This window comes from Ipomoea nil, unplaced genomic scaffold (assembly GCF_001879475.1).
Source record: "Ipomoea nil cultivar Tokyo-kokei standard unplaced genomic scaffold, Asagao_1.1 scaffold1770, whole genome shotgun sequence".
NCBI classification, from domain to species: domain Eukaryota; kingdom Viridiplantae; phylum Streptophyta; class Magnoliopsida; order Solanales; family Convolvulaceae; genus Ipomoea; species Ipomoea nil.
The window spans coordinates 90,314-224,352 of record NW_017618198.1 but is presented as its reverse complement, the minus strand read 5'-3'; the positions used below and the strand labels follow the sequence as shown (position 1 = coordinate 224,352).

The 134,039-nt window shown below is 34.1% G+C and overlaps 13 protein-coding genes and 1 non-coding gene across 26 annotated transcripts; 7 read left to right on the top strand and 7 right to left on the bottom strand.

Moving 5' to 3' along the window:
- Positions 1–15,772: 15,772 nt before the first annotated feature.
- LOC109192252 (CBS domain-containing protein CBSCBSPB1-like) lies at positions 15,773–22,545 on the top strand. 3 transcript variants are annotated; one of them, XM_019342825.1, is made up of 14 exons: positions 15,773–16,160; positions 17,168–17,336; positions 17,453–17,585; positions 17,664–17,819; positions 17,994–18,072; positions 18,193–18,306; positions 18,391–18,457; positions 19,588–19,693; positions 19,778–19,836; positions 21,175–21,284; positions 21,369–21,502; positions 21,778–21,863; positions 21,992–22,081; positions 22,167–22,545. In XM_019342825.1, the coding sequence occupies exons 1-14, from the start codon at positions 16,006–16,008 to the stop codon at positions 22,344–22,346; spliced, it is 1,638 nt and encodes a 545-aa protein (XP_019198370.1). In that variant the 5' UTR covers positions 15,773–16,005; the 3' UTR covers positions 22,347–22,545. The 3 variants fall into 3 exon arrangements, with proteins under 3 accessions (XP_019198370.1, XP_019198369.1, XP_019198368.1); XM_019342824.1 differs by having other exon boundaries at positions 17,664–17,834; positions 21,178–21,284; XM_019342823.1 differs by having other exon boundaries at positions 17,664–17,834.
- Positions 22,546–24,846: 2,301 nt separating this feature from the next.
- On the bottom strand, positions 24,847–24,928 carry TRNAS-UGA. Its single transcript has one exon. It is a non-coding gene; the product is annotated as a tRNA-Ser (tRNA).
- Positions 24,929–28,866: 3,938 nt separating this feature from the next.
- On the top strand, positions 28,867–36,224 carry LOC109192415. Of its 4 annotated transcripts, none has more exons than XR_002056100.1 (3): positions 28,867–29,033; positions 32,023–32,232; positions 32,290–32,388. XR_002056100.1 is itself a non-coding variant. In XM_019343043.1 (3 exons), the coding sequence occupies exons 2-3, from the start codon at positions 35,794–35,796 to the stop codon at positions 36,203–36,205; spliced, it is 366 nt and encodes a 121-aa protein (XP_019198588.1). In that variant the 5' UTR covers positions 28,867–29,040; positions 35,769–35,793; the 3' UTR covers positions 36,206–36,224. The 4 variants fall into 4 exon arrangements, 1 of the variants encoding a protein (XP_019198588.1); XM_019343043.1 differs by lacking the exons at positions 32,023–32,232; positions 32,290–32,388 and adding exons at positions 35,769–36,060; positions 36,107–36,224 and having other exon boundaries at positions 28,867–29,040; XR_002056098.1 differs by having other exon boundaries at positions 32,023–32,388.
- Positions 36,220–38,388, top strand: LOC109192269. The gene has a single exon (XM_019342842.1). It carries the CDS (start codon positions 36,220–36,222, stop codon positions 38,386–38,388), a length of 2,169 nt encoding a protein of 722 aa, XP_019198387.1.
- Positions 38,389–40,352: 1,964 nt separating this feature from the next.
- LOC109192412 (nuclear transcription factor Y subunit C-1-like) lies at positions 40,353–42,739 on the top strand. Of its 4 annotated transcripts, none has more exons than XR_002056096.1 (3): positions 40,353–41,146; positions 42,228–42,289; positions 42,460–42,739. XR_002056096.1 is itself a non-coding variant. In XM_019343041.1 (3 exons), exon 1 carries the CDS (start codon positions 40,434–40,436, stop codon positions 41,148–41,150), a length of 717 nt encoding a protein of 238 aa, XP_019198586.1. In that variant the 5' UTR covers positions 40,353–40,433; the 3' UTR covers positions 41,922–41,923; positions 42,460–42,739. The 4 variants fall into 4 exon arrangements, 2 of the variants coding, with proteins under 2 accessions (XP_019198586.1, XP_019198585.1); XR_002056097.1 differs by having other exon boundaries at positions 42,228–42,295; XM_019343041.1 differs by lacking the exon at positions 42,228–42,289 and adding an exon at positions 41,922–41,923 and having other exon boundaries at positions 40,353–41,150.
- Positions 42,740–43,563: 824 nt separating this feature from the next.
- LOC109192410 lies at positions 43,564–55,020 on the bottom strand. 3 transcript variants are annotated; one of them, XM_019343036.1, is made up of 28 exons: positions 54,814–55,020; positions 54,558–54,729; positions 54,327–54,433; positions 53,997–54,113; positions 53,195–53,341; positions 52,667–53,044; positions 52,429–52,580; positions 51,247–51,368; positions 51,049–51,140; positions 50,621–50,861; positions 50,420–50,480; positions 49,440–49,588; positions 49,261–49,331; positions 48,676–48,846; positions 47,905–47,976; positions 47,647–47,748; positions 47,484–47,573; positions 46,820–46,895; positions 46,631–46,724; positions 46,476–46,548; positions 46,170–46,349; positions 45,557–45,679; positions 45,357–45,440; positions 45,077–45,261; positions 44,861–44,999; positions 44,717–44,776; positions 44,114–44,218; positions 43,564–44,008 (listed from the first exon to the last, which is right to left on the bottom strand). In XM_019343036.1, exons 1-28 carry the CDS (start codon positions 54,937–54,939, stop codon positions 43,895–43,897), a joined length of 3,603 nt encoding a protein of 1,200 aa, XP_019198581.1. In that variant the 5' UTR covers positions 54,940–55,020; the 3' UTR covers positions 43,564–43,894. The 3 variants fall into 3 exon arrangements, with proteins under 3 accessions (XP_019198581.1, XP_019198582.1, XP_019198583.1); XM_019343037.1 differs by having other exon boundaries at positions 52,673–53,044; positions 54,814–55,019; XM_019343038.1 differs by having other exon boundaries at positions 52,859–53,044; positions 54,814–55,019.
- A 3,944-nt stretch (positions 55,021–58,964) lies between these two features.
- Positions 58,965–62,545, bottom strand: LOC109192414 (deoxycytidylate deaminase). Its single transcript, XM_019343042.1, has 9 exons — positions 62,138–62,545; positions 61,969–62,044; positions 61,367–61,406; positions 60,659–60,717; positions 60,547–60,584; positions 60,300–60,363; positions 60,076–60,129; positions 59,586–59,687; positions 58,965–59,400 (listed from the first exon to the last, which is right to left on the bottom strand). Exons 1-9 carry the CDS (start codon positions 62,323–62,325, stop codon positions 59,344–59,346), a joined length of 678 nt encoding a protein of 225 aa, XP_019198587.1. The 5' UTR covers positions 62,326–62,545; the 3' UTR covers positions 58,965–59,343.
- Positions 62,546–63,270: 725 nt separating this feature from the next.
- LOC109192411 (SNF1-related protein kinase regulatory subunit gamma-1) lies at positions 63,271–66,946 on the bottom strand. Its single transcript, XM_019343039.1, has 6 exons — positions 66,605–66,946; positions 66,224–66,396; positions 65,457–65,648; positions 65,069–65,344; positions 64,322–64,485; positions 63,271–63,925 (listed from the first exon to the last, which is right to left on the bottom strand). Exons 1-6 carry the CDS (start codon positions 66,798–66,800, stop codon positions 63,628–63,630), a joined length of 1,299 nt encoding a protein of 432 aa, XP_019198584.1. The 5' UTR covers positions 66,801–66,946; the 3' UTR covers positions 63,271–63,627.
- A 1,222-nt stretch (positions 66,947–68,168) lies between these two features.
- Positions 68,169–73,536, bottom strand: LOC109192614. Of its 2 annotated transcripts, XM_019343327.1 has the most exons (7): positions 73,472–73,536; positions 73,186–73,381; positions 71,558–71,603; positions 69,507–69,633; positions 69,234–69,310; positions 68,663–68,766; positions 68,169–68,496 (listed from the first exon to the last, which is right to left on the bottom strand). In XM_019343327.1, exons 2-7 carry the CDS (start codon positions 73,336–73,338, stop codon positions 68,458–68,460), a joined length of 546 nt encoding a protein of 181 aa, XP_019198872.1. In that variant the 5' UTR covers positions 73,339–73,381; positions 73,472–73,536; the 3' UTR covers positions 68,169–68,457. The 2 variants fall into 2 exon arrangements, with proteins under 2 accessions (XP_019198872.1, XP_019198871.1); XM_019343326.1 differs by having other exon boundaries at positions 73,186–73,528.
- Positions 73,537–81,072: 7,536 nt separating this feature from the next.
- On the top strand, positions 81,073–84,448 carry LOC109192441 (nucleolar protein 56-like). The gene is made up of 8 exons (XM_019343089.1): positions 81,073–81,416; positions 81,879–82,093; positions 82,190–82,347; positions 82,430–82,617; positions 82,695–82,947; positions 83,167–83,315; positions 83,439–83,573; positions 83,839–84,448. The coding sequence occupies exons 1-8, from the start codon at positions 81,212–81,214 to the stop codon at positions 84,186–84,188; spliced, it is 1,653 nt and encodes a 550-aa protein (XP_019198634.1). The 5' UTR covers positions 81,073–81,211; the 3' UTR covers positions 84,189–84,448.
- LOC109192440 (uncharacterized protein At1g04910) lies at positions 84,244–86,623 on the bottom strand. Its single transcript, XM_019343088.1, has 5 exons — positions 85,872–86,623; positions 85,583–85,751; positions 85,119–85,492; positions 84,777–85,035; positions 84,244–84,708 (listed from the first exon to the last, which is right to left on the bottom strand). The coding sequence occupies exons 1-5, from the start codon at positions 86,519–86,521 to the stop codon at positions 84,496–84,498; spliced, it is 1,665 nt and encodes a 554-aa protein (XP_019198633.1). The 5' UTR covers positions 86,522–86,623; the 3' UTR covers positions 84,244–84,495.
- Positions 86,624–88,658: 2,035 nt separating this feature from the next.
- On the top strand, positions 88,659–95,083 carry LOC109192442 (probable aspartyl aminopeptidase). 2 transcript variants are annotated; one of them, XR_002056105.1, is made up of 12 exons: positions 88,659–88,839; positions 88,965–89,100; positions 89,657–89,735; positions 89,802–90,004; positions 90,933–91,002; positions 91,658–91,771; positions 92,012–92,167; positions 93,022–93,195; positions 94,094–94,168; positions 94,249–94,389; positions 94,678–94,962; positions 95,009–95,083. XR_002056105.1 is itself a non-coding variant. In XM_019343091.1 (11 exons), the coding sequence occupies exons 1-11, from the start codon at positions 88,770–88,772 to the stop codon at positions 94,897–94,899; spliced, it is 1,440 nt and encodes a 479-aa protein (XP_019198636.1). In that variant the 5' UTR covers positions 88,659–88,769; the 3' UTR covers positions 94,900–95,083. The 2 variants fall into 2 exon arrangements, 1 of the variants encoding a protein (XP_019198636.1); XM_019343091.1 differs by having other exon boundaries at positions 94,678–95,083.
- A 2,132-nt stretch (positions 95,084–97,215) lies between these two features.
- On the top strand, positions 97,216–102,529 carry LOC109192439 (4-coumarate--CoA ligase-like 9). The gene is made up of 6 exons (XM_019343087.1): positions 97,216–98,454; positions 98,656–98,845; positions 99,237–99,382; positions 99,457–99,524; positions 101,725–101,827; positions 102,211–102,529. Exons 1-6 carry the CDS (start codon positions 97,423–97,425, stop codon positions 102,334–102,336), a joined length of 1,665 nt encoding a protein of 554 aa, XP_019198632.1. The 5' UTR covers positions 97,216–97,422; the 3' UTR covers positions 102,337–102,529.
- An 8,131-nt stretch (positions 102,530–110,660) lies between these two features.
- On the bottom strand, positions 110,661–111,638 carry LOC109192268. Its single transcript, XM_019342841.1, has one exon. It carries the CDS (start codon positions 111,636–111,638, stop codon positions 110,661–110,663), a length of 978 nt encoding a protein of 325 aa, XP_019198386.1.
- Between the last annotated feature and the right edge of the window lie 22,401 nt (positions 111,639–134,039).

The following is a 134,039-nucleotide window of genomic DNA, read 5'->3' as shown; positions in this document are numbered from 1 at the left end:
ATATTAGATAAATGTTTAGTTAATTCTTTTTTTTTTTTTTTTTTTTGATGTCAATGACCAAATTAAAAGCAAAAGAGGTAGCAGATGTATCAGTGACCAAATTTTCTAAATTTGGAAATGCATCTTCAGGGGCATCTTCACAGGAACTGGAAATTTGGAAATGCATCTTCAGGTTCAGAGCGAGCCGCATGGAAATGCATCTTCAGGGGCATCTTCACAGGAACTGGAAATTTGGAAATGCATCTTCAGGTTCAGAGCGAGCCGCAAGAACTGACTAACAACTTCAGCTATTGCCCCTATCTTCAGGGGGAGCAGCAGGAATTGATACAAATTCCTGTATTCTTTTCTTTATTTTAATTTAATTTCTTTCAATATCTTAAAACTAAACTAATTAAAACTAGTAAATACTCCAACCCCAAAAACTCAGAGCTTCAGCTATTGCCCCTATCTTCAGGGTGAGTAGCAGGAATTGATACAAATTCTTGTATTCTTTTCTTTATTTTAATTTAATTTCTTCCAATATCTTAAAACTAAACTAATTAAAACTAGTAAATACCTCCCAACCCAAAAAACACACACACATATTGGAGATGCATACTTTTACAAGAGAATTGAAAATGTTCAACCAATTTGTTATATTTACATTCTAATTAGGAAATTGCATGACAAATTGATCAATCTCATGCAAATTTGTATGTAACATTAGATTTTCATTTTTGTTACTTCATGAGAGTTATGTTTTCATACAAATGTTGTACATGAAAGCAGTCCATTCGTATGGCAACATTGAAGGTAGTACATGTTGATTGTATTAGGCATGCCCATCAAACTTTTAACAAATTTTTTTAAAAAAATTGACAATTTTAAAACTTGCGGATTGTAATTAACAACACTTCAATAGTTATATGATCAAAAATAATTTTTTTATTTAAAATATAAATTTTTTTCTCATGATTTTCTTTCAATAGGTGCATTTAAACTTGATTCAAAAGTTTCAATTTGTTAAACCTAATGTGTTGATTTTATTATCTATTAGTCGGACAAGCATAAACCTATCTATATTATATTGCTATAAAATATTGATTGCTTGTCTTTTCTTCTCATATTTTGTATAACATTTATATTCCTAGCGTTATCCTTATCCCTGCAAATCTCTCTCACTTCCATATCTTTACATTTGCAAATCCTCCACTATTTGTTCTACATTCCTGCAAATCTCTTTCGCTCTTGAAAATAAAATCTACTTTCACATTATATTATATTATAAATATAATAATAAAATAATAATAGAAGGAAAAAAAAAAAAAAAAGCTACAAGCAAATTTGCAAGCCACATCATCAACCCAATCCAATAAACAATGTTTTTTTGGTATGACACATCATCTTGCAAATGGAACTTTTGCTGGGATAATCTCAGTCTAAATATCTACTACATAACTAATGTCTAGCTTTTTTGAGTAAATGATTTTCATAAAAAAACAACCTCGAGACGGAGAAGGTATCTCCGTCTTCCTGGCCATGGAGACGAAGAAGTTCTCCGACTGGTTTGTTTGTTTTAAAAATAAAAATTTAAAAAACTAAAAATTATTTTTATTTAGTTTTTTTTTTAAAGAGATATTTTTAAATTCGATAACGTCACATCGGTATATTTTCAAGTAAATAGGTTATTTTATGTTGAATTCATGAGTTTGTGTTGTTCAGGAGTTCAATTGTATTTTTAAATTCAATGGCCTAATTATAATTGAGTGTGCACTTGAGTAGTTTATTTGACCCTTATTTTATTAATATAATAATCAATAAAACAAAATTAATACTGCTCTGTTTTATAATTTTTTTTAATCTATCTATATATCTATATATCTATATATATATAAAAGTAAAATCCTCCAAACCAATTTTCCCCCCAAAACCTAGGGTCATTTATGTGAATTCATATATATTCTGTTATGGAAATAATAATTATAGATATAAAAAAATAAATATATTCATTTATATATACGTGTGATATTATACATATATATTAGATGTATATATTGGTATTAATAATATATAAATTAGGTAGTAAAATAATAATTAAATATAGTAAATATTCCGTGTGGTATATATATAGACATTATATACATTATACAATTAATATTTAATTTAATCTATATATATTAATAATAATAATAATTTTATTACCTTACTTACTTTACTTTTTATATTTTTTAAATAAATTATTATACTTTCCTTTCGAATTACTATTTTCACCTATAAATACAAATTTATAGACTTTGGCATTCATTCATCTTCCCTCACACTACTGGTTGTTCATGATTTTCAATATATTCCTATGTTTTCTTCAATCCTAGCAAAACTCATTCACTTAATCCCTACTTCAGGTAATTGTTTCTACTCTCCAAATTCTTTTGTTTAAATCTAAGTTTGTTGAGATTGATGATGATGATCAATGAATAATATGCTTCGCTTATTATTATTATTCGATTTATTTGATTCACAGGTTTCTTATCAAGGTGGTTAGGATGCTATTAAGGTTGATAGAAAGTTTGCCTTTGAGGGTAAGATTTTATATTCACCAAAATTATTATTTTCCCCGAGTATTGTATGTATTGATATTATATGTGATATTATATGATATATGTTATTCATGTGAACACAAGTACATTTATCGATAAATGGTAATATTGTGAGTGGTGATTCTCGAAATATCAAAGTATTGTATTAATACTGGATTATGGACTATAATTATATTTTGGACAAATCATGTGGAGAAAATTGTATTTTTTTTTTTTGAAAAATGTATTTGGAGAAAATTACATATTCTGGAGAAAATTGTATTTTGTGGAGAAAGTATTTATTTGTGGAGAAATAATGAAATTTTGAGAAAATAATATATTGTGTGGTGTCCAAGTAAGAGTGAGTACTGTTTACTTGACTATTTACTACTCATTAGGCTTGGAATCACATGAGAGTGTATCACATAAGTTATGATTCAATTTCCAAATTGTTTGAGTGGTAGTAGGTAGGAAAACCTAACTACTTTGATCATATATTACCCAGTGGCTTGAAATCTTCTAGGCGTGCACATAGGTTTTAGTCCAGTTTCAAAGTGGATTTCAAAAAATTTGGTTACTTCTCCATAAATAACTATTTATTCTCCATACAAGAAAATGTATAACTCCACATGTATTTTAGAAAAGTATGAAATTATATGAGTTTTGAAAATATAAAAAATTCAAACCACTATTTTACGGGGTGAAGTGAAACTTACTTAGCTTATGCTAATTTTTGTCTACATTCTGTTTTTGTGTAAAATTATTTATGCAGGTGAACATGGATACGAATTCGGGATGAACAAGTTGAGAAGGAATAAAGTTTAATTATTTGTTATTTTGAGAAAAATATTGTTGTATAGTAATTTCAGTTTTAATTACTAAGTTGATTTTGAGATATTATTTTATGTTGTAAATTTAGCATAATTACCATAAATAATGTTTAATAATTGACAAATTCTATTAGATAATAAAAATTAGCATTATAAAATCTTTTGTACTATGGATACATTATTTTTAATTATTTCGGTTTAATAATATTATATCTTATTTATAAAAATCAAAGTAATACTTTTATTACTATTGAATATTGATTGACTAAAAATAATCTTAATTATTATTAAGGTAATTAATAGGTATTTAGCTTTAAAAAGTCTTCAAATATATGAATTATACAACCATAGAATCAATTAGTACGACAATTATATTAGGTAATCTAATTAATAATTTACTTTTTAAATTATATCTCCTTTTCAATAATGAATATAAGATTTATTCCGTGGAAATATTTATGGCAATTTTATAAATTATAATTAATAAAATATAAAATATAATTAAGAAAATAAAATTATAAAATTAACAAAATATGAATATTTATAATTTTTAAAAAATATACATACATACACTTTTTTTTAGATAAATACATACATACACTTATGCACTATACTAATAATAATACAAAATTTAAATGTTGCTTTTAAAAAAAAAAATTCTAAATGTAATTTTTAATTATAAATTGATGAGTGCACATAATAGTGTTTATTTCAGTGTATTTTATAGAATAAGGTTACAGGCTTTATATACACAAAGAATAGCTAAATGATAGGAAACTAACATAGAATTATTCTAACAATCACAATAATGCTAACCGCTCAATAAAATCTATCAATATAAATTATAATTAATGAAATTATATTATATAATTTTCCTATATACATATTAATAAATATTATGTGTATATACAATCTATTATACAATCATATAAGGAAATGCATCTGATTAGAGTTTAAGTTTACTCATACAAAATTTAAAATTTAAATTTTTTTATTGATTTCTAAGTATATATAATTTTGTTAGTTAGTATTCATATTTTTAGAATTATAATATATATGAAATATAATTAGGAATAAATCAACTTAATTATGTGAATTTTTTCTATAAATTTATCTAAATATGTATTGATTAGAGATTCTATTAACCATACAAAATTTAAATTTTGTATGTTATGAAAATAGATACTTTTCAAATATGTAAAAGTCTAATTATATTATTATATTGTACAGTTTAACGTCTTTTCATCATTTTTGTCTATTTTCAATTTTAAATTCTTAATAACAAAAATTTTTCGTGCAACGAACGAGTAAAACACTATATTTTTAAAAAATACAATTGGATAAATGTCATAAATTGGTACAAAGTCATTTCTGTTTATAATAATTAAAGAAAAAAATAAATAATCCAAATATGTGAACCAATAATTTCAAAATGAAATTAATATACAATTACAAATAAATATAGCATGATTAGATTTTTTTTTTTTTTTTGAAAATATAGCATGATTAGATTTACTTTAATTAGTTTTAATTTTTTTAATGAAATGACTTTTCTTTATCAGTTTTTGATAGGATTGTTTGTGTTGCCGGAAAATATTTTAAAAATAAAAATACTTAATAATAATAAATAATTTTAAAATATTTTTAACCCTTAATAACATGTGTAAATCTTATATTTTAAAAAAAAAATACAAATTGATAAATATCATAAATTAATTAGTACAATATCATTTCTGTTTATAATAATTAAAGAAAAAATAAATAATTCAAATATGTGAAGCAATGATTTCAAAATGAAATTAATCCATCTATACTATTAATTTAATAAAAGTAAATAATAATTTACACCAAGCTATATCTATATCTATACTATTAATAAAAGTAAAATCTTCCATTAAAATGTCTCTTACCCCTTTTGATACGAGATTGTCCTTCAAGTTCTAGCATAAACAATTCCTGTTGATGCTCGCATATACCATGACTGTCAACAAAAGTCAGGGCCAAACACTAACTCACGTTGGGTTATTACTTAAAAAATCAATCTTTAATCACGATCAATTGTACGTGACTTTTTCCTGAGTCACCCATCTTGATGGCCTGAAGGTTTTAACTCTATACGAGGATGAACAAAATTCTTTACTACTACCAATGTCATCTAAAAAGAGATTTTTAATAATGTGTAATTCAAGCCAGTGATATTATAAGGAAATAATAATTTACATCAATCTATATCTATACTATAATTTTGGTTTAATTTTATAAGGAAATAATAACTTATTAATTATTATTTACACCACTCTATATCTATACTATTAATAAAAGTAAAATCTTCCATAAATAATGTTTAATAATTGAAAAATTCTATTAGGCAATAAAAATTACTATTATAAAATCTTTTGTATTATGGACACATATTTTTAACTATTTTGGTTTAATAATATTATATCTTATTTATAAAAATTCAAAGTAATACTTTTAGTACTATTGAATATTGATTGACTAAAAATTATCTTAATTATTATTAAGACAATTAATAGGTATTTAGCTTTAACAAGTCTTCAAATATATGAATTATACATAGTAGCATTGGATCAATTAGTTGGACAATTATATTAGGTAATCTAATTAATAATTTACTTTTTAAATTATATCTCATTTTCAATAATGAATATTTTCTTAAAGTATATACACGGGCTATGCTTATCAATATAGAATTAAAAGTGTGTGTGTGTGTGTGTGTGTGTGTGTGTGTGTGTGTGTGTGTGTGTGTGTGTGTGTGTATATATATATATATATATATATATATATACATACTTAATGTATAATATGTATTCAAAATAATTTTAAAATATTATTTAACCCCTAAACATGAGAAAATTTTATATCTTAAAAAAAGATACAATTTGATCAATATCATAAATTAATTATTGCAATATCATTTATGTTTACAATGAGAATAATTAAAGAAAAAATAAATAATTCAAATATGTGAACCAATGATTTCAAAATAAAATTAATATACAGTTACAAATAAATATATCATGATTATATTTAATTTAATTAGTTTTAATTTCCTTAATAAAATAAATTTTCTTTATCAGTTTTTGATGGGAGATTAATGGAGCGTTTTGGTTGCTGGAAAATATTTTAAAACAAAAATAATTTAAAAATTTTTCAACCCATAAACATGTGAAAGTTTTATTTTTAAAAAAGATACACTTTGATAAATATCATAAATTAATTATTGCAATATCATTTATCTTTATCATGCAAATAATTAATGAAAAAAATAAATAATTCAAATATGTGAACCAATAATTTAAAATTGAAATTAATCTATCTATACTATTAATAAAAGTAAAATCCTCATTTTCAACATTCCCGCCCAAATTAATATGAATATTAATTAAATAGTAAAAAAATTAATAAAGCTTAATTGGTAACAATAATATTTCTAATTGACTAATTGACTAGAATAAAAAAAAATTGTCATGATCATTGCATTTTAATTAAAAAAAAAAGAACAAAAATTAAAAATTAGACGAAAATATTTCAATATTATTCTACATCATCAATAGGAAATACATATTTTAAAGTTTAAACAATATAAAGGTAAATTAAAAATATAACAGAAATATTTCAATAAAAATATTATACATCATTTAAAAATGGAACGGAAATTAGGTAAAAATATCACTGCATCTAATAGTCTAATTGACTGAAAATAAAAAAGAATAATTGGCTAAAATGAATCTGATATTACTAATTGACTTAAAATATAAAAGGATCACTAATTGACTAATATTCTACCATTATATATTTTCACCCGAGTCACCATCCTGATGGACTGAAGGTGTTAGCTCTAGACGAAGATGGACAAGATTGTGTTGCTATTACCAATGTTGTCTATAAAGATGTTTCAATAATGTGTAAATATAATCGGTGATATTATGTTTTTTTAATGGCAAAATTGCTATATATCTAGACAAAAAAATATATTTTTCATACAAATGAATTAGGATATCAATTCATTCATATAACTGAGTTGCTAAAGAACGAGCACATTTGCCTAATTTATAAAAATACTGAACAATGATAAATAAAATCTCCAAAGCTACAACACCGCATGCGTACATCTACACATTAGCTATTAATTTGAGCAATTATTTGCTCAAATTCAAGCAATGATAACATAAAAACACAAAGGATCCAAACCATACTTTCAATTGCACTATATAATATTTGATCTTATAATTTAAATAATTATATATCGATCCAAATATTCTTAATATATTACAACAAATTCATTCCCTGCATCGCACGGGTGAAAATACTAATAACAATAATAATCCAAACAAAACTAAATACAAAATAAAATTAAAATTAAAAAAGAAAAAAAAAAGACGAAGAAGATAAAGGGGAGCCACGGGCTCCCTTTGTAAATGATGTGGGATCATTTTGATCCCACGTTAAAAATGTTTGAAAAGAGGAGCTATTGAGCTCTTCTATATAAGAGATACAAACATAATTGTTTGTCCATCAATGTGGCAAGTATTGAGAAGTCAAAATGTTCTTATTTAAGAAACTTTAGCTTTGTTTTTTTTTTTTTTTTTTTTTTTAGTTTTTTATTATTTATTTATTATTAGTGGGGTTTGGAAAAGATTAACTCAAAATGTATGTGTTGTTTTAGTTTTTAATTAATAATTGATTGAAAATAAAAAATGATCCATAATTGACACAAAAAAATAAAGAAATGGTCAGATCATTGCATTTTAATTAAAAATTGAAGGAAAATATTTCAATAATAATATTCTACATTATCAATAGTAAATGCATATTTTAAACAATAGTAAAGGTAAATTAAAAATGGAATGGAAATATTTCAATAATAATATCTACATCATCAAACAAAAATGAAACGAAAATTAGGTAAAAATATCATTGCATTTGATATTCTAATTGACTAATTGACTGAAAAAATATATAAAAAAAATAATTGACTAAAAATGAATATGATATTACTAATTAACTGAAAATATAAAATGATAACTAATTAAGTGATATTCTACCATTATATATTTTCACCTAGGTAACCCGTCTTGATGGATTGAAAGTGTTAGCTATAGACGAATATGAACAAGATTGTGTTGCCACTACCAATATCGTCTACAAAGAGGTTTCAATAATGTGTAAATATAATCGGTGATATTAAGTTTTTTTTTTTTAAATGAAAAAATTGCTATATATCTTGACAAAAAAATATATCTTCCAAAGACAAGTGAATAATGATAGCAATTCATTTCTATAACTGAGTTGTCAGAGAACGAGCACATTTGCCTAATTTATGAAAATACTAAATAATGATAAATAAAATCTTCAAAATATAGCACCGCATGCGTACATCTAAATATAGCTATTAATTTGAGCAATTATTTGCACAAATTCAAACAATGATAACATCAAAATATATAAATGATCTAAATCATATCTTTAATTGTACTATATTATATTTGATGTTCTAATTTAAATAATTATATATTGATTCATATATTATTAATATATTACAACAAATTCATTCCGTGCATCGCACGGGTGCAAATACTAGTATATATAAAAGTAAAAATCCTCCTAACAAATTTTTCCCCCAAAACTTTTGTAGTAAAACTTATTTGGTAAGTAAATGTCAAATGGAAATTAAATAAATAATTATAATAATAATAATAATAATAATAATTTTATTACCTTAAATAAATAAATTATTATACTTTCCCTTAAATAAATAAATTATTATACTTTCCTTTTGAATTAGTATTTTCTACCTATAAATACAAGAGCTTCTTCAATCAAAGAATCTCAGACTCATCTTTCTGCTTTCTTTTTGTATGAATTTTCTACATTTTTCTAACTATATTCTCATGTACTTCAATATGTTTTGCAGTTTGGGCATCATGAATAGCTTCATCAACGATATCTTCTTGAAGCTCGCTCAAGAGGTGACTCGCTTGGCCCACTACAACAAGAAGCCGATAATCACTTCCCGCGAGATCCAGGCCGGCATGAGATTGGTTCTTCCTGGCGAATTGGTAAAGCACGTTGTCTCTCTAAAAACACTAAAGCAGTCACCATATTTACAAGCTCTTAGATGAAATCATTTAAATCTATGTTTCGTTTTTATATAATCTCAATTAGGGATTAATAGATGTAAAGTAACTTGGATTTGAGTTTAATTTCATATTATTCTTCCAAAAGGTTTAATTTCATATTATAAGTATTGTTATCTACCTTCAACTATCAGTGAATCGATTAGCATTCTCAAAATAAATAAATAAATAAATAAATTGAATGTCTATATCTACGTGCACTTAAGATGCAACATGTGTATGATTCATTAGGCTTTGAGGCAGGAGAACACATCTGGGTACATTGGTGGATCTGTATCTCATTGCAAAAAAATATCCATACAATTAATTAATTAATATAATTACAATTATCATTATTCTAATTCAAAAAAAAAAACTAAAGAATTAATTGTAATAATGAAATTTTTTATTAATATTCTGTTACTAATTGACACAGAAATCAGACTAAAAGAAAAACGAAATTAATATTAAAAATGGACTCGAATTAAAAAAATGTGCTTAATAAGTAAATAACTAATTTGCTAGACAGAAAATTAGGGTAAAGGAAAAAGAAAATGATTATTAAACATTGTACCAGATTGTTTTTATGATTGAAAATGAATATTACAAACGTATCAGATTGTTTTTATGACCAGAAATAAGAATGAATTTTACACACGAGAATCTATTATTAATATTCTGTTATACTAATAGGCATGGAAATCATGCCAAATGAAAAAAGGATTTAATATTAAAAATTTATTGAAAATATAACACAGTTTTTCCTACGAAAAAATTAGTAACCACCAAATGAAATATTAGGAAAAAATTATGAAGAAAAAAGAAATGGAAACAAATATTAACTCTTTCTATGAATGAAAAAAGGAAATGAATATATCTATATTTCACTTAAAATATAATAAGTAATTATATTATATTATTATAATTATATTAATTATTTATGAAGAAAAAAGGAAATGAATATGAAAGGAAAAAAATAAAATTTAGACACGAAAATCTATTATTAATATTCTATTATACTAATAGACACGGGAATTAGGCCAAATGAAAAAAAAAGATTTAATATTAAAAATTTATTGAAAATATAACACCGCTTTTCCTACGAAAAAATTAGTAACCACCACGTGAAATATTAGAAAAAATTATGAGGGAAAAAGCAATGGAAATGAATATTAACTCTTTCTATGAGTGAAAAAGGAAATGAATATATTCATATTTTCATATTTCACTTAAAATATAATCAGCAATTATATGATTATAATTATTATAATTATATTAATTATTTATGAAAGAAAAATGAAATGTATATATTAATAGTTTACTGGAAATATAATCAGTAATTATATTTTTTTATAATTATATTACTTTTTAATTATGTGGAAATGAATATTAATTCTTTTTATGAACGAGAAAGGAAATGAATATTTCACAAAGAAATCTGTTATTAATATCATGTTACTAATCGACATGAAAATCAGGCCAATTAATTGACAATTATTAGAAAAATGAATAAAAATAAATATTAATTCTTTTTATGAAGGAAATAAAAAAGAAATATATATATTCAAAAGGAAATGAAATATGAAAAAAAACAAATGAATATGTTTATATTTCACTAAAAATCAGTGTTGTAAAAATCGCGCCTAGGCGCCATTAATCGCTCTAGGCGGTCCCCAGGCGCCTAGCGATTTTTGCAACCTTGCTAAAAATATAACACAGCTTTTGGCACAGAAATCATACCAAAAGAAAAAAGAAATTAATATTAAAAATCGACTCGAATTAAAAAAAAAATGTGCTTAATAAGTAAATAACTAATTTGCTACACAAAAAATTAGGGTAAAGGAAAAAGGAAATGATTATTAAACACGTACCAAATTGTTTTTGTGATTGAAAATGAATATTACAAACGTACCAGATTGTTTTTATGACCAGAAATAGGAATGAATTTTACACACGAAAATCTATTATTAATATTATGTTACTAATAGGCATGGGAATCATGCCAAATGAAAAAAATGATTTAAAATTAAAAATTTATTGGAAATATAACACAATTTTCCCTAAAAAAAAAAAAATTAGTAACCACCAAATGAAATATTAGGAAAAAATTATGAAGGAAAAATAAATGGAAACAAATATTAACTCTTTCTATGAATGAAAAATGAAATGAATATATCCATATTTCACTTAAAATATAATCAGTAATTATATTTTTATAATTATATTAATTATTTATGAAGGAAAAAAGAAATGAATATGAACAGAAAAAAATGAATTTTACACACGAGAATCTATTATTAATATTTTGTTACTAATAGACATAGGAATCAGGCCAAATGAAAAAAAGATTTAATATTAAAAATTTATTGAAAATATAACACCGCTTTCCCTACGAAAAAATTAGTAACCATCACATGAAATATTAGGAAAAAATTATGAAGGAAAAAGAAATGGAAATGAATATTAACTCTTTCTATGAGTGAAAAAGGAAATGAATATTACTCATAATGAATAAATATATGAATTATTATACATAGTAGCATGGAATTAATTAGTAGGACAATTATATTAGGTAATCTAATTAATAATTTACTTTTTAAATTATATTCCCTTTTTAATAATGAATATTTTCTTAAAGTATATACACAGATTATGCTTATCAATATAGAATTAAAAGTGTATAGATGTATAATATTATTAGTACAAAATCAATTATACTTGCCTTAATAATTAATTATTAATATTATTGCCTAATAATTATGTGTTGTCACCTTTTTCGGGGTAATTATTATGGTAATTTATATACATATAAATTTTTATACTTAATGTATAATATTATTGGGCACAAAATAAATATACTTACCTTAATATATATAGATTATTTTTAATATAATTTCCTAATTTATTAAAGGTAATTATTCTCATAATTTTTCTTTCCTTCTTTTGTGTAATTATTATGGTAATGTATTTAAATATTGGAAGAGAAAAAATGTTATAATTAATATAATTAATGAAATTATTATTGTAATTGTCACAATATTTGGTAATTATAAATAATATAATTAAGAAATTTGAGAAATATAAGATTTCTTCCGTAGAAATATTTGTGACAATTTCATTAAATTATAATTAATAAAATATGAAATATAATTAAAGAAATGAAATTATAAAATTAACAAAATATGAATATTTATAATTTTTTTTAAAATATACATACATACACTTTTTAAATTTTTAAATATAATTTTTTAAGTATAAATCTATCAATATAAATTAAAATTAATGAAATTATATTATAATTTTCCTATATATATATATATATATATATATATATATATTAATAAATATTATGTGTATATACAATGTATTATACAATCATATAAGGATATGTGTTCGATTAGAGTTTATATTTGTTCATACAAAATTTAGAATTTACATTTTTATTGATTTCTAAGTACAATTCTCTTAGTTATTATTATTCATATTTTTAGAATTATTATATATTAATAATATATATATATAATACAATTAATAATTTATATTTTTTTTTCTATAAATTTATCTAAATATGTACATGATTAGAGATTATATTAACCACACAAAATTTAAATTTAAATTGTGTATGTTATGAAAATAGATACTTGACCAAATATATAAAAGTCCAACTATATTATTATATTGTACATTTTAACATTTTTTTATTTTTTATTTTAATTTTAAATTCATAAAAACAAAAAAAAATTCCGTGCAACACACGGGTAAAACACTACATTTAAAAAAAATACAATTTCATAAATATCATAAATTAATTAGTACAATATCATTTATATTTATAACAATTAAAGAAAAAAATAAATAATTTCAAATATATGAACCAATGATTTCAAAATGAAACTAATATACAGTTACAAATAAATATATCATGATTAGATTTACTTTAATTAGTTTTAATTCCCTTAATGATATGACTTTTCTTTATCAGTTTTTTGTGGGAGACTAAGGGAGTGTTTGAGTTGCTGGAAATTATTATTATTTTTTGAATACTTACTAATAAAAAAAAATTAAAATATTTTTTTACACCCCCCCCCCCTTCCCCTTCCCCTTCCCCCAGTAACATGTGTAAATCTTATATTTTTTAAAATTACAATTTGATAAATATTATAAATTAATTAGTAGAATATCATTTCTGTTTATAAATTATAATAATTAAAAAAAATTCATATATGTGAATCAATAATTTCAAAATGAAATTAATATACAGTTACAAATAAATATAGCATGATTTGATTTACTTTAATTAATTTTAATTTCCTTAATGAAATGACTTTTCTTTTATCAGTTTTTTATGGGAGGCTAATGGAGTGTTTGGATTGCTATAAAATATTTTAAAATAAAAATTCATACTAATAAAAAATCATTTTAAAATATTTTTTTAACCCCTCATAACATGTGTAAATCTTATATTTTTAAAAAATACAATTTGATAAATATCATAAATTAATTAGTACAATATCATTTCTGTTTATAATAATTAAAGAAAAAATAAATAATTGAAATATGTGAACCAATTATATCACAATAAATCTTTCAAAATTTAAAACAAAAGAACGGAAATTAAAAATAGAACAAAAATATTTCAATAATAATATTCTACATCATCAAGTAAAAGTAAATTAAAAATGAAAAGATAATATTTCAATAATAATATTCTACATCATCAATAGTAAAGGCATATTTTAAACAATAGTAAAGGTAAATTAAAAATGGAACGGAAATATTTCAATAATAATATTCTACATCACCAACTAAAAATAAAACTGAAATTAGGTAAAAATACCATTGCATATGATATTCTAATTGATTAATTGACGGAAAATAAAAAGAATAATTGGTTGAAAATGAATATGATATTACTAATTGACTGATATTTTATGATGATATATTTTCACCCGAATCACCCATTCTAATGGACTGAAGATGTTAGCTATAGACAATGACGGACATGATTATGTTGCTACTACCAATGTCGTCTACAATATGAGGTTTTAATAATGTGTAAATACAATTGGTGATATTATGTTTTTTTTTAATGACAAAATTGCTATATATCTACACACAAAAAAATAATTTTTTTAAAGCAATTTAGACAACAAAAAAAAAATATTTTTCATACAAATGAATTAGGATAGCAATTCATTCCTATAACTGAGTTGCTAAAGAATTAGCACGTTTGCCTAATTTATAAAAATACTAAACAATGATAAATAAAAGCTTCAAAGTTACAACACTGCATGCGTATATCTACACATTAGCTATTAATTTGAGCAATTATTTGTTTAAATTCAAGCAACGATAACATCAAAACATATAAACGATCCAAACTATATCTTCAATTGCACTATATAATATTTAATGTTCTAATTTAAATAATTATATATCAATTCAGATATTCTTAATATATTACAACAAATTCACGGGCGAAACCATATATTTAATTGCACTATATAATATTTGAGTTATTACTGAAAAAATCAGTCTTTAATCACGATTAATTGTATGTTACTTTTTTCCGAGTCACCCATCCTGATAGTCTGATAGTTTTAACTTTAGACGATGATGGATAAAATTCCGTTACTACTACCAATGCCGTCTAGCTATAAAGAGATTTTCAATAATGTATAATTTAAACAATTGATATTATGCTTTTTTATATACAAAAATGACAAAATTGCTATATAGCTGATCTACATAGAAAATATATTTCCGTATAAATAATTTATATAACTGAGTTGCTAGACAACGAGCTAATTAGCCCAATTAATACAAATTATAAACACTGATATATAAAATCTCTAAAGTTGCAACACCGAATGCGTATATCTACACGGTAGCTATTAATTGGGCAATTATTTATTCGAATTCAAATATTGATAACATCAGAAAACATAATCGGTGCAACTCAATTCTTCAATTATATTATATAATATTCGAATTTATAGTTTATACAATTGTATATCGATATAAATATTTTTAAAATTTTATAACAAATTCATTCCGTGCAACGCACGGGCGCAAATACTAGTATAATCAATAAAACAAAATTAATACTGCTCTGTTTTATATATTTAAAAAAAAAAAAAAAAAAAAAAAAAAAAAAAAAAAAAAAGAGAAACGAGAAAAGAGAAATCCGCAAAAATTGGAAATATATTCGGAGTCACGGAGAAACGTTGGCATGGCTGAACGCCATCGTCGAAAACACATCGTCCATAAAAATTCAAATCAAATTCTGTTTTGTCTGTTTAGAGAGGGAGATAAAAACACAAACGCCGTTCAATTCCTCTCCTCCCATTTCCTTTCCTCAAGAAATAAAAACTATTGGCTCTTCCTTCCTTCCCCTTCCGTCACCCTCCATTTTCCCGGGAATTTCATCTCGTACCGAAATTTCCCGGGAATCCATTCCTTCTCCTCATCCTCCCTACAATGAGGACGAGTCAAGGTGTAGGATCTCCGTCCAGGAGAAGCATGACAATGTCCAGCGTCAGCTCCCCGTCCTACGCCAGAAGGAGGTCTTTAGCGGCGTCCGACGCCTTCGGAGACTCCGCCTCCCGGAAGTCTCTTTCCTCGTCGCGCTCCATGTTCGCTTTCCTCTCTCCCTATACTCACCGCATCGCGTTCTTATTGTAACGCCTTGCTGTGCATATTTTATTTGCATTTCTTCTTTGTTCAGTTCAATGCTCTGTTTCACATATGTTGATTTCAGATTTTGAATTAACCGAGTTTGTTTTTGTTTTTTGTACATCCATCAAACATTTAGGTTGCATGCCATCTAGATTCTAGCTCGTATGTATTTAGACCGTGAAGGAGTAAGATCTTGTAGGTTTTTGTGTTTTTTTTGGTTACATCGATCAAACATTTAGGTTGAATGCCATCTAGATTATTCTAGCTCGTATATATTTTCACCGTGAATAAGTAAGAGCTTGTAGATTTTTGTGTTGTTTGGTGTGGCCAAAATATTGCATCCATCTCTCTTTCTTTTAAGTAGTGTGTAATGCAAAAAGGTTACGTTTCTGATACATCCTCTATTTCCTGATATTTTTCTTCTTTCCGGACATATGAGTTGAAATGTAAATTTTCTTAATGATTTTGAGATCCCTGTAAGAATAAGGAGATATGCGATGTTGATACTGTTACTTTTGGGGTTAAGCAAATTAGAATGGGATGATTATTGAAAATTCCTTTTAAAAAAAGTAGTAAACTAGTAATACTTTTGGCTTTCTTTTGAGTTCTGCCTATTCATTTGCTTTACACCTCTGCAAGAAGCCTGGATAAATGGGTCTTCACTTTCCTACATGGCTACATCCCCTTTGTTCCTTGTCTTTCTGGCTCAGATTTGTATTTTGCATGTTTTTGTATAGTTAATGATTTTACTTGAACATCTGCAAATGAAGTACTATGATTTATTATCAGTGTGGAGATACTGTGGACAGATGATGCTTATGGTTTTGTGATCTAAGAACATAAAGTGCCATCTCCACTTGGCTATGTTCAATACTATAATGCATGTGTTTTGGTCTAAATTTACTTTAATGTGCATGCAATTGTTTCTTAGTTCAACAATTTATTCTACTACTCATTGGAGCAGGGGACTGACTGGAGAGAGGACAGTGAAGCGATTGCGGTTGTCAAAAGCTCTTACAGTACCTGAAACGACAACTATACATGAGGCTTGCCGCCGTATGGCTGCTCGGAGAGTTGATGCTTTATTGTTGACTGACTCAAATGCATTACTATGTGGGATCATGACAGATAAGGTTTGACTTGAATAATGTTCAATACTGCTAAACGTAATGGTTCTTTTGGAGTCTTGAACATAGATTTCTTCTTCCAACTATTTCATCTCCTTCTATTTTTGTTTATGTGAATGAAGGATATTGCAACAAGAGTAATTGCTCGTGAAATTAATATTCAAGAAACACCGGTTTCTAAGGTTATGACAAGAAATCCGGTCTTTGTGCTTTCTGACACTCTTGCTGTTGAAGCTCTGCAGAAAATGGTCCAAGGTTGGGGTTGTTTTTCTTTCAACTTCACATGATAGAGAATCTTATAAATTATAACATTCAACATTTGACTGACTGCAGGAAAATTTAGACATTTGCCTGTTGTGGAAAATGGGGAGGTCATTGCTTTGCTTGATATAGCAAAATGTCTGTACGATGCTATTGCTCGCTTGGAAAGGGCAGTTGAGAAGGGAAAGGCTATAGCAGCTGCTGTTGAGGGTGTTGAAAAGCACTGGGGTGCGTCTCTTTATGGTTAGTTATGGAAACTTGCAATTATTATTTCTGATGATATATATAATTGCTCTTAGGAGAGAATCTCTTAGCTCATTATTTTCCAGTCTTATGGTTGACTTATATTGCTCTTATTGATTATTTAAAGTGAAACATGTTTTTTGTGCTCCCCTAATGCAGGCTCCAATACATTTATTGAAACAATTAGAGAGCGGATGTTCAGACCCTCGTTGTCTACAATTATTCCTGAGAATTCAAAGTAGGTAATATCTTTACATTTAATTAGTACATTATTATTTCCATCTTGTTTTGACGCACTATTCACAGACAGTTATTTGAAAGATGAATTTTACATAAGTTATTGTTGTGGTGTTGCCAGGATTGTCACAGTTCAACCAAGTGATACTGTTCTATTTGCATCAAAGAGAATGCTTGATTCTCGCACAAACTCTGCAATTGTAACAGTTGAGAACAAACCATGTGGAATTATTACGTGAGTTCTTTAACATCATAATCGTTTTAACAGTTGCATGATACAGAACCTATAGTGATAAGATGGCTTTCATACTCTTTTCAGTTCAAAAGACATCTTGATGCGAGTCATAGCACAAGATCTTTCCCCTGAGTCAACTCTAGTGGATAAGGTATTTCTCTTTCGCTGCTTCAGAAGATATATATTTTGTTCTTAGTTTCAAATAAATATTTGTATAACTTTTTGCTTTGTGAACTTTGTCCCCTATTCAATTTTTTTCCTATTCTATTCACAAGTCTATTCTCTTAGACTTCCTAATAGTGGCAGATAACGTTTTTCCTTGCATCTTTCAAAAGCAGCTAATAAAGTCTGCCTTATTTCAGTTTACCCTCTGCCCTTGCGCTCATTGCAATGGCTTTAGTGCTTTGGTGTCTTGTACTTCAATTTTCTTCATCCACTCATGTCCAGCAATTTAATGGCTTGAACCATCACCTAATGATCAAGTCACTCCCTTTTATTAACATACGCCGTAGTATAACTAAAAATCACTTATTAGTGTTAATTTCACCACTTTCTTCTTATTATGGGTGCATGTTTCTACTATAAAATTCTTTCGTCTTTCCTTCAGACAGTTCCTTTTTAGAATGATGATGGACAATGAATTTAAAGTAAATGGAGAACAAGAGAATAAAAATAAGACACTTAAGTAGCTGAATGTGGAACCCAATCACAAAAGAACACTTATAGGTAAGCTCCAATTTGTTTTGTAACTAGCCTTTACAATTTTTACAAATTACAGAATCTCGTTATCTAGATCAGACTCTAATCGGTGCCCATGCCTGGGTCTTGGGGGAAAAAAAAAAACTGAAAACTACTGTATGTTAGGACCTGTAACAAGCCTTCATTAACCCCATATTCTTAATAGATGCCCTTTTACTTCTTTGTTTACCCTCACTTGAACAGGCTTGATCAACAAAAACCCCAAAGTTCCATGTGTCTTTGATTTGATTTGAGGTACCTGAGTTCAAAGTGTTTGGTTTAGAAATCGATATCTTCCAATATACCAATAAAAAAAATACTGGGTGAGAAATAAAAAACTGTATAGAACTTGAGCTTACATTTCCAGGAACCTTACCCATATCCTGCAACCTGCAGTACTCACTGATAAATGCTTATGGCCTGAGATGGCTCTGTGGGACTATTTTTGTTGCAATGCATTAAGTATTTGCTGGTATGTATGAACTTTAAAACCACAGGTTAGATCTCACTGTTTTTCTTGACTTTTTTAAATCTAAACTCTAGGCCATGACCCCTAATCCAGAATGTGCAAGTGTTGAAACACCTATTTTGGATGCTTTACATAGGATGCATGACGGAAAATTCTTACACCTGCCTATTTCTGATAAAGGTAAATTACCCTTTTGAAGAAACACAATAAGGTTAACAGATTATGTGTAGCATTTCTTACTTATACATTCGTGATCTACTGCAGATGGAGTGGTCGTTGCTGTTGTTGATGTACTACATATCACTCGTGCTGCTATTTCCACAGTAAGGCACTCATTTGTATACATAAGTATATTCTAATGTATGGGTTTAAGAATAGGCTTGCGCCATTTTGTTGCCAAATGGTTTCTAAAAGCTTGCATGGGGTGCATTGTCATGGCATGCATTTTTTTGCTATTGCCTTTAGATTGGGGAACTGTGTTGATCCAATGTCCTGGGATGATACAGCCTTCAAACTGATAATGTTAAACCACCCTTGGTAGAACTATAATAGATCTCTTATTCCTGTTGCTAATTTGGATTGTGAGAATAATCTAGCTATTCATGTGAAGAGAAGGATGGGAAGCCCATGCCTTTGTAATAGTATGGAATATTCACAGGAAAGGACTTACAGAACATTTTCATGTAATCCATTTAGTCTGTCCCATTTATGCAAGTCACCCTAACATTAGTATCAGCTATCAAATAGTGACTTCTACTCATTTACGTATTCTCCACTTCTATAGAAAAAAAAAAAAAAACATATATAAGTTTTCATTTATGGCTACCATTATAATCATCTATCTAACATCACCGCACCCACTTCGCCCCCACCTACTACCCCACCCCAACCTATTACGCCACTCCCAACTTCGTACATGTTCTTACCACTGATATTACTATTGCTATTATCCTTTACTTCTATCTATCATTATTTACATACCTACCTGCCCACCACCATTATTGCCATTAATATCACCACTTACTTTCCGCCCACCACCTCGACTTCATATATATGTACGTTTATATAAGAATCGAGTGAATTTCAAATAACTTTACATTTTATAAACTATACAATAGTTAAATATGAACATATTTGTTCTTTAAATAGAAGAAGAAAATTTGTAGAATACTGGAAATGAAGACTGGAAGACATGTTTTCTTACTGAACAGGCCTTATCATTTGATTTCTTCTTTGAGACTGAAATAACAGAACTAGCCAATTGAAATATGACTCAGATAGGGGTAACATTTCTCTTGGCAATTGGCATATGGGTTTTCTTTAAAACTCCTTATGGGTCTCTTTATTCTCCTTACATTTTAAAGGCCCAACAGAAAACAATTTTTGTTTGGTTTAAACTGAACTCATAAAATCGATCACTCTTTAGAGTTTAAACCCATGATGCTACTATATCACATTTCACAAAAGAACCTACCCGTTTAATCATTAAGCCATTGTATATTTGTATATGCCTTCAAAACTCCTTTATGAAAATAAATGTTTCATCCATCTCTCTTCTACTTTGCACAAAGTCTGACCTTTTCTATTGATAGGGTAGTTGTAAATCCAAGATTTAGAAGCATTCTAGAATCTTGTTACAATCCAGTTCCTCACTTGAATAGCAGGTAGGAAATACTGCTGGAGTTAATGAAGAAACTGCAAACACTATGATGCAAAAGTTTTGGGATTCTGCTATGGCAATAAGTCATCACGATGATGAAGAGATGCATAGGTTGTAGCCTGTTTCTGTGATTGGTTATCTTCATTCATATTCATTTCTTGACTTTCTCTAACATTTATTGCTATGATAAACCAGCGAAGCTTCATTGAAATTGGCCTCCGAAGGGCAAGAGACAGGAATATCACTTCCATTTCCTTCGTCAACCCTGCAAAATACTTTTTCTTTTAAGATTGAAGACAGAAAGGGAAGGATGCATAGGTTCACTAGTGGTATGTCTAATTGATTCATGTGGTCATTTTTTGAAGCATGGTGTTAAAATATAAAACAATCACCAGTTACCAACAATTAGCCAAAGAATCGGTAATATGCTTAATTAGCAATAGCTATTACTTTGTATATCACAGATTCACAGGTACCAGCTCTCTAATTATTTTTCCAAGAAGTTCCCAGAACTTCCTTTCACTTCCCAGTTTGTGAATTATATGTTCTTTATGTTATTCCTGATGCACCACAGTGCTGATTTTTTACTGTTTCTGGAGTTCAGATACTAGAAACATGACTGATCTCATTACCGCAATCCTTCAAAGATTGGGAGGTGACATTAACTGGAACAATCTTCCTCAGATTCTGGTAAACAGACCACAAACTTCTGTTCCTCTTCATGAAAATGCCCCTCCCCCCACCCAAAACAAACTCGAAACACTAGAGGCATTCTGTTGCTTCATCTAAAATGCTGATGAATATCCTTTCCACTGCAGTACGAAGATGAAGACCACGACCAGGTTGTACTTGCATCAGACAGTGATCTCATCACGGCTGTTGAGCACGCAAGGTCTGCCGGTTGGAAGGTAACCATTATTTCAGTGCCATTTCTTCTGCACCATAGCATAACAAATGCCTTTACCACGTTTTTTTCGCAATTATCATTTACAGGGACTAAGGTTGCACCTAGATTATTCAAGAACGCCACATCTTAGGCGCGGTTCTGGCTCAAGTACCATAGAATATGCTCAGACAGATGCATGGGCTGCAGCCTACAGCGCTGTGGCCACTGGTGCTGCACTAATGGCTGCTCTAGGCATATTAGCATTCTTGAGAAGAAACAATAACTGATAATTTTCTTGGCAGACCGGTGGACTTTAGCCGGTAGCGGCTCTCAGGTGCTTGGCCGCATGGTACTTTGATGAACCAATTCGTACTGGAATGATCAGCTGTTGTATATAAATTTGTATATATGGCTCCGAGTTTGGAAAGGAGTTTGCAATTCTCGTTTCTTCTAATCATTTTTTTAAAAAATTATATTGTCTCTATATATATGATGTGTGTGTCCGTGTGTACAAATAGCATTGTATATTCTGTCATCAATATACAATGACAAGGGTCAAGGACGGAGTCAGAAATTCGGTTGAGGGGGCGAAGCAGTAGCGATGGATTCAGAAATTTTTTTTTCAGTAAAAGCGAAACACTAAAACAAAAAAGATAATTTAAAAAAAGAAAATAAATTACCTAAAAAATATTGTTGGATATGAGCGAAAAATAACACATTGAAACTTTATAAAAATATTCATAACAAAATATAACAAAATATGATATCTCACTATTAATATAAAAAAATGATGTATATATGTGTGTGTATTAAATATTAAAAAAACTATTAAAAACATGACTATGTTGAAGTTGGGGGGAATGAGTAAAAAAATTGTAAAATTATGTTAACGCCAAAGGATTTGAACCCTTGACCTTTACTATTAACAAAGGATTTATCAGCACTTCTCTTGGGGTTAGTGGGGCCAGTCCTTTCAGAGATGGTGAATCGAGCGCTTATAACTAGTAGGGTGCTTGAAAATCTCTTATGCTTGTTTATCACTCTCATCCCTAAGAAGAAAGTTCCGGAGACCGCTGCCGATTTCCCTTCTCAACGTGGCCTTTAAGGTGATTTCTAAGGTCTTGGTTAATCACATGAGGCCCCTTATGACTAAAATTATAGGCTCCCATCAGAATACTTTCTTATCGGGGAGATCTACACTTGACAACATTATTCTCACCTAAGAAATCGTCCACTGCATAAGAAAGAAACATGGATGTAAAGGGCCTATGGCTATTAAAGTTGATTGCAAAAAGCCTATGATAGTGTCTATTGAAGTTTTCTGGAAGATACTCTAACGAGGTTTGAGTTCTCGAGACGGTTCATTGACCTCATTCTTTTCTCATTGAGAGAAAGCAAGATTTCCATTCTGTGGAATGGGAGCTCCCTTCCCTCCTTTACCCCTGGGAGAGGGCTGCGTCAAGTGACCCTTTGGCGCCTTATCTTTTTAACCTTGTGATGGAGAGGCTGGCTGAAGACTTTCAACACGAGGTTGGGATTGGGAATTGGAAACCCATCATGATTACTAGAGGGGGTATTGGTATTTCTCACCTTTTTTTTTTTGGTTGCAGATGACCTTATGCTCTTTGGAGTCACTACTGAGTGCCAAGCTAAAGTCATGATGGATTCTGATGAAGTATATACAGATCGTATTGTCTACGATACAGTCCCAGGTTGATTCCGGGTTCGGATTCTAAGTCTAGTCTGCTTGTTGGTTTAATGAATACAACCCGATATACGTGACACTGGATCAAAGGTATCCAAGCTAATAGCTAGGGGATAGATTCCGGGTCGGCGGCATGCTGAGCAGGCGGACATCATGCACGAGTCCCGGCTGGGCCCTAGCCGCGTGTCACGATGTTTCTGAGCGCACTGTGTCATGCTACAAGGCACTCGATGGTCGGTCCAACCTAGACAGGTCGATTCAGCAAGGTCGCGAAACCATTCCCAAATCCATCCTCTAGCGAAGCCCCGTGGGCATTAGAGGTCGGGGGAAGGCATGCCAAAGAGGTAGGTGGTGATCGATTGGATTCGGCCCACACTAAGAGTCCGTGACGTACCGACCATCGCATGGCACGAAGCCTGGGGAATCCCTTAAAGGTTAATCTTTCTAAGTTCCAAATCTTTTCTTCTCCTAATACTTGTGCATGTATCAAGCAACGTATTGGGGAGGAAGCTAGTATCCCCCTTACAACTAGACTGGACTCTTATCTTGGAATCCCCCTTCTGCAAAAACGTGTGTCAAAGGAGATGTTTGCCTTAGTGATTGAAAGCGATTGAAAAAAATGAGAAGAAAATTATCTTCTTGGAATGCTAATTCCCTTAGTATGGCGGGAAGAAGGATTCTGGTTCAATCATCCCTTTCCACCGTCCCTATTTATACCATGCAAGCCATTGCGCTTCCTGTTAGCGTTTGTGAGGATATTGATAGAATATGCAGAAACTTTCTTTGGGGACACGACGATAACTCCAAGAAAATTCATACCATAACTGGGCTTAAATTTGTAAACCTCAGGAATTGGGAGGCCTTGGATTAAGAAGAGCGCAAGACTTTAATCTTGCTTTATTAACTAAACTTGCTTGGCAAGTTGTTTCCTGTCCTGAGAAACTTTGGTTTTAGAAAATTCTTGGTCCCGGCTGGAACAAAAAAAAAAAAATTAAAAAACAATTATTCTGTCATCAATTCTTTTACACTTCTGGCTTGTACTTACTATAGTATGTAGGAGACACCGACTGGAAAAACAAAAACGTCGGCAGCAGGACTTGAACCTGCGCGGGCAGAGCCCAACAGATTTCAAGTCTGTCTCCTTAACCACTCGGACATACCGACTGTTTGGTTACAGCGCTGCGCCATATTAGTATAATATTATATATTACTTCGTTATTTATTTGAAATTAACAATTACGGTGTAATATTTATTGTATTATTAAAGGAAAATAATATTGTTACTACATTTCTGCAAATCTACCAATTACTACCTGACTGGAACACCTCCTAATCCATACCTAATGAGGTCATCGATCTTCAATTCTCTTAGTGATCTTTATCAAATTTAGATATTTCTATATTACTAAAAGTGAATTTTTTTATTATTTTTTTTTCCTTTTAACACCATGCCTCCTAATTCATACCGAATAAGGTCTTTAATTCTCTCAATGATCTTTATCAAATTTAGGTATTTATATATTACTAAAAGTGAAAGTTTTTTTTTTGTTTTTTCCTTTTAACACCATGCCTTCTAATCCATACCTAATAAGGTTTTCAATTCTCTCATCCAGTGATCTTTATCAAATTTAGGTATTTCTATATTACTAAAAGTGAAAGCTTTTTTTTTTTGTTTTTTCCTTTTAACACCATGCCTTCTAATCCATACCTAATAAGGTCTTCAATTCTCTCATCCAGTGATCTTTATCAAATTTAGGTATTTCTATATTATTACTAAAAGTGAAAGCTTTTTTAATATTTTTTTTTCCTTTTAACATCTAATAAATGAATATGTTTCTTCTTTTGTTTTTATTTGTTGGAATGAAGCAAATATGTGTGTGGTTGAGAAATCTTAGAAGCATAATAAATTATTGTTTCATTTTATCTCTCATGAATCAAAGCATGCATGCATGGTACCAAACATGATAGAATATGCACATTTTTAGTCAGTTTTTAGAACGAGCGATGAATTCCACAAATCAAATCTTTTTTTAATTAATTAATTATATATATATATATATATATATATATAAATAATGAATTTCAATTTTCAACCAATGAAGACGGAACTGAACCTAGTTCTTTTTATTTAATTATACTAAGGGTATCGATCTCCAATGAGAGGAGAAAGAGAGGGATAAAGGGGAGATTATGATTGGAGATCAAGATGAGAGAAGTTACATGCTCCTAGGAGAAGGTTGTCTCGAGAGCATGTTAGTTGAGCAACGCCTTTTCAGATGCAGAGGGTGGGGAACAGCTGTTCCTTTGAACCTGAGATTTCACATTTAGGAGAGTCACAGTTATGCCGTTTGAACACAAGATCTTTGGCTATTTTTCCTACACATAAAGTTTAAGTGTACATATTATTTTGGCCCATATAATAAGATTGTATGTTTTATCTAAACTACCAAGTTAGTATTAGGAATCAAATAATTCTAATATTTTTTAGAAGAGTAAAAAGCGTGCTCAAAACATAAAGAATGAAAGAGGCCGGGAGAAGCGATATACCACTCTCCTTATTCAATTTGAAAACCCGATAGCTCTTGCAAGAGAACGATCTGAGCCACTACATTTGTAAAATGTTGAACATAGATGCTCTCAAAATCATACTTAAAAGTCTCACACAATATAATCATTAATAATTAATATTAAACCTTTATATGAGCTAAAGATCTTGTGATTAAGCGGCATAGTTGTGAGTTCAAACCCTAATAATATGTATGAACGTACCGATACAACAAATACGTTGTTTTTTCCCCGGGAAGGGGTAGCGTTTCGGGTGACATGAAAAAAAAATTAATTCTTTTTAAAATCAAAATTGCAACTTTTGTACTTGTTTAATTTCTTTTAATTAATTATTTTTTATTAGTTTGTAATAAAAGTGGGTTGAAGTTGTAAAGATGTGAAATCGAGACTCATTTTTTAACAGTGTTGCAAAAATTGAGCATAGGCGCTAGTCAGTGTTCGGCTACCTAGAAATTTGACGGAATTGCCGTTCTAGGCGGACTAGGCGGGTGTTTAGGCTGTCAGTTAGTTATTTTTTCGTGTTTTTTTAAATGAGTTATTTCGCTCAAATCAACGCCGTTTTTAGTAAAATAACTCTAAATTGTTTAAATCGGTCACAAACCAACAAATGTAATACAAAATTATTTGAAATCAGGTACTCTAATATTAATACTTTGTGAGTTGTGATTTTGTGTTGTTTTTTGATTCTTTAAATCTTTATACAATTTACAATTCTAGATCTTTTTAGGTTAATATTTAATATTTTAGTACTAACTATTAAAGTATCAAATAGTTTATAATTACAAAGTTTTAAATAATATATTTTTAAAAATCTTTTAAATTAAAAAATTAAAATAATAATAATAATAATAATAATAAGAATAAGGACGCCTAGGCGTCCGAGAAACGCTTAGCGATTTTTGCAACCTTGTTTTTTAACGTGAATTGGAATTGTATGTAAAGAAAATAGTGAAGGAATTGTAAAATTGATGATGTTGTAGAACCACTTTTAAAAATGAAGAAGTATTTTTAAAAATGAAGAAATATTTTTGGGATAAAGATAACCTAATATAGAAGTGTTAGTTTTGTTTGAAATTCTTTTAACAATTGGATTAATTGTCAAACAATTAATTTACACATTATTCATTCTCTCTTCATGACCACTATTTCGAAATACAATTCTCATGACAATAGCAAAATGAAAATATAATGTGACATTGTTACATATAAATGTATGTGGATGAGTGGATCTCCCCGATATGTTATGTGATTTATTGAGTTTAGAATGTAAATATGCATACTAGTAACATATATAGCAAATTGGTTGAACATTCTCAATTCTCTTGTACATTAAAGTATGCGTCTTCATTATGTCTATTTTTCTTTTCGGTTGAGAGTACTTGGAGTTCTAATTAATTTAGTTTTGAAATATTGGAGAAAATTAAATTAAAGACGCAAATAAAAAAAAAATCATGTTTGAAACTTGTTTCCGGTAGTAAGGCTTTAAATAAAAAAGCTTATTAAACCTTGCTTTTGAAAGCCTCTTGAAAAGTTTATATTTTCACAATCATTTTTATGAACTTTTTATTTTGTTGGGTGTGCCTTGTGTTTTTTCCTCTATTGCATTATCCTGTGCTTTCCATGTTCCCTTGATCACCAGAGTCTTTGAAAACTAAATCTTTTTGCTCAAAATGATATTTGGCCAAGTTTTTATACTGTACAGTTTAGAATGGGCCAAGTTTTTATACTATACACTTAGAAATTTAAAAATATATGTATCTTTTATCGCTATTACTGGTTACTGAAAGAACTTTAATTATTTTTTAAAATAATTGAATAACTTAGTTCGTTAAATGTCAAAAAAGTATTATTATTATTATATATAATTATATATCGAGCAAGACAGTAACACTTCATGAAATATCTAATAATACACTCCCATTACGAAGGTTAATAGTTAAGAAAATTGTCGACAAATAGTACAATTTAATTTTATGTACAAGTTTCATAAAATATTCATGTATTAATATTCTTTAATAAAAAAAGATTTTTTTTTCCAAAAATGTAGAGATATTTAATATCTCAATTATGTTTATTTTAAAATTTGATCACCTAATTTTCAAGTGAGTGGATGTAATCTTTTAATTTTTGTTAAAAGTGTCAATTTGTTTTTTGCAGTTAATATAATAATTAATCATTCTTGGGGAGACACCAATTAATATAACATTATCTTATCAAGAAGATTTTACACGTTTTGAGATATTGCAATAAATATGTTAATTGTCAAGTTAATCTCGATCAAACAAAAAAATAAAAAAATTATGAAAGGATTTCTTTCGAGTTGATGCTATCAAGCTGGTCATCACTTAGCATAATTTTTGGTAATAATAATAATAATAATAATAATAATAATAATAATAAGTTAAGGTAATGGATTGACAATTTTTTTAAAAATAAAAAAATCACATTTATTATTTAAGAATTGAAGGACTGGATGTGGAAATATAGAAAAATTAAAGGATCAAAATGTGCAATATCTCCAAAATCGATTTGGCGGTTTTTCTTGGATGGCGCAAATGCGAAATTGGGTTCCTCCATGAACGACCTTTTGCGAAGCTTATCCATTTGGGGTGCGCTCGACGTTCCGGCGCTCCGGAATTTGCGTGGCTATGGCTTCGTCGGGTCAATCGTCGCCGTCCATCTCCCTGCTCCGCCTCACTGTTTGGTCAGTGGTACTCGTCACTAATCGCTTTCTTTACTGTTCCTTTTCATTAATTAATAAAATTGTGAATTTGTTCTGATTAGCTACAGTATGCATTAGATGAGTAATAAATGTGTATCTGTGGTGGATGGATTTGTATGATCTGAGAAGTAATTCGAGGTGTGAATTTAAGCAGATTAGATGAATTTACTGATAGGCGTTGTTGGTTGTGATTCTTAATTATTGATATGATATCGTGTGTTGACTGGTCCCGTGTAACGGACATCCGTTTTGTTTCTGATTTCACGGATTATGATGGAGAGTTGAAATCACTACTAGAAACCTTCCTTTCACATGTAAGATGATGCTAAAACCGTTTTTGAAATAATGGTTGTCCAGCGAAGCAATACTAATAGGCACTTCTTTTGAATTGCATTCATAAAACCCTAATGCGGTATTGCATCATGGACAGATAATCCTCACACATAGATTGTGGTATTGCATCATTTTAGGGGAAGTCTGTCAATTTACTATAGTGAGACACGTAGTACCAAAACCATTGTGACAATTTGCATGACACGTATTCCCGGTTTTCAATCATATGATGCCACATCAGGAAGAGAAGTTTGTAGGGGAAATATATGAGGGGTAATGTAGCATTGAGACAAGTAGTACCAAAACCATTGAGACAATTTGCATGACATGTATTCCGGGTTCTCAATTATTTTGATCCATTACCCTTTCTCTTGGTTCTTAGCAACAGATATGGACTCAAACATTGCCAAATTCATTACTCATTAGCACCACCCAAGGAGATGAGTCTTTTAACTTATAAGGAAATTGAAAACCTTTGCCAATTCATCAGAATCTTGGTGGATTGGATGCTATTTTAATAGATAGGCTAATTTAGTGGTGCATCTATTGTATTGCCTAGAAGAAGGTGGAAATCCATAATATTCATGCTCTATAATAGGTGGAAAGGTCCCAACATATCATGTATAAAGTTTTGTAATAACATGGCACCATCAGGATCTCCGTTTCTTGCTAAACTTGTCAGTTTCTTTTGCATAGTTTTTCCTTCTTTTTAGCATTATTCATAGTTGTTTAGCAGCTAATATTCGTGCTATATACGCTTGGAACATATCATTCCATGTGCTTTAGCATTAGAAAGGGTTATATATAGATTTCATTTAATTTTTGTCAGATCCATCATATTAAGTTTTACAGAGTAACTCAAGGTCTTGGAATATCATGGTTACTTTTCATCCCCTCCTTTTCGTGAAAGGTCCCAACATATCATGATTAGTTAGGACCTCTATATCATGTGTGAAGTTTTGTAATAACATGGCACCATCAGGCTCTCCGTTTCTTGCTAAAATTGTCAGTTTCTTTTGCATAGTTTTTCCTTCTTTTCAGCGTTATTCATAGTTGTTTAGCAGCTGTCATTGCATGCTCATAGGTTTCTGCAATATACTTTTTATAGACAGCTATTCCTTTTGTCACGTTATAAGAGAAAATAACAGATTATAAAATAATGCTCATGGAACAGTCATTACAGTAGCGTTGAAGGTGTGACAGTCAGGGTATGACCAGCAGGTAGATCCACGTAAAACATGTGAGAGCACTGTAATCTAGAGAAACATGTTACATGGAGGACTCAACAGAATTTTGGTATAATAGAATGCCTGAAGACATTTGGACAAAAAGGAAAGCAAGAAAGTAAAGTACAAAAAAAACTTTAGAAATAAAAGATAAAATTAAAGAAGAACTTTCTATATGAATAATCGGAATCTTTTTTACAATACGGAGTAGCATTTATAGGTCATGGTCATTAAAACAACAATTAAGGTAATGCCAATAACCACAAAAACAATGCTTGAGTAAAGTTGGATTACTTGGATACTATAGTAATAATAAAATTACTAATAATTCGCTCCACATTGCAAATGTGGATAAGGAAACTGTTGATTAATAGTTTGTTTAAGATGCTTTTATGTGTGAATTTAGTAAGATACTACGTATTAAGTTTCTTTAGAGCTAGGATGATGAGTAGAGAAGGGAAAATTCCAACCTTTTTCCTATTACATACTCTGTACAAATTGCAAACAGAGCAACAATACCAATGGTGGCGGTTTTTCTTGGATGGCACTGTTTGATCAGTGCTCACTACTTGCTTTCTTTACTACTCCTTTTCATAAACTACTAAAGTTATACTTAATACTCTACAGAATTCCATGTTTAAGGAAAGTCATATTCTACATCATCATATTGCACCCTTTTTAGGGAAAGTCTGTCAATTTACTATAGTCAGTTTTAGATTCATGGATTAAATATATTTGCATCCAAAACCATTGTTACGGTTTGCATGACATGTATCCTGATTTTTCAAATATTTCAACCCATCTAAATCTACTCTGCCCCTTGATTCTTAGCAACAGCTATAGACTCAAACACTGCCTAATTCATTAGCTCCACCCAAGAAGATGTGTCTTTATCTTATGAGGAAATTGAAAACCTTTGCCAATTCATCAGAACCTTGGTGGATTGCATGCTATTAATAGATAAGCTAATTTAATGGTCTGTTCATTGTATTGCCTAGTGATGTAATTGCCTGAAAACAATGGATTTGCACCCAAAAAAAGGCACCAAGAAAGTAAAATACAGAAGCTTCTAAAGATAGAATGTAAAATTCAAAAAGAACACCCTATATGAATAAATTGGAATTTTTTTTACAATACTGAATAGCATTTATAGGTCATGGTTATTAAAACAACAATAAAGGTAATGGTGATAACCACAAATAATATGCTCCGGTGATGTTTGATATTTTAGTAAATCTAGCCTTTGATGCTGCATTTGGTTTTCCTGATGTGTTTCTTATCTCTAATAGTCACGTCTAGCCATAGACTCAATTGCATATCTTGGTATCTCTTTGTTTATTTGTATGTGGGTGCATATATTACATTTCTGTTTTTTGTCTTCTCTATTTTTTGACTGAGGATTTTGTTTGCAGCTTTGCACCTTGGTATAGGAACAAAATGGTGAGCTGTACTTGGGTTAAGGAGCCTAATTTGCGGTACACAAAAGTTTCCTAGAACCTTCTTGGTCATGCGACTCACATTGCTCGTCGATTCTTATCTGAACTTGCTGTCAGGTGTGACGTGGATTATACAACATCGAGATTCTTTTGGTATCCAACTTCATTTGTTGGATCAATGAAGTTGTCATTGAAGAAAGATGGACAGTTTTTTAGGACCTACAAATGTATTTAGATTTACAGGCTTTGCAAAATCACAATGTACATTCAATGTTAAACTCTCATGTAAGAACCCGTGATTAATGATTTTATACTGAGTGTATTTGTTCATTTTAAGACCTCCATTATTGAGAAATTTTACATAAACAAAATCACAGTGCAGATTGCAGAATGGTCATCTGATATCTTGAACCTCTGCCAATATTTTGACCACTGAGTTAATGGCCGTGCCACGTGTGGGCGTGCCACGTGTAATAGTCGTGCCACGTGTACTAATTGTGCACGGAAAAAACCCCGCCCCGAAATGAAAATTCTCAGTAAAGCATTTGACATTTCAATCTGGACTTAATGCAGAAAAACCAGAAAGGCAGATAACAGTTGAAATTTAGAGCAGGTTAATGTGGTCAAAAAAAAATAAATTTGATAATGAAAATGATTACTCTGATGTTTTACTGTTTTATCTAAATGTGATTATTATTGGTAAAAGGTTTAAAGCCATCCAAGCCTGGCCCACAGTTTATTTTTTTCCTTTTATATGACACAAAATATGTGAAAATTCAAAATAAATATTATAAAATATAAAAAATTTCCATAATTGTAATCTCATTACTAAATACAGAATTTATCTTCCAGATTTGCACGTAATTACTTTGTTAAACAATTAATTATCATAAAAACCAGTCATTATGACAAAATCCACAGATGAAAATGTATATTTAAAACAATGCAAAAAAGGAAAATTTCATTCAATGCAAATAAAAAAATATATTAATATTAATCTGAACTAAATTTTACTGCCAAATTTAACCATGATTATAATTAAACCATAGTTGATTAGCCCCATGATGATAAAATAAAAGGCTGTCTACAGCCCCCCCAAAAAACCACCTAAATGCTGGTTACCATGAATTGAAACATCATTCCTATATATTTCATATATACATGTATATATATATATATATACTATTTTCCAATATAAATGTTTCCAAATTCTTCTTCAAGGGTTTCAAACAAATTCTCAAATTGTCAGTCCCTGTTTTAAAAGTGACTGCTCACTCTAAGCGATTCAGCATTGCTGGGAACGATTGATATAAAGGTTTTTGTTTTTTTTTTTTTGGGCTTTTTTTGTTGATCAAATGCTGTGCTTCTTTTTCCGTTACCTTTTGCTTTGTATGTATATATAGCTCTGTGTAAACAAAATGTGGGCTTGTGTTTTGTGATTGCAGATTTTTGAGTGCTGAAATTCGAAGTTTTCACAGGGTTTAAGGTAAGCTTTACTGGAATTCTGTATATGCTTGTTGAATTTACGTTTTTTTAATGATCATGCATTGTGTAGGTGTGTATCTGTTGAATTTGAGTTCTGTTCTGTTTAGCTTTGTGCGTGTGTGTGAAGCTAAAGTTTTATTCCAGGCTTTTCCCCTGTTTTCTTCTTTGCAAATTTGGATGGGTGATCTTTTTCAATTTAATTTACTTTGAAACTTATGTGGGGAAAAAATCAACTATAGGTATAAAAGAATTGAGTGTTTTGCTATGATTTTGAGTTGATTTGACAGGCGAAATGGTTGTGGACGAACGATCTAGGTTGTCTTGTTGCCATTCATGTCAAATTTACTTTTGAATTTGTAAAGAACCATGATCTGTAATGGAACGGTGTTGTTTTGATCGAGTTATGTGTTCTTGTGTTGCTTTGTTGTGCTCTTGATCTGGTTGGAATCGTGTTGTGCCTATGGGTGATCTTTTTCAATTTAATTTACTTTGAAGCTTATGTGGGGAAAAAATCAACTATAGGTATAAAAGAATTGAGTGTTTTGCTATGATTTTGAGTTGATTTGACAGGCGAAATGGTTGTGGATGAACGATCTAGGTTGTCTTGTTGCCATTCATGTCAAATTTACTTTTGAATTTGTAAAGAACCATGATCTGGAATGGAACGGTGCTGTTTTGATCGAGTTATGTGTTCTTGTGTTGCTTTGTTGTGCTCTTGATCTGGTTGGAATCGTGTTGTGCCTATGTGATGATTTTTTCCCCTGTTTTCTTCTTTGCAAATTTGGATGGGTGATCTTTTTCAATTTAATTTACTTTGAAGCTTATGTGGGGTAAAAATCAACTATAGGTATAAAGAATTGAGTGTTTTGCTATGATTTTGAGTTGATATGACCGACGAAATGGTTGTGGATGAAGGATCTAGGTTGTCTTGTTGCCATTCATGTCAAATTTACTTTTGAATTTGTAAAGAACCATGATCTAGAATGGAACGGTGCTGTTTTGATCGAGTTATGTGTTCTTGTGTTGCTTTGTTGTGCTCTTGATCTGGTTGGAATCGTGTTGTGCCGATGTGATGATTTTTTCCCCTGTTTTCTTCTTTGCAAATTTGGATGGGTGATCTTTTTCAATTTAATTTACTTTGAAGCTTATGTGGGGGAAAAATCAACTATAGGTATAAAGAATTGAGGGTTTTGCTATGATTTTGAGTTGATATGACCGACGAAATGGTTGTGGATGAAGGATCTAGGTTGTTTTGTTGCCATTCATGTCAAATTTTCTTTTGAATTTGTAACGAACCATGATCTGGAATGGAACGGTGCTGTTTTGATCGAGTTATGTGTTCTTGTGTTGCTTTGTTGTGCTCTTGATCTGGTTGGAATCGTGTTGTGCCTATGTGATGATTTTTTTCCCTGCTTTCTTCTTTGCAAATTTGGATAGGTGATCTTTTTCAATTTAATTTACTTTGAAGCTTATGTGGGGAAAAAATCAACTATAGGTATAAAGAATTGAGGGTTTTGCTATGATTTTGAGTTGATATGACCGATGAAATGGTTGTGGATGAAGGATCTAGGTTGTCTTGTTGCCATTCATGACAAATTTACTTTTGAATTTGTAAAGAACCATGATCTGGAATGGAACGGTGCTGTTTTGATCGAATTATGTGTTCTTGTGTTGCTTTGATCTGGTTGGAATCGTTTTGTGCCTATGTGACGATTTATTTTCCTTTTCAAATTTGTTGATTTTGTTTGTTGAGTTCTTACTGTTCTTGCCGTGGAAAAAAGATTTGATTGATCTATACAAGTGTGGGTATGTAATTAAGAGAAAGAGATTCATCATTCATGAACTAAAAGATGCATTAATTTGTATAAGAGTTTGATCACTGTGGTTCATATAGAAATCATTCATATTTTTCCTATCCCAGTTTGGCTTTTTTACAGGAAAGTGTTTACCCAGTTTCTGGATAAAGCATTTTTCTCAATTCATTAAACATCGACTTCTGTATTTGTTCCTTGCTTGCTTTCTTGCCTTGTTTGGCTAATAGTTATTGTGTGGTAACAATTGGTTAGCACCATTCTCGTTCTGTTCTCTAGATATATCCTTGCATAATAATGTCTGACATAACATGTATGTCTCTAATTGCTAGGACTTAAAGAGTTGAAGACGAGTTCTGCCTCAGATTCTTGTACGGGACATAAGAGCTTTCAGATACAGATTCGTTAAAAGCCTTTTCATCGAAGTGTTGATACTGTGGGTCCTTGAGGAATGGAGTGTTGTAATAAAACTGATGCCCTTAGGGCAAAAGAAATGGCAGAAAGGAAGTTGACAGAAAAGGACTTTGTTGGAGCTCAAGAATTGGCTTTGAGGGCTCAAACTATGTTTGCAGGCCTTGATGGTCTCTCCAAACTACTCGAAGTGATCAATATCCATGTGAGGTCTCAGAGAAAGATCAATGGCGAAGTTGATTGGTATGCAGTCTTTGGTGTAGATTCTTCGGTGGGCGATGAAGCACTGAGGAGGCGTTATAGAAAGTTGGTTCTGGCACTGCACCCTGACAAAAACAAATCAACGGGGGCGAATGGAGCATTTGCGATTGTTACTGAAGCCTGGAGTATATTATCTGACAAGGCTAAGAGAGCTAGCTATGACCAGAGACGTGGTCCAAGGAATGTTTTAAACGGGAACCCTTCAATGGAAACTGGTCAGAATGTCTTCCATAACCCAATGGGCACATCCAGTGCAAGACCCGTGCCTCCTTCAATGGCTACTGGTCAGAATTTCTTCCATAACCCAATGGGCATACCCGGTGCAAGACCTGGGCATCCTTCAATGGCAAGTGGCCAGAATGTCTTCCGTGCCCCTATGAACACACCGTTTGCAAGACCTCCGGCTAGCATCCCTAACATCCCGCCAACCTCCATGCCGCCTCTTCCACCAGGGCACATTAATTCATGTACTGAATGCACGTGGTGTGGCACCCGTTACGAATGTCCAAGACTGTACCTGAACAGAATTCTTATCTGCCGCAAATGCCAGAAGTCCTATTGGGCATCACCCGTGGCAAGTGCTCCTGAACAAACATCTTTTGTACCCTTTGGCCAATCAAGTGCATCTGGAACGAGATACTTTACAACTCCACAAATGGAGAAAGCTTTTCATTCTGGGGGGCTTGCCTCAAGAAGATGGCCAAATATTCATCAGAACCCCTTTAACTCTGAAGGGGGTACTGGTAATGGTGTGTCAATGACACCTTCTGCTGCTACTCAAGCCACTGCAGAAAGTTTTAAGACAGGATGTGCAGGAGCAGATGTAAATACTTCAAGCAATAGCAATGCCAGTTATACTTCTGAAATACAAGGTGGGCCAATGAAAAAGAGACGCATGGAAGGACAAACGTCGAATAGTGAGAAAAAAGGAAGGATTAGTCAAACGGCTGCAAAAAGTGGCAGCCAGGCAAATGTTCAGAAGGTTTTTGTAGGAGCACGGAGGGTAGCAGATCGTTCAAGGGAATTCTCTCAGGCACAAATACGTAATATGTTGATGAAGAAGGCTGTGCTGGAAATCCGAAAGAAAGTAAATGAATGGAAATTGAGCGATGCAGTAAACGCTTCACTCAAAGAGGACAAGAACATGAAGAAGCCTACAGCTACAGCAAGTGTTGTACAGGATTCTGTAAAAGATTGTATGAAACGAAACAATGTGGATGGTGTACCTAAGCATTCTGGTAACTTAACCCAGAATAAGAAGATTTCTGTCTCTGCAGAACCAACAGATGAAGACTCAAAAGCTATTGCGGTCCAGTCAATGAGTGTTCCTGATTCAGATTTTCATGATTTTGACAAGGATAGAATTGAATCTTCATTTGCTGAGAATCAAGTTTGGGCTGCATACGATAACGATGATGGCATGCCCCGATATTATGCTATGATCAGGAAGGTTATATCTAAAAGTCCGTTTAAAACAAGTATCAGTTGGTTGAACTCCAAGAGCAACAGTGAACTTGGACCAATGAAATGGATTCTCTCTGGATTTCCCAAGACCAGCGGTGATTTCTGGATAGGCAAGTCTGTAGTCTGTTCATCGCTCAATACATTCTCTCACAAGGTCAAGTGGACAAAAGGTTTGCGAGGAGTTATTCAAATCTTTCCCAGTAAGGGGGATGTCTGGGCTCTGTACCGGAACTGGTCTCCAGAATGGAACACATTCACTCCAGACGATGAGATACACAGCTACGAAATGGTGCTAGTCCTTGAGGACTTCAGTGAGAACCAAGATGCTAAAGTCGTTCCTTTAATCAAAGTACCCGGCTACAGATCAGTGTTTAAGCAGCATCCAGACCCCAATGCAACCCGCACAATTCCAAAAGTAGAGATCTTCAGATTTTCTCATCAAGTGCTTTCATATGTGCTAACAGGTGAAGAAGCTCCAAACGCTCCCACGGGGTTTCTGGAGTTGGACCCTGCAGCCTTGCCTCCAGATCTTCTCCAAGTAATAACCGAGCCCAAGGAGGCCGAGGAAGATGGAAGTACCAAGAAGCTCCCGGCACAAGATATGTCAGGTGGTGAAGCGAAACCACAAGAGGCTGACACAAGAAACGATAGCAAGGAGAAAGAGCCCAACACCATTGCCAGCCGGCCTCTTCTCCAAGTAATAACTGAGCCCAAGGAGGTAGAGGAAGATGGAAGTACCAAGAACCTCCCAGCACAAGATCATATGTCAGGTGGTGAAGTGAAACCACAAGAGGCTGATACAAAAAACGATAGCAAGGAGAACGAGCCCAACCCCGTTGCCAGCCGGCCTCTTCTGACATACTCAAAACGACCAAAGGGATATAAACCAATACCTAAACCCAGTGCATAATCAAATTCAACCGGCTTCATTTGCAGGGACAATGTAGTGTAACATCAATGAAACAGTGATAGCTTCAAGTCTTTTATCAAACAAGCTTCATTTGCAGGTATAGTGTAGATTATTACATCATTGAAACAACAATATTTTCAACTCTTTTAAATACAGGAAAGGAAAGTTTGTTTGTAGAAGCCTTAAGTTATACAGAGAAACCTCTGAAATGTAGCATCAGAACATAGGGGGTGTTATGGGATCATGTTTTTTATTTACATCAAAACTCTCTCATCTACTCATCTTCTGTGATAGTATTTCTTGTGCTTATGCTTTAATTAAATTTGCAGATTAGTCTAGGGCGTGCAAGGTTTGTGCAATGGAAGTTCAAAAAAATCCATATTAATTATTAACAAAAATTATTGCGTGGACCATGGTCCATACAATGTTATGTGAACCATAACAAAAAAGTATATTTTTAATATATTAAATGTACATTATTTTTGTACTGAATGTATATTATTTTTGTATTAAATGTACATTATTTTACAATTGACAAAATATGGTCTACACAATAATGATTGAATTATTAAACAAAAAGTTTCTTAATCACCATTAGTCTATTTTATATTCTCCATCAACAACATATAGTGTTTGTTGTCATTGTCAAATCTAATACAGAACTATATATAACTAGTTTAACCCAAAAAATAAAATCTCAGTTAAAATAAAGAAATAATCTTTACCTGAAAAAGAAAAATTAAATAAAAATCATTAGTTGCTTCACGGACCCCACAGATGATGGGCCCCACATGTTCATCCTTTTCCTCCAATAAGATACAAGACAAATGAGAAAAACAGTCAAAAGAAAAGCAAAAATATAAAAGAAAGTTACCCACTTTCACACTTCACACAGAGACACACTTTGCTTTATATTAATCAGTTATGGGTGGATATAACATTTTCGATGGGGCCCACATCACCCATCTCTCTCTCCCTCTCCGTCCACAGTAGCCCACAGTAATAAAGGTTTTTCCACTTCTAAGCACATTGATTATAATTTATTTTCTAATTTGTTTCTCAATTTTATTTAGTTTTATTTCTAGTTTTTTTTTTTTTTGCCACTATCTGATGAAAGTATTTACTTGGTAAATTATATTTGTGTGTAATAGTTTATAAATTACACATGAAAAAGATTAAAATTTTAAAAAATTTTAAACTACACCAAAAAAATTCGTGCGATGAATTCAGTCAATATGATGTTGACAGGAATCAAATTCGTAACCCTTGCACTTGTTTCATTTCTATATCAAATGGATTTAAACTTGGTAAAAGAATTTTAAAATTTTATGGTTTGTAATAATTATTTTATATTAAAAAACAGCTTAGACGTTAATACAAGAGAGGGGTTTGAGTCATTCTAAGCGAGTCCTACTAGACTTGATTATTGTTAGAACGCAATCACACAAATGTCAATATAGTGATATACTATGAAAAATGACATAAAATAAGTAACAATATATATTATCATTAATTCATTATAGATGATATGATTGTGTCGAGACACAACTCAACTGGTCAATCAATTCAAAATAAGTTCATAAATTTTATTTTGCTAACAAACACATGTTGCGAGATTGTAAGCACTAGTATACAAGCATTTGAAGTTCAAACTTATTATAGAAATATGATTATATGTTTTCAAGATATTATAATCAAACTTTTTTTTTAATAGAGAGAAAAAGATTCATTAGGTTTGGGGTGGAATTCACTTAAAACAGTGGGATTATTATTATTATTATTTTATGTAAGGCGTGTGATTGGATAAAATATTAAGTCAAATTTAAAAGTGGTTAAGTAAGTATACAATTCTGTTAATAGCAAAATATTAATTTTTTTTTTAAAAAAAGTCTTTTTACAGACTGTTAATTAAAAGAAAAAAAAAAGGGATATAAAAAGGGGGTGAGAGAAAGAGAGAGAGTAGATACTTACTCCCACTCTCTCTCTTCCTCTTTCTCATATTTCTCTTTCTCTCTCTCTCTCTCCATTTCTTTCTGTGAAGAACAATGGAGAACAGCCCTCAGCAAGCAGCGGCGGCTGCAGCCGCAGCCGCAGCTCAGACGGCCGGCGGGTACCCGCCGGCGCAGCCGCCGTACCACCATCTCCTCCAGCAACAGCAGCAGCAGCTGCAAATGTTCTGGACGTACCAGCGGCAGGAGATCGAGCAGGTGAACGACTTCAAGAACCACCAGCTCCCTCTGGCCCGCATCAAGAAGATCATGAAGGCGGACGAGGACGTGCGTATGATCTCCGCGGAGGCGCCCATCCTGTTCGCCAAGGCCTGCGAGCTCTTCATTCTGGAGCTCACCATTCGCTCCTGGCTCCACGCCGAGGAGAACAAGCGCCGCACCCTACAGAAGAACGACATCGCCGCGGCCATCACCCGCACTGACATCTTCGATTTCCTCGTCGACATTGTGCCCCGCGACGAGATCAAGGACGAGACTGCTGCCCTCGTCGGCCCCGCCGCCGCCGCCGCCGCCGGAATGGTCGCCGGCTCCACCGCTAGCGGCGTCCCGTACTACTACCCGCCAATGGGCCAGCCCACGCCCCCCGGTGTCATGATTGGAAGGCCCGCCGTGCCTGGTGTGGATCCGTCCATGTACGTCCAGCCTCCGCCACCGCCGTCGCAGGCATGGCAGTCCGTGTGGCAGCCTCAGGAGGACAATTCCTACGCCAGTGGAGGCAGCAGTGGCCAGGGAAACCTCGACGGCCAAGGGTAAGTCTCCGCCTCCCAAAGATCTATAAACTAGGGTTTCTCAAACAAAACAAATGTCGAAATATATTTCCCCTTTTCTTTTTTTACTCTTTTCCTAAATAAACCTGACAAGATTCTGCTTGTATTTATGTTCACATTTTGGCTCTGTGGATTTCTTTAAAGAAAATGGTAAGTCTCAATGAGGGTACCAATTTGCTGCTGTAACTATATACTTCCCTTCTTGCATGCTGAGCCTCAGAATCTTTTTTTGTTGTTTGATGTTTGTGTTCGAATATCTCTGCCCGATTCGAGATGAAGAATTTCAAGTAAGAGTTTTAGAGATGTAGGAAATGGCTTAGAAGATGTGATGCAGAATTCTGCATCTGTAATATGCATCAACCATGGAGGTTTTCGTTTTAATGTATGTTGTTTCTCGTTATTCTATGGCCTAACATTCTATCTTGGGCGGAATGCATTCAAACATTTACCATGTTAGTAGATACGGGATGGTTGTATCCAAAACGGGTTATACCACCTTCAGGTTGATTTCTCATTTACCTTCTAAGGAATAAAGATTGTCTCGGGCAAAAGATGGTTGCTTTATGCACCCATAGTGTTATAGAGAGTGGTTTGAGGAAGACAAATCTTTAAGTGTTTGCAATGGGCCATTCTCTGTTGGTATCTCTGTTTATCTCATTGAATAGATTATGCCACCGAATGGTAATTCCTTTTAAGCAGCATATCATATCAGGTATTGTACATGACTCGAAAAAGAGAAGTAACTTTGACAGTCCAGGCGTTTTAACTGGTATCTGTTGTTGTTGTGAAGAACAAACCAAAAAGGTAGGGTTTTAAGTTTGTATCTTTCAATATAGTGGCATTACACACGTGCTCATTACACACCAATTATAACCTTTTTCTTCCCCTCCGTTTTGTTGCTTATTGTTTATCTGATGAACACGTGGATAATCAATAACCCTTGTTCCTCCTTCCTTTGTGGAATTAGTGACAGCGAAAGAAACATCTACATACGTTCTTTGTCATTGTCACTGCAGTTTTAAGTTAAGTGTCCATAATTACATAGCTGCATTTCCTATTGTAGATTTAGGTAATAAGTTGGCGTTACTTCAGGATTTGAATTTTGTGTGCAAGATGGTACCTCAGGTGTGTGTATTTGTATTAAAATTCCTTCATTTATAATTGATAGTGCACGCGGCATGCTCCTTATTTTAAAGCCAAGTGAAGCTTCTTCAGTAATCCATTTTTGTTTTTTTTTTTTTTTTTATGAGATTTGGTAGTGATAACTTTGGTTGTCAATTTCTTTGTTTGTGCAGCTGAGGGGGTTGTTTTCGGATGATTGGTGGCAAAAGGAAGCTGCCTTGCCCCGTCTCTCTAATTCAATTTGGAGTTTCTCTTCTAAATTGCAAAAATGAATGCACCTTATAACTAGTGTCTGTGGATACTGTGTTAACCATGGTATTAGATATATGTATAAAAACTGGATTTTGATTAGTAACTCTTTGTTTTTTTCTTGAAATAATCCTTCTGGGGATTGGATTCTGTAACATGCTCCTGCTGCTGCTTTAGCTTCATCATCTTGTGTTCCTTGTCCCTCTCTCGCATTGTTGTGCCTAATTTGGTTGGTAGTTAACTTTTGATTCAAGAAGAGACTGTTCAGTTTCAAAACTTAATAAATCTTCCAATGGGAAAGGGCTGTGATATGAATTTGATTGACAGGCTTATATTCAGTTGGTGGGTGGTGAACACTGAACAAGATAAAAGATGATGTCAAAAGATGTTCAATAAGATCAAGATTCCACTGGGGGGATTTCATGATACATATTTCCTATATATACATGACTAATTTTGACTCGAATCTCAACATTCTAAGGTTCCAATCCAAATTCATGATGTTGTCCCATAGACGGTTTATGTTTATGCAAAGTGGGAATTGACTTTAAACACTTAGAATTAAGGTATTGTCTTCCTTTTTTTCTTTCCTTTTCCTGTTGAATTGCAATTCATATCAGAAAAAGTATAAATTGCACTTCAACAAAGAGAGAATTGCAATTTCTTCCGGGCCAAAGAATTGTGTTATAATTGAATTGCTATACTACATCCAACTAAACAGTTGTGTCAAAACACTTTTCAAAAATTGTACAAAACAAGAAAAATGCGGGTACATTTTTAAAAAAAAAAAATTGATAAATATGAATGAAAAAGGCATGCATTTATCAATCGTATTTGACTTGCATTTTTTAACAAAAACTCAAATTCCAAATGAGTTTTCCCTATTTTGTACAATTTTAAAAAGTACCCCATTCTTGTCTCTCGTTCAAACAAAATGGCACATTTCAGTTAATTTTCCTGGGAAATTTGGCGAGGGATATGGAGGCACCGAGGCAGGCAGGCTGAAAGCAGCGAACCCCCCTAATAAATTTAATTTCCCAATAGATGATGATGATGATATGATATGCACAATTATCGGAAGAAGGATTATTCTCAAGACAACTAGATTTTTAGTAGTACATTAAATACTCTTCTTCTAAACAATGAACAAAAAAGTCGCACTGGTCGATACTCTCAGACGCCTAGAAGGCAGGCATATTCTACCTCTATAACATATCTCATCTCCTCTTCTTCACTCACATGTACATTATATAAATAATCCTATACCCCATTCCATTTTACAGACAAGCTAACCTCACAGCAAAACCAGGTAGTCTCACATCTGGAGGAAAAGCCCATAGCATAATACTCCCTTCTCTCTCACATGAAGTAGCTGAGTGACTTCTTTCTTCTGGACCCTCCTTCCCCATACAGTTCATTCCACTGAACAAGCTCTGTCATGTTTATGGACTCTGACATCACACTTGCACAAACCTATACATACACACAACACCGACGCCAATACTTTCATAAAACAAACCATGTATATAATATATACCAAGTGTAGAGAAAATCAAGACTTCAGTTATTTTCCCTCACCTGCTCATGAGCATGTTTGAAGTCGTCCAAATTTAATGGCCGAATATCCGCACTACTGCACAAAGTTGGTGGAGGTTTACCATCTGCCAAGGCACCAGCTTGCTCCTGCAACAAAATATGCAGATGTTAGTAAGATGCAAGTTAGTATAGTTATCGGGACTTTGGGGAACAACTTCATATCAATTGCAGCATCCAAATAAAGGGCAGGGAAAGAGGCAAATATTTATATGATGCACAATTCCTGCCAATCAATCAATTTACTTTATTGCCTATTACATCTAAATTGAAAATAAAGTGGAAAGGATAGAAGGAACAAAGCCCTGAGCATCAATTCACTTCTTGTTCAGTTAGTAATGGCAAAAATTATACCTTCCCTGCTTGTTACGTGCACTATTTTAAAGTCAATTTTTTTTTTTAAAGTACAACTTCAATTTTGATACTCCTAAAATCAATTTCTGAAAATAAAAGTTGGACAATAAGAAACTATATCAAAGAACTATTTGACCCAATAATCAATCACAACTTCAACGAAATATGATTTAAAGAATGTGTCAAAGTTAATATGCACCAAATCCTGAGAAGTGACATAATGGGCCTAATTACCTTTTTCTCTTTTTCTAAAATCTCTCTGATTGGACGATATGCAGCTGCCACACATAAATTCTGCAATAACAAAGGACACAATATTAGCATCCAAAAGAACAAAGAATTCACAATACAAACAGAAAATAGTAAATACCACATTACCTTAAGGTCACTTCCAGAATATCCGTCCGTCATACCAGCAACAGAATCCAAATCAACATCTGGTGACAAGTCCTCTTTTGCCAGTATCACTTTCAGGATCTTTGCTCTGTTTGGAGCATCTGGCAAACTGACCATCAATCTGAGGAACCAAGATGAAAGAAGCATCAGTATCAAAATTTTAAGTTTTTAACTCCAAATAATTGCTTGCCTCCTTACCTACGTGGCAGCCGCCTTATAACAGCCTCATCAAGATCAAATGGCCTATTTGTAGCTGCAAGTACAAGAACACGTTCTGTATCCTTTGTCCGCAATCCATCCCAATTCACCATAAACTCATTTTTCATTTTGCGCATGGCCTCGTGCTCCCCTGGATTTTCCCTACGGCCCAGCATGCTATCAACCTTAGAAAGACAAGGATGAAAACAAACCAGTCAGATGGGGGAAAAATCTCAAAAAGAGAATAACCTGTAGTACTGCAATAGTATCAGAGACATACTTCATCAACAAAAACCACGCTAGGGGCAATTTTACTAGCCAGCGAGAAGACAGCCTTGACATATTTTTCGCCCTCACCAAACCACTGTAGCACAAGAAAAAATAATGAAAAGTAAAAGAAACATGTAAGGAAGTCCAATTTCACAATGGAATCACCAATCTATGTTATTTTTGTCAGATGAATTCACAAGTCAGGTAAACCTTTGAGGTGATGCTTGACATAGAAATGTTGATGAAGTTCGCACCAGCTTCTGTGGCAACAGCCTTTGCAAGCATTGTTTTTCCAGTTCCAGGAGGGCCAAAAAGAAGTATTCCCTTACAGGGCTGCAAAAGAAATAGCAGCACTGAGATTTTCTACAGATGTTACTAGTAAATAAGCATTGGCTGAACTGCTGAACAAGTATCATTATTCCAGGAAAATCCAGAACTTGTGAAGGAAAGGATAACATCAAATTAAAGAACTAGAATTATTTTCAAAAACTAGTTGCAAGCCATAAGTAAGTGCAAATGAAGAAACTATCAAATTTTGTTGGCTAGTATGAGGGAAACAGTTTCTATCTAAATACATCTAGGTCTACAATTAGATCCTTGACCACATCAACAAAACCATTACAGAATTTATTTATTTATTTTTATCTACATAATATAGCAAGAATTAAATATCTATTGGGCAGGATAACATTATTTTCCATTTTTCTTTTTCTATATAGGTAAATAAAATTTTCCTGTTCTTTTAATAATTACTAATGTGGAAGGAAAACTCCGTCAACCCTCACTTTGAATTAGATATGGTTAAAACATAATAATATGAAACCTTGGTTAATTGCCCCTTGCAGAACAGCTCAGGCCTTTGTAAAGGAAGCATCACCAACTCTTTCAATGTATCTTTGACATTTTCCAGTGCACCAATATCGTCAAATGTGACTCCAATATCATTTGGGGGTATAACATCTGCTAGAAGCCTCTTCTCAAAATCATTCTCTGTCACAACATCCTGGGCCAGTTGTAAAAAGGTTTAGTGCATTCAATGCAATAGACAACATCCATCTCAAATGTTCTGAATGACTTCAAGGGTGAAGAAAAATTTATCTTGAAACATATTAAATAGCCCTTAAAACACCTTAAGTGACTTCTTCAAGCTCTTGGACTCATTCTGTACAGCTTGTAAAATGTCAATCCCATACTGAATGCTGCTATAATGCACCAAGGGTAACATTGTTTAAACAGGTTTAACAAACTAGCAAGTGAAAGTTGATATTTGCTAGTTAAGTTTACCTCTCAGGAGACAAAGCAATCCTGGCATCAGAATCTGCTTGAGGATTTTGCATTAAATGATGACTCAGAGCCCATCCAATTACCTTCTCCGCACCTTCAAACACCCATATGAACAATTTTATTTAAAATCCAAGCCTTCCCAATACTGGAGAATAATAAAAGAAATGAGAAGTAAATGAATGTCCATACTCTCAATTGAAAAGTTGTGGTCCTTAATGCACAATGTCTCCAGTCCATCACATTCTAATCCATTTCGACTTAAAGCCTATACAATAAGAAAACCCATCATTTAGAACATATTATATAACAAAAAATATCAGCTGCATATTAACCTGGAGACTTCAATACATCATATATCCAAATTCTCCAGTCGAAAGTTCACTACAGTGAAGTGAAAGAATAAAAATTTCAACCTCCAGCAGTTCCAGAAAGTTGAGAAAGGCAGTTGACCACAGCTATGAAAAACATGCAAAATTCTAAGCCACCTCAAATTGGAGCTTGGAGCCAAACCTTTTCTCTACCAGAATAAGCTTAAGGTTCAATAAACCAGATTAAGGATGCTGTCACCTAAACTAAACAGGATATTAGAGTTATTTCAACACAACATTGTACATCTTGTTAAGAATTTCCATGCTGATTATCCATTACAACTTTACACGTCTTTTCTCTTGAAGTGCGCCAATGCTCAACATTTACTAGTATCCTCACAGAAGTAGTAAGAAGCCATAAAGCAGGTGCATATCAGCAACATAATAAATAAATAAAAATGAAAAAGGCAGAATAATGCTACAATTTTTTGAAAAAGATTCTACTAAGATATAGGTGTGAAGCTCAAGGGAAAATGGGCACCCACAGTTCTTAAACTATTCAAATTTCCTTTTGTTTTCAGGGTGTCAGCATCTCGCTCCAATTGTTGTTTCCAACTAGCTTGTAGTGCCTCATCCTGTAATCATAATACATATCAGGAAAAGAGCAAAGGGTAGGAGGAAATACATACCAAACAATTTGAAACAGACCTGTGGCATGTGAATAGTAACTTTGTTGGGGAAAAGTTTTGTGAAAAGTTTAGCAGTTTTGGTAACTTCCTTCCCCCTGTCATGTAACCTCCCAAAATTATCCTGCAGCCATTGAAGTGTGATAATTATGCATTGCATTCAAGCATAGAAGAATAATGATACTTAGTCACCAGAGTTGGGAAAAAAAAAAAAACACACACACACACACACACACAAAAACGAAATAAACTACACTACATTGAAGGATAGAGGGCATACCGGGAAAGCTAAATCAAGCAAAGCAGTTTGATTGCCGCCAAATTTTGTGAAAAGCAATCCACCAGCATGTGACTATGTGAGGAAGGAAAATATATGTTTAGGTTTTACATCAAAGAAGTACAAATTCAAAAAGAAGTGCTTTTAACTATAGACACAAAGTTAAAGTGGCTGCAATTATTTATATTACTACATAATTTTCTTCTTATTTATTTTTGTCTTCTTGTACTTGCTACTTGTTCTCCCAACCCAGGGGGGTGGGAGAAAGGTTTTCCAATCAAAGCTACATGATAGAGCATTGGGTCAAATTAAGGTTACAAGACAACTGATGTATGAACCCTACTAACACTGGACTGAAAAATTCTTGACATATGTAGAATCTTCATAAGCAGGGAATGTGCAACTCCTAAACAATAAAAATAAAAATGAAAAACAAAAAGATTGGCATGGTAGTGGGAAAGAAGAAAAAAAAAAATCTAGCCTTCTAATGTATAGTGAATTTAAGAAGGTATTCAGATGTTAAAGTGGCCTTCCACCTTAAGCATCAGATTTTTAATTTACATGTCCACTTGGGCAATGTTTTTGAATCCTTGAGCCTTCACATGTTGTGCATCTTCAGTGCAACTTTATGGAACCTCTAATGAAATTAGACACAAACACTAATGCACTAAAACTAACATAGAGATGCATATGTCAGTAGATGCTTAGGCTAATAATTTAGAAGTATTTTCACATGAAGAATGGTCAAGTAGTTTTCTTCACATGCAAAATTACCTTTTCCTTCCGAGTGTCAGTGTGGGCATGTGAACCTATAATTATAACATTGTCAGGAAGCTTCTCAAGCCTGCTTTTAAATGTTGAGAAGTCTGAATTTCCAGCCATAGATTTTTCAGCATCTTTCATGAATAGAATAAAAGGGGAATTCCTGCTTTCATCATACACAACCTGTAAAGATAGGACAAGATTTGGGAAGATGGTTACAGCTATGAAATGGCAATATTAAATATAACTCAAATTTGTTTAGGTCATTTGCTAACATTTGTTTCCATTTATGTTTTCAAATTCTGTGGAAAAATAATAATAACTGTGCTAGGTAGTGTTTTTTCTTTATCATCATTATATAAAATCGTATACAAAATCTAAATGGTCCAGCAGGAGGTGTCCGAGGTGATCTATCCTGCCAGTGGGACAAAACATCGGTAACCCTTTGAAAGCAACAAAAGGAGTGATTTTCTGTTTCTATTTTCAAGTCATATATAACCATGTTTCTATTATTGAAACAAAAAACATAAAAACAAAGCAAAAAAGTTACCTCAAAAGTTAGCATCAAAGTTAAAATAAAATAAAAAGAAGGCACACCTCAAATAATGTGTTGATGAGTGACTTGTCAAGATCTTCCGCACCTGAGGCTTCCAGGCGCAATTCATTGGCTGAGATTCTCATAGGATAACACACGGAAAAATAATCCTAAGGTCAATATAACAGCTTAAATATCAAAACACATACAAACAGAAAAGAAGCCCCACTAAAGGCATTACCCTTGCAGAAGAAACCATGACCAACATCACAAAGCCCCCCAAAGTCAACCCCATCTGGCATGTGTTTTTCAAATCTAACACCAATTTTAGACAATGGATTATCTTCAAAATGCAACATAATCTTCCCCCGGCTCCCAATTGTTGGCCCTCTGAAAAGCAGCACAAAAGATGGATTATGCAAATAAATAAAGTATCAATTACAGAATATATTACAAGCCAGCATGAAAATTTGAACATCATATTTTCAAAAATACATGAGCAAGGCAACAATATAGACTGCAAAGTAAGCAAAACAAAACAACATGCAATGGATGACTTCAGCAAAACTATATAGTCTATATTAACTAGATCAACTTGTATTAAGTTGGCAAACAACGTGATTTACTTGATTATGCAGGATCTCAATTTCAAGAATAAACTGAGACATTGACAGTTATTACAAATAATAAACTCCACAAGAACTATTGAGGCTTTGGTTACTACTCTGGTTGTGTCCATTTTTTGGTTTTATTACATCCTAACCAAATTTGGCAGTTGATACTAAATAGTAATCCTGTCCTTTTTTGTCGCATCCTCCACTTTCCTCGATGATAATTACAATAATTCCCCACAGTAATGGAGCTCTCTCTAATTTTGATCTATGTAGAATGAAGCTCAGGAATCCATAAACACAATCTTGAGGAAGAACAATAATTTGGATGCGGTGAATTCTGAGGATGGGCATTCTAGCTCTTCACAATTCAGAGCAATAATCAATAACTCTATGAGGTGTCACTTTCATCGGACATTTTTATTAATCTCATTTGTAAATGGAGATTATTTAAGCTACTAATTTTCACAAGTTGGTAATTAACTTGTGCCTACAATTGAAAATGACCCAAAACTGAGGGGAGGGGGCAAGGGGCAGGGGGGGGGTGGGGGAGTGCAGAAATGGCTATATAAAGAATTGGAGCAAAAGTAGGCCATCGTTAGACCCTGACCTTTTAGGTGAAGAATTTGAATATAATCCATCAGCAGAACCAATAAACTTAACTTTGTCACCTGAAAATTTAGAGAGCCAAAGTGAAATACAGAATACAAACTGAAGAATGCCTGAAAGATTTTTAAAATCCTATTTATACATTCTTTCCTATGCCAATATTGCCTCTCCAACAGGACCAGCACAAAACAGAGCACTTTACCTGTTCTAAACATGGAATTCTTCGATGTCCCCACTAAAGAGGGTGCATCATCATTATCCATCTTTGGATGAGACTCTAAGCCCAAAGGAGCATCTGAAGAGCTATCCACAACTGCTTTACCAGATGAATGTCCTGATCCCTTTGCCCATTCGGGTGCTCTAGGAATTTGGTCAGTGCCATTAGTGGTTTTCTGCACACTATATTTCTCCTTTAGCAGCTCAGCTTCCTTTGAAGACAAACCCTGAAACAAACCAATAATGATTTTTTTTTTTAAAGGGCAGTTGTCTGATGAAGAACAAAGGAGAAAGGACATATAAGGAAAAGATGATGGATATTGAAAAGTTGTTGCTAGTCCAGTCATTCAAAAACTTAGTAATGCAATATTAAATAGTCTTATAAAAAATACAGTGAATGCAGGCTTATCTTACACGAAGAAATGAATGGCTATCAAAAATCAGCAGTTTTGCTCCATAATAATGAGCAAGTGCCTTGGCCAACATCTCTTGATATATCTCAGATCCTAAATAGATAAAGAACCCATCAAAAACCCGAAAAATAATATCTAAATCCATTCACTTCACAGATAATCATTTATTAAAGGGATTATTGAAAAATCTGTAATAAACCTGCAGGGCCAGAAAGTAAAATTCTGGGGTTGACTGTTGGAAGCTCAGAGGTAAGCTTAACTTGTTCTCTGTGCTTCATGTGTATGTATGAAGCTGCTATCAGCACATTTTTCGTGTTTTCACTGCAAGAAAAGGCTTTCCCAAATAAAATTGACTTGATTTACAAAATTATAGAGTTTTAATCCAATAAACTGCTAAAAGTAGCTCTAGCTTCCAGAACAAACTGCAACACTGGAATTCCAAAAAGGAAGCAATCCAATTTGCTATCAACAGCAAAGAAATGCATGTATGCATATGTAAATAGGGTAACAGTATAGTCTTTTGATTTACAAAATCATACATTAATAATGTGTAGTTTTCTTATTTGCGAAATGCAAACAAATTATATTTCGTTTATTTACTATATCTTCAACCTTTTATTTACTATATGTTCAACATATACATGTGTTATAATTGCACCCTAACAACATAGCCGTGCATCGCACGGGTGAAAATACTAGTTGATTCAAAACCCAAACTCTCAAACACAAAGACAAATCAATTAGGGTGACAGGTTTTGTTTTTCCTTCCAAAACCTAAACTTTATTTACTACAAATAGCGAGATACTTCCCCAGCTACTAACCCTAATTTCATTCAATTTTCTCTCTTCCATTTTCAGTTTAGCATCACTTCAGCCATGAACCACCCCACTCCACCACATCATCACACTCCAACTTTCTGACAAGTGGCTACCTCAACATCCTATAAAATTATCAGTCCAACACCTATCCTGCTTGCCAATACCGAGTCAAGCTAAATTTTGATAAATTCACTACTATTCAGCTATAATCCCACAAAACTATCAGTCCAACCTATCATTTTACCATTTTACAATAGAATTCTCCAAAGTCCAAGAATTCATCTAATAGGAATTAGAACTTCCTCTCAAAGATATTCTAATGCAGTAACCAAACAAGAAATTCCAAGGACTATTAGAGCAATGCCGTCAAAATTATAAACCATGAAGCAAATAATGCACAAGGATCAAAGAAACAAAGATTAAGACAAACAAGATGAAAACATGGTAAGAGTATGTCCCGAAGGGTCATTACCTTAAGCAAACAATCACAAAGATCAAAGTAACAAAAATTACAACAAACAAGATGATTAAATGCTAAGATTATGTTCTGAAGAGTTGTTACCTTAAGTAATATGGAAAGTTATCAAATGAAACATCTATATCCCGTCCATCAATGATCCTTCCCTGGATGTCCTCTTTGAATACTGCACACCTTAAAGACATCCCTGATGTGGATGCTTGGGTCGAATCTCTGGTCCACTCTCTTTCTTCTACCTGTTCACAGATACTTGTGCCTTAGTTTTATCTCACAAATTGGAAAAGTTTCACAACAAAAGCCAAAAGGAATAATTCAGACAGACAATTACATTGCCAGACTCTAGGACAGAGTCCAAGTTTCCATCGATAGGAAGATTCTTGCTATGCACTCCAACATCAGCATCATAATTAACACTAACATTTGTAGCTGAATTGACTTCAGGGCCATCAAGCTCATCTTCATGGCCAACAGAGAAAGAAGGCAGCTCATTCGTAGGATAGTTTCTATCCCTTACCTGAGATGTAGGTTTCAGACGAGAAGGATCTTGTCTCAGGCTTGAAAGGGAAGCCAAAATAGAAGCACCAGCCACAGCTGAAGCATCTCCTGCTCGCCTTTCAACATGCAGTAATTTTCCTACACCAGCCCGAAGATCTGATGAAGCTGATTTAAGTACCCTATCATATGAAAGTTTTTGAAAGATCTAGATACAAAATGTCAAGAATGTTCAAGATGAATGTGGAGGAGAAAATGAAGGGAGAGAGAGAGAGAGAGAGAGAGAGAGAGAGAATAAAAACAAGTAAATTTGTCTATAGAATATATCACTTTCATTAGGAAGAAAGCTAAAGGATACATAAGCATGGCTTCCCAGCAAACCAAAGATAATCTCATCGCCTGAGTTGAGAACATGAGTAGTATTTTTCCTAATTGTCTTCCCATTTACTTGCACAGATCCTTTCTTCCCCTTGCTCTCAAGAACAGCAACCGAATTGCCTTCTTGCTGATCATTTCCAGAAACAATGAGTACTCATACTGCATGTACACAATATGTAGTTCATCTCCAAAGAAAAAGGAAAATCAATGCCAAAAGGGTACCCAAGTTGAGCAAAAGTTTAGTCCGCATAATCCCTCATGGTTACACATGCTTGTTAGTAAGGTTCAAAGCTTGCAGTTAGTGACTACTATAGTGTCCCTATACATTTTACTTACAAGAATCTGAAACAGTGGTATCAACATGGCATTATTGTACAGAAATTCAAAAGTCTTAGATTGTTGATTAAGTCAGAAGGTGTAGATTTAGTTGATTAAGACAAGGATGAATTGCATTGAGAAATGTCTCACTCATAAATTTTTCTTGCCATATTTTCAGTTGGAACACACATGAGATAGGAGACTAAGGCCAAATGTCAGCCTAGAAACTGAATGTCTGAAAGTGGTTTTTATACAGAATAGTAGTTGATCTGCCAAAAAAGCACACTACCCTCATAATCCCTAAACCAACAATTCTTTACTATTGAGAATACAAGAGAAGTGCCTTCAGGCATTAGTAAGTCCATGAAACAGCACACAAGTGTTAAAATGCACTCTTGCCGAGCATCAAGGGACAAGGGTACAATAAGGAGAGAACTAAAGAATCAAAACTTTAAAAGCCATACCTGTGTAAGTCTTATTGTACACAAGATGCCACTAACTGTTTGGTCCTTTATTAAAAGATTTGCAGACTTGTGGGAGCCAACCGAGAAATTTGACAAACTGATTGACATAGTTGAGTTCTGTAGTAAATTCACATTTTACATCAAAACACAATACTTATATCGAAACACAAAAAAATAGAGCACCATGAGAGAAAACATATCGGGCAGCTCTAATTCAACAGCTCTAATTCAACTAAAGAAGTGGAAGAAATGAAGATGGAAAATCAAAACAAATCTACTAAAAACACTAGGGGATCCTAGCAGAAGAGAAGAGAGAAAAAGAGAGTAAACCTGCGGATACTCTGACAGGAGCCTACACCAGGGCGTCTTCATTATTTCACTACCCCTCCTTACCAAGGCTAAGGAGCAGGGTTTTTCAACTATTATAGGGGTAACACCTAATACTCAACAAAAACAAAAAAAAAGAAAAAAACAAAAAACAAAAAAAATCAAGCTCGAATTCACATTGCGCACCGCCGAGGCATGCAAGCAGATTAAAACTTCAGCGAGAAACACGTAAACCTTGCGGTACAGGTGTAGCAACGGAGACGGCGGTCGTGTCTTCTGCCTTGGGGGAGGACGCGCCGCCATCCGCCGCGGCGGCTTCGGGCGGTGGACCAGTTGAGCTGGACTCCTTGGGATTCTCCGCCGGAGCCGTCGATTTCTCCGACGAATCGGCATTATCATTCTCCGCCTGAAATTAAATGCTAAAAAAATGAAACAATTTGACTTTTCCAAGGAAAAGGAAGAAAGGAGCGGTGGCGATTGAGCAAAATACTTTATTAACAGGAAGTGACTTGTGACGCTTGGGCGACGGAGATTTATCGTCGGACGACGAGAGGGATCTCTTGTTATTGTTGGAAGTGGACGACGGCAGAGATCCACTTCGTCTTGTCGAAACCATCTCTACGGAGTCTCCACACAGAGACGAGTTCGACCCGGGTGGAAAATGGGTACGGTTTGGGTTTTGTAGTGGAGGAGAGGCGATGGAATATATATATATATAAATACACACCTGTCACAATAATAATAATAATAATTATTATTATTATAAATAAATAAATAATACTCGTATCAAGTACTAAATATGGTAAGAATAACAAGGAATATTTGGGAGTTCAAAGCGAATTTATAAGGCGATTTTGGTGAGATGCACGAGTAGACTACTAGGTTTACGAGTGCGTATGTATATATATTTGTATATGCAAAAAATATCCATAAAATACAAAGCCTTATTTGGTAACATAGTTAGCTTGTCAATCAATTTTGATTTGTTTGACATTGTTAAACAATCCATATAAATTTTTGATTAAGTATATTTTTATAACAATTTATTTGCTCTAAAATGTTAAAATTCAAAAAAATGCTCAAATTCAAAGTAACTTTTTTGATCAGCTATTAAAAAAATAAATTATAATATAATCCGCTATCAAATAATGATTAATTTACCAAACATCTTTATACAGTCAATTAATACTAACAACTAGTCAAATTCACTAACTCAATTAGCTAACAATTATCAATTAACAACTATTTGCTAAACACTCCCATTACTCTATTTATTTATGATATGACGCTGAAAACTTACAATCACTACTCAAATATGTGTATGGAATAAATCATGTTGTATGATGTATTATACATTATATTATTGACAATGTATCATATTGTCTGAAGTAATATTTCTTATAAATTGAAAGTATACAGACATCATTATTAGGAAAAACGGTTATTATATTTAAGTTATATTATACATTTTAACTTTTAATGCATTATTGTTTGGCGTGATGATTAATCAATAGGGTTAAGAGACTTGTTATTTATCGAATATATATTTCAATATTTGCATTATAATTTATAAGTGTGTAACGTAGCTGTTAATTGCATTTTTAAAAATTAGAAAACAGTTTATTTTGAATATATGAAATTATAGTTTTTATTTGTTGATTTTGATTTGTTTTTCAAAAAAAAAACAAAAAAAAACAACAACAACAACAAAAAAAAAAAAAACAAAAAACAAAAAACAAAAAGAGAAAGAGAGAGAAATTTGCACGCTAAATAGGTCATAGACTTGCAAGCTATGTAGTTTGATACGGAGTATTATTATTAGGGATGACAATGTCGGAGATGGGGACGAAGAATTTTTGAAATTTCTTAGTGGGGAAGGGATACACCTCCCCGCCTATATATATATATATATATATATATATATATATAGAGAGAGAGAGAGAGAGAGAGAGAATACAGTGAATAAAGTATTACGTATTAGGGTTACTATCTTTAGTGTCTTAATTCTAAAATTTAATAATATAAATAATATATATAAATAATATATATATATATATATATATATATATATATATATGAGTGCTCACATGTGGCCATGTTGTTAGGTGTGGTCATATGGTCAATTATAGACCATTATATTAGATAGATCTAATGAATCATATTAATCAAGATTTTTTTCAGTATTTTCGCGCACATTCTACTACCCAGAGAATTGTAAGGGTAAACTTGTCATAAAACACCTGAATAGGGAAAATCACATTCTTGTGTGTTTTATTACACTATTGGTGCATGTTGTCAACACTGTTGGTGTATTTTGGAACTCGACCGCTATAAATGGCCACTGTAATTACCATAACACGATAATACACCATTGGTGTATTTCACTGTGGTGTGTTTTATTACACTATTGGTGTATGTTGTCAACACTGTTTGTGTATTCTGGAACCCGCCCGCTATAAATGGTCACTGTAATTACCATAACACCCCCACTTACTAAAACGCGCGAAAATTCTCAGAATTATCACTGTCTGTAGATTAAACTGATTCAACGACACAGATACGACCACACGACCACACCTAATGACACGATCACATATGAGCGTTTTTCTATATATATATATATATATATATATATATATATTGATTTTGCCGCTTTGTATATATACATATATATCTATGAGTTATTTTATTAACTAATTTTTTTTTGAAAGTTTTTTATTAACTAATTTATTTGGCTAGAAATGACTTTTAATTTGCATAGACTACCAACCAAACCATGAAACTAGGTATATGAACATAATTTGAAGAGGATTAGGAATTTAAATTTTGCCACTATGTCAATGGCAGAACATATTTTTATGCATTTTCCTTCACCATTTTAATTTTTTTTTTTTTTTAAAAAATTGTATTAGTTTGACACTTTAACTATAGGTTGGTCAGGGATGAGGATTCCCTGTCCCCGACAAACTCTCCGCGGAGTTGGGGGCAAAATTTTTTTTCAATTACCTACCGGGGACAGGGTCGGGGTATTGGGGATGGGGAGTATACTCCCCGCCACCGCCTTGTTGCCATCTCCCATTATTATTTTGAATATGAAGTGTAGAAATTCCAGGCCTTCATAAAGAAGTGACATGTGAGAGAATGTTTATTGATAATAACAATCTTTTAAGTTTAAATTTTATTTTGTTCACTATTGCAAATAAAGTTTTTCATGTTCTCAATTTGTATTTTTTCATTAAAAAAAGTGGGAAAATAATAATAATAAATTTCCCTTTCCAAATGGTAAATAAAATTCATTTAGATCGAATTTTTATTTTTATAATTTCTTCTTCATTTTTATAAACAAAGCTATAAGTTTAAGTGACACAACATAGTTCAAGAGAGATGAAAGGAGGAAGACATGTAGGACTTAACTTCTCCAAAGCCCCATTCCATCATTTATCATTTTGTTGGGAGACATTGAGTTTGATTTATATGAGAACTTGTATATTCTTACCCCAAGAACTTGTATATTCTTGATTGGTGGGCATGAGAGAAAAACTAGAAAATGTGTTTAAATTCAACTACTTTAAATTTATACAATATATAAATTAAATTAAATGCAAGTATTAAGTAATAATTGTATTAAGTAGGTCTTTCATGGTCTGTGCACTATGAAGTTGGTTCCTCAAAGAGTTCAATGTGCTTTGTTTGATAATAGTGAACGATCACCATGATTTGGTTCCAATTTTTAAATCGACAATTTTCAATTTCAAAAAGTGATGAATCAATAATCTAGTTTCAATTGTCTGTTCAAATCGGAATTTTAAAAAATAAACTTTGTTTTATGTTTTTAAAATAATTTAAATTTAATAATTATTTTTTTTAAAAAAAATTCATTCTCATTTTTTTAAAAAGAAAATAAAAATAAAAATAATTGTTATAGTTAAACTTTAAATTGTTATTTAAAGTTTTAACTTCAATAAAACAACAATTAAACTTTAATCAAATAATTGTTATATAAACTTTAATCAATCAAATAATAGTTAAACTTTAAATTGTGTGTGTGAGTGTGTTTTTCTACGATTTAAAATCAAAACTGACAATTTCAGTTCCTTCTCTCAAAGGTTGAATCCCCAACCCTAAAGGCCCCCACACCCCGACAGAACATTTGGGGGATGTAACAATTTCGGTTTCTAATATTATGGAACCAGAACTAAAATCATCCATACAGTTCAGATTCAAGTTGATTCCTACAATACACAATTCGGTTCGAACTATGATCATCCCTAATAATAGTCCTGATGGGTAGATAGGAAAATTATATTTGAATTCTCAGTGAGTAAAACTCTCGTCACATGTTATAATTTTATTGATAAAATAGGGAAAAAAGTAATAAAAAGTGTAGTCCTTTTTTTAGATTGGTGTAAACCACACATTGTGGTCCGGGCCTTTCTCTATCCGTTTAACGGTCCAAGTCCACCCGGTTCGCTCTGAGAGGCACAGAAGCTGGCCCAAAAGGAATTGTCACTTATGGGAATCAAACCCGAGTTATCCCGGAATTCTCCCACAAAGAGAGCTCATTTGCCACTTGAACTACCTTGTTGGGTTCATAGTCCTTTTTTTTAGATGAATATTAGAATATGATACGTAAGCAGAGAGTTAAAAAAAGAGAAAACAAAGAATGTGTACTATTACTGAGGTAGATAAATAGGTAATGATAGTACCATTGACATCCTAAAAGACTTTAGAAATCACAATGGGAAACCTGCCAACTGCAATTAGATAGCACATGAAGGCAAACACAATTACACAAAGTTGATCACAAGATCAAGAAAAGGTCTGCTATATTTTTTTGAGGATATTATCAACTATAAAGCAGCATTACAACAAACAACAACATACTTCAGATTGGTCCAAATGGTCAATAATCTCATTTTTGGGAAGGGTGAGTGCATTGCCTCAAATGGTTGCACTTCCATGAGCATCAGAAACCACAGGGAGATGTAAATAATTATAGTCAAGTGCAAAGATGAACTTCCTATAACTCATCAAACTTGATTGAGATCTCTTTCATCAGAGGGTGATGTCTTCTTACCTATAAACGAGGGGAAAACAAACTATCAAATAAAAACGGGATGGAGAATAAGAGGTAAATTCAAGTCAAATGAATAATTGCTTTATTAGACTTCTATTACATGAAATGTGACTTTTCTTGGCATTAAAAAAACACTCCATTCTTAGAAAGAATTTATCCTGGAAAGGTAACCACAATACACTTACTTTGACACCTGCCATTGATAGAAGCTTGTGAGAGGCAACATAGGTTGTATCACAACTGCCCAGCCTTTTCTCCACAAAATATATAACCTCTGAAACACCTGACTGCAATTACAAGTACTTGTGTTATAACCCTCAAGGCCTTAGGAAACAAGCAACATGGTATTGTTCATTTCTCCTCTAGTACTCATTAATCATACTCCACAGCTATCATAAACAGTCAATGTCCCTCTACTGTGTTAATATTTGCTCGTCTCTCACAAGTTAAATTCAAAGCAACTTATTAATTGCTTATCTCCAACTAAAGAAAGGCATAAGGAGTCTTAATTCAAATTTGACTAGTAAATTGCAGGAAATTTAATATTAAAATGCAACAAATAGACGTCAGCTCCAAGTCACAAATATGAAGGCAAAACATCAAGAGGTTACAGTGAGTGTGTGCCGTAATTGCTGCAAAAAGTGAATTCAATATTTATATGTTGTACTGAATCACCTGAATAATTATCTTCGCACATTCATTGCAAGGGAACATGGTGACATAGAGCCTCTGCATAATAAGGCCAAAGCATGAGATTAAATAACAGTTTCTAATGGTCATGACAAGAGAGCTAAGGGAAAGAGGGATTGAGAATTTTTTTATTTAAATAAAATTAAAAGAGAGAGAGAGAGAGAGAGAGAACAGATGAATGGTGCATAGATCACAATACTCCTACTAACCTGCCCTGCAGCAGAAGCATGATTTGTATTTAGGATAGCATTAACTTCAGCATGACAGACATAACTACAAAAGAAGATATAGTCAGAATCAGTTTTTCTGAGTCTTGTTTCTTGTATTGTTCTTCTTTTCTTTTTTTGGGTGGTAGGAGGTATTTAAGAAAATTTATGCATTAACATATGGAATATTTATTTCTAATGTAACCATTGGAGCTGCTAAATAAAGTATATTCAAATAAATGTTACTCACGGATACTTCGTCTCCAAGGGGTTTCCAGTTTTGGATTTCTGAAAATTTATGGATGGGTTAGAATGGATGCCTCTTGTGACACCAAAAGTTCACTAACGTAAACACTACCAACCTTAGCCCAAGGAAGTTTGTCGTCCGAACAACCACGTGGAAATCCATTGTAGCCAATGCCTGGCTAAAAAATGGGCATAAATGTAACAGAATGTTACTCATTTTATAACAAATAATGCACATTAGAACCTGTACAACACAACTTATCAAATAAATACAGAGGAATTTAGTAAGCTTTAAATGTTCTAAGTTCCATTTCTGGACATAAGGCCTTTGTCGGTGCTAATACCAAGTTACAAATGCATAGAGACAACAATTAGAAAAACTTACGAAACAAAAGAGCAGAGGAAAAATTTTAAGGCAACAAAACACCACATACTTGATACTTCACTGATATATTAATGTGCCTAAATCAATTTGCAAGAGCACTAGAACTTAGATGTAGTTCTGTAGGGTATGCTTCAATAACAAAGGTGCCTTTTCCCATCCATCTAATTTCTCTCATCTGTTTTACACAAGCAGCTGTAGGATACCAAAATTCAACTAGACATTATTTATTGAAACACTGGACGGAGCTTAGTTGGGCCCCAACATGGAATTATTTAGTAGTTTTATTTGGGGTTCATAAGATGGTTCCTCTAAACCCATAAAGCAAGATGTCAATAGAATGTCCGGATCCACATTCATCAATGTCTTTGGCACAAGTATAAGCGTTTGACTATGTTAGCTTTACATTATGATACAGAATAATAAGTCAAATGCATCTTACCAAGTATTATACCAGTTTGGCTCACCAAACATGCACCAACCTGCAAAACATTGGAAGGTATCACTTTCACAATGGTGTAGTGCCGTAGTATCAATAAACAGTCACAAATTCATGTAAAATAACCAGAAAAAAAAAGCAATGTAAAGAGACCTTCCCTTCAGTGACAAAAAGCTCGTATAGCACTGTAGCATGTGTTCAAAAAGAGTTTTTTCCACTTTTAGTCATAAGACTATTGGACCATTTCCACATTTGGTTCCTCATATTAAGTTTTTCACATTTGGTCCTACGATTTTTAAAACCTTGCAACATTTGATCCTCCAAACCTAAATTCGGGTCTCCATTGAAGGCTTATCTTGAAGGACAAATTATCATTTTCTATAACATGTATCAACTAAAAAGTTTGATAACCAGTGACCTGAAATTATGCCACTAAAAAGTTTGATAATCGGTCACAGGAAATTATGCAAGATGACCAAAGATGGCAAGGTTTTAAAGTGTAGAAAATTTAATAGTCAGGATCAAATGCGAAGAAAAAAAGCTCTATTTAAAAATAACTCCGTAAATCAGATTATTAAACTTACTGTACATGCAAAACTGATTACCTGTCTGTTGGGATCTTTGGAGCGTTCGGCAGAGAGGAACGCAATTGCCATGAAATAATCATCCCAGGACAAATACCTACAGTTATAGCATCCAAGCATTAAACACCGAAAAATATTTGAAATGAAAGCAAGGCGTATTTCCAACATATTTTTAAAGTAAAGAGCTGACCCTTCCCGTTTGGAGGGATCGAAGGGGCTCTTCGATGGATGCTTCCGCGCCCCATTGATTGCCAACTCGGCACCAGTGGACGGACGAAGATGTCTTCGGCGTCTGAGAAATAAACGAACTGCAGTGGCATATGCGGCGGCGCCGAGCACTCCGGCGACTGAGATCAACGCCAGATCTCTGGATTTCATGCCTGGAAGTTCAAGCTGACTCCAGTCCAGAGATAATACTATATCCGAGAGGGTAAGAAGGGCTTTGCCGCTACGGAGAGAAATGGGGATTTGCCGATTTGGGGGAATAGAAAGTAGCGGGAAAAAAATGCTCGGTAAACATTTTAGCGGGAAGTATATACAGTATTTCTTTAAGTCTGTTTGGTGGGTGTAAAGGCGTTGACTATTGCTATCTACTAATTATTCTCGTTGGATAAACTCACCGTATTGTTTTTTTTTTTTTTTTTTTTTTTTTTAAAAAGCAACTCACCGCATAGGTCATCCGTTATTATACCATAATCTCATTCTTCCAAAAGGTTTAACCCCATCCGGCTATCCTTAAAGGCATCTACCCCGACTTGACATTTAGGAGGATGTAAATTATGATAACTCAACTGAGACCTCTGCGCACAAAGTGCTCTCACACTGTCGCTGCTGGTGAAACTCGATCCTTGGTTATTTTTCCAAATTTTTACCTCTATGACAAATTGAACTGTCCATGCAGGTATAATCTCAGTTAATACTATCTGAGGTACTCCAAGTATAGTGGTTTTATCATATTTAATTCTAAACTTTTAAATTGACCACCCTGATCCAAGTTAACATGATCTTTTACTATCAAATTTTGACTATAATTATTCAAGAAGGACCACAACTGATTAAACTTTTAAAGTTAAAAGACAATAAGTGGTTAACTTGGACCACGAATAGTAACAATTTGAAAATCGAAGGACCATGTCTAATCAACCTGATAGTTTAAAACTATACGTGACAAAATCAATGGAAAGACTCATATCATATGGCGTTGACAAAATCAATGGAAAGACTCATATCATATGGCGTTAACTCCATAATCTGCCCACTTTAACTATCACACTCCACACATGCAAATGTAACAATTAAAACAATCAAAAGGCATTGTTGCAATGATAAAGAAAATTGTAAAATACCCCCATAAGGATGTTATTATTGTTTATTAATAATAACAAAGGACTCAAGTGCGGATTGGCATTTAGGCAACCCGAAACCAGAGTCCACGTACATGTGAGTTGTACAAACATGGAGACAGGGGGGGAGCATAGCAACATGATTTCGTCCAACACATACAGGATTAGAATCTCTACTCAGTCAGTAATTACAAAGGAACTTCTCTGTAACTAGAACAAACAAAGATAAGGGAGGGAATCATACACACACACACCAGGAGAGAAATTGATCAAAAATCCGAGAATGCATCAGAGGAAAGTACTGAAAAGATCAGCAGAAGTGTCAGACTTGGGGGGATCAGACCCTGGTGTTTGCAGGCAGTGGCAAGACACCATCAAAGAAATCCCCGAAGTAGCCACGAGGTTCGTGTACCAACTTAGAGATGATGTCTCTGAGAGTGACGATCCCCTCTAGATTCCCTGCATTGTCCACGACATATATCCGATGGATCTTCAAAGAGTCGAGCTTCGTGATGACTTCCTTAAGGCTATCATCTCTTCGGCATGTTACCAACCCGGTTAGCATTGGTGACTCCTTACAATTCTCTGCAAGGTGTCGTCGGATTGCAGTCAGGAAGTTCTTTGCAGTGATGGATCTGCAAGGAAACATCAAACAAGTACCTGAGATTACTATGACAACAGTATTTTAGTGACGAGGGAAACCCGCAGTCATTACCCGAGAGTATGCTATGGGTTGCCTTGTGACCCCCTAGCCGGCAAAGGACTACAAAGAAGTAAACCCTGCTAGGTTGCTCATAGCTGGACCAGCTCAAACCAATAAAACGCCCATGCTAGGAGTCAAACTTGTAACCTCGTGGTTACCAAGTCAACAGCCCAACAACGTAAAAGCCATTGATACTGTTGGTCTCTTCTTAAAGATAGTGATATGAGGAGAAGGTTGTTTACTAATTTTAAGTCTCATTCAGTATGAAAATCTTTAATGTCTTCTAAATACATAGTGAAATCATTTTAATTGAAAATTGAAAACAAACCTGAAGTCGCTATATATTTCAGGTGCAATCAGAAGGAACTGAATATCTCTGATGCTTATATTGCCAATTGCTTTGCTTCCACCACTTTCAACCACAGGTAGTCCACCTATACCTTTTATTCTCATTAGTTTGAAGGCCTGCAGAACTGGTTCATCCTCGTTCACCTGAAATAGTAGAAGGAGAGCACAACAGACTTTTAAGTGTTTTGGCTGCATAACTGATGATATTTTTGACAGGAAAATTTATACTGATGGAGATATATAAGAGCTAGTAAGATCCAAAAAAAATATTTGGATGGGTAAAACGACTAAGAGGGTGTTTGGCAAATAGCTGTTAGTTTATAGTTGTTAGATGATTGGGTTAGTGGGTTTGACTAGTTGATAGCATTATCTTATTGTAAAAAGATGTTTGGTAAATTAGCTATTAGCTGATAGCTTATTACATTATTGTAAATTACATTATAATTTATTTGATCAAAAAGCTTATCGAAAAAGCTGCTTTGAGTAGTTTTTTGAATTTTAGTGTTTTGGAGCAATACGCTGTTACAAAAAGCTGATTAACCAAAACTCATATTGGCTGTTTAACCAAGTCAAACAAGCCAAAATTGGCTGATAAACTATGTTACCAAACAGGGCCTAAATCAAACTTTATACTACCTTTATCCAGTCTAGCACCATAATATCCAGCCTAAAGACCATAACTGCTCACGCCTTTAATCAAATTGCTATTTTGAGTTAAGCTTCATACCTTAACAATAGAATTACCCTTCATTAAAGGGAGACCAAGTTCAGATAGTTTCTTGGAACCCCAGCTCTCGAACCACTGAAGATCGGCACATTCTTCTAGCATGTGTAAGACAGAAGATTGAGTGATGATGTTATCAATCTTTCCTTCTCCTAAATCTACCACAGGAACACTCTTCATTCTATATTTAGATAGCAATAGAAGCATTGTCAGGAAAGAGTTTGATTTCTGCAATGCAAGGAATGGAGCCCAGCGAAATGACCCAGCAATATCTAGAACCTGCATAAAATTGGGAGAAATTATGCATAGAATATCATTGTAAAGAAAGCGTTTAAAACATCCTCAGACTGAGGAACTTCCTATGGTATAAATATTCAATGAAAACAGTAACCTTTGTGTTCTTATATAGGTCAGAAGAAGTTAGAGCCTCAAAATAGTTTCCAGAAGTTGCTGTTGGAGACTCAGGGTGTAAACTTCTGAATTTGGGAGAACAAATGCCATTAGCAGCTGCTGCAACAGCAGGAGGGAGATCCGATTCAGCCATTGCTTCATCCCATTTGGTAAATCCTTCAATCTTTTCTGACTGCAAAAGCATGAAAACCATCTTCATTCTTCTTGAAGGACAGAACAAGATAAAACTGGGAGATAATTATCTTTACATAAAAATGACAATAATGTGCTTGATTTTGAGGCTGTATCTTTTTTCCTTTCCTAGAGGCCTAAAGCAACTATCCATCCATCAATTTAACAAATTTTTATGATATTATTGATCTATTTCCTCCACGTGGTATTTTGTATCACTTTCACATTCCTTAGAAATGAAAATCATATAGAAAACTAAAACAAAAAAAGAAAAAGAAAAAAAAAAAAAAGCAGGGTTTGAACACAATTGTTAATTACTCATCCTCATTTAGGTTCATATTTATATATACTACCAAAAAAATGAACTTTCAGTACATTGAAAATGAACATTCAGTATACAAAAAATAAACATTTATCCTGACCTATAGAATAATTGACTTGGATTTACGGGGTCATTCTTAACAGAAAATCAATGTCGATCATGACCAAAAATTTGGAAGAAAAAACAAAAATCTATTCATCAGTGTTCAAAGACAAATATCCATTAATTAGAAGTTTGAATACAGGCATGCACACCTGATGCAGAATCCAGACCACAATTCCGGCGTACTCCACAATGCCGATGTATCTATCAATCCAGCTAGCATCTTCAGGGGCATCAACATCCACGACAGGCGCGCTTAACAGTTTATTCTGGGATAGTAATTTAACAGCTTCACCCAAACTGGCATCCGATTTTATCTCAACCACTGCGCGCCATAATTGCTAACGTATTAGAGTCAAAATCACATACAACGGCAGAACATATAAATCATTCACACGCACGGCATGCAAAAAACCAGCTCAATCAATCCAAACCTCCATCACAATCAGAGAATAAATTCACAGGAAAACGGTATACGAAACCTGATTATACGATCATAAAACATAGAATTACAGAGAGAGGGAGAAGAGTACCTTGATTGGAAGCGGCGGGAGGGAAGTCGGAGACAGGGATGCTTTCAAAACAAGCATTGAGCTTCTCAGTAGGACTGAGCTGCGGCTCCTGAACGTCCCATAGATCCTCCACCTGCAACCCCAATTTCGCCTCCGGGCTCCGGGGAGTCGACACCTGACTCCCCTCCTCACTCTCCATCTCTCTCATCATCTGCATCTTGCCTCTCTTTCTCTTCCTCTCTCTCTCTCTCTAGCTGGTAACGAGAGATCAATCAATCACTGGATATTTGTTGCTTTTTCAGAAGGCGACACACTATTATTATTGCATCCACAATGATTCATTCAAGCTTCCATTAACTCAATATTATATCCGTGTATATATATAAGCCAATTACAAAAAAAGGGAAATGGGAAATGAAAGTGACCATTATTTTCACTATTTTTAAGGCTAACTCTTATCCGTTCTTTTGTAGGGGCCACTTGCCCGAAACAGACAGCAGAAAGATAAAGGCAGAATGAAAGGAATAGGAACACTACGAAGGGGCAAGCAAAAACGTCGCCCCCATTCTCTTTGTCTACATGTAATAGTAAAAAAAATTTTAAATATTTTTGTGAGTTAATATTACCTGGAATCTTCCGAATACAGTGATTTTGTCACGTTTAGTTCTAAATTTTTAAATTAATCATTCGTGATCCTTCGACTTTTAAATTGTTAACGTCTGTAGTTTAAGTTAACTATTAATGATCTTTCAACTATCAAATTTTAACCAGCTAAAAGAACCACGATTGGTTGGTTAACTTGAAACACAGATGACAACAATTTAAAAGTGGAAGGACCACGAACGATCAATTTAAAAGTTCGTGATTAAACATTACAAAATCAATATATTCGAAGGACTTTATATCGCATTAACTTAATTTTTATTAAGTGAAATATGATATTCAACATATTTTAATGGGTTAAACAACTTTTTAAAAATTGATTAAATTGTTTTATGAATATGAATATGGAATATATGAGATACTAGATACTGTGACAGAAAGGGAAAAAAAAACGACCTAATAAATTTCTATACGTCAAGCAATTAGTTGAACTTCATTATTTTATATTTTTGGCATCAATATTGTAAAAATTAATAGTTGTATTAACAAGCTTACCAATTGTACGAATTCCTTAGAATCAGTTAAAACCTAATTTAATGCAAAGTTTTGAGTGTAAATTACAATTTAAAAATGGAAATCCAAATACTCGGCCAGCGGTTTTGGAAGGGTAAGGATGAATACCGGCGGCTTGACTTGGCTTTCGCGTTTTCTGCCACCTGCCAATAAGTGGGGTCCGGGGTGGGAATTGCATTGACTCACAAAAATGACAAAATGGCATCTTTTTCATTTACTTACACGAAGTAGGGAGAGGGGACCAAGAAGAAGATAAGTTATAATGTTTTTCTTTTTTGGTGCTGATTATTTTACACGTTTGACAAAACTTATCTTATATTCTTATTGTCTATAGATAGGTTGAAATGAAATATAAATTATTCAAGGTCTATAGACTATAATCATAAACTTTACCTAATGCACATTGATGTGTTGTACCATGCACACTATTAAACATTTTAATAACTGAAGTTTCACTAGTTCAGTACAACCTGACCAAAATTAATACTGGAAATATGCAATGGCACACCAAAGACCAAACAATACATAGAAGATACAAGGTTTAGTAGCAAAAAACTACATAGTTCTATATTAGTTCAAAGTCGCTCCATCTTAAAGTTACATTAGAAGTTCATACAACCAGTTTTTCCTAGCGCCAGACAGCTTTACAGATGGGTCGGGAAGGGAAACTTAGCCTCCCCGAGTTTCTGATGAGTACATTATTCAAGGGACTCCTTCAAACGGGCAATCAATTCATCCTGCCCAGAAAACATTGTCAATTAGAACATGTGTAAAACAAATAAATGGCATCCCTCATGCTAGACAATGAGCTTAATCCGGTGCATCAACCATACAGAATTGAAAAAAATCGCTAACATTTGGAAATATCTGTAACATGAGAAGTTTAATATCATAAATTCTTGCCTTTTTTCCTCTCGGGGAAAGGCCCTTCTCCTTCAAGAGTGCACGGAGTCTCTCCACTGTCATGCTGTGGTAATCTCGTTCAGGCATACGGTTTTTAGTTCCTTCTGTCAAAAACAAGGCAAAGTAGCGAACATATATGTATAAATTAAATTATTATACTGAGAAGAGGTATTCATCACAAGGATTACCTCAAATTATTCAACGTAAAGTATAAACTAGAAAGACATGCATTCCAAACAGCATTAGTCTATAGTCTATACTCTACGCAATCATCAAGGTATATAAAGCAAAGTCGTGCATATATTATATTTTGACTGGGTCACCATCAGTACAAGACTACAATTTCAACTGATATTGGCTTCACAACCCCAGTTTTATGTTTGCTAATAGTTTGACTTGTGTAAATTGGAATTCCAGAAAACTTAGTAAAATATAGTTGTCTAAGTGCCACTCCCTAAATTTCAAGAGTCTTATCCAAAGTCATCCTTAATGTCTAGAGGGAGAGACAGAGAGGTTTTAGTCAAACCCCATGAATAGCACATTCAAATAGAGGTCATAGTTACAGGCTTACCCTGGCGAGAAGCGGCTTGACTGCTGCTTGCAGCCTTCTTCGCTGATGCTCTACCATCCAGTGCTCTTTCCGCACATCTAAAAGTAATAAGTTGGTAGGTAAGATAACATTTGAGGTGTTAGCCAGAACAGTAAAACAATAAAACCTCCAGGAACTAGCTAGTCGCTAGTAAAACATCATTCACAGATTGCATGAAATGTAAATGCATACATGTAAAGAATAACCAAAATGTTTCCTGTAATGCTTTTATGCAGAAGAATGTGAAACTGATACCTTTTTCTTGAACTTTCACTCGTAGGAATACTTTTCCCATCTTTTGAACCAGATTCAGCCTTCTGCTTTTTAAGCATGAGAGATCTAATTAAGATGTTCATCTGGTCTGTCTTAATGAGCTGGTCCTCTGGACAAAGAAAATAGTCAGAATCAAGTTTATGAAGTCCTATTGCAAAAAGAAACTGTGATAGAGCATGGGAGGACGTTGTGACTTGTCTGCTGAATCAAGTCAGAGACTGCAAAGTTTATGCTATCACATTAATTAAAAAGATAAAGAGGCAGTGTGAAAAGATGGGAAGGAAAGATTTTCTTTCCAATTCTAGAGAACAAGTTTTTCCTAGAGATATCTTAGTGTCATCCAACATTCTCCAGATTGTTTTACACAGACTTCGCTTCCGCAATCTTGTGAGTGACAAGTAAGATCACCTTGTCACGGAGAAGGCTTCATGTGTAGTTCCAGTTAGGAGTTTAAATTTTCAGAGCTTACAGAAGTAGACATACTAAGCAACAAACACGGTGCTAGTCCTTGGCAAATTGCAAATCCCCTTCTGATTATCCTACCCTACATCTTGAAACTTATTTGGTTTTCACAAATATGACATATCTACATCTTGAAATGTCATTAGTACCACTAAACCTGACATAATATTTTAAATAAATAAAATAGGATAATACCTAATCTTCACCCAGTTTGTATAAACAGCTTAAAACTGCACTTCTATTATAAGAACTAATCAATAAGCTCAAAACAAGTCATATAGCATTGAAATTGAGTTAATACCCAACTTAGTCCTCGATTATAGTGGTTTTTCTCGATTTAGTCCTAAAAGTTTTTTTTGTGTTTAATTGGATCGTGGACTTTGATAGTTTTACCCATAGTTATCACGGCGCCCTGTTAAGTCGCGGTGCCCCCCGACCGCCTTGTCGCCTAGGCACCCACATAGGCGACAAGCAAAAAAATACTATATATATATATATATATATATATATATATAAAGTCTAAACATTCTAAATTCTAAACAATTAAACATATTCAAATAAATTTTAATTAAAAAAGAAACAAGTGGCAGGCAGTGAGGCACTGCCTCTGCCCACTGCCCAGCCATTATAAACCAAAATAAACAACTGTCTTGGGTTTATAAACCAAAACCAAAGAGAAAAGAAACTCTCAGCCAGCAGAAAGAAGACGAGAAATGAAGAAGAAAGAAGACCAAGACACAGCGGTGGGACGGTGACTGGTTTCTTCTTCTCTGTGAGCCCGAGGAAAGTTGACGCACGAAATGCTTCTTCTCTCTTCTCTATTCTTATTAGGGTTTTAGGTCATACTATTTTTTTTTTTTTTTTTTAAATTAAATTAAATGGGTCGGGTTTACTTGTTGGACGCCGGGTCGGCGTATTTGGCGTCGCCTGGGACGCCTGGCCGACGCTTAGGCGACGCCGGAGCTCGCCTTGCTATTTTCAGGCGAGCGAAGCCTCCAGGCGTCCTGTCTCCACCGACAGGACGCCATGATAACTATGTTTTACCTAATTGAGTCCTCGGATATTAGGATCAAGGACTAAATCAAGAAAAACCACTATAATCGAGGACTAAATTGGGTATTAACCTCTATATTCCAGGACTAAATTGGGTAAAACCACTATAGTCAATGACTAAATTGGGTTTTAATAGAGGGGAAATTACCAAGTTATCCTAACAGAGGACTCAATTTGGTAAAACCATTGAAGTCAATACTCAATTAAGAACAAAAAGACTTTTAAGACTAAATTGAGAAAAACCATTATAGTCGATGGCTAAATGGGGTATTAACTCCTTTGAAATTCAAGAGACTTCTGAAAAGCTGTTTTTCAGTTCATTTTGGATAATCTCTTTGAAATAGTTTGCAAAACTAAGCTCAAAACAACTTGCTAGAAGCCATAAACTCTATTCACAAACCTATCCAAACATTTAAAAATTGCACAACACCATAAGTCCTCATGGTAGTACATAAGCTCAAATAAGGTCGCTGAAATAGTTTGACGTGCATGATGCTAATTGTTAAGGAAAAAATAACCTGGAGGTGATGTGTCATGATCACAAATATAAACCCGCATTCCACCCTGTGCAAAATTTCCAAAGATGTGAATCAGAGATCATGCAGTAAAGGAACGAATATAGAAATCTATGATTGAGCAATATTTTATCTTTAACTGGCAAAGAAACTTTTCAGTTACTATTAACACATATTGCAGTTGATAATGATACAAACAAACAAACAAAAACATGCATTAGCATATTTCTTCACCCACAAAAATAGAGTAGCCCATTGTATTCCCTGGGCAACTTTGTGGTAGAAGAACGAAATATAGTCATTGAGAGTTGCATACTCAATTGCTCATATGAATCACCAGATTTCCAACAGCAGTTTTGGATTCATTACAAACAGTATAATACCAGTACCATAATTCCCATAGAGACCAAATAACATAGAAGAAAATAAAAAGAGAATGCTAAAAGATTCTTATTTTTGACTGCTATACATAAATGTCATCTTGCCATCATATAAAAAACTCCAATCGGTGGCTGTTATAAGTCGGGAATAGATAAAGCCAGTGGAAGTGGACTGCTGCAGGACACTAATGGGAGATGGTTAGGGGGGTTCACTCATAAAATTGGGTTGTGTAGTGCCATTGAAGTGGAGTGTTGGGCTATGCTTGATGTTCTTTGGTTGGCTTGGGCTATAGGGTTCAGTAGAGTGATTTTGGAGAAAGATTCTGAGCTGGCTACAAGGTGGCTTAAAGGCGATACCGTACCAAGGGGGCCTGTCCTCAATGTTGTCACAGGGTGTAAGCACATGATGAGGAGACAATAGGAGGTTCGTATTCAGCACTGTTTCCGAGAGGCGAGAGCAGAATAGAGCTGCAGACTATCTGGCTTCAAGGAGTGTTCAGTGGATTGAGAGACCTCCAGTTTTGCTTCGGCTAATTCTATTGGATGATGAGATGGGTGTTCTTTGCCTGAGGAAGATTTTAGTTACGAGGAGCTGATTTTGTGGGTGATCCCCTCCTTTCAATCAAATTTTTAAAAACTCCCGTCGGTAATTTATCCCAATATGACATCTGCCCATCCCATGCACCAAAAAAGCACCATAAATACTTCAAGCATTTTGATATGATTCCACATCAGCTCCAAAAGAAATTGTTGAGTGGTAAGAACCCATTCCAAAAGACTAATCCAATAAATGAGAGAATCCTTTATCTAAAGTACCACTCTACAATTTATCGTGGAGCTGAAATGGGACCATATCACACTTCTTTGCACTTGTTTTTCTTATTTGTGCACCCCGCCCTTTTACCCTACTATTATCTATACAGTATCACTCACTGAGTAACTGTGAATACACAATGGCAACCACACAAAATTCTGAGAATTCCAAAAATCTATGCATTAAAGCTCACAGGAACTCTAGGAGAACAAGGCAAATCACATCAGTGAATTAAGAGTTTAAAACTAGTAAAAACTCAGACCAATAACCTCAGTACTTAATAGTTAATATAGTGAAGTTAAACGCTTTCAAGTTGTAATTATATACTTACATAGGCACAACTGATTATTAAGAAGCATCCGACGAATCAGAATCAAATCGCAGACAGACAAATTAACACAGGCATTCGCAAAAAGCGGAAAAGGGAATGAAATTACCGGATTGGATGAAAGCACGGTGGAGGAAAAGAGGCCGCGAGAAGGGAGGTTTGCGAGGAATTTAGCTGCCGTTCCACCGCCGCCGATATCAGAAGCCGTTGTTGCATGCTTCGAATTGGGCGGAGTTGACGATCCACACTCGCCCTCCCCCATGTCTCCGACGCGCTAATTTGGTTCTGTTCTCACTTCGCACCCGCTACGGCTACGGCTACGCACAGAGAATTTAGAGCAATTTATGCAGAATACCAACCGAGTGGAGGAGAAGGAGACGATGGAAGGGAAAAACTGAAGAAGACAGCCGATGTAGCTCGAACACGGGCCGGGGTGAAGGTTTGTCAGGTTTAGGCCCAGTATTTGGATAGTTATGCTGTAGATTCAAATTTTTTTTTAAAACCTAAATTCATAATTTTGATGTTCATTTATTGTTAACGGAAGATTCATAATCTCTTAACTGTAGATTCATAATTTCTGTACTGTAGATTCATAATATATGTAACAACAAATGAAAAATAAAATTATGAATCTACGTTTATATATATATATATATATATATATATATATATATAGTATAAGAATTATGGATCTACTTTTGTGTTCACCACGCGCATGGCGAACATGTTTCCACAACATAATTTACCCAGGATTTGCGATACTCCCTCAGTTCAAATAATTCAGTCCGATCAAGGCATCTGCTTAAGTTATTATGTACAATGGCGGACTCAGAAAATAATGTGAGTGAGGGCGTACTTAACTCGATATCTCACTTAGCTTCTAAGAAAAAATTGCATCTTCTACAATTTTATATGAAGAATTCGCCACGACTTTAGAATTGTCAATGACAAAATATCAAACATGTATAATATGGTTCAAATATATTATAAAATATAATACAATATTTATGATAGACTATAACATGGTGTTTGGTTGAAGGGAATTTAAATTCCCTTCCCACTTAATTATCACCTAATTCCAAAGGTCACAAAATTCCCCTTTTGGTTGAAAGGAATTGCAAGAAGAAAAAAAAGATAGTGATGAATAGAAATCACCCTTTGATTTTTTTAACCTAAAATTAATGTCTAACAACAACAATGGACATTTTTGACTTTATACTACTTATTTCCTTTCAATTCCTATGTATACCAAACATTGGAATTGAAATTCTCAATAATTATATTCATGTAAACCAAACACTGGAATTTAAATTTCACTTTATTCCCAGTAATTCATCTCCCATGGAATTACAATTTCTTTCCCACGTAATTCCTCCTCTCCAACCAAACGCCCTGTAAGATAGTTATGGGCGAAGCCAAAACTATACTTGGGTATGGTGAAATTTTAAAACACTTTGAAATGTTATAAAAATATTTATGACAAAATATAAAACATAATCGATTAGATAAAATAGTATGAATAGAAAAGACATCATATTCATAAATATTTATTTTAATTTTCTTTTAAGTAGATCAACTATAAATTATTCTAAATTAATTTGAATACGATGAAATATAATATAAACTTGTTGACTACATTAACTAAATGATTCATAAAAAAAGTAGACTTAAAAAAAATATTTAATTTATCGAATGGTGAGAATAGCTAAAATAAAGAAAAAAGAAGCTAAAATATACATGCAAAAAAAAATATATTTAATTTATTGAAGGGTGGGAAGAACTAAAATAAAGATAAGAAGCTAGAACATATAAAAATACTTTAGATAGGTTTCAAACCTATAATACTTCATTACCATATTAAATACTGGAAATCTGGAGCCACAGCAATTTAATGGAAAACCCAGGTATGTTTTTCTCCATGGAGTTTAATTCGTGGCTAATGCATAATCTGGCAGGTACGAACGGAGGCCAAAAAGAAAAGAAAAAGAGTGCTCGTTTCGCCATTATCACTTGGTGGATTTGGAGGTGGAGGAACAGTCACATATTCAATGGAGAGGAGCGAACCATCAGCGAGAAGATGGAGTGGATCCACAGGCAATTCAAGGAGATTGAAACAGCTATGGACAAGAGCTCAGGACCGGGAAGACGGCAAGGTGGCGAGAGTCGTCGTTGTCAGCCATGGCAACCTCCTGAACCAGGGTGGATAAAGTTAAACACAGATGGAGGAACATGAAGAAATAATGATGCTGTGTGCGGCGGTATTCTAAGAAATGCAGAAGCTGATTTCGTAGGTGCCTTCTCCAAGAAGGTAGGAGCCTGTGGGGCGGTGGAAGCTGAACTATGGGGGATATACATTGGTGTAAACAAAGCATAGGAGCTGGGGTACCGGAAGGTGATCGTGGAGACAGACTGCATGAGAGCAGTTTCCCTGATCAACAGCACTGAAGAATACGAGGGCCCTGCAAGCAACCTAGTATCCTGGTACAAGGAAATAAGAAATCGGCAATGGGAAATCCATCTAAAACATGTTCCCCGGGAACAAAATAAAGCAGCTGACATACTGAGTAGGCGAGCATATGATAAAGACGACACCATCACATGGTTTGAGAGCCCTCCGAGAGAAATCCAAAGAACCCTGCGGGAAGATGAGCTCGGCTTACTTGGCCAAACGAATGTTGTGAGAGTCAGATACTGACTACTGGATATCCTCCCCCTCCTCCTCAGAAATACTCAACCAAGTAAGCCATTGAGCACTCTTGTGACTAATGCATGTATATATATATTACTAGAAAGAATTGAGGGGGGCAACTAACCTTACTGTCCCTATTGTGGGTCCGTCTATATATATATATATATATATATATATATATATATATATATATATATATATATGGATTTAATTCACCCGAGGTAGCCCGAATTATTAAACCCGGATAAGAATACGTACGAAATAAATAATATAACGCAGAGATATCGTAAGACCGCAGGGACCGTATATTGTATTAATTGTCGCTAATAAGCTATTACAAGACTTGATTATGACAATAATGCTAGAAGATAGTAATTCAGGAATATGTTGTGTTGTGTAATGATCAGGGGTCCTTTGTTAGGACAAGGAAGGAGCTTTTTATACCAGCTCAACCCCCAACCGCACCCCTAGAACCGGGGGTGGTTAGATCGGCCCGCTTTGACCGCGTCTCCTCCGGGACCGGGTCCAAAGCGGGGCGACTCGGCATGGCCGAGCCGGGCATGTGCCGAGCTCGGGCTAGCCGAGTCCACCATGGACCGGCTCGGCTCGGCAGTAGCCGGGTCCATGGTGACGAGCTCGGGTGTGGCCGGGCTCAGCCCATGACCGAGTTGCTTTGGGCCGACCCGGCCACGGCCCAAGGGGTTGGGCCGAAGCGCCTCGGGTCCGTCTCTCCGGGTCGGTTCGTTCCGGGTCCAATATATCCATCAATATATATATATATATATATATATATATATATATATATATATATATATGAAAAATGTTGAAAGTGACAGATACCTCGATTATCAAACAAGGCATATTTCTATCTGGGTATATGAAGAGGCCATGTTGAACTTGACATGGATGAGGTTGTTTCTTACTTCATTATTCATTGCAAAAATCAAATGAAAAAAAGCATTCTCATTTCTCTATGCTATATCACAGATTTATAATGTTTCAATTGTCTTTGGTCATTTCATTTTTTTGTTTAGTTTGTGACTTTAAAAAACCGTAATATTTTGTATAATTAAAAGACACAACAGGAAGGGAGAAGATGAATAGCAGAGTGGCTATGTTACTGAAGATAGCATGTTAGTGTCCCACATCGTTTAAACAGTGGGAGCGGACGCACATACAATGCTATAAAACAACTGGGCCGAGGAAATGATAAAGCATACCTTTCTCGGCCTTTTGGCTAAGATCAAGTGTAGTATCTGTTCTTATCAGTTTAATATCTGATACGTGGGCCAATGGTCCACACGATATTAACTCAATTTTTTTAGGGAGAAGGCCCATTAAGGTAGCTTGCTACCTGGGCTCTCAAGCGTCGCCGTTGTGTTGCACTATTGCTTCGGCCTGGCGCATCCCACCAAATTAAGTCTAATATTTTTCAAGCCCAAATTAAGTCTAATATTCTTCAAGCCCATTTTCTGGCCCATTGTGTGTACATTTTGATATTCTCTGTTTTGTTTCTTCAAAATCGTAAAAAGAATTAACGAGTACCTTGGTCACGGCAATTTATATCTTACACCATGGCGTGCGTTGCACTATGTTTTAATTTTTTTTTTTTAATGAAATTTCTCGTCCCAATGAATAGCAGTTTTTTCTTTAAAAAAAATCTGCTGTTCAAGAATGTACATAATGTTATACTAGAATACACATAATTGTATACATGAATGTACATAATTATATAACAAAATATACATATTCTTTTTAAAGATAATACACATAATCTAACATAATACACAATAAATATAAACTTTTAACATAATACACATCAACTATTAACATAATACACATAAATTTTCTGATTCGGATGTACATAATTGTATAAAAATGTACATAACTTTATGAACCAATACACATAACTGTATGAACAAATACACATAACTGTGTGAACAAATACACATAATCCCAGCAACTTCCTACCGCGCCTCCCAAAACGAACCCCAAAACGACATCGTTTTGGGAGGCGCGCGGCGCACAGTGCTATGTGCGCCGTGGTGTAGGGTATAACGATTGCTTGGTCACCAGGTGAAGGGTTATTTATTAATTATTTTAATTGTTTAGATATTAAATTAAATGCTAAAAGTGTCATTCCGCACCATGAACTATACCGGATTCTTCATGCCGCATCTTTGATAAGTGCTATTTAGGTTCACGAACCATTCAAATTTTTTCGCCTAAAACTTTTTACAGGTTTCTTTCAAGTTGTAGGTAATAATATGCTGACGTGGAGTTTTTTTTTTTATTAACCTGTTTTAAATAATTGTTTAAAGTATGACATGGCAGATTTGTTTTTTACTAAGACCACTGTTAATCTGTTATATCGGCAATATAACGAGAAAAAACATCAGTTCCGACGAAAATAGAGGAGCACGGCCGCTGCAGCTGCAAATGGATAGCGGCGGTGGCGAGCAAGGACATCGGCGCCAACACCGGCATTCTCTCTGGCCTCCTCTACTCCGCCGTCTGCAATTCTAGGCTTCTAGCTTCCCCGGAGAGGCCCCTGGTTGGTCCACCTCGCAGGAGCCCTCCAGTGCTTCCTTGGCTACTTCTTCATACGGCTGGTTGGCCGTCCTCGGCACCATCCCGCGCCCGCCTGTGTCGGTTATGTCCCTCTTCATGTTCATCGCCGCTCATGCGCATACATTTTTCAATACGGCAAATGTTGTTACAGTTACAGGATTTCCCGCAATATAGCGGCACTGTCGTGGGAATCATGAAGGGCTTTCTTGGCTTGAGTGGAGCAATACTGTGTCTCGGACATTATACAACAATAACAACAAGCGCATTTATTTTGATGCTTTCATTGTTGTCAACTCTAAATACCCTTGTGCTCACGTGCTTGGTGAGAGTACGTCCATCAGACACCTCCTGGCAATGATGAGAGACATTTGAATAAGTTATTGATTATTCATTGGTTGCGGCAACATACGTCACTATTGCCTCTGGTTTCCCTTTAAATTTATATATACCTGGATGGGTTCCCTAGTAGTTGGCATTTGCTATGGTTCACAATGGTCATTGATGCCTACCATAACCAAAGAGATATTTGGAGTTTTGCATATGAGTACTATATTCAATACAATCTCCATAGCCAGTCTTGTTGGGTCATTTATACTGTTATATCAATTCTAGATTTTCAAGGAAGAAAAATAAAACATCAGTAAATAATTCTAATCTCCACCATTTCCACAAACGATTCCCAATCTCTCATCCCTTGGCTCTCCACCATTTCCTCCATGGATTTCTTGAAATCCGTGTACGGGTCGTACGATTCCATAGCCATCACCACGCTCGCTGCTTCTCCTTCTTCTTCCTCGATTTTCTTGATTTTCCGTCAGGGTTGCCGTCATCGCCGCCGTGGCTACGATGGAGGAGATGGTGTTGTCGATCGAAGAACAAGGGTGTACGGTACACATCAGCACATTGAAAAAATAAGATGAAACTAAGAATTGACTTTAATAAAAAGGTCCACATAAGCATATTACCGGTGCCATGTGATCAGGGTAACAGGAAACCTGTAAAAAGTTATAGGCGAAAAAAATTTAATGGTTCGTGAACCTAAATAGCACTTATCAAAGATTAGGGTGCGACATGAAGAATCTGTTATAGTTCATGGTGCGGAATGACGCTTTAGCCTAAATTAAATTACAGTAGTACTGTTAATGATACTTTAATCTAGACTTGTCAATTGTTAAACTAAAATAAACTACGGAGTATACCCAATTTTATCCACCGACTTTGTTGATTTTAGGGGTGTAAATGAGCCGAGCGGCTCACGAGCGGTTTGCGAGCCGCTCGGTCAAAGCCCGGCTCGAGCTCGGTCAAAATCGAGCTTGAGCCGAACTCGAGCGACTCGTTTATTAAACGAGCCGAGCTCAAGCTCAAATATTCTAGGCTCGTGGCTCGTCGAACCGCTCGCGAGCCATAATTAAATAAATTGATAAATATTATATATATGGTAAGGATCAATGTCTACTATTGACTTGTAATTAAAGTGGGGTTGTAAACTTGTTTTGAGTGTTTGGAGTCTTTAAACATTGAAGTTTTGACTTTTAAATTTTTAAAATTTTTTATTATTTATGTATGGATAAAACAATGTTTATTATTAATTGAAATATGAATTCAAATAGGTCAAAATCGAGCCCGAGCTCGAACAATCGAGCGGCTCGAAAAATTCTCGAGCCGAGCTCGAGCATAATTTTTTGAGCTCGAGCTCAAGCCAACCCATGCTCGAGCTCGGCTCAGCTCGTTTACACCCCTAGTTGATTACTTGATTTCACAAACCTGAGCATTGCTTTCTAATTTTACATAATTAAACCTTTGAATATACAATCTTGACCTAATTTAATTCTATATTTATCCCTCAAGTTGATAGCCGTTAACAAGGAGGGCAAATTTGTAATATTGCCATATTGCTTATTATCACTTTCTCATTTCCCTCTTATGTATTGTGTTATTTGTGTATATGAACTCCAACGATGGATCTACATAGAAGGAATTGCAATTCACAACAATTATGAAAGTCATTAAAGAACAAATCTCCGTTTCAAAATGATATCCATAGACGTTTTATCTAATCATCATAACCTTAATATTCCCACTTTCCTTTACAATATTAACCCACCCACTATTCATCAAATTGTTGCTATCGTATTTACCATAGTATTTCTCTACAGTGCCCAACTCGTCTCATTTTCTTATGCCTTTTCTACCAGCCTTGATGTCTTCAAACATTTATTCATCAACTTCGTGTAGATTTTCCTATGAATACTCATGTACAATATCATGTTTGTGGGATTCTTGGTGCTTTCGATTACCACTATGAAAACCAAGAGAGTGTTATTCTTCATGTTCCTTGTAGTTCATATTTACATTATCACTATGTAAGTAAAAAAAAAAAAAAGAAGATAAATTTATGTTTGATATAAAGACAAAATATAACCTAAGTGAAAAAGTGAAAATATAAGAAGTTAATAACATAACAATTTTATCATCATTTTTTAGCGTGGTCAAACAAAAAATACAATAGAAAACTAAAATATGTAAGAATTATTATATAATTAAAGACTTAATCGTATAAATGAAAAGCAAAAATAAAATAAGGTCAATATACTCAACACTCGAATGATCAAATCAACTGATCATAAAGGTGAAGTTTAGGAAGAATGTATTAAATTTCAGTAAAAGATGGCATACATAAAGTTAAGGGGTTAATGTCAAACATACTATAAATTTAGGGCACGCTTAAGTTGTCAAAGAATTCATCAGCATATATAATAGAATAGAATAGAACGTGGCCCGTGGCGACACAAAAACCCTTAAACCCTAGTATCCTCTCTTCCCCGCCTCATCACCAAGAGAAGCAAAGGGAGAGGAAGAAAGAGACCCAGTTGGCATGGCGCTCTACTTGCTGTACGAGTCGGCCTCCGGGTACGGTCTGTTCCACGCCCACGGCCTGGACGAAATCGGGCAGAATACGGAGGCGGTCCGGAATTCCGTCAAGGATCTTAACCGCTTCGGAAAAGTTGTGAAGCTCGTCGCTTTCAACCCCTTCGAGTCCGCCCTGGATGCTCTCAATCAATGCAACGCCGTTTCTGAAGGTAGAATCGAAACCAAAAACTTGTGTAAAGGCAAAAAAACGAATGCTTTTTTCTCCATGGTTCAGAAATTAGATAGTCTTTGAGCTGCATGTATGTTCTATTGGCTCCGTAATAGATTGTATTTTGCTTGTTTTGTGGTTTTATGTTCTTTATGATTTTAATGTTAGCTGAAATAGAGCGTGGCTAAGTGGGAATAGCAATACCAGGGGAGATTGCTGGACATATTGCTAGGGCATATATATATATATATATATATATATATATATATATATATATATATATATTCATTTCCAGTTTCCATTTATTAAAGGAAGAAAGTGAATTGTTAATGAAATTGTATAATAAGAAAAATGAGGCCTTGGAGTTCTGGATGGTTAAGATTTGAATTTATTTTTTGTTTATTTACTAGTCCTCCATTTGGTTGTAAGAACTAATTATTGTCCTTTATTTTTTGGTTTCTAGGGCAAATGACAGATGAGCTAAGGAACTTCCTGGAACTTACTCTCCCAAAAGTTAAGGATAGTAAGAAGGCTAAGTTCAGTCTAGGGCTTGCAGAGCCCAAGCTTGGATCACATATATTTGAAGAAACTAAGATTCCTTGCCAAAGCAATGAATTTGTTCTAGAGCTTCTGCGTGGAGTGCGATTGCATTTTGAGAAGTTTATTGAAAACCTAAAGGTTTGCATTTTCTTACCTGTCATATTGTCTGTTAACCCGTCTACTACCCTACTATATTTAATCTTTACTCATTTGTAATCTTTGTAATGATTATAGGCAGGGGACCTGGAGAAAGCCCAGCTGGGGTTGGGCCACAGCTATAGCAGAGCAAAGGTCAAGTTCAATGTTAATCGGGTTGACAATATGGTTATTCAAGCAATATTCTTGCTTGATACTCTTGATAAAGATGTAAATACCTTCTCAATGAGAGTCAGGTATGTATTTCTTGCTTATGTTGAAATTGACCACTTTTTGCTTATGCCTTCTAAACTGTTCTGTCAATAATATTTAATGCAGAGAATGGTATTCCTGGCATTTCCCAGAACTTGTGAAGATTATTAATGATAACTATCTATATGCCAAACTTGCAAAATTTATTGAGGACAAATCCCAGCTATCTGAGGATAGCTTACCAGCCTTGACTGAAATAGTTGGAGATGAAGATAAAGCAAAGGAAATAATAGAAGCGGCAAAAGCATCCATGGGTAAACTATTGCAGATTTTGTAGAGGAGGTTTATGTTGAATGGTTTTTGGTTTCCTGAGTCTCTGTTTATTTTTCAGGACATGATTTGTCTCCAATTGATTTGATTAATGTCAAGCAGTTCGCACAGAGAGTAATGGATCTTTCTGAGTATAGGAAGAAGCTCTATGATTATCTGGTTGCCAAGATGCATGACATTGCACCAAATTTAGCTGCTCTTATTGGTGAAGTTGTTGGAGCTCGTTTAATATCTCATGCTGGTAGTCTTACAAACCTTGCCAAATGCCCGTCTTCTACCCTCCAGATACTTGGTGCTGAGAAGGCACTATTTAGGTATTGTACTACACACTTCCGTTGTATGGATAACTGCATTTAGCATGCATGCTTAATGATGCTTTTGAAAATGGCAATTGAGGACCATTTCCCACTGTTTATTGGTTGCATAACAAACTGTACGCTTGTTATTGTGTATTCTTTTTAGTTCGCATTCCTGCTATGTTAGCTAAATAAATCTTGTTTAACCATTTTAGTCATGCATTATTGCTGATTCAGGGCCTTGAAGACCAAAGGAAACACACCCAAGTATGGTCTTATTTTTCATTCTTCTTTCATTGGTCGTGCTTCTGCCAAAAACAAAGGGCGAATGGCTCGTTATCTTGCAAACAAGTGCTCTATTGCTTCACGCCTAGACTGTTTCTTAGGTTAGTCATGGTTCCTTAGCATTTATATTGTAAACAACTATTGAATATTTAAACTGGAACTTAATCCTTCTGCTCCAACTTATTTATTGGATCTAACTTATTTAGTTATTTGTTTTTGCACAGATAACAACACTACATCCTTTGGAGAGAAACTCCGTGAACAAGTTGAGGAGCGACTTGACTTTTATGATAAGGGTGTTGCACCGCGTAAAAACATAGATGTGATGAAAGCTGCTATAGAAAATTTCCAAAGTAAAGGTACGTCATGCAAATTTTACACCCTCAATATGCTGAGTATTGTGAATATAGAGAAGAAAGACTGAACTGGTAACAACAAAAACGTTATTACCTCATTTCTATTTTTGCTGAATTTCAACTTTGAATATACTCAACCTAGGTGGTAGTTGTCTATTAGAGAAGGCAATAGAAAGTCTCTCTTATACTGGTGTCAATCAATCTACTAATAACATTTAATTTCGTTATGGTATATGTATCACTGTTCTTACTTTTACTGGACATGCAGATGAGTCTATGGATGTGGATACAGCACCCAGCCCAGCTTCCACAAAGAAGAGCAAGAAAAAGAAATCCAAAGCTGTGGAGGATGGTGAACCCATGGAAGAAGGTAAACTTGATCATACAAATGGTGATGCATCTGAAGAACCAAAAAAGAAGAAACGGAAGGAGCGAAAAGCAGAAGAGGAGCAAAACAACACAGGAGCAGAAAATGCACATGTTCTGAATGGAACTGACGCGGAGGATGGAAAGGCAAAAAAGAAGAAAAAGAAGAGTAAGGATGAGGGAGAGGAAGTTCAACCAGCTACCGAAGGTAAAAAGAAAAAGAAAAAGTCCAAGGCTGAAAATGAAGACTGAATGAATGATACTAGTGTGAGATTGCAACCAGTGCCAGTTGTCTCTTCAGATTTGCTTGCTAGCTTTCTCACATCTTTGAATGACTCAAATCTGAAAGGCCATGCCTGTATGTTGTAGGATTTCTCTTTTCTAGGGAATTTTTGTCATTGTTAGCGACCCCTACTCGAATTCGTTTTCATCAGTAACTGTGCTATGTTGCACTGTATTCCAAATACTCTTTTTAAAAATGCAACAACTCTATTTCATTTGCTTTACAAAAATCACAGACTCAGCGAGCTGATGAGTTGATAGATTTACATCTTTTATGCTATTTACACATGCACTCAGGCACAGGATATGCCAATACATCTCTATCCCTCTTATTAGTCCTGGGCTGAGGTTGCCCCTGACATTTCTTATGAAGCTTCCTCATCATGCTACTGAATTCTGTCTCTGAGAGGAATGCATAATCCAAGTATGGAAACATCATGCGCTTGTTCGGCTTTATATACTTCCTATGTCCTAAATATGCACGGTGTCCCTGCCAAAAGAGGGCAAAAGTTGTAAGAACCTAAACGGTTAAACTGATAGTGAGATTCTTCAACATACCTCCAGGGCTCGGGCCATGTTCCCCCCATGGGAGGTAACAAACACGTCACTGTTCAGGGACACAATGTAGTCGATTGCTGCCAACACAGAAGCTTTGGTCAAGTAGGGTGTGAGCTCATCCTCTCGTGCCAATGTGTGTTTACTCATCAGGTTCGGGAACTCTTCCTGCAGAGCCTGCAGCGCCAGTTTTCCACCGAACGGCTCTCCTCCAGCGACATATACTCGTGCATTGTGTGGGGCCCCCAACGCCTTGAGGAGTCTGCAGCAGTGTGGCACACCTGGTTTAAACTTTAAGCATTTCATGAAACCAAATGGCAGGCCACTAGGCCAGCAGGTTTTTACCTTGCCATTTCTGATGCATTTAGAGGGCACAACCCTGCAAGTCTTCTCTGAGCATTTGTGATGTTCAACTTGCCAGTTAGGAACTCGGGGTGAGACTCCCTTTCCTTGCTGATGATCCTGTCATACCCCGCGCCTAAACCAGCCGGGCATCCACTCCTGATCCACACATCCTTCTCGAGCCGGAGATGGATGGCAATATAGGGCCCTTCAACCCACATTCTTCTAGCAACCCTATTGCTAAGATCCTGAATTGGACCTGCAAATCTCAGCGCGTGAAAGGCTACCTTGCACCGAAGCTTCTGCAGATCAGGTGGAAGATTCTTGGAGAGTTTAGACTCCAACCCTTTCAATATAAGCAGCCCTTCTCTGTTCAGCTTCACAAACCACACAGTACACTACAGATTAGTCCATATATGTTCAGAAAGAAGAACAAGATCGAAAACCAGTTACGTTGCTCCTCTTACTTGTCTGAAGAACCTGGCTCGAATCCAAATAGGCGAAACATGAAATGGAATCTGATTCTCAATTGTCTGCTTGGACACTAAATGTGAGGATGGTAAGGATGACACAATCCTTACATCAGCTTTCAAGATCTTCTTGAAATGTTCCACATCGAAAATCTCTGAGAATTCACTGCCATTTCAATTTCAGTATTCTTTAGTCAGAAAACATCTAAAATGTTTGTTATTTCAAATAATGTACATTATGCCTGCAGGTATGTTCAACTAACTGGATTGATATATATGATTTTACCTTTCATCTCTCCATATGCGGTTGACTTGAAGAACAGGAACCACAAGCGCAGCTTCGAGAATTCTGGCAATGACAACCGCATCCACGATCTGATTCCGCTGCTGGTTGAGGCCGCCGGAAACCACCACCACCAAGAACCGCCGCTTCTCTTTGGCAATCGCCGCCGACGCTTTCCTGTAGTGGTAGCTGAAATGCAGGCAGGGGCGGTACCCTTCGTCTTCCGGCTGCTGCCAGAACTCCCTCTCTTGGTCGGAGACGTTCCCGGCGACGGGCATCCTCTGAGGCGGGAGCGGCACCGTGGCGGCGGCGGCGGCGGCGCTGGTGGAAATGGCGGCGAAGAAAGGGTCGTAGTCTCGGGTGGGGAAGCGGGTGGAAGACGAAGAAGCGAGGGAGGAAATGATGGAGCAGGAAATGGAGTTCCGCCATAGAGTGGCGAAAGTGAGGGTGCAAATGGCGAGGAAAGCGGCGGAGACGAGGAGGAAGAGGAGGATGAGGGAGAGGTAGCTGGTGGATCTTCTTGAAGTGGAAGCCTTCCGGGGAGAGATTTGCATGGAATTGAAGGGAGAAAGGGAGAGCAAATGCGAGAAAAATGATGGGTTTAGAGCAATGAACGATGATGGGTTCTTGGCGTATTTGGTCCTAACCGCCATGATTACTCACTGCGTTTCTCTGTAGATAGAGAATTTTCAGAGCTACCTATTTGCTGATCATCAACCAACCAACCAACGCTGTATTTGAAATGGCGGGAGAGGAATTCATCAATTCAATCCAACTAAATCCGTCTTGGATTCACTATTTTTAAACAATTCAATCTAATGAGAATATGTTATAGCATCACTAAAAAAAAAGTAGGAATAAGGGTCAAATAGGCCATTCAATTACGCACAAAAATGCAATTAGGCCACCCAATTCAAAAAAGCAACAATTAGGTCCTTGAACTACAAAAATTCATGCAATTTCACTAAAAATGACTTGTTTACCTATAAAAATAATTTTTAAACTTTTATTTTAATAATTTTAAATAATAAATTATTTTAAAATTAAAAAAAAAAAAAAAAAACTGACTGCCGGAGACGAAGGGGTCCCCGGCCAGCCATGGAGAACCCTTCGTCTCCTGGCTGGCCGGAGACAAAGGGGTCCCCTTCGTCTCTGTTGCTGGACAAAACCCCTTCGTCTCCGGCTGTTTATCTTTTTTTTTTTTTTTTTTTTTTTTTTTTTTTTAATTTTAAAATAAATTTTTATTTAAAATTTATTAAAATAAAAGTTAAAAATTATTTTTAACTTTGGAAACCGACACATCAGCGTATCAATAGGTAAACAAGTTATTTTTGGTGAAATTGCATGAATTTGTGTAGTTCAAGGACCTAATTGTAATTTTTTTGAGTTGGGTGGCCTAATTGCATGTTGGTGTGCAGTTGGATAGCCTATTTGACCCTTATTCCAAAAAAGTATAATCATTGATTATTAATTTATTATTATTATTATTATACATGACTGACATTTAATTTTATTTTTAGTCATTTCACTATTATACATGACTGACATTTAATTATTGATTATTAAAAAAATTTTAATAAGGTGCTTGACTATGTAATTTAATTTATATCACATTTAATTTTGTTGTCTGGTTTTTCAGCCAATTATTGTTGGAAGGAGCATTGCATTTGCTTCTTTAAGAATGAGCATTACATTTATTTATTCTGAAAGAAGCACCCCCTGTAATAGTTGACCAGAAAATTGAACATGACTAAATATGATATAAATTATATATTTATGTACCTAATTACAAAATTTTAATAGTCAAGGATCAAATGTGATTATATATAATAATTAGGGACAAAAAATGAAATTTATTCTTCTATTCTACAATGCAATTCTTTTATAAGCAATAAGCAAACTTCTCCCAAAGCAATAAGCAAACTTGAATAGGAGTTAGAGCATTGAAGTTTTTGAGGATATTTTACAGATGTGATTAGAAAAGAGATGGATAAAAAAAAAAAAACAAAACAAAATATAAAAAAGGAAAACTAACAAAAAAAAATAAAAAATAGACTTGCAGAGTTACGCGCCCAGTGATTTTGTGTTGCACGCGATTGAAGCATCACTTTTTAAGTTTTGTTGGGTCCCACCCATCCGATAAAATCTCATTTTTTGCAAGAAGACCTGGAGCATTCTCCCTCTTCCACATTAGCACAGCTTTTCTTGAAAATCATGAAAAACCAACTAATGGGGATAGCCTTAGAGGAACCGTTTAGGAGTTTTCATGTTGGTTTTTGCATAGTACAAAGTTGGTGGGTTGATTTTTCACAAATGGGAGCTTGATTTTTTTTTTTTTTTTTTTTTTTTTTTTTTTAATTGCAAAGACTTGCTTTTTGCAGGGAAAGAAAAAAAAAGAGGGAGGGGAACGCGCGTTCGGAGCGCACTATGCGCCCTAGCGGACTTTTCAGAGTGACCGTCAGATGACGACCACTCTGAAATAATTTTTTATTTTTCTTTTTAAAAAATATTATATGTACTATCATTTTTTATTTTAAACTTTTACTTTCACATACAAAATTTTGATAGACATTAGAATCTATATTAAAAAAAATAACTTATGCTACATCAAGGAGTAAAACATTTATAATTATAAAATTATTTTAATTTGGATATGTTTAATTTAAATATAATAATTATTATAATTATAATTATTATATGTTATAATAATAATAAATAAAGAAATAATTAAAATATAAAAAACATAAAACTATTATATTAGGAAGAAGAGTGATAGAGATTGAGTAAGGTAGTGCCGTAGTGGATTATGAACTGGATGCTGAACTGCTGAAGTCTACAAAATTGAAGAAAACCCTTACTAATTTGGTTGCTATTGCGAGAGAGAGATAGTAGCTTCGAACGATGGAATACTCACCGGCAGTTGATCTGGTTGACTTTTTGAACGCGTCGCCGACAGCCTTCCATGCCGTCGGTACTACAATTTCTCAATCTCGCTCGTGGACCGATACGAATACATAGCACGCCATCATTTCTCTCTATGTATCGTAGATTTTTCTAGCTTTTTGTAATTTTTGTTTTCTGCGGTTTTGATTTCAGAGGAAGCGAAGAAGCAGCTGAAGAGTGCAGGATACCAGCAAGTCTCAGAGAGAGAAGACTGGGATTTGAAAGCCGGCAATAAGTATTACTTCACCCGGAACCACTCTACCATCGTTGCCTTTGCTATTGGCCAAAAGTAAGAATCTAGTGTTGAATTAGGGGTGTGTTTGGTTGGGAATCATAATCGGAATGAGAATCAAATACTGGTAATGTTATGAGTATTGGTGAAAGCATTTTGCATGTTTGGTAGTAGGGTGGAATTGGAATGATTACCCATATTGATGTTTGGTTATATATGACTCTATAATGGGAATAAAGGTTTTAAAACAACAAAATCAAGGCAATTGATCCTAATATAATGACCATCCATAGTTGTGTTTTAAAAAGTTGTCAACCAAAAACTAACTATGATTTTGATTTTCAATCCTAGTGTGTAAACCCATGAACCAAACACACCCTAGGTTTTTTTGGTAGTTTATTGATTTATGATGATAAATCGATTTAATTGAGTATGTTGTTGCTGTTCTTTTCGTTTTTCCTTTATGTTTACCTTAGACAATTTTTATTGTTTGTTTTAAAGATTTGAGCCTGCAAATAAAAATCAAAACGTCATAGATGATACAAGTGCAAGGGATATATTGTAGTGTGGTTATTATTATTTAATGCCTGGTATTATTGAATTTTTGCTGTAGATATGTTGCTGGAAATGGGTTCTATATTCTTGGAGCTCATACTGATAGCCCCTGCTTGAAACTAAAGCCAACTACAAAGGTAATCTAGGTTTGTGTTCTAGGGAGAAATCGAAACACGTGTTTATAATAACTGTGGTTGCTTCAGGTATGTAAAGGTGGTTATCTAGAAGTTGGTGTACAAACATATGGAGGTGGTCTCTGGCATACGTGGTTTGATCGTGATTTATCTGTTGCTGGGAGGATAATAGTAAGAGAAGGGAAAGACGGGTCAGAGTCCTATGCACAGCGGCTGGTGAGAATTCAGGAGCCTATAATGAGAATCCCAACTTTGGCAATACACTTGGACAGGTACATCTGTTAGCATAAAACTATGATTGTTTATTTTTACTGTTTGTACAATATATCCTGCACTGTACAAAAATATATCCAGAGAATTTTCTCTATTGCTCCATCCTCAGTACAATATGTTTTGAATTTCTAAATTAATTGCTCTTTGGTTTAAATTACATTCTTGTGCAACTTCTAGTGTTCAGGCATGGGTACTTTACATGGATCCTTTGTCTTGCATAGAAAAGTAATAAAAGTTTAATGGGAATTGGTATATAAATATTTTCTTTTAAACATGACTATTTGATGCAACTTCTAAGTTCTAACATATACTCTGTTGAAATTCACAGAATTGTTTAATAATTTCTCCAAATTTAATATATTAATTCTAATTTAATTTGTTTCAATTCAAAATATTGACACATCTTATTTTAGTTTTTGGGAGGTTAAGAAGAGAAGGTCTTAGCTTATTTGTGCTCAAATGTGCTTAATATAAGATTTAAACTGGAATTATCATTCTTTTTTGGGGAGAAACTGGAATTATCATAGTATCTTGAAGACTTGAATTATAAGCCGAGTACTGTGGGCTATAATAGACATTGATGTTGCAATAAGTGGCTTTATCTGTTGCCTCTCAAATGCTTCTCCTATCTTCGTGTAGTTAGGACTTGTCTGTCTACAAATGTTAACTGTTGTGTGCTATGAGTATAAATTTAGGCTAAATTTTTTCATATATTAGTTACCAACACATAATGCAGAGAACAATTATTCCTTGGTTGCATTTTTTGCTTGGAACATGAATGGGTGATGCAAAATCTTCCTATTATCTTTAGTAAAGTCTGAACATATATATATATATATATATATATATATATATATTACATTTTCTCTTTTTGTTTCATCAAAAACTTCTACAGGGAGTTGATTTTATTATTTTCTTATCTGATAGGGGAGTTAATGATGGATTTAAAGTGAACACACAGAGTCATCTTCTTCCAATGCTGGCTACATCAATTAAGGTAGTTTTTGGACTGCAAGTACTGTAGCATAATTGTTAACTGTTAATACTCATTCTATTGTTGTGTAGTATGGTGTTGAACTCATTCTTCCAAAATTTCTCCAGCTTTTCCATAACTTTATTATATATCTGGTTCTTTTGTAATGATATGATAATGATCGCATCCCCAATGATTAACAAAAATCAAGACTGATAAAGATTTTGGCACCATTGAACCATACAGAACTTGTCTTGCTTGATCTCCAAATGTCAGTCTTCTAATCCTCAGTCAACTAGGGTTTGCAACATTCTTAAAAGTGGTAGTCAACATTCTCCTGAATGGGTGATATGCAAGTCTTTCTATATATTTTCTTATCAATCTCTTCTTTTCCTTCTCCATCTCCTTCTGCAAAACATTCTAGAAGCATTGCTACAGTTTAAGCATCTATTTTTCTCTGGGTTCATAGATCACCTGCAACGATACTCCTCCTTTAAAATCCATTAGCCAGGATGTTTTATTGTAAATGATTCTGCCACAAAAACCCTTGTGTGGTTCTGCTCTAGTGGCATTGCAAAAACCAGGAAGAATACAAAAGAAACAAAAGGCTCCTTGTGTCATTTATTAGTGCCTGATTCCAGTTATTCATTTCTTGATCCATTCAACATTATTTTCACAGGCGGAGCTCAGTAAACCAGCTGCTGATTCAGTTGAAAATGGGGCTCCAAGTGATGGGAAGTCTAGTGAAAAGATAAACAGTAATGCCAATAGGCATCATTCCCTTCTTCTGCAGGTAATAACCTATGGAGCTTTGCATGTTTATTATTCTTGGATTTCTTGCCCTTATTGTATTGTTTCAAATAATGTGCACTGTTCTGAGAGGCTTGCAAGGCCTATGGATTCCAGATTTAGCGGTTTGACTTGTTGGTCAAATCCGCCAAAAATTGGTGGACTAGCTGTTTACCAAACACCCCATAGTTTTAAGATATGTGTTGAAAACATGAGTTGTAAATCATTTCTTTCTTTCTTCCAGCTACTTGCTGATCAGGCTGGCTGTGAACCTGGTGACATATGTGATTTTGAGCTGCAAGTATGTGACACTCAACCAAGTCTTATTGGTGGTGCTATGAAGGAGTTTGTGTTTTCTGGAAGACTTGATAATCTTTGCATGTCTTTCTGTTCTCTAAAGGTAACACATATTAATTCTAATGTAAGGGTTGAGTAAAATATGTAGCATGTGATAGTTTTCTGAACTTGAAAAGAGTGATGCGTCTGATGTCTCTTTTGGTGAATTGACATTTCAAGAAATCTCTACTTCTAATCTCTTCTAGTGTATTAAGTAATTGAGGAATTAAGCCTATGAATCATGCAATTGAAAAACTGGTACAGTACAAGTTATTACATTAGATAATATGAAATGATTAGATGTGTTGAAGTTTAACTAGCCTATAGAGAACTTGTGGTATTTATTTATTTATTTGTTTATAGTTATCTGGCAACACAATAGTGCGCAAGAAATTAGCAAAAGGACTTATTGATTTCTTTATATCATTTTCCACATTCAACTAATGAGTATATAATAATGCACAGGGCTGCAACTTCTTTATCCGAGTGTTGGAGCAATATGCAAAGAAAATCTTCAGTTGTTGAGTATTACTTGTAATGACTTATTATCAAAGGCTCTGATCACTGATGTCTTAAGTATTACTCTTTATGTTTTCACTCTCTTGCATAAATGGTTGCAGCTGCTTAAGCTTGAATTTTGAAAACTGAATTCGCACACTAAATTGAACTGACTGAACTTGGTTTCTGTACTCAGTCTGGCAAAATCAATACATCGAACTTTTAGTTACCAGACTGGGCCAATGCTGTCTTGCAATTATCACTAGCATCTGCATGAAAGTGCACTAACACATGGAAATACAGATAGGCGGAATAACTCATTTAGAGCATACATCATTGGTTTTCTTGTTAATTTCAAGGTATTTTTACTTGTTCTATATTTTTTCCCTAATGGAATTTGTACATTGTTGGTCTTTTCAGGCATTGGTAGATTCAACCTCTTCTGAGAACAGTCTACAGGATGAAACTGGTGTAAGAATGGTGGCCTTGTTTGATCATGAGGAGGTTGGGTCCAATTCAGCCCAAGGAGCTGGATCCCCTGTCATGCTAGATGCTCTCTCTCGAATTACAAGTTCCTTTGACCCTGACTCGAAGGTAAAAAGGGCTCTAGAGTCTAGATCAAATATACTTTCATTGTTTGCTTCTGTTCTAATTTCTAAACACAAACCCATGCCCTCATATATTCTCACATTGGCAGATAATAACCCTTTCATGTTTTACAAAAAAAGCATACTCTATTTTGTTTTGCCAGTCATTGTTACTATTTGAAAGTCAATCCAATGCTTCTTCATTTGAGTAATTTTCATATAATTTTTAAAATTTGGCCTTTTGTGTTTATTGAACTTTTAATTTAGTTTTTAAATATATAAATTTTATTCATCTACACTAAATTAATTAATATAAAAAAATTAAGTTGTAAATAGATTAACCCTTAACGAAATTCGATAATAGGATGAGAAGTAAATAATTAATACATTCCCTTACTCTTGTATTAGCCATGGGTTCAAAGATATGAAAACTTGATTTCTGGAAGAATGTTGTCATGATGATCATGAATTCATTGTTCCTGCATCATCTTGAATTTATATCGGAGATCTCTGTACAGAAACATGTGCTTAAGTTCTTATTATAGCAATGTGGGGTTTGAGATCTTGAAGCTATTGGTTTTTTGTTAGTGTAAGTATTACAATAACAATTATATTGGATATATTTCCGTATCATATGTAGCAATTACTCACAAACCCTTCTGCCTTTCCAGAAAAATGAATGAAGAAAATTCCTGATTACTTCACCGACTTCATAAAGCCAATATTGGAATGAACAAGTCTAAGACAAATCTGATTCTAGGGTGTAATGGGAAAAAAAAAAACTTACGAAGTATTTGTTACATTTGTAATATTTTTTACTGCAGCCTTGTAGCAGAATAGATTTTAGAGCTAATTTTGTGATTTTGTCAAAGCTTATATCTTACTTTGCTGTTATTACGTTCCAGTTGGTCACAAAAGCAATCCAAAAGAGTTTGCTAGTCTCTGCTGACATGGCACATGCCTTACATCCCAATTATATGGTAAATTAATGTTTTAATTGCATTTACATTAGTTACATACTTGTCTTTTTATTGCATTTTAAATTGATTTTCTTTTTTAGGATAAGCATGAAGATAACCATCAGCCAAAAATTCATGGCGGGCTTGTGATTAAACACAATGCAAATCAACGATATGCAACCAATGCTGTCACTTCCTTCATTTTCAGGGAAATAGCTGCCAAACACAACATTCCTGTTCAGGTGAGTTGAAAACCATGGATAGAAAAAGAATAGTGAGTGAAAGAGAAAGAATGATTTTACCCCATGAATTAATCAAAACTTTTCCTTCCTAGAATTAGTTATGTTGAAAAAGTATAGCTGCCTGCCAATTAAGCGGAAGTTTTGCAAACCTTGGAATTACATTACCCATTTTAGTATGCACTTCTTTAGCATTCCCAGACTTGAAACAAAAGATTTAACGAGTGAACATTATTGGTCCTTGTTTTGGGATAATGCATCGGTTGTTTTGACCGTCGTGATTGTTTACAGGACTTTGTGGTTCGCAATGACATGCCGTGTGGCTCAACCATTGGACCCATATTGGCAAGCGGGGTGGGGATTCGGACTGTTGACGTCGGGGCTCCTCAGTTGTCAATGCACAGCATAAGAGAGATGTGCGGAGTGGATGATGTAAAGCATTCATACCAACACTTGAAGGCCTTTTTCGACGAATGCTCACATCTCGATGCCAAGATCAACGTGGACATGTAGCCAACACGAGCTGCTAAATAGCTTTGCCCAAATTCCTGCCTTAGAAGAAGCTTTTATCTGTATTGGATTGGATTTCCCCCAAATTCCTGCCTTAGAAGAAGCTTTTATCTGTATTGGATTGGATTTCCCTTGTTAATCTGAACTTTAGTGATTTGGTAACCAAGTTGGTTGCTTTATTTGTTCATTCCATTTGGGCTGAAATCTCAAAAATTGTCCGGCAGCTCAGTTGGTCACAAAAAGGTGAAGCTTGGGAACAATGACTTGAGATCGAGTCTCACCAGTGATACTGAGGGAGTTTCTTGAGTGAGAGAGCTTCTTGTGCGTAGTAAGTAAATGTTACTAAGTTGGACCCGAAGACAAAAAGAAAATTACAATCAATTTGTTAAAGAACTTAAAAGTTAAATTTATCCGACACATGATTTAGGACTAAATTTACTCTACAACGTTGAAAACATGATGTGCTAACAAGGGTTATAGTGATAATATTAAATTAAAAGGTACTTTATGATTGATATGTTAATTGTGAACAAAGTAATTACTAGGAGTATATATTATTTTTTAATTGATGAATTTTATTACTACAAAATAGTCGCATGTTTTATAAATGCCTCCGACCACAAATAATTCTACACCGACTGGTTAGCGGCTACTGCAAAATTTAGTGCGGACATGTGCTACTCTTTTTCCAGTTTTATCGTTCATTTTTTGAAAAATATTATCTACTTTTTAAAAATAAATATAAATAATTTTATTTTTAGAACTTTTTATGAGCAAAATAAAATAATTACATAATGTCAAATGTTTGTGTCACGTTGCTATCATTACATAAATACTCTAATATAATAATGAATTAAAAATGGCAATAGTATTAGACTTTTCTAGACAAAAGATTGTATTAATATTGAGAGATTTTCTTTGACATGTTCTTTAGATCAACTTCAATAATGAGAGATTTTTGGTGATTTTAATAAAAATAAGAATTTTCATGTGTCCAATGTGCACTTGTAAATTGCTTTTATCAGTTTATTACCATTTAATGGGACCTATAAAAAACAAGATGATAGTCTTATTTTGAAGCATTAATTCCCATAATTTTTAACTCTTCATCGATTATGCAAAATTTACTCAATTTCGTCGTCTATAGTTGATGGACAATTTTAGGTAGAGTTAATACCCAAAATCGTCCTCGACTATAGTGGTTTTTCTCAATTTCGTCCTAAACGACTTTGGTGACCTAGTATCGTCCCAGACTTTTGTGTTTCGCTCAATTTAGTCCTCCATTTGTTATTCCGTCAAATTGGTGTTAAATTTAAGGACAATTCAGTAATGTCAATATTGATCTCTCTTTATTTTCAACTTGTGAAGTGCGAAATTCCTCTTTCTTGTACGAATTACACCCAGAATTACTCCCGGACCTGCAAATCAAATTTTATATTTGCAGTTTTAGGAGTAATTCTGGTACTAATTCGTAAACAAAAAGGGATTTCGCAGTTCACATGTCTATGAGTAAAGAGATGTCAATATTAAAATTACTTAATTGTCTATTTATTTAACACCAAATGGATAGAATAACAAATGAGGGACTAAATTGAGCAAAAACACAAAAGTATTGGACGAAATTGAGCGAAACATAAAAGTCTGGGACGATATTAGGTCACCAAAGTCGTTTAGGACGAAATTGAGAAAAACCACTATAGTCGAGGACGATTTTGGGTATTAACTCATTTTAGGTATAATATCTATTTTAGAAGAGTAAAAATACTAATTTAGGTGATTCCAACTTCGTCAAATTAATCTTAAGTTTATTAGGCCTTTTTTCCATACATGTTGCTCCCCGTTATAATTTTTAAGTCAGTTAAACTCGAAGACAATACTCTTGTTATATTGTGTAGTTAGTTGATTGTCAAATCAAACAATTCTGTAATTGTATAGTCGACCAATCATATTGCCCTACATCTTTAATGTTTTTTCTTTTTAGTACCTAATGTTCATTATTTCATTATTTTGCCCTAAAGTTTCTTAGTCCGCCAATTTTGATCACACATTAACACTAAGATTAATACTTTGACCTAAACAAAATCTACATTTTTTATCCGAGATGTGTACTAATCTTTATATACATTAGATTCGGCCAAACACCTTGTATTCAGATGGCACTTCTGTGCTTCTCTTGAGGGAATGTCACAATATCGAATTCCGGTGGTGAAATATTGACTCTTTGAGCTGTATTGGTTGGAGAAAGTATATAACAGATACTACCTTGTGATTGAGGTAATATTATTAAAAAAAAAACATTAGATCCGATATTCGAGAATCATGTGTCCTGAATTGTGATTAAAATCATGTTTTATATGTGCTTACTCTCCAGAGTTCAGATAAATAGCTTCCTCCTCCACCCGTTCATTATCAGTTTATCACTTAACAGACATTTTTTTGTCAAAATTGTCAAATCTGTATTGATTACCATCTTTGGTATAATTATTTATTTAGGTGAAGGAAGAAGACCACAATAAACTGTCATCAATGGCGGTGCCAGGAGCTGTTGACCCCACCAATGGTTATTGCTCTGAAACCAAGACCTTTCAGAGTCTCAGACCTCCGGTCTCCTTGCCTCCCGCCGACGAGCCTCTCTCCATTGCCGAATATGCCATCTCCCTGCTCCGCTCGCCGGCTACCGCCGCTGCGGACACCTTCATTATTGACGCCGCCACCGACCGGAAGCTCTCCTACTCCGATTTCCTGCGCCGGACCAGAGCTCTCGCCGGGGCTATCCGGTCCCGGTTTCCTTCGCTTGCTAGAAACGACGTCGCTTTTGTTCTATCTCCGACCTCCCTCGACGTTCCTGTTCTGTACTTCGCCCTGCTCTCTCTCGGCGTCGTCGTTTCGCCTGCCAACCCGCTCTCCACTCCCTCCGAGTTGGCTCACATGGTCCGACTCAGTAACCCCGCCGTCGCTTTCGCTACTTCCGCAACTTCCAACAAACTCCCTTCATTACCTCTCGGGACGGTTATCCTAGACTCCGCCGATTTTTCCGCGATGCTCGAGGGCCCCACTTCTCACCACGACGATTCTTCCCACCGACGACTCGTTCGCCAGTCCGATACTGCAACCGTTCTCTACTCGTCCGGTACGACCGGCCGAGTCAAGGGCGTCGAGTTGAGCCACCGGAATTTTATCGCTCTAATGGCGACCTTGTACAACACCAAATTTACCGACGGCAATTCTACAGCTCCGCCGGAAGAATCGGTCGCGCTCCTCATGCTGCCGCTGTTTCACGTGTTCGGATTTTTCATGCTTATCCGAACGGTGTCTATGGGAGAGACGGCGGTGATAATGCGGCGGTTTGACTTCGAGAAGATGCTCGCCGCAGTTCAGAAGTACAGGGTGACGTACATCCCCGTCTCGCCTCCGCTGGTGGTGGCCTTGGCGAAGTCTGATTTGGTGGCCAAGTACGACCTCAGCTCCGTCAAGTTGCTGGCATGCGGCGGCGCCCCGCTCGGAAGGGAGGTCGCCGGACGGTTCAATGCCAGGTTCCCCAACGTGGATATTTCTCAGGTACGCGTGTTTGCACGCGCTTATTTTTTAACTGCTGGTCCGAAAGTCAGCGTGGCAGTGTCGTCACCACCACACAGTTTTCTTGTATAAGATGACACATTTTAAGTGTATCTTGTATAAGATTAAACCGATTTAAATATCACAACACTGATAATATTAAGGCATGTGGTTAAAAAATACTTCCATTCTTGATAATGATAGGGCTATGGTCTGACTGAGACAACCGGCGGGACAACGGGGATGATAAGTCCCGAGGAATGTCAAAAGTATGGTTCTGCTGGCCGCATTAATTCAGTCGTGGAAGCTAAGATAGTCGATCCTGAAACTGGGGAAGCATTGCCTCCTGGCCATCGTGGTGAGCTGTGGCTACGAGGGCCCTTAATCATGAAAGGTGAAACTGCAATAACCCAAAAATGTGTAAATAATGTTTGGTTGTTTCTTTTATGGCTCATTTAACCTTTATTACTTGCACACAAAAAATCAATGTTCGAAAAAATCGTTAGGCGCTTGGGGAGCGCCCAGGGCACCTAGAGCGCGTAGGTGGGCGCTTAGGAGGCTGAACGCGCCTAGGCGCGATTTTTGCAACACTGCAGAAAACTACAGAATACTAGATGGGTAAATTACAGTGACCCGTTACGTGCCTACAAAGGATACACCATATTAGATGTAACTCTTATATCACAATTGTCAAATATGATCCAGTGTCTTGCCCATAATCTACGACTCAGAAACTAATTTAGTAACCTTTAGTATTTGTAAAGAGTGTTGTTGTTTGATGGTAGGGTATGTTGGCGACAGATCTGCCACTTCTGCAACATTAGATTCGGAAGGATGGCTAAGAACGGGGGATCTCTGCTATTTCGACTCGGAAGGGTTCTTGTTTGTTGTGGACAGGTTGAAGGAACTAATCAAATACAAGGCCTTTCAGGTGAGCAATTAAAGTGGATGGATGCCTTAGCTTTTACCATTTACATAACAAAAAGCTTTTGGAACAATTTTCAGGTTCCCCCTGCTGAGTTAGAACATCTGCTTCAGTCAATCCCTGATGTTGCTGATGCCGCTGTTATTCCGTATGTTTCCAACTTGCCTTCCCCCATCCCCTAAAACTGCTAGGGTTCATAATCCCCTGCAAATTTGAAACTTGCGTAGTGAGCCTGCATTTTGATTTTTTACTTTGGTGAATATTACTCTATTTTATTTGTCTGATTCCGTTAATGAGACTTGACGAAGTTATTTTTAATATAATTTTTCATAATATTAAGTTTAATATTAGTGTACACAATTTCTATATTTAGAAACTACACTACAAGTACTATTAAACACAAAAATAAAATTTTAAAATAAGTAAAAAAAATATTAAAGAAAATAAACAAAAGAAGAAGAGTTGTTTAGACTCATGAATAGTAAGTATGACATGTGACAGAGGAGTAGTACTTTATTGGGAAACTTTTGATTAGAGGTTTCATTGGGAGCTAGATTGTTTACGAGCTGGAATTTTGGCAGGCTTTGTGGGCCTGTGCCAGCTCACTTGCTTGATTTGTCTAGGCCTAACTTGTCTCTTGCAAGTTGGTGGGCTGGCTTTCAGGCTAATTTTGAAAAAGTTACAAAGTATTTTTAAAAAAAGAAAAATGATTAAATTGGTAACTATATGTATAAGCTTCATTTTAAAGTATGGTAGGTAGTAGTCTAATTGGAACACAACAATCAGTCTAAGTCAGACACATTACAATTGGGTCACCACTCACCACTTCTTTTGGTGATTGGTGAATGGATAAATGTGTGTTGTATTGGTTTATAAACCCCAAATACTTGTGTAATTTTAAATTTATATCTCACATTTTGTCATTTTAGTCTTTCATAGGATTTTATAAATTTATTTTAATATGATCAACTAATTGAGTTGTATAAGAATCTGGTGCATTACTGCTTACACAAACTTCTCCATAGTGTAACTGTATGGATTCAAAATGTACTGTGTAGCAATTATGGAACACTGAAATGCACATGTTGATTAGACATGTACCAGTACCACTGACATTTTTTTGTTTTATCAAATTTTCTGGTTTAGTATTTATTGTCGCCATCTTTCTTTCTGAATTAAGGTGAAGTTCATACATTTTGTTTTTGTTTCGAACACTTAAAAAATTAGTGCCTAAAAGTTAGAGCCAAATTGTCTTACCAGACGGTCTCAAGGTTCTTAATTCATAAGATAAGTTTAGTTATAAGAATTTGGGTTTTATGGTATATGTGTTTAGTAATATTATTTTCTATAAATTGTTTATTATAGTTCTGTTATAAAGTATTATATATAAGTCTTAAACTATCGATTGTATATGAAAATTTGCTATATAATGACACTTTATTTTATGCAAATTGTTCATTATACTTTTTTTTTTTTTTAAAGTACTACATTTATACTATGAAGTATATAAAGTATTGATAATATTTGTTACTCTGTTCTATTATTACTTTTTTCCCTACAGAATGTATGTTACATTTATGCTATAGAATATTATATACAAGGTTTAAAGTATTGATTATATATGCACTTCTTTTATGTTATTACTTTATTTCTTGTAAATTGTTTATTACAGTTTTGTTACTCCGTATAAAATACTACTTTTATAATACCAAATATTATATATAAGGCTTAAAGTATTGATTATATATGCAATTATGTTATGACTCTTTTTATTAGATCTGTTTCGTCTAATGGATTAAGACCCGTGAGACAGTCTCACAAGAGATAAGCCCAAAGTTAGAAAGCTCTTGATTATCCACTCAATTTCTAAGAGCAACCACACTTGTGATTTTTTGAGGGTTTTTTCATATTTCAAAAATTTAGTAGTTGGTTTCATACTAATGTGGACCTTGGTTTTTTGCCTATTTGTTCTACTAAGTTTTTACAGGAGATGGAAAAAAAAAAAACTCGAATTGCGCAAGTGAGACGCACTTCGCGCCCCTAACGGGTGTGTCAGAGTCGCCGCCAACTGGCGGCCACTCTAACAAAACAACATTGTTTTTTTTTTTTACTCTTCTTTTTCTCTTATGTTTTTATCTCTCTTACATGTCACCTAAAAAATTGTGTAAAATTTCCTATTGATATAGATGCTCTAAATTTGTTCACCAAAAAAAAAATGGATGCTCTAAGTTTCTAAAGCTGTGTTTGTTTGTTTGTTTTGTTTTGTTTTGTTTTTTTTTTTTTTTTTGTTTTTTGTTTTTTTTTGGGTACTAATTTATAATCTAATGATTCATTTTTCCTGACTGCAGATTTCCTGATGAAGAAGCAGGACAGATTCCAATGGCCTATGTTGTGAGAAAACCTGGAAGCAACATCACAGAAACTCAGATTATGGATACTATTGCAAAACAGGCATGCTATATATTTACTTGACAACACAAATAATATCTATCTATCAATCTATCTATATTCCTAAAATGCATTTGCTAGGGTAAAATTATTACCCGTCTATGGATATTTTATAGTTCAATTATCAATTTAAAATTTTAATTGAAATGAAACACAATATCCTTCACTTGTGGAATCTTGGTTCTTGTAAAATAGATCAAATTAAGCGCAAGTTCTGCCACTTGTTTCTAACTTCACATGAAAGTTTTGAATATTCATTTACTCATTGTGGTGATGAGTCTATTACACGAGTATTGTTTATTCAGTGTACACTCTTGAATAGTGGTTGTGGTTTTTCTTGTCATTCAGAAAGAATTTTTTTGTTGAAACCTTGAAATTTTTTGCAGGTTGCACCTTACAAAAAGATCAGACGTGTTTCATTCATCAGCGCGATTCCTAAATCTCCAGCCGGAAAGATCTTGAGAAGAGAACTGGTTGCGCTTGCTGTTTCTGCTGCTTCATCCAAACTATGATACCAAAAAATTATTCTAATGTTGGCACCTTGTGAAACTTCTTGTGACTGAATAATGTTTATAATTAGAATATATGAAGTGGTAGTTAAGTAGTTAAGTATAGTAGTATGTTTTTAGGTATAATTCAATTGATCAATTGATTAACTCAACAAGTTGATGGTTTTGTTTTGTTCCGAGTATAAATGTATAAGGTTAATCCCATCCCAATATTTCCCCCCACTTTCTAAATGATGTGACTTTTTAAAAGCTATTATGTTTTTTTTTTTTTTTTTTTTTTTTTTTTTGCCATGTTGGATAGAAAGCTTGCAATTGCAGCAAGCTTTCTAATCTGGATAAAGGCTGTCATGCGGCAGCCTTTGTGTACCTTTTTTTTTTATTAAATTTTTTGTTTTAATTTAGAGTAAATACTCAAAATGGTCTCTCGATTATAGCTAAATTCACAAATTGGTCCTCGACTTTCAATTTCAACCAATTAAGTCCTTAACTTTGTAATTTTGACACGATTTGATCCTCCATCTATTTGACCGTTTGTTGACAGTGATCTTTGAGGATATATATGTAATTTCATGGTCAATCGCACAAGGGCGCCGCCGACAAAGCATATCGCTGCGTTTACGAGCAGGAAGATCCGCAAGGGAAAGTCAGAATCAACCTCTCAAAAGACCGCCAGCGAAGCCCTCAAATCCAACATAACCACAATCGGCCTGCTCGTTCTCCCGGTGTTGGAGCAGCTCCTCTTCCTCTTCACCTAATCGGCCGGAAGTCTTCAATCCCATATGGATACCCTACATTCCCGACTTAAAACAGGCCTTCGAACACTTCTGCATCAACGCCGATGGCCGCGCCGTCATCTACGATCTCCAGAAGAACCTGCAGTTCTCGTCGGAGCACATGGAGGCCTCCAGGATGACGTTGCACCGTTTCGGAAACACGTCGTCTTCTTCGCTCTGGTACGAACTCAACTACATTGAATCTAAAGGGAGGATGAAGAAAGGCGACCGGATTTAGTAGATTGCTTTCCACAGTGGATTCAAATGTAACAGTGCGGTTTGGAAATGCAACCAGAACCTTAAAAATCGACGATGGACATGAAATTACATATATGTCCTCAAAAATCATAGTCAACAAACGGTCAAATAGACAGAGGACCAAATTGTGTTAAAATTGCAAAGTTAAGGACTTAATTGGTTGAAATTGAAAGTCGAGGATCAATTTGTGAATTTTGCTATAGTCGAGGGACCATTTTGGGTATTTACTCTTTAATTTATAAGCTATTTATTATATTATTTTATTATTATATTTACTAGTAAGTGTCCCGTGCGAGGCACGGACTATTATTAATTTAACAAATGAGCAAATTACACTTTTGATCCTATGACTATAGGGGGTGTGTTAATTTCGCTCCATGACTTTTGAAACTAACAATTTAGTCCTTTAACTATATTTTTTTAGCAGCTTTGGTCCTTCCGGCCAAATCACTGGTGAAAATTGACCGTAAAAACTTAAACCTTTTTAAATTTGTTATTCATGAGGGCAAAATAGTCTTTTTACGTAAGCTGTTTCTTCGTCTTCGCGTTCATGAGCTACGGCTAACCGTTGCCTCTGCTTTCAAGAAAGAACATCTCCAAGATCGAAGCCCCAGGTTTAGAAGCAATGTATGATTTTTATCATTAGCTTTTTCTTCATGTCTACTGCGCATTTCTTGATTCATCTTCCCCATATCGCACAGTATAAAACTCTATAAGAAATCTAAATTCCCAGAAATATTCTTCTCCATATTCTAGCCACAACCATCCTCCCAATTCCAGCCACGACCAAAACATAATTGTAGTATTGGTTGTGGTACTGTGGATGATGGTTTATTTATAGTGTTGAAGTAGGTGTAGATGTTCATATAAACATTGATTCTGAATTTTAAATTTATCTCCAATCAATTAATGTTAGAAACATAGCATAATTATTGCAATGTTAATTCTCAATTATGGAATCAACAATTATTACTCAAATTAATTTTGTGAATTACTCTCCTATCCACTAAAATCTTTTTACTTATTATTCATGACTTTGATTTTCTTTTCATCTTTATTTAATTATTATTTATGATGATCATTATTAGGAAAAAATTTTCCCTAATCATTTTGCTTTAATATATATATATAGATAGAGATATAGATAATATAATAATATAATATGAAAGTGGAATCACTTTAGAAAATGAAATAATATTGCAAGAATATAGTGTGAATAATAAATGATTTGCAAATTGAGTGTTGTGAAAGTAGGACCAATTTTAGAAAGTGAGAGAATTGCTGAGATGGGATTAGCCTAAAGTATTTGGAGAGGTATGGGTATGTATAATTCATTAATTCCTTTATAAAAGGGAGTACCATGTAGTTGCTGTTGTTCAGCAGTTTAGTGTCAGACTGTCAGTGTAATTTTAATTGCTACCATGTGTTAACATACATACACGGAATAAAATCTGATATGATGGTAAATATAAGTATATTGAATGAATCATTTCACATTTTTGCTCCTTTTATCTACAATCTACATCTACAATTTTAATAAAAGCGAATATTGTTAGACCCTTAACCGGAATAAAAAAAATGTCGGTACGCCACATGCTCAACAAAATTGTACTTTGCGTTTTTTAAATTGTACAATGCCAACTTAAATTCCTAATATAACCTCATTCTTCTAAATTATACCAAACTTTCACTGTTAAACTTAACAATTCTGTCAAAAGATGTTTAGCGGTGGCAAATTTGAAATTTTCGTAAAATTAAATGGCAATTACTAGGACTCAGTTTTCGTAGCCCTTCTCCTCCACTTTACCCCGATGAAGACTGCCAGCCACCTTACTAGAACTCAGATTCCGTAGCCCTTCTCCTCCGGTCTACCACGATGAAGACTGCCCGCCGCCTGAGCCTCCTTTCATCGGCAATGATGGGTGAGCATAGAAGCACAGCCGACCGCGATTAAGGATGGAGAAATCCAGCGGAGAAGCACAGCCGACCGTCAATTACGAGAAGCAAGAAGAATCACACACCAGCGAAGAAACAAAGTAAACAAAGCCGATTTGGTCTCTTTACGTCTGGTATGCAATTATTTACAATTATGCAGAGATTGAATTACATCTATGGCACTGATATGAATGGTTTGACAATAATTCAATTCTTGTAAATTTTCATCTTTGATCTATGCATATGCAATGGCATATTAGTGGTTGAAAAGTTACCATATTTGCTATGAAAGTAGGGGTAGCTTGAGTGGAATGCAAATCTGTGATATTTCAGATGGGTTTTGCTTCGATGTGGAAGTAAAAATTTTGGTAAAAATTTTGGGTAGCATTTTCTCAAATTTGCTGGGACTTAATTAATTCATTTGAAAAAAGTGCAGAATTTTGGAATGGTTTGGATGTATGTTATAGTTTTTGCTTTAAATTTTGTTTTAATTTGCTTCAAACTAATTCTTAGTTAAGTATGGCATTGCTAGGTTTTAATTTGTTCTAAGTATAGATTCTGAGTTTATTGAGGCAAAATCACACCAAGTATAGATTATGAATTACTCCAATTAATTCAAGCATACCAAGTATGAGTTTCTGTGATCTTGCAGAATTGTCAATGCATTGCTTTTGCTTTAATTTTGTCTATGCATTACTTGAGATTTGCATCATAAAATTAAGTAGATCAGATTCTATGTTCTGCTATGAGTGTATTGTTGATGATGAAGGTCAATTAGAAAAGCTTTTCTGGTGCCATGGCAGGTTGATTTCCTTTTTGTCCTGAGTGAGAGTGAGTAGTAGAAATTTGGAATTGTAATTTTCTATTGCCTATCTTACTTCTCATATTAGAAATTGCTATGAACACAACTTGCAAGCAGATACACAGGGTGGATATTCTTACAGTATGGCTGATGAGAATTCAGTATGTGATTCTAATTCAGTAGGTGATCATAATGGAAGGTACCTACCTCTGTTCTGCTAATGTTCAGCTTACTTGCCTCTAGACTATGGAAAGTAAACATACTTGATTTGAACTCTCATGTTGTGTCTTTTGTAAGTACATATTCTTACTATGCATCTTCAACTTTTTTTAACATCTAATTTTGATAGTTAGATGATGCAGTGCTTTAATGCTTTCAGCCTTTGTCCATTTAGTTAGTTGCTGGTTAATTATGGTATGTATGCTAAATGCTCACTACCCCCACCTTCTAAGGCACCACCTCACACATAAAGGCTCGTGTCTTTATCACTTTGTTCCTACCTTACTACAATATTATCTCTCATGTTCAAATTTGTAAATATAAATTCTTTGAGCTGTTTCCTTGTAAACTTTCTATTTACTGCCACTCTAAAATATTTGTTTTCACTTGTGGGCTATTTGGAAGTTTACGGGAGAGAAGTCAAGTGGAACAACTTGTCAGATATATAGTGGAAGAGGCTGCAGATGAAACTGAGAAAAAACGAAAATTTAAGTGAGTTACTTAAAAAATATCTTTGCTCTGCCTATTAATTTCTTGCATATTTACATTATCTTGAATATGTTGTATTGTTCTAATTTTTTTTTTTGGGTTCATGTGGGTGAATATGTTTCCTTTTATTGCTTGTGAAATTTTTACTTGTGAGGTTGATATAATTCTCAAAGCTTTGGTTGATGATGAAGAGGTGACAATACATGTTTTCACTGTGCTTTATTTATTCTTATTTGGAAGAAAATGCTTTTAAATAGACTTTTAATTTTGATTGGCAGCTAATGAACTTGCTATTCTCATTTTTGGAACCTGTGCGTCCTCACAGTGCTCTGCTGGCTGGTTACTTCAGCAAGGTATCTCATTAAATTAGATGGTGGTATTTTGTTTCACTTCACTTTTCTGAACATGGATTGACTGTTTCCTGATGCTATTTTTTTTTTTTTTTTTTTTTTTTTTTTTTAAATTTATTGGGTGGGGGTGAGGTGGTGAAGGTGGTAGATGTCTTTCCTTAGGGGGAAGTGGTGCTTGCATCATAACTTGCATGAAAACCCTTACAAGATCAATGAATATTGAGGGCTGGCCTTCCATAAGAGGGAAGCCAGGTATGATATTTCGGTAGGGAAGGCATATTCCATAATCTTAAATTTCAGTAATAAGTTGTACTGTGTGGGTTCTTGATATGTTTGACTTGTGAAAACAGTAGATTTTACGTTATACTCAGTAGTATATACATTTGCTATTATATTTATTTTGATTTGATGCAATACAAATGATCATGATATGTAGTGTTCTTTTGAGTCTTTTCTGTATACTACTGTAAGGATAGTTGATGACATTCTAATAACCTTGTATCCCGGTGTCCCCGACTTTTCCCTATTTAACGCAAATGATGCCCATTAGGGGTTCTGTGTGGACTTATTTTTTCTATGGAATTGATTTTGTAGGCTTTAGAATTCACAGCTAAAAATGCAAAGGTATATGTATTATTCACACCTATAATATAATAAATGGTTTTTCCGTTTTGTGTTGCACACTCCTTTATTTATTTATAGGGAGTGGTATGCTTGTAATGAGAGTCTACGTGCAGAGAGGAACTTGACACGCCAAAATGCTTACGCAACAATGGATCCTGCTAACGAAAAACGTCGCGGCAAAAGTACATTATGAAATCAGAGTAAATGTTATAATAATGAAAATAATAACTAAGCACATGGTCATACAATTATCTCAAACAGCAAACTGTGATTCCCCACGTGTAATAAAATATAAAATAATATGAATTATATACAGACTCACGCACACACATTATTTTAAAAATACATTTCTTTTGTATATATTATTAGGGGAACAAAGCATCGTGCTACACTTGATGCATTAAAACGATGTCGAGACTACAATGACGTTGCAATAAAACTTGCAAATCCAGAAACTGCAAAATTTTTCTTTTATCCTCCATTTTTTACAATTTTTTACAATTGCTAATATCCCTCCATCAATTGATCTGGTATATATGTAATAGGTTTTACACAATAATTCAATATTTTATATTTAACATTAATATTCATTTTTTTTACTCATGACAACTTGTAGATTAAACCTGCTTGGATAAAAAGAAAAATCAGCTTTAAGCATCAGATAAAAAACACATTGTACATTGGATGTAGTCATTGTATGAAAAAGGTTTACGCGGAAAGTGAAACAATTTAATTGCATGCATTGTGGTGAATTGAATGCAGTGGGAACACCACGGTAAGTAATAATTTTTATACACAGTTTTATTTTTCTTTTTTTGTTAGAAGGAGGTCAGTATCAATTTAATCATTACACAAACATAATACAACAATTCTAATCTAAACATTCATAATAGGTGTAAACTGGATGTGGAAATTACTGATGGAAGTGGATGCCTTGTTGCATCTGTGTTTAGGAAATGTGTTGAACAACTATTACTCTTTACGAGCAAACAAGTTATGCAATTGGAACAACAGGTATTCATCCTTTACCACCCACAACCACTCATGTTTTATAGTAAATTAACCTATGACTAACTACATAAACATCTTGCAGGGTCAACAGCTACGATTTCAACATATCAATAACCGCTTACAAGATGAAGAATATATAATACAATTAAGGTCTCAATCCTACACACAACAAGGCAAAAACATGGTATCATATACCATAACATCATTGCACGATTCATTGTCATTCACTACCACGAGTAAACAACATGCAATAAACGCACAACCAGCAAAAAGGAAACTCAACTTCACTAAGGATGGAAAAGAAGAAGACAATTCCGAGCCTCAACAAACATGCACTAAGAAAAATAAATTTTACTCTGCTCAAATTACTACTCTTTTCATTATAGATAGTCAGCTTTAGTTAGTGGTTTATTTGTTTTTACTTACTTTAATTCTATTTTAGCTATTTCAAATTTCTTTATCTTTTATTAAAATATATAAGCACTAAGATTATTTCTTTATCTTTTATTCATTTCGAATTTTTTTTCTCTCATTATTATATGAATACTTTAACCAATTAAGGCACACTAATTTATAAATATACATTGGGCATTGGTCTAATCGCGCAAAGCGCGTGTCAAAACTAGTTGTTATTATAAGGTTGGAAAAATCGCTGGCGCTCTCTAATCGCAATTTTTGCAACACGGATTATTATTAGTTTTTTAATTTTATAAATTTAAAGGTGAAGTTTATTTTGGGTAACTCAATTAAGAATTATGTGTTAATTCTTCCAAGACTTTTGTCTTAATGCCTAACTAATAGAGTGCCCAGCAGAGTTATCGTCTTATCAAGAATATAATTGGTGAACTGGTTTGATTGCATTGGTTGCAATTAGTGTTATTGTATTGTGATTTTGGATTAATTAGCTGCCATCAATGCTATTGCATTCTGTATTTCGAAGTCCTTAGCTGCGATTTTGATTGAGATAATGAATTAAGGTATACTTTCCAGCTCAGTTTTGGTTTTCATGTTTTGCTTGTTTTTATAGCTAGCGTACATTTTCTGTATATTGAATATGCTATTGTATTATTTTTCAATGGATAAATTTGTGTTTCAATGTATAAATGTGTTTTCATTGCACAATATATATATATATATATGTAGTATACATTTTTTTTTTTGGGTAATAATTGTGTATTCGTTTAAAGTAAATATTGTACTTTTCCTCTAATATTTTTGTTGTATTGTAATTTTCAAATTATATTGTGTAGTATTGCATTTTACTTGTCTTATTTGTGCGTTTTCTTGAAGGTAAATATTCAATTTTGCACTGATAATTGTACATTCATTACAAGTTAACAGTCACTTTTCTTTATATTTGTTGAATGTGTTTTTCATACAACAATTTTATTTTTTGTAAAAAGGAAAAGTAAATTTAAGAGAAAGTATTTATTTATTAAATAGTACATGTTATTTCAAATCATAAAAATACTTATTGTTAAGCCAATAACTTATTAGAATAATTCTAGACTGTATGTATTAAAATCAAAATCTTTCTATTCTCAATATTGTAAAATGTACCAAAAAAACATAAAAACATAGTACGAGAATAAATTTTAAAAGGGAAATTCAACCTGGCTAGATTTTAAAAAGGGTTACAGTCGATCTTACATTCTTACAGTCATCTTCCATTTATATTTAAAAACTTTTTCAACAAATTCTAAAGCACATGCAAACCACCAAATTAAAGTAAAAGATTCAACTTCTAACAACTTCACATTCACAAGTCATTCCAAACCGCCACTCGTCACCATACTACAAACAATATTTACAATTTGACGAGATTTTTTTCCCCAGTGATTAATTCCTTCCATGCATTTCACGTACCTATAAGGAGAGAGCGGCCTCGGTATCTAACCTCCATGCATGGCCGCCGCCGCTCATTCTCCACACATCACAGAGGAGAACCCTAGAGCTCTTCTCCTTGCCGGCGGGCGTCACCACCCTCACGCGGCACGTGAACGCCGCCGGGCTGGGTGGTGGTAGCCGTACGCCGTCGCCCATCGCTACAAACACCGCCGCTTCGCCACCGTTTTCAGTGGCGCGGTGCCCCAATAGGTTCCGGTAGGCGGCGTTGGCCCACCTCACTCTGTTCTGGGCGTCGGATATGAAACCCGGACACGTGTCGCGGTCGAGATTCATTATTTTGTCTTGGTCCGTACGGCCTAGGCAGTTTCCGTGGTCGATCCACGTGCCGGTAATGCCTTCCACCTGGACCCACGAGCCAACGACTCTCGTCGCCGGTGGCACGTTTGCTGGTCCCCCGCCGTACGGCACGTGCCTAGGCACGTGACTATCGCGCGGTTGTTGGAGTTGGTTACCGAAGCTTAACCAGACCGGATCCTTTGGCTCTTGCTTCTTAGATTCCCTCGCCGCCGTCGCCGGACATTCCTTCCGTTCCGGTTTCTCCGGCAGCAAAGGCAGAGTGATAACCGGCTCTCTCTCCACACTGGAGACTGATGATGAGCCACCGGACTCCGTCTTACCGTTAGACTCGTTTTCCTCCTCCGTCACCGGCGCCGCCGCCGCCTTCCTCTTCTTACAAGGCCTTCTGTTAGGGTTCACACCGGACGCCGTCTTGCCGGTAGACTCAGAATCTCTAACGTACCTCCGCTTTCTGCGGGCAGCCGTTGTACGGACCTCCTTACTTTCCGCGACACTAGATGCGCCGGAAACAGATCCATCCGCCGCCGGTTTCGGAGCGATCGGCCGGAATCTCAACATTATCCTCCCTACTTTCGACGTATCGTACGCCGCTCCGCCGCCGGTGTACCTCGCGATACAACACCCCCCTCTCCCATCCATCTTCCTCGACGAGCACATACACTCTCTGACTGTTTCACCGGAAAACGAAAACGGCCGGCGGCTCTGTGGAACGAAGCGACAAGAAAACGGGAGCGATAATTTATAGAGACAGTGGAGAGGGAAGATGAGAGAGAGTGGGGACGCGTGGGGAGGTTGGGGACACGTGTTGGGAGAGGAGTTAGCAGAGACGAGATGTGATTGGTTGGCGAGGTGAAACGTGGCGAAGCGGGTGGGGACGGGACCCACAGTAGGGTGGGGCCCCGGAGGGACCAATCAGGTAAGGGTGAGTGTCGAGTAATGCGTATGGCATCGGAGACGGGGGGCACGTAGTGGGGTTGTGTATCTCGTGAGGCGTGTACGGCGGAGCGAGTTCGAGAAGGAGGTGTACGTGGTCCAATCTCCGGCCGGAGCCCTTAAACGCGGCCTCGCGATTGCACCACGTCGACGCCCTGTTGGGACACCAATTTAAGGTCTTAGATTCAGACTTGACTTGCCTAGATTTTTTCTGTTTGTTCCTCTTTAGGTATTCCAATGTTTTTTATTTTTATTTTTATTTTCAATTTTGCCACTTTCCATGGCAACAACTTCTTTATTTTTACCCAAAAGGTTGAATCCCCAATTTCAAAATTCCTCAACCCGACTCGATAGAGTATTTGGAATGATGTAAATTACGGTAACTCAGTTGAATACACATGTTAGACTACCTTACCTTTACTTATCGTGCACAAGGAACTCCCTCACTTTGAGAGGTTACTCCCACAGCTGCGGGTGAGACTCGATTCCTGATCATTCTTTCCAAACTTCACCCATGTGACTAAACAACTTCTTTATTTTATTTTATTGAAAGACACTCATGTAAGACCATTTCATTATATTTATCTATGAGACGCGGACCAAGATAGAAATGTAATATTATATGATAACATGTAATACTAATCAGATATAAAGTGTTTATTACTTATAAGTGTAATTTTTTTGAAGAAAAAATGTAATACTTTTGAATCAAAATATAAAAGTATTACATTTTCCCTTATAAATATCAAAACACATACACTATATCTTTTTATTAGAGTTAATTCCACCAGAGGTCCCTTGTCTGTGGTGACAATTCCAAATTTAGTCCCAGACTATCGTATTTGTCGTTTTACATTCCACACTATAGTTTTTTTGAATACTTTTAGTCATTCTTATGACTTTTTCTATTTTTAGTAAGGACAATTTTGTCTCTTCTTATTTTTCTTTTGTTATTTTTCTGATTTCAACCGGTTTAATTGGTTTAGAACTTTACTAAAGATCAGTTGAAAAATATGGTTACTAAAAATAAGAGGTTACCTAAAGTTCTAAACGAATTAAACCGGTTGAAACCAAAAAAATAACAAAAGAAAAATATGAAAAGACAAAAATGCCCTTACTAAAAATAGAAAAAGTCATAAGAAGGAGTAAAAGTGTCCAAAAAATAATAATTTGGGATGTAAAATGGCAAAAACTATAGTCTGGAACTAAATTTGGAATTGTCACCAAAGACAACGGACCTCTTGTGTGGAATTAACTCCTTTTTATTATTATAACTGCTAATTGAATGTGCACACTAATTAAGTGAAACTCAATTATCCTAGTGACCTTAAAACGATTGACTCGAACCAAGAAGTTCAATAGACAACTCCTACAGATCAGAGAGTTGAACTTGAAACTTTTTAGTTATCAAGCCAACTATCCAACCAACATGATTCTATTGTACTTATTCTAATTTTATCTTATAATTTTAACTAAAAAAAAAGTAATTAAATTACTAATATTAGTAAGAATTTAATTTACTAATAAATTTTGCAAAGGTAACTTACTGAATCCGTATTTATATAAAATTATATACATAAATGTTTTGGTAGATAGGGTAGAAGTTTGTATATAAACCAAATTGGGAGTACGTGAGATAGGTCAATTACACTCATTTTTAAATATTAGGCATAGGTTACACTCAATTTTTACATCATTTTCCCATTTAATACACGTGTAAATATAAAAATTTAGGTTAAAGAAAAAACATTAGGAATATACCATCTTAGATTATAATATATGTGTGCACATACACGTACATATATAATTATACTAAGTCATTATATTCATCGACCAATTTCGAGTGCACAAGATATATAATTTGAGAATAGAGATTGGCATATTTCAAAATATGATCTCATTATTTGCTTTCAAAATTAGGTTTGCATTCATTTCTAGTTCAATATAGTTGTGTTGAGAATTAAAAAGAATTCGTGTGGGAGCAATTCAAGCCAAGTTTGTCAAGCTGTTGATTTGATAACCATAACCTTACAAGTTTAAAGTGAGAGTGTCCTGTTAGCCTAATTAGTTTGAGTCAGCAGAGTATATCTTATACACACTCTCAAATCGATACAATTATTAGTACCCATTATCACTATCTGAAAGTGTATATTGAATAAATCAGTTATAATTGATGGAATCAAACTAAGATAGTCTATCCAAATGCTCTTACAACACATGATTATAACAGGACGGCAGCAAATGATGATCAGAGAGAGATCATATCACAAACTATGATTTACTGTTTGGGAATGGTAGGTGGTGGAATGGTATTGGGACGTATGTGTAAGAGGTAAAGATGAAGTGATAAAGTGATTACGACGACATAGAATTGAACAGTGAGTCAGATTGACAAGATTGATTGTGCAGTGGTGCTATATATGATTTGCATTTATATTTGATGGGGAACTACTAGGTAGCTTGATCCAATGCACACCAGACATCTTTCAAGTGCACCTACAATTATTACTTCTGCGCCATTTAAAGCTGATTTCTTGCGGATTTTTGAGATTTCCCCTGCTTTTTTTGTGGAGGAGAAGGGAGATGTTGGGCAGGACTGATAAATGGTCATGTCTAGTATTTGGTGGTTGGAGAATTATTAGGCGGAGGTCAGTAAAATTCTTGAGGTTCAAGTCTAGTACTCAGTCTATTTCAAAAATGTGATTTCGGTTTATAAGGGGATAAGTTGGGCATTCGCTACCAGTTATAGTTGTTGACGTGAGTAGTAAGCATTGATTCTAATAAGTGGTATCAGAGTCAGGTCACGAGTTTGATTTAATTTTCAATAATGGGCCATGTCTAGTATCTGGTGGCTCGAGGGATTATTGGACAGAGGCCGATAAGTAAGTTGCGCCATACAATTTTTTTTTATTTTATTTGACAACCAAAATGCGGATGAGAGGTGAGTTTTTGTCAATTTTTTTTTTTTTTTTTAAACCAATTCTATTAATAGTTGGTTTACTTTTAAAGATTCTTTTCCATCTTCATTTCTTGTACCAAACCGTGTTTGCAATCTCATCCCATGTGTTCATTCATTTAAATCATTAATTTAAAGTGGTCGGTAACACTTTACTATTGAATATCAATAATGTAAAAAGTTATAAAATTTTTTAAAAAATTGGCCACTTTTTAGGCGATTAAAAAAAAAAAAAAATCAGCTATGAGAATGTACGTGTTATTGAAACATAATTTAATTTGTGTACTACTTAACATGGCATGACATGATGATTAGAGCCTTACTACTAATACTTTAACTATATATGTCATCTATGTTTAGATTATAAAATACTAAATTGCCTTCAAGCATATGGTAAGTGGTAACGTGGCAAAGGATTAGCCTATTGATGATGGTGTCCCTATAATGTCACGTACAAGCCAGGTTTGCCTCTTTTTTTTTTTTTTTTTTTTTTTTTAACATCAAATTTATCGGTGTACGCAAAATTAATCTTAAACTATCAAAACTTCTGTTTAAAAATGTTGAAAAAGATAAATTACGAGTCATCCAATCAGTCACCAATAATTAGCTAGGTTTGATTCTTGACCCTACATCACGCGAATGGATGACTTTATTCAGAAATTTTATAAATATGAGCTATGAAAACACTCATGAAATGTTGTTTTAAAAAAAATTAAATTTCATTTTGTATGGAATTTTTTACTCTTCCGTATAATACACTGTTGTCAAAATTCAGCAAAATATTATTATGAAATGTTGACAAAACATATATCCTCATAGTACGCTGTACAAATGTAATTGCATATATATTATAGTAACATTATTATAGTTACAATCATTTTTTACACACAAATAGAGTATCATTTACGTTATGCATGAAATTTTTTAATATCATACATAAATATCTATCAGAAGATTTCTTAAAGAAGTTAAATTACTATATTAATTTCATCCTTTTAGGTAAAACTGAAAAGTTGGTTTTACAGACCGTATACCCAACATGCAGGCCACCACTGACCACTGTACTGTTGAAACAAAATGTGTCACATGCAGACCGTATATCCTTTTAAACCAGTTTATTTTTATTTTTTTTAATGATTTTCTTTAATTTTCAAATGTTTAACAAACAACTTTTGGAATAACACTATTCCCAAAAAAAAAAAAAAACACTATTCTAGATTAGCTTGATGAGTTGGGTGGTGGGCTTTGCGGTAATTCCCCCAGTATCATGCCAATATAATTATATTCTAGAAGTTTTATAATGGTGACAATAATGAATTTGTTGTATCTATAACTAAATTAGTGGATGGTGACATTAATTATAAATAATTCACGGTGAATATTTATAACGAAAAATATGATTTACCAGAAAGTTCGCTAGTAGCTTATACTTAAAGATGTATTCTAAGTGAAGCTCGATCGTCTTGTGACTTTAGCTAACAAAAGACTACAAGCTAAGAAGTTGAGGTAAATCAACCTAGATTTATCATAGCTGGAGGTAGAATTTACTTATACTAGGTATGGTTATGCGGTTTTTACACCATCGTCATTAGATCGTTAAACAACATTGTGATCTAAACATCATATCACATTATCCATATGATGATATATATTAACAAATTATCAATGTAGAATCGTTTACCAGCAACCTATTATTGAAGTAGAAGGAGTACGGTTTATCTTTTATCAATACATACTTTCCAAACTCCACCTCTATGACCAATTGAATTGTTCATACGGGCAGGTTCTTACAATACATGTCGAGATTGTCGGCTGATATCGCTCTATTTACAAAGGTCGAATCTAACCTTTTATATATATGGTTAGATTCGACCTTTGTAAATAGAGCGATATCAGCCGACAATCTCGACATGTATTATGAGAACCTGCCCGTATGAACAGTTCAACTGGTCATAGAGGTGAAGTTTGGAAAGTATGTATTGTGAGAACCCTTCCTAATGTAAACTCATTTTAAAAATATTATAATATGTTAACAAAAATAATAAACTATTTCCCAATAAAGGGCAATATACTATTACGGGTATCCATCGCTTTAAATATAGGCAGGGAACAGGGGAGATATCTGCTTAAGATGCTAATTGCATGATAATTTTCCTTAATTGCTATTCTAATCATCCATTCGACCCGTCGCTTTCTAGTGAGATTACGCTACCCATTTGATTATTTGATACGGCACTGTCATTGAATTGCCCCATTAGAATAAGGTGACTTCTACAATTTATTTTTGACACCTTTTTAATTAGGCTATGTTTGGCAAACCTAGTTGAAAAGGTAGCTGAAAGCTGAAAAGCTATAAGCTAAGAGCTGAAAACTGAAGAGCTGTTAAGCTAGCTGTTATGCTTGAAAGTGTTTGGTAAAATTAGTTTTTTGATAAGTTGATAAATGTAAAAAGACAAAAAAAAAAAAAAATACATCTTCACAAAATTTAAATTAGTTTGTTTACATATTAAAATTTAACATTGTCTTAAAAAAAATTAACATTTTGAAAAAAAAAAATTATTAGCATAATCATGATCTAGCATCCCACAATAAAGTAGCAATATTGTTGCGAATCTCCTTCATCTAATAATAATAATAATAATAATAATAATAATAATAATAATTGTGGTGAAAGTTGCGGATAAATGACAAGAAAAATATTTGGAAAGGGTAAATGATGTTATTTTTTTTTTAAATAATAAAGACAAAGATGAAAAAAAAAAAGTTAATAAGGTACTAGCTTATTCTGAAACGTTATCTTAGGCAGCGTTTCAAAATAAGCTATTATTTTAAGCTACGAGCTTATTTTGGGAACATTACCAAACAGAGCTTATAGCTTATTAGTAGCTTAAAATAAGTTATAAGCTCTTAAATAAGCTCTGCCAAACAGAGCCTTAGACAGCTTCATTTTAGATCTTATCAAACACCAAATAATTAGCAGTTTTTTAGATTGTCTCAGCGGCTAAGTTGGCACTAAAAGAGTGTATAACTTCACTCTGGATAATTTTTACTTCGAACTTTTGAACTCTCATTTAAGAGAGTTATAATTATGCCGCTTGAATAAAAATTTTTTGACGATGATGGTTTATATACATATTAAATGGGAAATATCTATAACACTAATCGATAAACATGCAATACCCCATAAAATGATGCCTCGTATACATTTGGGATTGGTAATTGACAATGAATCCAGATGATGTCATAGATTCATGCATGCATATGAGCCCATAAAGCAATTGCTAATGGCGTTTGTCCACGTTTATTAATAAAAAATGCTTTAAAATTATTAATTTATAAACTAATAATGGGTCGGTCCAAACAACCTATAAGTATTTTTATTCCAAATTCCGCTTTTCAATGCTTGGAATAATGTGATCTTTGCTAAACATGGAAATACTATATATTATGTGATTATAGGACACTTGTTAAGTTATGGTTATTTGCTTCTTTTAGTGCAACCATAGTTATATGTTTTTTTAAATTTTCTACTTTATGCATATATGCAGTGGATGGCGTTTGCATATATATTATTATTATATTATATATATTATTATTAATTTTAGGAAATTTCAACAATCTCTACACAGTGCCTACGTTATAATTAACAACGAGATAATATAATTTTATCAAAATAAAAGTATATAGTATATTGATGACACTGTACTTTTTGTAAATTTTTTATTAATTTTGTGGTTAATATATAAATAAATTTTTTGAGTTATAAAGTATAGTCTAATTGAGTCATGAACTTATTAACATATATTTAGCCAGCTTAGTCCCAATAGCTTGACTAATCAAGGATATGATGCGATGATAAATCTTATTCAAGAATCAGGATAGTTGTTAAGTAAGTTTCACTCTATGTCTCTATTAACAGTATATCATATGATGGGAAATATTCTCCAGACCTACGACTGTATGCCTGCTCGATACGTACCCCCTACATCATCGTGAATGCTTCCCGGTCTGAGCCGACCTTACATGGGTCTGACCCGACCTGTGAGAAGCAATAGGCCTCCAATTCAAAACACGAGCCGTCACCTCTCTGTGCTCGGACCCGACCTCGGTCCTCGAGGTGATTATCCCGAGCAACATTACGTTTGTAACGGAAGGACCAACAAATTAAACGAGCACTTGGCACGGGTCGGTCAGGCATCTAGTGGCACATGGGCACCTCCGCACGGTTGTAAGGTCAACCGGGTGCATGAAGCACCGGAGTCTCTGACCTACTGTTGCTTATTCCGGAGCTCACTTACAAAAAACATTATGTAAATTCAATTGTATATTCAAGTGTATTTACCACATCATCATGGTTTAAGTACAAAAAGTATAGTTAAATTTTCGACATTATATTATTCTCGCTCCGTCTCATTTTATGTGTCTGATTCGATTAACGATAAAATCAGACAGAGGGAGTAGTTAAATTTGTTTCGGTTTATCTTAATCACTAAACGCTTAACTTTAGCACCCACCTTTCATTTCAATTACCCATCAATAGACCTACCAAAATAAAATAAAATAATTTAGTGATCTTGAATAAGATAATTCTCACCCAGAAAGGCATTCCATAATTGGATCCTGCAGGCAGGTCACCTAGTATACAAGGTTTCCAATGACCTAAGGAATTAGGGTTTGAAAATTGAACATATCCATTACTTTGCCTACTCATAGAATATTTTAGAGTTGTAGTATATATCACCATGGTTTCCAAAGAGGGATACAACATTTCAAAATATACCCACTTTAGTTACACTTTACTCATACATGCATAATTATATAATGTTAATTTAGAATATCACTTTTTCTACGAGATTGTCTAATTTATATGAAGTTACTATTTTTTTGTTTTTTTTTTTTTATTTTTCTTTTTTTTTTGTTTAAAGAGAGAAGTGTCAAATAGGCCAAATAGGCCTACTTATCACTGTCAGGTATTCAAATCTCACAACGAATTAAATTAAAGTCTAATTAACCATACTTACATGCTAAATTTGTTCAATTAACATTTTTTACAAATAATTAACTTTTTTTTTGTAGGTTGCTAACAGGTTACCAATTCAATTATTAAAAAATAATTTAATTAAAAAAAAAGGATTTTGGTCGCCGGACAGGCGGTGGCTAAGTAGTATTTCACAGACAATCGTGGCTGTCCGGGCGAGGACAGCCGGACAGCCACGACTGTCATGTTTGAGGTCCAGATTTGGACCTCAAATATGACAACCACGGCTGTCTGTGAAATACTACTCAGCCACCGACTGTCCGGCGATCGCCGGACAGCCGGTGGCTGAAATCCTTTTTATTTTTTTAATTTTTTATTTTTTAATTTTGTTATTTTTTATTTTTATTTTTAAATTATTTTTTTAATAATTGAATTTGTAATCTGTTAGCAACCTGAAAAAAAGGAAATTGAATAAATTTAGCAGGTAAGTGTGGTTATTAGACTTTAATTTAGTTCAGGGTGAAAATTGAGCACTTGACAATAGTAGATGAGCTTATTTGATACTTCTCTCTAAAAAAAGGTGAAGTTACTATTATGTCTAAATATATATATATATATATATATATATATATATATATATATATATATTAGAAGTACTTCTATTTTTCCTATGGCCTTACTCCTACGGTCCTACTTGAGTAAACCCACTTGATAATTGTTACCCACAAGTGCTGAATATACACACTTTGTGCTCCACTGCTCCTTTCGGAAGGAGCTTTCCTAATTAGGACGAAAGGAGGAAAATATTAAATTATTATTTATTGTTCACGAATAAATTATGATCATATATAAATATGTATGTGTATTTGTTTATTTAGCATGCATTCATTAACGTGTTCACAAACGTTAACGAAGACGTCCGTGAACTTGTTCGTCAACATTAATGAACATGTTCCTGAATGTGTTTGCGAATGTTAACAAACACTAATTAACGGTTTACAAATAAACACGAATAGGATTTTTAAAACCTTAACAAACGTGATAGTACTAATTCCACGTAGTGCGGTCAAAGTAGTAATGCGACCAAGTTAAAGCAAGTAAAACTTTTATTGATCGTGTAAAAGGACCCAATACAATCTAAATGGCTATTCTGAGGGCCGACTGTCTGCGGTCGGGCTGCTCTATCAATAGCCTATCGATCGTCCAAAAGTCCCTCGCATTGTTGCCGCCGTGAGTATTTATAGCCGCTAGGCCGGAGACACAGCTCCGGCCGGCCGGCATGTAACCCACGTAGCAACCACGTGTCTTCACCCCGCTAGCCCTGCCTGTCGTCAACGCGTAACGCTGCCACGTGCCTCTTCTCGGCTTTCTCGTCTAAGGGCTATCGATCAGGATTTGAAGACGCCAGTCGGGTAATGCGCCGATCGGATACGATCGGGTTCTTCTAAGAATATCCGACCTGTAACCTGCATAAACAAGAATAAAACACGTGGCATGTCGGTCGGAGTATTCCTTACCAAAACGAATACGAATACTCCAAAAATCTTAACAAACAAAAATTAACAACCTCTGTTAGTTCATGTTCGATGTGTTAAGACTTCTAATAATCTGTTAATTGAATGTAGATATTATATTATGTATAGGTACAAAATCTAGAGCATGATTTATAATGTGCGCCGTGAATCTTGGTTCAATTATATATATTAGCTGAGAATAACCGGATGATGTATGCATATTGGGTAGACTCCGCCGTGCATGGATATCAGCCCATAAAGTAATTGCTAATGGCGTTTGTCCACGTTTATTAATTAAAAAATACTACTGATATTATTAATTTATAAACTAATAATAGATTAATAGGTCGGTCCAACCCAAATATAATGTATTTTATTCCGAATTCCACTTTTTAATGGTTGAAATAGTTTGATCTTTGCTAAACTTGGAAAAATTATATATTATGCGACTATAAGACACTTGTTAATTCATGGGTATTTGCTTCTTTGAGTGCAACCATATTATATATATATATATATATATATATATATATATTATTTTTCTACTTTATACATATATGTAGTGCATGGCTTTTTGCATATGTATTATTATAATATTTGTTAGGCGATGATTTGGATGGTCGAGTCTAATATTTTTCTATTGAAAGGTGTCATGAATTGCTACATAACTATAAGAAATTAAAGTTGCATATTTACTACTAGCTATTGATTTTGACGTAATAATATTTGTTTGATTTTGACAATTGGTACAATAGCAGGTCGCTAGTGTTGTGAGGATCGGAGATTGTTTTGGATGATAGTGGCTTGGAGGACCGAGTATGCTATACAAGTATAAGTAGGCACTACTAATTATTGTAGGGATGAATAAGTTGATAAATCGAATTTACTTATACAAAATAAAAAATAAAAATAAAAATAGAGGGTTTGAATTATGAGAATATAAATCCAATGAAAAATTCAAGTCGTGTGTACTACACGCCCTCCTTAAAATCGATTCGCTATCTCACGATGGTGCTAGGAGAATTGTAGTGCCAGTCTACTAAGATAAAATGGATAATAGTAATATAGTTGATCACTCGATCTATATTACTCTTGGCAAACTAGAACAACAGGAGATCACTTCGATTTATCATAGCTGGAGGTAGAATTTACTTATACTAGGTATGGTTATGCGGTTTTTACACCATCGTCATTAGATCGTTAAACAACATTGTGATCTAAACATCATATCACATTATCCATATGATGATATATATTAACAAATTATCAATGTAGAATCGTTTACCAGCAACCTATTATTGAAGTAGAAGGAGTACGGTTTATCTTTTATCAATACATACTTTCCAAACTCCACCTCTATGACCAATTGAATTGTTCATACGGGCAGGTTCTTACAATACATGTCGAGATTGTCGGCTGATATCGCTCTATTTACAAAGGTCGAATCTAACCTTTTATATATATGGTTAGATTCGACCTTTGTAAATAGAGCGATATCAGCCGACAATCTCGACATGTATTGTGAGAACCTGCCCGTATGAACAGTTCAACTGGTCATAGAGGTGAAGTTTGGAAAGTATGTATTGTGAGAACCCTTCCTAATGTAAACTCATTTTAAAAATATTATAATATGTTAACAAAAATAATAAACTATTTCCCAATAAAGGGCAATATACTATTACGGGTATCCATCGCTTTAAATATAGGCAGGGAACAGGGGAGATATCTGCTTAAGATGCTAATTGCATGATAATTTTCCTTAATTGCTATTCTAATCATCCATTCGACCCGTCGCTTTCTAGTGAGATTACGCTACCCATTTGATTATTTGATACGGCACTGTCATTGAATTGCCCCATTAGAATAAGGTGACTTCTACAATTTATTTTTGACACCTTTTTAATTAGGCTATGTTTGGCAAACCTAGTTGAAAAGGTAGCTGAAAGCTGAAAAGCTATAAGCTAAGAGCTGAAAACTGAAGAGCTGTTAAGCTAGCTGTTATGCTTGAAAGTGTTTGGTAAAATTAGTTTTTTGATAAGTTGATAAATGTAAAAAGACAAAAAAAAAAAAAAATACATCTTCACAAAATTTAAATTAGTTTGTTTACATATTAAAATTTAACATTGTCTTAAAAAAAATTAACATTTTGAAAAAAAAAAATTATTAGCATAATCATGATCTAGCATCCCACAATAAAGTAGCAATATTGTTGCGAATCTCCTTCATCTAATAATAATAATAATAATAATAATAATAATAATAATAATTGTGGTGAAAGTTGCGGATAAATGACAAGAAAAATATTTGGAAAGGGTAAATGATGTTATTTTTTTTTTAAATAATAAAGACAAAGATGAAAAAAAAAAAGTTAATAAGGTACTAGCTTATTCTGAAACGTTATCTTAGGCAGCGTTTCAAAATAAGCTATTATTTTAAGCTACGAGCTTATTTTGGGAACATTACCAAACAGAGCTTATAGCTTATTAGTAGCTTAAAATAAGTTATAAGCTCTTAAATAAGCTCTGCCAAACAGAGCCTTAGACAACTTCATTTTAGATCTTATCAAACACCAAATAATTAGCAGTTTTTTAGATTGTCTCAGCGGCTAAGTTGGCACTAAAAGAGTGTATAACTTCACTCTGGATAATTTTTACTTCGAACTTTTGAACTCTCATTTAAGAGAGTTATAATTATGCCGCTTGAATAAAAATTTTTTGACGATGATGGTTTATATACATATTAAATGGGAAATATCTATAACACTAATCGATAAACATGCAATACCCCATAAAATGATGCCTCGTATACATTTGGGATTGGTAATTGACAATGAATCCAGATGATGTCATAGATTCATGCATGCATATGAGCCCATAAAGCAATTGCTAATGGCGTTTGTCCACGTTTATTAATAAAAAATGCTTTAAAATTATTAATTTATAAACTAATAATGGGTCGGTCCAAACAACCTATAAGTATTTTTATTCCAAATTCCGCTTTTCAATGCTTGGAATAATGTGATCTTTGCTAAACATGGAAATACTATATATTATGTGATTATAGGACACTTGTTAAGTTATGGTTATTTGCTTCTTTTAGTGCAACCATAGTTATATGTTTTTTTAAATTTTCTACTTTATGCATATATGCAGTGGATGGCGTTTGCATATATATTATTATTATATTATATATATTATTATTAATTTTAGGAAATTTCAACAATCTCTACACAGTGCCTACGTTATAATTAACAACGAGATAATATAATTTTATCAAAATAAAAGTATATAGTATATTGATGACACTGTACTTTTTGTAAATTTTTTATTAATTTTGTGGTTAATATATAAATAAATTTTTTGAGTTATAAAGTATAGTCTAATTGAGTCATGAACTTATTAACATATATTTAGCCAGCTTAGTCCCAATAGCTTGACTAATCAAGGATATGATGCGATGATAAATCTTATTCAAGAATCAGGATAGTTGTTAAGTAAGTTTCACTCTATGTCTCTATTAACAGTATATCATATGATGGGAAATATTCTCCAGACCTACGACTGTATGCCTGCTCGATACGTACCCCCTACATCATCGTGAATGCTTCCCGGTCTGAGCCGACCTTACATGGGTCTGACCCGACCTGTGAGAAGCAATAGGCCTCCAATTCAAAACACGAGCCGTCACCTCTCTGTGCTCGGACCCGACCTCGGTCCTCGAGGTGATTATCCCGAGCAACATTACGTTTGTAACGGAAGGACCAACAAATTAAACGAGCACTTGGCACGGGTCGGTCAGGCATCTAGTGGCACATGGGCACCTCCGCACGGTTGTAAGGTCAACCGGGTGCATGAAGCACCGGAGTCTCTGACCTACTGTTGCTTATTCCGGAGCTCACTTACAAAAAACATTATGTAAATTCAATTGTATATTCAAGTGTATTTACCACATCATCATGGTTTAAGTACAAAAAGTATAGTTAAATTTTCGACATTATATTATTCTCGCTCCGTCTCATTTTATGTGTCTGATTCGATTAACGATAAAATCAGACAGAGGGAGTAGTTAAATTTGTTTCGGTTTATCTTAATCACTAAACGCTTAACTTTAGCACCCACCTTTCATTTCAATTACCCATCAATAGACCTACCAAAATAAAATAAAATAATTTAGTGATCTTGAATAAGATAATTCTCACCCAGAAAGGCATTCCATAATTGGATCCTGCAGGCAGGTCACCTAGTATACAAGGTTTCCAATGACCTAAGGAATTAGGGTTTGAAAATTGAACATATCCATTACTTTGCCTACTCATAGAATATTTTAGAGTTGTAGTATATATCACCATGGTTTCCAAAGAGGGATACAACATTTCAAAATATACCCACTTTAGTTACACTTTACTCATACATGCATAATTATATAATGTTAATTTAGAATATCACTTTTTCTACGAGATTGTCTAATTTATATGAAGTTACTATTTTTTTGTTTTTTTTTTTTTTATTTTTCTTTTTTTTTTGTTTAAAGAGAGAAGTGTCAAATAGGCCAAATAGGCCTACTTATCACTGTCAGGTATTCAAATCTCACAACGAATTAAATTAAAGTCTAATTAACCATACTTACATGCTAAATTTGTTCAATTAACATTTTTTACAAATAATTAACTTTTTTTTTGTAGGTTGCTAACAGGTTACCAATTCAATTATTAAAAAATAATTTAATTAAAAAAAAAGGATTTTGGTCGCCGGACAGGCGGTGGCTAAGTAGTATTTCACAGACAATCGTGGCTGTCCGGGCGAGGACAGCCGGACAGCCACGACTGTCATGTTTGAGGTCCAGATTTGGACCTCAAATATGACAACCACGGCTGTCTGTGAAATACTACTCAGCCACCGACTGTCCGGCGATCGCCGGACAGCCGGTGGCTGAAATCCTTTTTATTTTTTTAATTTTTTATTTTTTAATTTTGTTATTTTTTATTTTTATTTTTAAATTATTTTTTTAATAATTGAATTTGTAATCTGTTAGCAACCTGAAAAAAAGGAAATTGAATAAATTTAGCAGGTAAGTGTGGTTATTAGACTTTAATTTAGTTCAGGGTGAAAATTGAGCACTTGACAATAGTAGATGAGCTTATTTGATACTTCTCTCTAAAAAAAGGTGAAGTTACTATTATGTCTAAATATATATATATATATATATATATATATATATATATATATATATTAGAAGTACTTCTATTTTTCCTATGGCCTTACTCCTACGGTCCTACTTGAGTAAACCCACTTGATAATTGTTACCCACAAGTGCTGAATATACACACTTTGTGCTCCACTGCTCCTTTCGGAAGGAGCTTTCCTAATTAGGACGAAAGGAGGAAAATATTAAATTATTATTTATTGTTCACGAATAAATTATGATCATATATAAATATGTATGTGTATTTGTTTATTTAGCATGCATTCATTAACGTGTTCACAAACGTTAACGAAGACGTCCGTGAACTTGTTCGTCAACATTAATGAACATGTTCCTGAATGTGTTTGCGAATGTTAACAAACACTAATTAACGGTTTACAAATAAACACGAATAGGATTTTTAAAACCTTAACAAACGTGATAGTACTAATTCCACGTAGTGCGGTCAAAGTAGTAATGCGACCAAGTTAAAGCAAGTAAAACTTTTATTGATCGTGTAAAAGGACCCAATACAATCTAAATGGCTATTCTGAGGGCCGACTGTCTGCGGTCGGGCTGCTCTATCAATAGCCTATCGATCGTCCAAAAGTCCCTCGCATTGTTGCCGCCGTGAGTATTTATAGCCGCTAGGCCGGAGACACAGCTCCGGCCGGCCGGCATGTAACCCACGTAGCAACCACGTGTCTTCACCCCGCTAGCCCTGCCTGTCGTCAACGCGTAACGCTGCCACGTGCCTCTTCTCGGCTTTCTCGTCTAAGGGCTATCGATCAGGATTTGAAGACGCCAGTCGGGTAATGCGCCGATCGGATACGATCGGGTTCTTCTAAGAATATCCGACCTGTAACCTGCATAAACAAGAATAAAACACGTGGCATGTCGGTCGGAGTATTCCTTACCAAAACGAATACGAATACTCCAAAAATCTTAACAAACAAAAATTAACAACCTCTGTTAGTTCATGTTCGATGTGTTAAGACTTCTAATAATCTGTTAATTGAATGTAGATATTATATTATGTATAGGTACAAAATCTAGAGCATGATTTATAATGTGCGCCGTGAATCTTGGTTCAATTATATATATTAGCTGAGAATAACCGGATGATGTATGCATATTGGGTAGACTCCGCCGTGCATGGATATCAGCCCATAAAGTAATTGCTAATGGCGTTTGTCCACGTTTATTAATTAAAAAATACTACTGATATTATTAATTTATAAACTAATAATAGATTAATAGGTCGGTCCAACCCAAATATAATGTATTTTATTCCGAATTCCACTTTTTAATGGTTGAAATAGTTTGATCTTTGCTAAACTTGGAAAAATTATATATTATGCGACTATAAGACACTTGTTAATTCATGGGTATTTGCTTCTTTGAGTGCAACCATATTATATATATATATATATATATATATATATATATATATTATTTTTCTACTTTATACATATATGTAGTGCATGGCTTTTTGCATATGTATTATTATAATATTTGTTAGGCGATGATTTGGATGGTCGAGTCTAATATTTTTCTATTGAAAGGTGTCATGAATTGCTACATAACTATAAGAAATTAAAGTTGCATATTTACTACTAGCTATTGATTTTGACGTAATAATATTTGTTTGATTTTGACAATTGGTACAATAGCAGGTCGCTAGTGTTGTGAGGATCGGAGATTGTTTTGGATGATAGTGGCTTGGAGGACCGAGTATGCTATACAAGTATAAGTAGGCACTACTAATTATTGTAGGGATGAATAAGTTGATAAATCGAATTTACTTATACAAAATAAAAAATAAAAATAAAAATAGAGGGTTTGAATTATGAGAATATAAATCCAATGAAAAATTCAAGTCGTGTGTACTACACGCCCTCCTTAAAATCGATTCGCTATCTCACGATGGTGCTAGGAGAATTGTAGTGCCAGTCTACTAAGATAAAATGGATAATAGTAATATAGTTGATCACTCGATCTATATTACTCTTGGCAAACTAGAACAACAGGAGATCACTTCGATTTATCATAGCTGGAGGTAGAATTTACTTATACTAGGTATGGTTATGCGGTTTTTACACCATCGTCATTAGATCGTTAAACAACATTGTGATCTAAACATCATATCACATTATCCATATGATGATATATATTAACAAATTATCAATGTAGAATCGTTTACCAGCAACCTATTATTGAAGTAGAAGGAGTACGGTTTATCTTTTATCAATACATACTTTCCAAACTCCACCTCTATGACCAATTGAATTGTTCATACGGGCAGGTTCTTACAATACATGTCGAGATTGTCGGCTGATATCGCTCTATTTACAAAGGTCGAATCTAACCTTTTATATATATGGTTAGATTCGACCTTTGTAAATAGAGCGATATCAGCCGACAATCTCGACATGTATTGTGAGAACCTGCCCGTATGAACAGTTCAACTGGTCATAGAGGTGAAGTTTGGAAAGTATGTATTGTGAGAACCCTTCCTAATGTAAACTCATTTTAAAAATATTATAATATGTTAACAAAAATAATAAACTATTTCCCAATAAAGGGCAATATACTATTACGGGTATCCATCGCTTTAAATATAGGCAGGGAACAGGGGAGATATCTGCTTAAGATGCTAATTGCATGATAATTTTCCTTAATTGCTATTCTAATCATCCATTCGACCCGTCGCTTTCTAGTGAGATTACGCTACCCATTTGATTATTTGATACGGCACTGTCATTGAATTGCCCCATTAGAATAAGGTGACTTCTACAATTTATTTTTGACACCTTTTTAATTAGGCTATGTTTGGCAAACCTAGTTGAAAAGGTAGCTGAAAGCTGAAAAGCTATAAGCTAAGAGCTGAAAACTGAAGAGCTGTTAAGCTAGCTGTTATGCTTGAAAGTGTTTGGTAAAATTAGTTTTTTGATAAGTTGATAAATGTAAAAAGACAAAAAAAAAAAAAAATACATCTTCACAAAATTTAAATTAGTTTGTTTACATATTAAAATTTAACATTGTCTTAAAAAAAATTAACATTTTGAAAAAAAAAAATTATTAGCATAATCATGATCTAGCATCCCACAATAAAGTAGCAATATTGTTGCGAATCTCCTTCATCTAATAATAATAATAATAATAATAATAATAATAATAATAATAATTGTGGTGAAAGTTGCGGATAAATGACAAGAAAAATATTTGGAAAGGGTAAATGATGTTATTTTTTTTTTAAATAATAAAGACAAAGATGAAAAAAAAAAAGTTAATAAGGTACTAGCTTATTCTGAAACGTTATCTTAGGCAGCGTTTCAAAATAAGCTATTATTTTAAGCTACGAGCTTATTTTGGGAACATTACCAAACAGAGCTTATAGCTTATTAGTAGCTTAAAATAAGTTATAAGCTCTTAAATAAGCTCTGCCAAACAGAGCCTTAGACAGCTTCATTTTAGATCTTATCAAACACCAAATAATTAGCAGTTTTTTAGATTGTCTCAGCGGCTAAGTTGGCACTAAAAGAGTGTATAACTTCACTCTGGATAATTTTTACTTCGAACTTTTGAACTCTCATTTAAGAGAGTTATAATTATGCCGCTTGAATAAAAATTTTTTGACGATGATGGTTTATATACATATTAAATGGGAAATATCTATAACACTAATCGATAAACATGCAATACCCCATAAAATGATGCCTCGTATACATTTGGGATTGGTAATTGACAATGAATCCAGATGATGTCATAGATTCATGCATGCATATGAGCCCATAAAGCAATTGCTAATGGCGTTTGTCCACGTTTATTAATAAAAAATGCTTTAAAATTATTAATTTATAAACTAATAATGGGTCGGTCCAAACAACCTATAAGTATTTTTATTCCAAATTCCGCTTTTCAATGCTTGGAATAATGTGATCTTTGCTAAACATGGAAATACTATATATTATGTGATTATAGGACACTTGTTAAGTTATGGTTATTTGCTTCTTTTAGTGCAACCATAGTTATATGTTTTTTTAAATTTTCTACTTTATGCATATATGCAGTGGATGGCGTTTGCATATATATTATTATTATATTATATATATTATTATTAATTTTAGGAAATTTCAACAATCTCTACACAGTGCCTACGTTATAATTAACAACGAGATAATATAATTTTATCAAAATAAAAGTATATAGTATATTGATGACACTGTACTTTTTGTAAATTTTTTATTAATTTTGTGGTTAATATATAAATAAATTTTTTGAGTTATAAAGTATAGTCTAATTGAGTCATGAACTTATTAACATATATTTAGCCAGCTTAGTCCCAATAGCTTGACTAATCAAGGATATGATGCGATGATAAATCTTATTCAAGAATCAGGATAGTTGTTAAGTAAGTTTCACTCTATGTCTCTATTAACAGTATATCATATGATGGGAAATATTCTCCAGACCTACGACTGTATGCCTGCTCGATACGTACCCCCTACATCATCGTGAATGCTTCCCGGTCTGAGCCGACCTTACATGGGTCTGACCCGACCTGTGAGAAGCAATAGGCCTCCAATTCAAAACACGAGCCGTCACCTCTCTGTGCTCGGACCCGACCTCGGTCCTCGAGGTGATTATCCCGAGCAACATTACGTTTGTAACGGAAGGACCAACAAATTAAACGAGCACTTGGCACGGGTCGGTCAGGCATCTAGTGGCACATGGGCACCTCCGCACGGTTGTAAGGTCAACCGGGTGCATGAAGCACCGGAGTCTCTGACCTACTGTTGCTTATTCCGGAGCTCACTTACAAAAAACATTATGTAAATTCAATTGTATATTCAAGTGTATTTACCACATCATCATGGTTTAAGTACAAAAAGTATAGTTAAATTTTCGACATTATATTATTCTCGCTCCGTCTCATTTTATGTGTCTGATTCGATTAACGATAAAATCAGACAGAGGGAGTAGTTAAATTTGTTTCGGTTTATCTTAATCACTAAACGCTTAACTTTAGCACCCACCTTTCATTTCAATTACCCATCAATAGACCTACCAAAATAAAATAAAATAATTTAGTGATCTTGAATAAGATAATTCTCACCCAGAAAGGCATTCCATAATTGGATCCTGCAGGCAGGTCACCTAGTATACAAGGTTTCCAATGACCTAAGGAATTAGGGTTTGAAAATTGAACATATCCATTACTTTGCCTACTCATAGAATATTTTAGAGTTGTAGTATATATCACCATGGTTTCCAAAGAGGGATACAACATTTCAAAATATACCCACTTTAGTTACACTTTACTCATACATGCATAATTATATAATGTTAATTTAGAATATCACTTTTTCTACGAGATTGTCTAATTTATATGAAGTTACTATTTTTTTGTTTTTTTTTTTTTTATTTTTCTTTTTTTTTTTGTTTAAAGAGAGAAGTGTCAAATAGGCCAAATAGGCCTACTTATCACTGTCAGGTATTCAAATCTCACAACGAATTAAATTAAAGTCTAATTAACCATACTTACATGCTAAATTTGTTCAATTAACATTTTTTACAAATAATTAACTTTTTTTTTGTAGGTTGCTAACAGGTTACCAATTCAATTATTAAAAAATAATTTAATTAAAAAAAAAGGATTTTGGTCGCCGGACAGGCGGTGGCTAAGTAGTATTTCACAGACAATCGTGGCTGTCCGGGCGAGGACAGCCGGACAGCCACGACTGTCATGTTTGAGGTCCAGATTTGGACCTCAAATATGACAACCACGGCTGTCTGTGAAATACTACTCAGCCACCGACTGTCCGGCGATCGCCGGACAGCCGGTGGCTGAAATCCTTTTTATTTTTTTAATTTTTTATTTTTTAATTTTGTTATTTTTTATTTTTATTTTTAAATTATTTTTTTAATAATTGAATTTGTAATCTGTTAGCAACCTGAAAAAAAGGAAATTGAATAAATTTAGCAGGTAAGTGTGGTTATTAGACTTTAATTTAGTTCAGGGTGAAAATTGAGCACTTGACAATAGTAGATGAGCTTATTTGATACTTCTCTCTAAAAAAAGGTGAAGTTACTATTATGTCTAAATATATATATATATATATATATATATATATATATATATATATATATATATATATTAGAAGTACTTCTATTTTTCCTATGGCCTTACTCCTACGGTCCTACTTGAGTAAACCCACTTGATAATTGTTACCCACAAGTGCTGAATATACACACTTTGTGCTCCACTGCTCCTTTCGGAAGGAGCTTTCCTAATTAGGACGAAAGGAGGAAAATATTAAATTATTATTTATTGTTCACGAATAAATTATGATCATATATAAATATGTATGTGTATTTGTTTATTTAGCATGCATTCATTAACGTGTTCACAAACGTTAACGAAGACGTCCGTGAACTTGTTCGTCAACATTAATGAACATGTTCCTGAATGTGTTTGCGAATGTTAACAAACACTAATTAACGGTTTACAAATAAACACGAATAGGATTTTTAAAACCTTAACAAACGTGATAGTACTAATTCCACGTAGTGCGGTCAAAGTAGTAATGCGACCAAGTTAAAGCAAGTAAAACTTTTATTGATCGTGTAAAAGGACCCAATACAATCTAAATGGCTATTCTGAGGGCCGACTGTCTGCGGTCGGGCTGCTCTATCAATAGCCTATCGATCGTCCAAAAGTCCCTCGCATTGTTGCCGCCGTGAGTATTTATAGCCGCTAGGCCGGAGACACAGCTCCGGCCGGCCGGCATGTAACCCACGTAGCAACCACGTGTCTTCACCCCGCTAGCCCTGCCTGTCGTCAACGCGTAACGCTGCCACGTGCCTCTTCTCGGCTTTCTCGTCTAAGGGCTATCGATCAGGATTTGAAGACGCCAGTCGGGTAATGCGCCGATCGGATACGATCGGGTTCTTCTAAGAATATCCGACCTGTAACCTGCATAAACAAGAATAAAACACGTGGCATGTCGGTCGGAGTATTCCTTACCAAAACGAATACGAATACTCCAAAAATCTTAACAAACAAAAATTAACAACCTCTGTTAGTTCATGTTCGATGTGTTAAGACTTCTAATAATCTGTTAATTGAATGTAGATATTATATTATGTATAGGTACAAAATCTAGAGCATGATTTATAATGTGCGCCGTGAATCTTGGTTCAATTATATATATTAGCTGAGAATAACCGGATGATGTATGCATATTGGGTAGACTCCGCCGTGCATGGATATCAGCCCATAAAGTAATTGCTAATGGCGTTTGTCCACGTTTATTAATTAAAAAATACTACTGATATTATTAATTTATAAACTAATAATAGATTAATAGGTCGGTCCAACCCAAATATAATGTATTTTATTCCGAATTCCACTTTTTAATGGTTGAAATAGTTTGATCTTTGCTAAACTTGGAAAAATTATATATTATGCGACT

What these genes read in the sequence shown, in the direction of transcription:
- LOC109192252 (XM_019342823.1), top strand. Translation starts at nt 16,006, where the DNA reads ATGAGGACGAGTCAAGGTGTAGGATCTCCGTCCAGGAGAAGCATGACA. An exon ending in TCTGCAGAAAATGGTCCAAG is followed by an intron (nt 17,586 to 17,663) that starts GTTGGGGTTGTT and finishes GACTGACTGCAG; the next exon opens with GAAAATTTAGACATTTGCCT. An exon ending in CTCGTGCTGCTATTTCCACA is followed by an intron (nt 19,837 to 21,174) that starts GTAAGGCACTCA and finishes TCACTTGAATAG; the next exon opens with CAGGTAGGAAATACTGCTGG.
- LOC109192415 (XM_019343043.1), top strand. Translation starts at nt 35,794, where the DNA reads ATGGAGTGTTGTAATAAAACTGATGCCCTTAGGGCAAAAGAAATGGCA. An exon ending in TGAGGAGGCGTTATAGAAAG is followed by an intron (nt 36,061 to 36,106) that starts TTGGTTCTGGCA and finishes CAACGGGGGCGA; the next exon opens with ATGGAGCATTTGCGATTGTT.
- LOC109192269 (XM_019342842.1), top strand. Translation starts at nt 36,220, where the DNA reads ATGGAAACTGGTCAGAATGTCTTCCATAACCCAATGGGCACATCCAGT.
- LOC109192412 (XM_019343040.1), top strand. Translation starts at nt 40,434, where the DNA reads ATGGAGAACAGCCCTCAGCAAGCAGCGGCGGCTGCAGCCGCAGCCGCA.
- LOC109192410 (XM_019343036.1), bottom strand. Translation starts at nt 54,939, where the DNA reads ATGGTTTCGACAAGACGAAGTGGATCTCTGCCGTCGTCCACTTCCAAC. An exon ending in TGCTACACCTGTACCGCAAG is followed by an intron (nt 54,434 to 54,557) that starts GTTTACGTGTTT and finishes GTTGAGTATTAG; the next exon opens with GTGTTACCCCTATAATAGTT. An exon ending in TTACTATTCACATGCCACAG is followed by an intron (nt 47,574 to 47,646) that starts GTCTGTTTCAAA and finishes TTATGATTACAG; the next exon opens with GATGAGGCACTACAAGCTAG.
- LOC109192414 (XM_019343042.1), bottom strand. Translation starts at nt 62,325, where the DNA reads ATGAAATCCAGAGATCTGGCGTTGATCTCAGTCGCCGGAGTGCTCGGC. An exon ending in CCCTTGGAGACGAAGTATCC is followed by an intron (nt 60,364 to 60,546) that starts GTGAGTAACATT and finishes CTTCTTTTGTAG; the next exon opens with TTATGTCTGTCATGCTGAAG. An exon ending in ATGCTTCTGCTGCAGGGCAG is followed by an intron (nt 60,130 to 60,299) that starts GTTAGTAGGAGT and finishes CTTATTATGCAG; the next exon opens with AGGCTCTATGTCACCATGTT.
- LOC109192411 (XM_019343039.1), bottom strand. Translation starts at nt 66,800, where the DNA reads ATGCAGATGATGAGAGAGATGGAGAGTGAGGAGGGGAGTCAGGTGTCG. An exon ending in ACCTATATAAGAACACAAAG is followed by an intron (nt 65,345 to 65,456) that starts GTTACTGTTTTC and finishes AATTTTATGCAG; the next exon opens with GTTCTAGATATTGCTGGGTC. An exon ending in AGGGTAATTCTATTGTTAAG is followed by an intron (nt 64,486 to 65,068) that starts GTATGAAGCTTA and finishes CTACTATTTCAG; the next exon opens with GTGAACGAGGATGAACCAGT.
- LOC109192614 (XM_019343327.1), bottom strand. Translation starts at nt 73,338, where the DNA reads ATGGGGGAGGGCGAGTGTGGATCGTCAACTCCGCCCAATTCGAAGCAT. An exon ending in CCGTGCTTTCATCCAATCCG is followed by an intron (nt 71,604 to 73,185) that starts GTAATTTCATTC and finishes AATTTTGCACAG; the next exon opens with GGTGGAATGCGGGTTTATAT. An exon ending in AGTGAAAGTTCAAGAAAAAG is followed by an intron (nt 69,311 to 69,506) that starts GTATCAGTTTCA and finishes TATTACTTTTAG; the next exon opens with ATGTGCGGAAAGAGCACTGG.
- LOC109192441 (XM_019343089.1), top strand. Translation starts at nt 81,212, where the DNA reads ATGGCGCTCTACTTGCTGTACGAGTCGGCCTCCGGGTACGGTCTGTTC. An exon ending in ACGCCTAGACTGTTTCTTAG is followed by an intron (nt 83,316 to 83,438) that starts GTTAGTCATGGT and finishes GTTTTTGCACAG; the next exon opens with ATAACAACACTACATCCTTT. An exon ending in AGAAAATTTCCAAAGTAAAG is followed by an intron (nt 83,574 to 83,838) that starts GTACGTCATGCA and finishes CTGGACATGCAG; the next exon opens with ATGAGTCTATGGATGTGGAT.
- LOC109192440 (XM_019343088.1), bottom strand. Translation starts at nt 86,521, where the DNA reads ATGGCGGTTAGGACCAAATACGCCAAGAACCCATCATCGTTCATTGCT. An exon ending in CGCATATGGAGAGATGAAAG is followed by an intron (nt 85,752 to 85,871) that starts GTAAAATCATAT and finishes TTGAAATGGCAG; the next exon opens with TGAATTCTCAGAGATTTTCG. An exon ending in AATGCATCAGAAATGGCAAG is followed by an intron (nt 85,036 to 85,118) that starts GTAAAAACCTGC and finishes ACACTGCTGCAG; the next exon opens with ACTCCTCAAGGCGTTGGGGG.
- LOC109192442 (XM_019343091.1), top strand. Translation starts at nt 88,770, where the DNA reads ATGGAATACTCACCGGCAGTTGATCTGGTTGACTTTTTGAACGCGTCG. An exon ending in TGCTGGCTACATCAATTAAG is followed by an intron (nt 91,003 to 91,657) that starts GTAGTTTTTGGA and finishes TTATTTTCACAG; the next exon opens with GCGGAGCTCAGTAAACCAGC. An exon ending in ATCATTCCCTTCTTCTGCAG is followed by an intron (nt 91,772 to 92,011) that starts GTAATAACCTAT and finishes TCTTTCTTCCAG; the next exon opens with CTACTTGCTGATCAGGCTGG.
- LOC109192439 (XM_019343087.1), top strand. Translation starts at nt 97,423, where the DNA reads ATGGCGGTGCCAGGAGCTGTTGACCCCACCAATGGTTATTGCTCTGAA. An exon ending in CCAACGTGGATATTTCTCAG is followed by an intron (nt 98,455 to 98,655) that starts GTACGCGTGTTT and finishes TGATAATGATAG; the next exon opens with GGCTATGGTCTGACTGAGAC. An exon ending in AGGGCCCTTAATCATGAAAG is followed by an intron (nt 98,846 to 99,236) that starts GTGAAACTGCAA and finishes GTTTGATGGTAG; the next exon opens with GGTATGTTGGCGACAGATCT.
- LOC109192268 (XM_019342841.1), bottom strand. Translation starts at nt 111,638, where the DNA reads ATGGATGGGAGAGGGGGGTGTTGTATCGCGAGGTACACCGGCGGCGGA.